Source organism: Patagioenas fasciata, chromosome 2 (assembly GCF_037038585.1).
Source record: "Patagioenas fasciata isolate bPatFas1 chromosome 2, bPatFas1.hap1, whole genome shotgun sequence".
NCBI lineage: Eukaryota > Metazoa > Chordata > Aves > Columbiformes > Columbidae > Patagioenas > Patagioenas fasciata.
The window spans coordinates 143,984,581-144,128,759 of record NC_092521.1 but is presented as its reverse complement, the minus strand read 5'-3'; the positions used below and the strand labels follow the sequence as shown (position 1 = coordinate 144,128,759).

The following is a 144,179-nucleotide window of genomic DNA, read 5'->3' as shown; positions in this document are numbered from 1 at the left end:
GAAAGTTCCTTTGGAAATGATTTGCTTGCGGCCTTGTATAAATACAGCTAAACTGCTCCCTATGGCTCAGTATCTTTTTTTGCTTGAATCCTTCCTATGGTATGTTTTCACCCTCACTTCGTGCCCACCTCAAGCCCAGAGAACATTTTACTACCTTACTTTTTATCAGCTTCTTTGCAGCAGCCTTTTATCTATTAGAAGACAGCATGTCCTGCTCCATATTCACTTTTCCAGACAATCTCTTTGGTCTGTCCTACAGTCCCTGAGCTGGTGGCACATTCTAAGAGTCTTCAGCCCAGGAAGTTTTCCTGTAGGAAGTACAATCCCCTTCAGACACAGAGCTGAGAAACTTTGTACATTGTTAGAGTGTCTCAATCAGCTATCATGATTGCTAGTCTGCATGCCAGCAGCTGAACTTGTTCTTCTCTGCCCTGCCCCACTCTGACCCCTTGTGTGTTTTTTTTATTCCATTGAGCTTCTTCCTCTTGAGCGTCATGGCCCTCCATATCTGCCTCTTGTCTCATCACCTTTTGACATCTGTTTCTCAGTTCTTGTTCACTTTTGCCTAGACTAGACTCTGCTACTGTTCCTACCCCAAATCTTAGCAGCCATGCTCCACTCTGTTTCTCCTAAGGTCTTCTCAGCGGAAATTTTCCTGTCTGTTACCAGTTGTGAAGCCCCCTCCATGTTCTGTACTTCTAGTTCTGATTTTAGGCAGAGAAAGATGTGCAGTACTCCTAACTTCCACCTCCTAAATTCATTTTTACAAACCTTGCATTCCTCCAATAGAGGGTTCCTCAGCTCCTGTTCCTACACAGGAGTTCACAGTCCACAACCACTGCTTGGGCACAGCAGGGACCCTGGTTGCTCCATCAGCTGCTGAGATAGCATTGTAATGGTTCGTGAAAGTCAAACAGCCTCCTGGGCCTCCTCACCTCTCCTCCTCCTGCAGACCCAGATTTAGGTCCTGTACAATCAAGTTGTATCAGGTTGTCTCCTCCAGGTTTCTAGGCTTGGCAGGGACAGTGCAGGGCTGAGCTCTTAGCTTTGACTTCGCTCATTGCAGCCCAGACCTGCAACATCTGGGGCTGTCATCTGTGTATAGACTCTGCTGTTATAACATAATTTTGCATATGCCCATATATAAATGGCAGTCTTTTCAGGCCTTGAGACTTGATAAAATTAGGCTTGTCCTCACATTTGTGTTATGCACAAAACAGTCTCAACTTCGGGAGTTTTACTTAATTTATTGCCAATGAACATAAATGTTTAGTTGCTGATTAGGACATTGAGAAACTCAAAAGACAAACAACTGAACAAACACTTAGGGAGATGCCTTTCTTCTCCTTTCCCCATGTTCAGCTTCAGTCCAACACCTTGCTTTGTTTTCACCAATTCTCAGTCCTTGCCAATCCCCCTGCCAAGGCAACAGGACTGCAGCAGAGCAGGTTGATCTCAGCGTGTACGGGTATATTTTTATCGCTTCTTGCTTCTGATTCTATTGAAGTACTAGAGAGAGTGCAGAGGAGGGTGAAGAAGCTGGTGCGGGCCTGGAGCACAAGTCTGATGAGAAGCGGCTAAGGGAGCTGGGACTGTTCAGCCTGGAGAAAAGGAGGCTGAGGGGAGACCTTACCACTTTCTGTAATTACTCAAAAGGAGGTTGCAGCATGGAAGGTGTTGGTCTCTTCTCCCAAGTAGAAAGTGATAGGACAAGAGGAAATGGCCTCAAGTTGCGCCAGGGGAGGTTTAGATTGGATATTAGGAGAAAAATTCTTCCTGGAAAGGTTTGTAAGGCATTTGAACAGGCTGCCCAGGGCTGTGGTGGAGTCACCATCCCTGAAGGTGTTTAAAAGGCATTTAGATGAGACTCTTAGGGACATGATTTAGTGCTGGAATTAAGTTATGGTTGGACTCAATGATCCTGAGCGTCTCTTCCATCCAAAATGATTCCATGATTCTACTTCTCTGTTGCTCACTCCTTCTTGTTTTCTCTGTCTTGTTATGGGTTGCCCATGGCTGTCCCTGCCCTGGTGTGGGTTATCCCTTGACAGAAGTGTGTCTTCAGCCAAGCCCTAACAATGTCCCCCTCCACGTGTCTCCAACCACATCCTCCACCATTTCTCCTGCCCCTCACAGCTGCTGCTCTTTGTTAAACTTACCTGATTGCCATGGGCTCCCCGAATGGTGGCGGTTTGGCAGGTGATGGGGTGCTGGAATTGGCTGCGACCAGTGCAGGGCGGCTCCTGGCTTCCTGCCACGGGGCACACGGCAGCCCCCGCCACCACACCCTGCCCCTCTGCCCAATGTGCCACCTCATACAGCTCTGCTGAGTTTGGGCACATTAAAGTACTTGCCATTCTTAAATGTGACTAAGATGAAGACTGAAGGCTTCAGTTGCCATGAAGACACGGCAAGTTATTTGCTGTAAACAATTTTTTGCAAGGGTAGGTGCTTTAGTCATCAATAAATTGTATGGTGATATCCTGAGGACTAATCAGAACAAATAATGAATGATCATGAAAATTGATCCTACAGCACCCTATCTGAAATAAAAGTATAATGTTAGAAACAAATGGATACAAGTTAAAATGAAGTGTGCATTCTTTCCAAGAGAAATATATTTTGGCTAGAGTTAAAAAGCAGTCCAGATTATATAATAAAACTCCTTGTTTGTATTTACAACTAAAAGAAGAGCTGCACTAGAGCAGAATGGTCTGCTGCTTTGTTCTTTTCCTTTTTGTCAATTTTTTTTAACTAATCTGTTGAGATGTCAGCTGTTTTGGCCTGCCTCCTTGGCTGATGCAGAGAACAAAGGAGAGCAAAGGAGACTTTGTGGGGTGATGAGCCATCCTGCAGACAGTTAATTGCATTGAACTCCTCTGGTTTTCATGAATCATATGCACACAGTGCAAAGTGCAACACTTTGCACCCTTCGGACAGTAGTAACCTCTTGTTTCTGGTGCTTTGCACCAATGTGTTTTCCATTTTTGGAATATTAATTGTGTCTGAACATAGCAGTTTTATACACATGAGGAAGCTAATGCAACGAATGACCAATTTAAGCATTTAAATTGCCTATTTTTGCGAGGAAAAAAGTTGTCAAGAAATCTATCACTGGAAGAAACTAATGGAATTTATAAGGAAAGGAATGACCAAACTGGATCAATTTTATGTAAAGCAGAAGCAGACTCACCACAAAAGAATAAAATCTATTTAATATGGACATAAAATATCAACTGGTGTGTGCTTTTACAGTACAGCAGAAAATAGTGGTATCTTTAATAATCAACAGCTTGGCTATTAATACAGGCCCATATACAAATGTATTATATTATTCAAGCATGTACAATAATAACAGAGAAAAAATGCTGCTTTGTAACTGAATGGCCTTTCACATTACCCTTGTGCCAAGATAACAGCAGACACAATGGAGCATCAGGAAACATTACATAATACATGTTTTCTAACATACAATCCTTGTTCATGCATTACTTATAGAAGAGTAGGAAAATTGTGGCGAGACATCCATAATTATAAGCAATGGCAAAAGAGCAAGCAAGATAGTAGGGTTCTTAATAGTGATGGCATTTAAAGACAACATTTTCAAAATATTATTTTTATAGTTATATTTTTTTTCTTAATATTTTTTTTTTTTAAATTTCTCTTGTTATCAACTGAAGAACTCTGAGTAGTAGTGACCAGTGCACAGGACTAACTGCACGAACATTTCAGTTTGCCTCACTGTCCAAACAATAGTTATGACAGTAGAGAGACAATTCTGCATGGGACTGAAAGACTAACATAGTGAGGAAGGAAATAAAATGAATGGCCTCAGGTTGTCATTTGCAATTGTTGACGAAAAAACCCCCAACACCAAATCAAAAAAAGCCTCATAGCTGAGAAACTGCAATACCTATTGTTTTAATGACAGACTTTGTATGTTGTATGCCAGGAGACCAGCAATGGAAAATGCAAGGTAAAAAGACACTCTTTCTATGTTTGGGCCATTTTTCGATAGGCATAAGGAATCAGGCTGCACTGGTATCCTAAAGGTTTCATTGCTGCCATAGTCTATGTAGATAACCTTACCCTCAGCTCTTCCATGCAAAGGAAGCAAAAGATCTTGGACAGCCTGTTCCTTCCAGATCTTACCATTCTGCCAGAGAGAATTCAATTGCTGTTCTGAAAGTGAACTAAAAAGCTGATCTATTTTTCCTTTGTGAACAAATCTGTCCAGGCCATCACCTCTTGCCAGATAGAAAAGAGCCAGAGGCTGCCTGAAATGATGGAGGGTTCCATAGAGCTCTTTGGAAGACTCATTTAAGCGCCTAATAAAGGTTTCCATTTTCCTAGAATCTTCATTTAGTTGTTTTACATTTTGGGGCCAGAACAACAGAGACGCTAGGAAGAAAGGCTCTACACACTGTGAAGTTGGTTTCAGTTCTTCTAAAACACTTAGAAGCAGACTTCTCAGCTCCTTAGAACGATGTAAATGAGTGGATTTAGGTTTAATGCAGTTCAGGACAACATTTGCCAAAATCAAATTCTGTTTGTCTTTCAGAGTTGCTTGTGCATTCTCCTCACACAAAAAAGTATACGCCTCTACTATGTCTTCTATTTCTCTGCCAGCATTTCCATGATTTCTGTGAAGGTATTCCAAAATGCCAGAAAATGAGTCTGCTTTGAAAGCCTCCAAAGTGTCCCTGTATGCTTCTGTATGCTGAGACATCGGCCAATTTGAGACCTGTTTACTTTTCAGCTGCTCAAAACTGAAATCACAAAATATTTCTTTATATTTGGTAAAACGTTCTTGAAGCTTCTCATACAATTTTGCTTCTACAACTTCTTTTTCACTCATCTGTGTTTTGAAAAACACAAAATAGTCTTCAAAAAAGTCAAATGCCCTTTTCAACCGTGATCGTAAACTACATAAAAAGCTGGAATAACATTTAACAGTCTTGAACATTTCACTCTCTGTGTTAAGGTTATCTACATTCAAAACACTATTTCCTGATAGATACTTTGTCATAATTTTTCTACACAATAAGTCCTTTTTGCTGAAAAATGGAACACGCCAAAGGATATCAATAACATGAAGACCAGTTTCTATCTCTCCCCAATAACCAGCAGTATTGAATGTTTGAAACTTTCTTTTAAACTTCTGATGCTGCAAATATCGCTCATTGTTTGCATTTTCAGCTTGCTGCTGAGATTCTCTGAAAGCTTGTGCAGCATTCTCAGCAAGCTCTAGCAAAAATTTCAATTGCTCAGGCGTCAGGTCTGCAGTCTCTGCTTTGTGCTCCATGTGGTATCTTAGCTCACTTTTGAAGACCTGACCAAGTGTATCTGATATGAATGAATTGTGTTGTGCTTTTTGTTTGGCTGCTTTGGCCCAGTATAATGCAGAGTCAAAATTCCTTTCTTTAATGTACAAGTATCTTGCTAAGGCTTGGCAAATGTAGCCATCTTGGTCAAATCTGGCAGATGCTTGTTTTAACACACATTCCACTTTACCACGTTTCTCTTCCTTGTGAATGGCTTCAATTAAGGGGGAAAACAATGTGTCTGACTCATCGCCATGTTCCTTGTGCTGTCTAGTAATCAGCAGGGTTCGTATATCACGAATAAGTTTGTCTTGCTTTAATGAAGTCTTATAAAATAAATCTTCTTTCAGTAACTGCAACGTAAGTTCACTTTTAGGCAAGCCATAGGTTAGTTTCAGTTCTGTTAGGCAGTGAGATGCTATCAGTCGGTGAATGATACGAAGACCTTTGTAACTCCTGTATTCATGGACCTGATCATATATTAGAATATTGGAACAAATTCCCATATTTTCTATCAATTTATCTTTAATGTAGCCAATCTCTTGAGAATTAATTCCTAAGAATTCTTCACATAATGATATTGAAATTGTAGATGTTCCCACATATGAGTTCAACAGTGTTAGAAAGCAAAAAAGTTGTGCTGGTTTAGAGGTGGTATTCAAGTTATGCAAGGTATTTTTTACCACTTTTTCTATGTACTGTGGATCAAAGTTTCTCTTCATAATCATAAATGAATAAAAATTGTCAGGATTTGAATGCTCCTTTTCAATTTCTTTTAGTTTCTGATCAAAGGCCCTTTGCTCTTTTACAGAAAGCATCTGTTTTAAGGAAATACTATTCAAGGAACTGATTGTTGAACTTTCATCAGGATTTTGAGATCTCATACAGTTTAGAATGATCACTAAAGGAGTTACATACTGGATGCATTTTTCTGTTATAGCTGCCTGAATTTCTTTCTGAAGAAAATAGACATTTTCTTGCTCTTCAAAATCATCCACAAGAAGTAACACTGGTAAATATCCTGTGTTGTCGTCTGCTCCACAGGTGAGTAAAGTTGTCAGCTGTCTTCCAAAATCACTTGACTTGTTTTTCAGAACAGCACATCTGAATTGCTTCCGGAGATCCCAAAGGATATGCATAGCTAATGTCGTCCCACCACAGCCTGGGTGGTGGTAAAGGTTGATAATTTTTACAGGTGATTGATGAGGACTCTTAGATGAAGACACAATTAGGTTCTCAAGCTTTTCATAACTGTCCCTTCTGATAAAATCTGAAGTATAATTTTCAGAAGAAAAATAGAAATTCCACCACGATACTTTACCACCTCGATAAAAATCTTCTTCCCGCTTTTTCAGGAAATTTCTAAATTTATCTTTATCCTTCTCTATTCCTGTGTCTTTGCATTCATTTTCACAAAGTATTTCCAGTGCTGCCATCAGGTCTTCATGCTTCTTTAGAAGAACAGTAGAATGACCAACAGAAGGCAGAAGTCTTTCAGAAGACTGTGTCACTGATTTCAACTTTGTAATGGTACCGTTTACCATTTGCAGGGTTAAATTAGAAACACATTTGTTTGAAATTTCTTCCTCACTAATGCTTCTAGCATGCAGAAGATCTTTCCATCGCTGGTATGTACCTGCACCAATGCAAATGCTGACTATATGTTCTAGTCCCTTTAATTCTTGGTAAAATGTCACAAAAGTCTCAGCAAGGGGATCCCCTGGACTTTCCACTTTGGAAAGCAAAAGAAACATTATTAAAAACTTTCCATTCTGCTTGACATCTTTGTGTAAAAGAAATGAAATCATTTTTCTGACACCAGCAGCTCTGTCTCGTTGCCATGAAGTGGGATCTAATGGTGGTTCGTTATTGCCTTTGAAGTCTGATCCACCATTGCAGAAAATCCAGTTGGTTTCCTGATGAAGTTTCAGCTTCTCAACGTGTTCAGAAACTGAACCCACCTTGTTGTCATAATGATCTGGGAAGTAAAGTTTGGCATTTCGATTTTCTTTGTAAGTCTTGAACACACCATTCGTTTCTGATTCAAAATCGAAGTCAAGCACAGCAAACCATTTTATTTCCTGTAAAAAGTCTAAGTGTGAAGTTTGACTTGGGTGGCACTTGTTTGTTACCAAAATGTAGTAGTCATAATAAGAGCTATCTAGTGAGTCCTTGTTACCTGTGAGCAGACTAACTAGCTTTAGACCTTCATTCATTGACCTCTTTTGCTTCAGTTTATATTCTTCCTCTGCTCTTTTACGAGAATCTGCTAAAGATGTCAAGTTACCTTTAAAAGTTTCAAAATCTTTTGTATTTAGAATATTTCTGGAACTAGCTCCATCCCGGATGAAGACAGCTTTTTTCCCACTCTTACTCATATATTCATACGTATTTGTACAGAAATATCTTGTATCACAAATGCAGTGTTTGGGAACCACATCTATTTCAATAACAAACCTATGTGATGGACTTCCATTTTGTAATAATACTTCCACAAATCTAGGTTGTCTAATGCAAGCTTTTGCGATGCTGGTGTATGGTTCAGAAAAGTACTTTTCAATGGATTTTTTAAAATGGTCAATGTATGCTTCTTTCCTGGTAACTTCTACCCCTTCAATTTCCCCATGTGGATTGTCACGTACTCCAAAATGAATAGTGCCATTTGTGCGGGAGTTCATGCAGGCTGCAGCAAATTTAAAGACTTCATTGCTAAATTTCATCATTATATCCTCTTCTTGTGCCTTGTCTGTGTTGGTAAATAATTTGAATTCATGTGCTGGATCAATGAGATTAAGTGGCCCTGTTTCAGGGACATTAAGAATATCGTGCTGTATGTATCGACTACCATCACTGAAATTATCAAAAGGATATGGCATACACATTTTTCCAGTTGGGTGCTGGCTGCTCGACAATGGTGTGTCTGATCCATTCTCTTTGTCAGCTGACTCCATTGCTTTTTTGCCTTCTGTGGGCTCTGTTTTAGAATCCTGCAGTATACTGGAATTAAATGAGCCATGTTTCTTCTTGCACTCTGTCTTTGCAATGTCTCCATCTTCTCCTTCTCCATCCAGACTCTGTCCAGTGCCTTCTTGTTCCACAGCCTGGTTTGAACCTTTAGCTACAATGTCATGCTTTTCCCGGAAATGCATTATTTGAAGAGCAGGCCCATGAGGTATGTCCATATCCACAAAATCTGCTTTAGTCATCAATTTCAAAGTAAAACCAGTCACTTCTTGGTTAAACAGGATTTCTGCATATTTCTGGTCAATCTTAACAACTTCAGTTGCCCAGTGTTTGACTTCCTCTTTTGTCCACTCTTCAATAGGCTGATATGAATGTGATTTCTCATTTTTTTCAGTGTTTGTATTTTCCATTCTTTAAGGAAAAACAAAACAATTACGAAACAAGTGATTTATAATAGCCTACTACTACATATTTCCTTGCTAACCATTTATTTATTCAGTAGTGTGATGTCATATGAAATACAATAGTTCAATTAGGGGACATCATGGGAATGTGAAGTAAGATCATATTTAAGGCAGTAGCTACTTACAAGAGACAGATTTATTACAGAACGATTTTATTTGGTTTAAAAACACTTCTGTAGCGGACACTACATGAAAATTGTGACTGATACCTATTTGTGATCTTTTGGACACCTATTCGTGTTTGTATGGGCCATCCAACGATTAAAAAAATAGTCATAGAATCATAGAAGATCTTGATTTGCAGGGGACACATGAGGATCATCAGGTCCAACTCCAGACTCCACATAGGACAACCTAAAAGTTAAACCATGTATCTAAGAGCATTGTCCAAACACTTCTTGGACACTGTCAGGCTTGGAGCCATGACCACTTTCCTGGGGAGCTGGTTCTGGTACTTGACTAACCTCTCAGTGAAGAACTTTTTCCTAATATTCAATGTGAACTTCCCCAGATGCAGCTTTAAGCCATTCCCTTGTGTCCTATTGCTAGACACTAAACAGAAGAGGTCAGCACCTTCCTCTCTGCTCCCTCTCATGAAGAGTTTGCAGTCAGCAACAAGGTCATCTCTCAGTCTCCCCTTTTGTAAGTTCAACAAACCTAGTATCCTCAGATGCTCCTCTTAAGTCAAGCCCTCTAGTCCTTTCACCATCTTTTTCCCCCTCCTTTGGACACATTTTAATATTTTATATTTTTATATTGTGGAGCCCAAGACTGCAAGTGGTACTTGAGGTGAGGCCACATCACTGCTGACTACAGTGGGACAATCACTTCTTTTTGCCAGTTTGCTATACTGTGCCTGACACACTCAAGGATACGGTTGGCCTTTGTGGCACAGTGTTGACTCTTATTGCATTTATCATCAACCAAAACTCCCAGATCCCATTCTGCAGAGCTGCACTCCAGCCTCTTATCCTCCAATCTATATGTACATCCAGAATTACACTATCCCAGGTGCAGAATCTGACATTTGTCCTCATTAAATTTCATATAGTTGGTGACTGCACAGCATTCTAATCTATCAAGATCTCTCTGTAAAGCCTCTCAATCAATGGCTCCTCCTAATTTAGTATTATTGGAAAACTAGCTTAGTGTGTGCTCAGCTCCTGTGTCCGGGTCTTTGATGAAACACTGAAAAGAACTAGCCCTAAAACTGAGCCCTGGAGTACACCACTAGCGATGACCACCAGCCTGGCTTGTACCAGGAATATATGGCCAGCAGGACTGGGGAAGTGATCGACCCCCTGTACTCAGCACTGGTGAGGCCACACCTTGAATCCTCTGTTCAGTTTTGGGCCCCTTACTACAAGAACAACATTGAGGTGCTGGAGAGAGTTCAGAGAAGGAGAACAAAGCTGGTGAGTGGTCTGGTGAACAAGTCTGATGAGGAGTGGCTGGAGGAACTGGGGCTGTTTAGCCTGGAGAAAAGGAGGCTGAGGGGAGACCTTATCACTGTCTACAACTACCTGAAAGGAGGTTGTAGAATGGAGGGTGTTGGTCTCTTCTCCCAAGTAGCAAGTGATAGCACCAGAGGAAATGGCCTCAAGATGCACCAGAGGAGGTTTAGATTGGATATTAGGAAAAATTTCTTCCTGGAAAGGGTTGTCAGGCATTGGAACAGGCTGCCCAGGGAAGTGGTGGAGTCACCATCCCTGGAGAAGTGTAAAAGGTGTTTAGACAAGGTTCTTAGGGACATGGTTTAGAGGTGGACTTGGCAGTGTTAGGTTAACAGTTGGACTCAATTATATTATAGGTCTTTTCCAAATAAAACAATTCTGTGATTCTACAATTTACAATAATGCTTTAAGTCCAATCCTTCAGCCAATTGTTCAGCCATTCTGTTGTGTACATGTCACAAATGGTTCTCATTAAGTTTCCAGTTTGAAGAAGCAAAACCAACTGCAAACAGAAATCCTGTCTTTTTTTTTACCCCAGATGTGGTTAGGTACAGAATTTGCTGGAGTAACACTGCAAAGAGATGTTGGGGTGGAAAGATACTGCTGTGATTACTTAGCTGTTGCTATTGCAAATGAAGAGAATTTTTTTTCCATATTACTTTTACCTTCTGTGTTCACTAAGGTTTCTCAAATTAAAGTTCAGCAGCATTTGTGGAGATAAGTGACAAGAAGAAGAGCATCTTACAATCCACTTGGTCTTAGTACATGTGGACTTTTTGCAAAAGCTTTAAAGAAATAAACACAATAATATAATTCCCCTTAATAGTGTCTAATTTACTTTATCTTCTCACTCCCTTTGAGAGAATTACATTAATTCATCTGCAATTTTTACTTTATGGAATTGCACTCAGCTACAGCTGTGGCATTAGTGGTAACAGTCTCCTCCCTGCACCTTTTCTTATTCAGAGCAGGTGTTCCTGAGACAAAATAACTTCTTAGATTTTTCTTCAGTGAAATATTGCTTTGTGAAGAAACACTTGGTTATTTAAGCTTTCCTCAACCTGTTTTTTTATTTTCTAAACTGTAATCTGTAATGAGAAGCAACAGTAAAAATCTCTTATAGCTAACGCAGGAAAACCTTTGACCAAGCTGCCTCCTGACTTAACCAAGGAACCATGAGAGCAGAGAAAAAAGTGGAGCTGCAGTTGCACTTTCTCTTCACAGACTCTCCCTTCTAGTTTTGTAAAATGCTGCTGTGGCAAGCACATATTGTGAAAAAATGGGAGTGCAGGGTTAAATAAACGCAATGTTTTTTTCTGTGATAGAAGTAGCTATCGTATTCACCAGTAACTCCGCCCAGGTTATCTAAAAGCTGGGAAAAGAAACTGAAACTAAAGCACTTTGCTCGGAGACAATGTTCAACCCAGCAATGCAAAAGTACGATTTTAATCACCACCAAGCTTATACTTTTTAATAGATGCACAACTTACTCCTAATACAAAGGCAAACATGTTTAGGTCCTTAAAACATTTCGTCCATGTTTTACTGTTTAGAACCCCCCTAATGAGATAAAGCTTCAGAATGGGATACTTTCATTTCCTAGGTTTGACACAGTGTTTCTCTGTCTCATCTCGCTGGCGAGTTAATGATTCTGGCTGACTGAAATATTCAAAGATGTCCTTTTCCAACATTAAACAACTCCACTGTATTATTTCTGCAGAATAATTTGAGGGGATATTCTTTCAGATTATTTCACTGCAAACTCATAACAATCACTTTTCATGTATGGACATTTGACAGATTTGAAGTAATGTCTCAAAGGAAAAAAAAAAAGGTATGAGACTAAGCCATCATGTCTTCATAAAATATTCCATCCTAGAAGTAAATATGCAGGTACTTACTGTAATTGTTCTGTAGGTTGTTTTCCTATAGTTGTTCAAGACATGTATTTTGTTCAAGCAGGAAACCCAACAGCTAAAATTCAGCTGAATTGTTCTTCTAAAGTATGGGGAGGGAAAAAACAACGAAACTAAAATGAGTTTATAAACTTCTAACAGAAGTCTGGAGTCAGAAATAGTAGGAAGGAAAGAGCATCCATAGACATATGGTTAGCTTTTCCCTGTGGTGAATACACACCACTAGAGGAGAGAAATGACAGTGCCTGTTAGAGAATGTTATTCCTTACCTCTTTCTTGCATGCTTCTAACTGATCGTTCCAAAACTGTGTCTAAATGCTGCAGACTGGGCAATTCAGAACCTGGGTGTTGCAGAAAAATAGGAGGAAATGCTTGCAGGATGTTTGGGAGGTTCTATCGCTCTCCTCCCCTTTCGCTGGCTCTTTAACCAATCAAAGTTGCTTCTGGTTTGCCTCTTCATGACTGTCTGCCTGGGAAACCATTTTTCTCTTAGGAAAATGATGAAAGAATTCTGTTCTAGGATACCTTTCTTAAAACACTTTCACAGCACTGTCTTGAGCTGCTATCCAGAAGCTTGAGCAATTAGGAAGAACCACCTGAGCAATACTTGGCTAATAAAATGCAATTAATTAGATATATGGTCTTAAACCAGCAGAACTTTTCTGGAATGAGGGGAGGAAAAGGAAGATAGTACAGGACATGCTTTTGAGAAGTGTGAGTATTCTTCAACATATGCACTTTTGAGTAGTCAGGCTTACTGACTTGCTCCTCATGGTTGCTTGATTTCCCACACTGCAAGTATGTTAGTTTATTCTTGGTCTCCTTCCTTGCAGCAACCAGCTAGTTTGATTTGCAGTGTAGCTTTGGTATAGCTCTGTGGACAGTTTACTCCAGAAATGTTTTCCCTCAGGCAGTGCACTCATCTTGCACCCTACCATCCTCCAGCGTGCAGGGAACAAGCTTTATGTTGTAATACTCTGCTGTTGACTGCTGCTACTTCCAATGTTTCACAGTACCGACACTGATCTTACCATACCCTACTCCACTGACCATTGCCGTTACCTTGTTCTTTCATCCTTTGCGCTTGACTGTCTTGACCATGATAAGCAGTAGGCATCTGAGGAAGATAATGATGACCATAAAAATACTTTTGTTTAGAAAGGTGGTAGCAAGAGTGCTCGCACTAGCAGTTGTGTGTCCAGTCTCACAGATGAAGAGATTGAAAATCCTTGTATTGGGTGTAAGGACCTACACTGGAGCAGTTCACGAAGGACTGCAGTGTGTGGGAAGGACTCAAGCTGGGAAAGGGGAAAAGTGTGAGAAAGAAAGAGCAGCAGAGAGGAACAGCTATGGATTGACCCAACTTATGAACCAATGACAGTCCCCCATTCCTCAGCCCCCTGCACCACTTTGGGTGTTGGAGCGACGAAGATGAAGAGTTGGGAAAGAAGGAGTGAAGTTGAGCCTGGGAAAATGGAGTAGGGTGGGGGGGAAGTTGCAGTTTTTTTCCTTGTTTCTCACCATCCAACTCTATTTCAATTGGCAATTAATTAAATCAATTTTTTCCAAATCAAGTCTGTTTTGCCCATAATGGTAACTGGTAAGTTGTCTCCCTGTCTTTTTCTTGATGCAGGAGCTTTAGCATCTTATTTTCTTCCCTATCCTGCTGAGGAGGGGGAGTGAGAGGGTGGCTGGGTGGCCACCTGGCAGCTGACAAAGGTCAACCGACTACAATCCTTCAGAATGATATCTGTTCTGAAAAGAGCTGGGTGAGGTCACCAGGACACTGCAAGTTTTAGAGACCAAACAGCATCTCCAGATGTCACAAAGCCAGCTGTGGAAAAGCCAGCATCTCTTCCAGTTGTTGATGCTGAACCTACAGGACTTTCTATCATTATATGCTTCCCTGTGTACTTTAGCTCTGTGTATTTCTTATGTCCTGGCATACAACCATCTGCTATTGCAAAAATATACTACTACTTGTTGAATCCCTAGTTGCTGCACTTTTCAGTAATGCATCCACAGCAGATAGAATAGTATGGCTGTATATGAAACACTCCTGTATATTCTCATTTCAGGGCAAAGGGATAAGAACTAATGCTTGATGTGATGCAATAAAACCATCACCTTTCCAGGCTATGGTGCAAGTCTGACATAATTTTAAGCATTCTGGTATGAAACATTATAAGAAATAATAATACTGTTTTTGACTCAGCACGTGGGACTTGGAGTAGGCCAAGTGCCGTGAAGTGCAGCATCTTCTTTAGATGCCACTGACCATGAGCACTGTGGATGTGAACCTCTGTGGCACCTTTTTGCCTGGGGAGCGTGACTGCTTTCCCTGGCAGGTGCCTTTGTTTATAGAGGCATCGCCTTCTTCCCTGGAGAACACTGCAGTTTTCTCCCTGTAGCTGTGTGTGCTGGCTGAGACAGCTGGTTACTCCTCATCTGTAGGAATCCAAGCAATGCCAAAATTGAGCTGTTGCCTCAGAGAGCCTGTTGAGTTTTCCTGGCTTCATCCCAGTTTATAGGGTCACAGCTCTGCTGCCTGGTGTTCTAGGTTACTCACCCTATGTTTGAGGCTGCTGCCTTGGAGGCTGTGCAGACAATATATCTTTCTATTAACCAGACCATTGTTGGTACACCTGGCTAGCTGTGTTTTCTCATCTGTCATTATCACTAGTCAGCTTCAGTCCTACCAGTCTTGTGAGGCAGATTTCTCCTTAGGTGTTCTACTCTCTGTGCTTTGACTAAGTTGTTCATCCATTGTTTTCACAAGGTTTTAGCTTTTTTTTTTTTTTTATTTTGTGTGTGTGTTAGCTATTTCCATTAACTGTTTTGGTATGGTATGTCTTACCTATTTAGCCATCAGCAGCATAGCTTTCTCACATGTTCTTTCCCTTCAGATGCAGACATTTAAGCATGCAGTATGTTGATGTGGTTCTCCAGTATAATATCAACTCTTCTAGGATGACTTCATTATTTATTAAAATAGAAGTTTTTATTATACATCAGGTCTTTCCCTGTAGTCTCATTATTCAGCAAAACTGAGTCAAAACTACTACCTTGTTTCTCAGTGACTGGTGTGGAAACTCAGAACTGAAATCCTGAATCCTGTCCCCTGCTGCAACTCATAGGATTTGTTCTCTAATGTATATTAGAAATTCCCACAATGATACCATTACTTCTGCCTTTTTCTTGTCTATTGAACTTAAAAATCACTGTTTGTATCTAGAATGATCTGTAGATCAGACTGCCAGCAGTTCTCAAGTTTCAGTTATAAGAGTTTCTAGAATTATCTTGATTCCTACTATTTCCTCTAATTTCTTTATATTTGTCAAATCATTATGCATACAATATTATTCTGCCATTTCAACCTTTATATTTTGACACCTATATTCCATGATTATTATCTCACTGTATTTCTTTTACCTTCATAATTCCTTGTGTCATATTGTGTACGAACACCTGAAATAATCCAATCAGCTCCTTGAGCTTTTCTTATTAGTGAAAAAAAATTTTCATGATCTTTTACAAAACTCACACCAGCCTTGCTTGATTGTGTGATCTGACGAGCTCACAGCCTGAAGGAATCTCCACAGGGATAAGCCTGTAACTACATAATCTTAATGCGGAGCAGCTGTACTCCTTTGGTTATTGCAGGCCAGTTATCTGTTGAGCCACTCTGTGGGTTGTGGTTTCATTTCCCTAAACTGCTGGCTGTTTGCTAGTTGTATGGTGTGGTACTGTGTTTCCCTGAGCTGTGTTGTATGGGCTGATGTGACAACCATTCTTTCCCTGCACCAATGTTCAGCAGGTGGCTTTTAACCTGATACTCCCCAGCAGCTTGGGATCTCAGTGGGGTTTGAAGCAGCATCATCCTTCTCCCAAGTCTGGCCTCTCTTCTTGCACTGTATGATTGTGTGGTGAGCTGGTCCAAGGATCTGAAGCACTGTGTTATATGTTAGCTTAGTCTGTGGACAGATCAGATCTGGTCAGCTTTCTGTGAGGCTGCTTGAGCTCCTTACTAGCATGGGCCAAACCACACCAGTGGGCAGAGGGGAATGTACTGTAAAACCATCTACTTATATGGATATGTGCATTTGCAGGTTACCAAAATCTACACAAACAGCTGAAACTGGTATGTGCATTCTTTCGTGTTTTGCAATGTCAGTCAAAGTGTGGGAAGTCTCTAACAAGTAGTTGCGAAATGGCTCAAATTGCTCCTGACTTGCATTGTTCTTTGCTGTTCTCTTTTGTAAGGTAACTGCCTGCTTGAAAGTCCTGGGCCTTATTATCTGAAACACTGCTGTTACCTGGTTAGCTGCCGCTCTAGGAAATACACAGCTTCCTTCCAATCCTCACACTTTCCCTCTTTGTTTGTGTTTTTTGTTATAAAATGATACATCACAGCTTTTATTCATATTCCTTGTGGTGGAACTCCTAAGTAGAGGATATCCGTGACTGATGAAATTAGAGCAAAATCATTTCCTGAGTACTCTTTTTTATTCTAGTTTCCTAAATAGGCATAGTTGACAACCGGCACTCCATGTGCTCTGTCTGTGCTGGCAGGCAGATGGAGATGGGTGCTCAAGCTCAGCAGTATTTTTGTGGAGATACATGCTGCCAGGACTGCAAGTTGTGCAAACCTAGCTGAATTAGCCAGCTTGAGTACTGGCAGCAGTGCAGACAGGCAGCAAACACTCTTAAGGGGCTGGACCCCAACATGTGCATTGTGATTTAACCTCACCCAGCAACTAAACACCACACAACTGCTTGCTTATTCTTCCCTACCCACCAGTGAAAAAAAGTAAAACTCATGGTTGAGATAAAGATAGTTTAATAGGACAGCAAAGGAAGAGAGAATAATTAATATTAAAAAAACCAAACAAACAAACAACCAACAAACAACAAAATGAGCAATGCAATTGCTCACTAACCATTGACCAATGTGTAGCCCATCCCTGAGAAGCAATCCCAGCCCACTGGCCAACTCACCTCAGTTTATATACTGAGCATGACATCATGTGGTACGGCATATTCCTTTGGCCAGCTTGGGTCACCTGTCCTGGCTTTGCTCCCTCCAAGCTTCTTGTGCACCTCCCTTCTGGCAGAGTGTGGGAGGCTGAAAAGTCCTAGATTTAGAATAATCACTACTTAGCAACAACTAAAATATCAGTGTGTTATCAACATTAACGTCATACTAAATCCAAAACACAGCACTATATCAGCTACCAGGAAGAAAATTAACCCTATCCCAGCCAAAACCAGGACAGTATCCAGCCCTTATTCTGTATGATCTACATCATGCCCAGGTCTTTCACTTTCCAATACATTCCAATTAATCACCACCACTTTTCCAGTCTTTTGATATACACACACAGATATCATTCCCTTTGTCTGTGGCTCATCCCTCTAAAATGTCTGTTGACTTCATTTAGTCTGTGACTTTGGGCTCCGTCATGATGGTCTCTCAGGGCAGGAGATAGTGTGTGATGGTGGATTGTTTCATACTGCACCCGAAGCTTTCAGCTGGTGTATCTGATGCAGCCCATGCCCCTGGCCTGTGGATTGAAGATGTCGAAAGGCAGTCACTGGGTGCCAATTGCTGAAGCCAGCTCTGATTCCATCACCACTGCACTCTGCTTGGTTTCATCAAGCGGTTCATTCATGCATCGGTTCATTCTTTATTAATCTGGGTGATCGTTATTGTAATACCATCGATATGGCATATAGCAACTATAGTAGTGATGATATACAGTGGCAGGGTTATACAGCAATCAACATCATACAATTTAATTAACTGGCTGTTCTCACCCAAAATCAAATCCTCTTGAGGTACACATTTGACTTCCTAATTCTTCTGCATTACCTACCAAGTACACCCTTTTGTAATTTATTTCCTTGCAACTGGCATACCTGTTCCTCTATGGTTGAAGTATGTTTTCTATCACACTTCCTCATGTACTCTGCCTGGTCACAAAGGTAACACCACAGAGTGCTCATGGTGTGTACTCACTATATCCTGCCTCTTGAGCCAGGGAATACTCACTTCTAATAGCTGAGATACTGATCTGTACAGGCACGGAGCTCGACATATCCTCTTTGAGTTGCTGGACCTGCTGAGACAGTTTCTCCACAGCGGAGACACAGGCCTGTAGGGAGGGAGACTTCCTTGTGTTGCCAGAGTTGGCCAGCCAACCATCAGGCCATCCACCATTTTTTCCTCTCTGTCTTTCCAAGTCATTACTGCCAATGAGATTGCATATGATGATGATGCGCACCATAAAAATTTCTGCCACATGGGCCATGTGCGCTTGACTTCATCTGGATATTTGGATAACTGGTCATTGTTCAGGTTGTCATAAATCACCTCCAGCATGGCTAATTCCCTCAGGTACTGGATACCCCTCTCCATGGTGGTCCACTTGCTTGGGTGACATATAACATCTTCCTTGAGGGGGTATCTTTCCTTCACACCTGACAGGAGTTGCTTCCAGAGGCTGAGGACTTGTGCCCCTTTTCCAATTACTTTGTCAGTGTCCCTTTCCCTGGAAAGGGATCCCAGCTGCTTGGCTTCCATACCCTCTGATTCCAGGCTACTGGCCCTCTCACCCGAGCATCAGAGCAGCCAGGTGACAACGTGTTCACTTAGACGATGGCTGAAATCCTTTCGCATATCTTGTATTTCACTCAGGGATAGAGATCAGATGGTTACTACCTCGTTTATAAGTTCTTCCTCTCCCTCTGAGGAAGAGGAGGAACCCTCCTCCTGAATTTTTCTCTCTCTTCTTCCTTCTCCTGTTCTTTTCCTACTTCAGAGTACTCAGCCTTTTTGTTGGTGGTTTGGTATGCTTCTTCCTCCTGTGCCATCTTAGGAGAAACTTCTTTATCCTTTAATAAATGATCTTATTTTCATTTCCAAGATCTCTTCTATTGTATAGGGGTGACTGATACTGGCATTGGTTGGTTCTCTGGTTCAGCTGCAGTGCCTGTCCCAGGGATCTGAGTAGCCACAGTATCTGTCCCAGGGGTTTGAGTAGCTGCAGTGCCTGTTGCGAGGCTTGGAGTAACTGCAGTGCCTGTCACCAGGACTGGAGAGATGCAGTACCCATCATGTTGTTGTCAGATCCAGAGACCCTCTCTTTCCTTTGAGGGTATTGAATAGTGTTGAAGAGGGGTTGGTAGGCATGGGCCAGGCCCCAGCACATTGCAGTGATTTGTGTCTCCCTGGAACTGACAGGGTGACAGCATACTTCCTCCAAATATTCTTCTAGTTAATCAGGATTTTGCACTTGTTTAGGAGTGAAATTCCAAAATACTAGAGGTGGCCACCATCCGAGACATTTGCCCATGCTATTGCACACACCCTGTCACTCATACTATCCAGCCTCAGGGCAGATCTCTGGATTATATTCTTAAATTGCTTGCTAACTATAGACAAAACCGAAACAATATTCCCAAGAAATACCAATAGAAGTATTTTAACTACCAAAAGATGTTTATGATACTAAAAAGTTATTGTAATGACATAGGAAACATTGCAGAAGAAGGTAGTGAAGGTACCCTTCTGTATTTCCTCCACAAAAAATATCTCAGAGGAAGAAGTATAATTGCTAATTGTCTCCATGAGGTGGTACCCGAAGTACAGTAATGGCTTTGGTACAAAGCTCAAATACCAGATTAAGCTCAAGGTCAGTGTTATAATAAAAGATGTCCCAGGTAAAACATAATTAATCATTGCAGAGCACACTAAACTGCAAAAGCCAACACCAATCTTTAACATGTACAACAAAAGCAAGAGCATGGTGCAGATCGGGTAAACTAATATCAAGAACAGATGAGTAAATACTGTGACCCACAACTGTTGACAGATATAAATCCCATTATATGCTCTAGTTTATCTGTTACAATCTCAAACACTTCAAGCCCCACATAGGGTGCCAAAAAGAACTGTCATGGTTTAACCCCAGCTGGTGATCAAGCACCAAACTGCTCATTTCTCACTCCCTCTTGCGCCAGTGGAATGGGGAGGAGAACAAAAAAAAAAAAGTAAAATTAGTGGATTAAGATAGGGATAGTTTAATAGGGCATAAAATGAGAGATAATCATAGAATAGAACATACAAAACAAGTATTGCACAGTGCAATTGCTCACTGCCCATTGACTGATGCTCAGCCCTTTCCCAAGCAGTGATCTCAGCCCCCTAGCCAACTCCCCTCGGTTTATATACCAAGCAAGACATCATGTGGTATGGAATATGCCTTGGGCCAGCTTGGGTCAACTGCTCTGGCTTTGCTCCCACCAAGCTTCTTGTGTACCTCCCCACGCTGGCACAGCATGGGAGGCTGGAAAGTCCTTGATTTAGAATAAGTACTACTTAGCAACAACTAAAATATCAGTGTGTTATCAACATTAACGTCATATTAAATCCAAAACACAGCACTATACCAGCTACCAGGAAGAAAATTAACTCCATCCTAGCCAAAAGCAGGACAGTTTGTTACTCAAACTACTCCTGAACTATGTGGCCAGCACTGAACACCTATGTCTGAGGCACATGGGGAGTCAGAGAATTGGAGGAAGCCAGGCTCCCAGGTGTCTCAAGGAAACAAACCTCTCAGAGGCAGGACCCAAGCTATTGGAACAGCATAGCATAGCATAGCATAGCATAGCATAGCATAGCATAGCATAGCATAGCATAGCATAGCATAGCATAGAATAGAATAGAATAGAATAGAATAGAATAGAATAGAATAGAATAGAATAGAATAATTTCAGCTGGAAGGGACTTACAATGATCACGTAGTTCAACTGCCTGACCAATTCAAGGCTGACCAAAAGCTAAAGCATGTTATTAAGGGCATTGTCCAAAATGCCTCTTAAACACTGACAGGCTTGGGGCATTGACCGCCTCTCTGGGAAGCCTGTTCCAGTGTTTGATCACCCTTTTGGTAAAGAAATGCTTTGTAATGTCCAGCCTAAACCTCTCCTGGTACAGCTTTGAACCATTGCCACATGTCCTGTCACTGGATACCAGAAGAGCTCAGCACCTCCCTTCCCACATCCCATCCTCAGGAAGCTGCAGAGAGCAATGAAGTCACCCCTCAGCCTCCTTTTCTCCAAACTAGACAAGCTCAAAGTCCTCAGCTTCTCCTTACGGGACTTTCCTTCCAGCCCTTTCACCAGTTTTGTTGCCCTCCTATGTATATTAAATAGGTCTTTCATTTTCCTTGTCCTCTTAGAAATGGAGGAAAAGTGATCACGGTCTCTTTTTCTACATACAAGACGACTTGTTTCATCTTTCTTGGTATCATTTCCCACCAACATAAAACACTTTTTTAGGCCTTTTCTAAACCCTTTTTTCTCATTTATGTTGCTTCTCAAAGGCTTCCACCTTTTGGCTGTATCTTTCAGAGACATTTGAAAGGAATTTCAGATGGAACAGAGTTTTCTAACTGTCCTATCCTCCTGTTTAGAATAGTGATCTGGAATGTTGGAATGTATTTGGAATTTTCTGTTTTGAATTGAATATATTTTGATAAATATAAAAAATCAGCAAGTTGCAGTTAAAGAGGAAAGTGTAGCTCTAAGGAAAATGCATGAATGGTGTCCAACACAATTTTGGTTTTCTCCCAGGTAAGCTTTTATTTTGACTTAGCAAAACAACCTTATTCATTTACTATTAAAACGGAAAAAAAGAGTTATATAGATGCTACCCTTTAGAACTACAGGAAATATAAAAGATGGACCTTGATGAAAACCTCAGTGATGACATTAGTTCTTTTCTAAATAAGAATATGTATTAATTTGTAGTCAGAATATGCTACTGTATAGGGGGGTTCTCGTTTGGAAAACCTGCCCTGATATTTCTACACTAAATTCTGTCTGAGTTATGAGATCCACTGTCACCAGCAGCTTTGTACTTTGCCCTGGAATGCAGCACAAAGCCTGAAGAGATACATACATGTTATCTTTTTAGGTGGAGCAGGATTTCCAACACACTGGTATTTGCACTGCACGTTTGACTGAACTGTGATGCAAATTTATACTTGAACAGACTCCTTAGATGCCTAATCTTTTATTTGTCTTCTATGCTCTTTGTCTGTTGTTTATATACCACAGATTCTAATGAAGAAATGATCCTCTGATTTTTTCCTCATTATTTTGATGACACAGAACAACTGTCACTTTCCCTCTCAAGGCTGCGTCAGTTCATTGCTTACAATGTCATCCCTTTATATCTGCCTCCTAAGTGTTTGGAAACTTCTGCTGCAATTCCCTTGCTCTCTAGAAAAGCCTTATGGCTTCCACAGAAATGCAGTAAAGGGAGCAAGGCTTCCACTCCATAGGAGCTGGGCTCATTTCATATGCTTAGGAGTCTTCACGAAGAACTACCTGTTGAGCAAACATTTCTGTATAGACTGACACGGACTGTTAAATTCTCAGCCAGTGATGAAGATTGGATCCTGCACTTTGATACGTGTAAGATATGGATATGAACAGAATTCTGCAGTTTTTCATGTGTGAGGAGATAATACATTCAAAATACAGCATGACTTACTGTTCAACGGCATTCTAATACAATGGCATTAAAAAAAAATCTATAGTTGCTGCAAAAATGTTGTCAATGCAGCCACTTAGCTACCTAGAAAGCAGCTGTTATACATGAGGAAGCCTCTTATAGGAGGCAGGATTGAGGAACCAGTCCCCTTTCAAACGTACAAGTCATTTGGGACATACTCAATACACATGCCTGTCAGAAAAAGTTACTGTTTGTTAGCATATAGCTCTTTTCCCTTTCTCCTTCTCCCTGTCCCAAGCACAGTGCCCCAGAACCTCCTACCATCTCCTTTGAGAAGCCATTGCCCTCTAGCTCCTAGAAAGACGTATGATACAGATGCATTGATAGCCGTGTGGTGACTGATTTCCAAAGGAGTTATGCTAGCACTGAAGAAAGCCCAGAGAAAATATGTGATTGTATTTTATCTAAGGCAAAAAGAAACTAAAAAATAATTAAACTACTTAAAACAAAGAGGTTTTTTAACCTGAGATTATTAAACAATGAGCTCTTTCCTTTTCAAGATTCAGCTTTCTACAGGTAAAGCATGAAGGTACATCCACAGAGCTGTGATTGATTTTGTCTTCATATCTAGCTTAGTTGGCAATACATGTGGTTAATGGGGTGGTTAATGGAAGCATACATTCTCTTTACATTACCATGAACTCATTGTATTATAACTGCTAGTGTCATTTTTGCTGAGAACTACCTACTAATCATGTGCCTTCCTCTGTTCACAGAATCACAGCATGGCTAAGGCTGGAAAGCGTCTCTGGACACCATCTAGTCCAAATCCTGCTGAAAGCAGGGTGTTAGAAAAATCTCTTTCCCTAACTATTATACCAGTTAATCTTTATACTATAAAATTGTATTAACTTTCTTTAAAAAATATATGTATTTTACATTGTATACTGAACAGCCAAGCCTAAGCAAGCAAACTAAAAGACCCCAGGTTATCATACAGGGAAGAACAGCCTAGCCCCCAAGATAAGGACTTTGCTTCTCAGAATATTAAAAGCTGTCCATGAAGGATAAAAGATAGGCCTGGACAACCAAGATAAGGCCAGCATCCTAGCCGCTGTGAGACATCTTGGAAACCCTCCCAACATTTTCTGTCATCATAGATGAGTAATTATAGCAAGACTGAGTCCAGGGCCATCTGATCAATAGAAAAGCAGGTGGATGATAACACCATAGAAATACAGTTGCTTTGCAAAGTTTTACTGTGATTTGTAAATGGTAGCGCGTGTTTGTAAGTAGCAGTTAACCAAATCATGTTGCACCTGAATGCTTGAAACACTTGTAAAACTGCATTTGGGGTGCCCTAATTTGAATGGGACACTTCTTGTGCATGAATAAAAGAATTACTCTTATAACTCTTATAACCTTTCTCTTTAGCCAGCACAGGCCAGTTGCAAATTTTCTTAACAAGGGTCAGCTACTGGACTGTGTCCAATTGGGTTTACAATACCTCCAAGGATGGAGACTCCACAGGCTTTCTGGACAGCCAGTTCCAGTGTGTGACCACCTTGACAGTAAAAAAGCTTTTTCTTATATTTATATAGAATTTATTGTGTTTCAGTTTGTGCCCATTGTCTCTTGTCCTGTTGCTGGGCACCACTGAAAAGAGCCTTACCCTGTCTTCTTTGCACCCCCTTTTCATGTATTTATAAACATTAAGATCCCTCTGAGTCTTCACTTCTTCAGGCTGAACAGTCCCAGCTCTCTCAGTTCACCCTTGTATGTCTGATGATCCTTCATCATCTTCGTGGGCCTTTGCTGGCTTCACTCCAATGTGTCCATGTCTTGTACTGAGGAGCCCAGCATTGGACCCAGCACCCCAGATGTGTCTCACCAGTGCTGAGCAGTGGGGAGGGGTCACCTGCCTCAACCTGCTGACAATGCTTCTCCTAATGCCACCCAGGATACGATAGGCCCTTTTGGTCTTGCTGTAGTCTTAATAGTATTGTAGAATATTAGCCTGTTGCCCTGAAAGAAGAGGTTAATGTTTCAAAGCCATAACAAGGTGTAAGATGGAGTACTCTCATATAAGGAGTGGTGAATGCCCAAAGTGACATTCTTCAGTATTCTTAAGAATTCCCTTTAAGCTACATAGTACGAAAAGACCAAGTAGTACACACCACATTGTGATTTGGTACAAGTGCCCGGAGTTGCTCAGACTGCTGTTGCTGTTCCTACACTCTGCTTCCAGGTACAGTTCATCTTTCTTACCTTTAATCTCAAGTCCACAGCCTCAATTCATAAAGAAAGCCATTCCTCACCCTCATCAGTGGACGAATGAAGGGGCAAAAGCCTCCACAAAAGGGAATGAGAAGAAAATGTGACAGAACTTTTTCTATTTTCCTCCCCCTATTTCAAGTTTTGAAGAGATGCTACATTCTCATTATCCCTATCTCACATTTGAACAGCCCGATGTATATATAATCTAATTTAATGGATAAACTCTCCATTAGTTTTGGTAAGATTTGGAATAGATCTTACATCAACAGAGAAAAGCTTAGCAATCTCTTTTGAATATCATAGCACAAGTGAGAAAAGGCCAAGATTCCAATATGAAAATGTTTTCTTTTTCACCTATTAAAATTCTCTGATGTTTCAGAGCTGTTTTTTTCACCGTAGTTCATTGTTTTTCTACCACCACCAAACAGATTTATGCACCAAAAGTAGCTAAATGCACTGTGTAAATTTTGGAAAAATAGTGAAGAATGAGCATAGTTTGAATAGGAATTTAAACCACTAGTGTGTTTTTGTTTAACAGTCAGTAATACACAAGATGTGGTGAAACAAAATTAGATGAGAACAACATAATACAAGCAGAAGGCAACTTGCCTGTGTTTGATCTCTGTCCCTTGCAATAACATATTTCTATTTGCAGAGCTAGTTGTGTTGTTGTAGCTGGAATAATTATTTAAGCCAGACAATAAGCTTTTCTGCTTCCTATAGCAGAATAACTTTCCCTGTCAGCTGAGTTTTTTCAGTAAATTTCACTTGTAAGTGGGGAGGAGGAATGTGGTTGCCATGACTTGCATACACATTCGCATTTTACAGAGGGGTTGTAGCCAGATGCAGAGAGGAAGCCCAGGGGGGCACTGGGGCTGGGGAACAGAGAGGGCATCCAGGGGAACTTTTACTTCACCTTTTACTTCAACTTCCCAGAGCAATGGGCAGATATTTTCCTTATTTATAAATCTAATGATATACATCCTTTCCAGTAAAAAGGCACAGCCATACCTGGACCCAAATAACTATTAGACATTACATGCTGCATAAACAAGATTGTTTTATTAAAATGTTGTACAGGTATTTTGCAGATTAGAAGACTGTTAGGGTGGACTTCTGTCTTAGATTGCTAATGTCATCTCACATTATTGACAGATGGCTTCATTTGAAATGGCCTCCTGATCTATTATGAAGACATGAGTACAGATTCTGAAACAAAATGTTTCAGGAGCCTTATAATGCACTTTGGTACAGGCAAAATGTGCCTACAGTGAGCATAAAAGCACAAAGAAAGGAACCGATACTGAGCTGATTTATTTCAGTTTGTCATGAAAATACTTAGAACAATGTATACTACTGGCAATTTTAAATACAGAGGCTTCAGAGGTGGAGAAACAATTATTTCTCTAAATTAACCTGCATTTTTTGCCCTGTGGCCCTGCAGTGACATCAAATGTGGTAAGATGGAATGGTGTCAAGCACTTCTGAAATCTGCATGCTGATTTCAGAGCAATTAAAATATCCACTCCAGCCAAGAAGAGGAGGAGGAAAGAGGGCAAAAATCAGACTTTGCACATCCCAAAGGGCTGTTCCAATTTGAAACACACAAATGAAGTCAGCTTTGAATAAATGATGCAGGAAATTTGTGGGGATGGTTCCCAAGACTCTCAATCCACCAGGACAACTTCAGTACTTCAGAGTTCTGCACAAATGTTTCTACTTACAACCCCTGCCTGACGCCTTCATTTCAGAGGGTTATTTATTAGGAGAAAATCTGGTGACTGCATTATTTTTCAGATCACCTCAGTACTTATACCAAATCTGGGCAGCACCAACTGCCTCTGTGAAGTGCCAAGTCTTCTTCTCACACACAACAGTGAAGTTGTCCTTCTCCATTGTTGTCAGCATCACAAGATCAGGATATTCACTGAAACCCACATTATTTTTCCTTGTCTTTGAAAGAAGGAGGGGGGAAGAATGTTTAGTAAACAGATCAGGGAGGTATTTTAAATAAATGCAAATTATTTTTCATAATACAGAGTGCTTTAAATAATCCCAGACAGACTGTCTTAAAGGGTAGCTACACTATATACTTTCTCTTTACTCACCCTAATGATTTTCCACACAATTAGCTGTTAGTGAAGTATCCTTTTTTCTATTTACTTTATCCTAGCTCTAGTTCAACTCATAATTGCCTTTTTTCCCCTGGCTGGAGCTAACTGATGCCAGCTAATAGCTGACCCTGTGATAATAATAGTGAATTTTCCTGCAAGATTGAGACACCTGCTAACAGGAGCTTCTGGAAGAGCATTCCTCTATTTGTGAAGCGGCTTGTAGCACACTGTCTGTTTTAACAGAGTAAGATTGGCTTCATTTGCACTGGAGAATTGTAATTTTAATGTATAAATAGCCGTAACATTCGTCAGCTTGCAGAAATTACTTGAATACTAGTTGCTCTTCTAGTCAATGAGAAACAGGCTCTTTGGCAGCAAATAAAAAAACAGTTCAAATACAAAGGAAACAGAATTTAATAAGAACACATTATTTTGAATAATACACATATGTACATTTTTAAACAGTTAACTGCCTGACAGATCAGTTTCTAGTTTGTAAATCAAAGGATATAACATTGAAATAGTTAAAAGAATGACTTTATTTTAAACCCCAAATTTCTTTTGCAATTTGTCATACTGTATTTATTACTTTTCATGCCTAAATGGAGACGTTCTCTTGTAAAAGTCAACCCAAATGAAAAATTCCCATAAACTTTTTTTTGCCATTTTTTAGTAAAACAAGTGTGGGAGGCATCCAGGGCCTGACTATTCCCCTGTGCCTCCCACCCATTTTGTACGTCAATTTTTAAGATGTCCCTTTGTCTTTTGTGTTCACAAATAGGTAAAACAACGTAAGGGATGGAAAAACTGCCATATTTTTCAAGAAACTATTAATAAAAAGAAGAAAAAAAATGGGCAAGTTGTAGCACCCAAAGGAAAGGGATTGTCAGTCTGAAGAGAAATTGCTATTTCAAGAAAAGCTGACATAAGCCTTTGCCATTCTCGGAGTTGTTGGCTTTTCTTTTCAATAAATAATAAAGAAAACCAAATCACATTGGTATTTTCAGATGCTTTGATTTCCTGTTCCTGTGTCTTCATACACATCTAGGAAAGAACATATATACATACATAGATATATGTATAGCAGTTGTCCACAATGCTGCTTTTCTTTTATTTAACAAACAACATTGCAAATATATAAAAACCCCAGTAGTTCTAAATACAAAAGTCAAATAGTTCTTCAACCTGAATGACAGCTCTGGGGGCATATTTGTAACACTTTGACATTTGACTTAACTTTTAGTGTGAGTAAGATCTCTAGTTTTAAATATATAAGACAGGTCTGAGCCATAAAGAATATAACGGCTAATATAGCATGCAGCATTGCTGCTTTTTCAGTACAAATATTTCAAGTTGTTCATACATTAGCAATGGTAATATATGGGAGCACCTGCTATAGGGTAGCGGTAAGGGAAGGCTGAGCCGGTGTACTCTGCAGCACAAACCCTGTGCTGAAATGCTGGGCGAGGGTTTGCACCCTCACTGCTCTACAGCAGCTGGTGGAACAGAAATTTGTGAAATGGTCAGTGCTTGATCTGAGAGAAACCGTGTGTATGGGAGGAGAAGGAGATGATGCAAATTTATCTTCATTTGGACTAAAAATGAAACCTAAGTTACAAACAGTTTTGCTCTCAGAAAAGCTGTGAGCTGTCAGTGCTTGTATATAAAAGCTGGCTAAACTTCTTGCTCATTAGCTTTTGCAGATTTTTTTTTTTATTTCTTTCATATGTGGAAGAGCCTGTTGTCCAGTTTGTCACAGGATTTATATTTAGTTTTAAAACTGTGCAAAGATCATTAAAAAAAACCAACCAACCAAATAAAAAAATCAAAATGGTTTAAAATAATGTGTTTAATGAAATAGTTGAATATGTGATAATCACGTAACACCATGTGACTGTGAAGCCCAGTGATGGAGTAGGACAGTTTTCTCAAAAATTGATTTCATGTTTGCCTTTTGATTCTTTGGAGGAGCAGGGGAGACAGATTTGCAAAAGACTATTGTGAACAGTGACTAATATCACCATGCAAATGTAAAAGTGGGATGCCAGCCATCAGCCCAGCTCCTTTTTTGACTGCAGTTATGTTATGTTATGTTATGTTATGTTATGTTATGTTATGTTATGTTATGTTATGTTATGTTATGTTATGTTATGTTATGTTATGTTATGTTGTTATGTTATGTTATGTTACGTTACGTTACGTTATATGCTATATGTTATGTTGTGTTATATGTTATATAAGAGTTTAATTAGTTTCCAGCAGTATTATAACTTTTTAAGAGCTGGGGCACATCTGCAATTTTGTAATTATTTAGAGCACCAGATGGATATGTGCATATGTGGATGAATGGATAAAAAGACTGATGAAAGCATAAGGAAAAGTGGAAGGAAAATGCTGTTCCCAGGGTGTTAAATATTGGCTAGGCCACAAATTTGCTGCTACTTTCACTGGGATTTCTAATAGCAAGAGAGAGAACATCAGCTAACACTATAGAAGTTATATTAAAAAAGAGGATTTGAAAGATTCTCAGACTGTAAATCCGAGAAGGAAACAGTGGTTTTGACTTATTTTTCTTTGCATGTTAATTCTAATAATTAACAGTTATTTATAATTACATATATTACTATATTAATAATTACATATATGAATAATTACAGTTCCAGTAAGAACCACTGGGAATAAGATTAAAACAATCACTTGACCACCAAACCTTTTTGGCTCCCAGAGAATCCGTTACTTCATTCTGCACAAAGAGAAATTCCTGCCATAAACAGAGTGCAGGCAAGTTCTGTACCATTTTCTCCATGAACATTGCTGATTACTGCACAGATGGCTGCATACCAAGTTTGTGGGATCCATCCAGAAGTGATCATTACTTTGCACTACAGGAGTATGGAATTACTTGCCCAGCTATGTTCCCTGTTCTGTGGTGGTTTGTTTTTTTTTCCCTTATACTGAATGTTGAAGCATCCTGCTGTGAGGACCAGTATCGACTGAGTTGTCCTTATTCATTTACCACTCAGAGTGCTCCTTCATGGCAGGTCAGAAATTGGAACATTCACAAAAATGGTCTTTCTAACCTGAGCAGTTTGCCCATTATAATGTTTACCAGATGTCATTAGTAAAAAATTGGGTTTATATTTATTTTTAAAAATCTTGATCTATGAAAAGAGCAGCAAAATGGGTTTATGCAAAGGAGTCCTTTACAAATACAGAATGTGTTTTGTGAACTTTGAATTGAAATCTGAACTGTAACAAATTTAAAGTTACTTTTAGTTTGAATTTTTTTTTAAAGGCATCATGTATCAATGAGAAATTTGAGAAGGAAGACATGTAGGAGGAAGAATAAGATGTACTTTATGAATGCTGTTTTCCACATCTGGTTTAAAAAACCATCTTAAGGTTCAAAGTGAGTAACTCCAAGCAGAACAAAAATGTCATTAGTAATTCATTACTGCTTTCTCACTGATCAGCTTGCTTTTACAAGCATGGCTGTGTGCTTGCATACATAATTTGGACGCACTGTTGAAGATGTAACCTGAATAAAATTTTTTATAGTGTAAGTAGCAAATGCTAATGCAGTCACATAAACACTGTGATTACTCAGCCAACTGATTAGTATATCGCTAAGAGTGCATGTTTTCCTTTTCAACCATAAAAGAAACAGAACACATCATAAAAAGATGGAAAATGTGATATAATAGGCTTGTTACCAAATAAAGTCTTGTGTGCTGTTCTTAATTTGTAAGAAAGACCATCAGTATTCAGAACAGATTTATGGCAGCTATACCACAATTACAGAAACTTTACAGTGTATTCACTCTTCTTATGCCAAGAAGTGCTACAAAGTAGGTGATTTGAACAAAACCAGGACTACCAGACACTAACTGCATAAGCACAATGTGCTGTGCTCTTTCTGGCATTCAACTCAGCAAAAGTGTTTCTGTGGAGTTCCCAGCCAGGGTACTGCAGAACAAGAATTCTTTTGCTCTAAATAATTGGCTATGATACAAATTAAGAGATTACTTCCTCAGGTAACTAAGCATTATCTGTTAATATTTCAGTGACCATTTTAACAGCCACTGGTCACTGATCAGTTGACCAGTTTCAACACTGAAAAAAACCCTAGCAAACAAACCCCTAACTCTACTTGCCACATGACTGGCAGCCTGGAAGCTGTGCTGCCAATTGAACTGCTTCGATTGAAGATTTAACCTGCTCAGTGGGAAACGCTGATGTCTCAGTGCTGTGAAACTACAGCCACCCTCTTAAAACATCTGGGAATTTTCATTTGAAATAGCATTTCAAGATCTTAACTTCTGTTTTTCACACTTAGACAAGAGTGGCATGATGAAAAAACAGACTGGAGCTTTGAGGAAAAGTGAGGATAGGAAACAGTGGAGGAATTGATGTAGCTTATACCTGCTTTCCTTCCTTACCCCTCTTGCTGGAATCAAACACCTGCTACCAAAACGTAAATATTTCTGGAAGCAAAAGTATTTGTCTTTGAACTACAACATGAGTCTGCACAGGCTTTAACTTACTGTTGATGGTCTTGTTGTGGCTGCTCAGGAATATGCTGAATAACTTCATAAACCGTACTAAGCATGTCCTGGCCTGGGACAAAGTCAGAGCCAGGAACAGATTGACTTGAAACCTAAAAGCAGCAAAGAGTATTCCTACTGTGAGTGCATGTGGGAAAAGATTCAACAGAAATTAAACTGATAATGTAATTTCTCATTTCTTAACTTTTCCCTAAAAATGGTTTGTGTGTGGATTGAACAGTTCATCTCTATCAGTTCACATTTCATTTTGAGTAAGTTTTCATCACATTTATAGTAAGGCAAGTAACAGTTTTAAACTCAACTAAGATCTTAGAAGATTTAGGATGCAGCACTTGCATTTACTTTAGCAAGTGTTTTACATGAGTGTACCACAAGTGAAGGAAGGAAAATTTATTGAAGAAAGAAGCAGGATAATATATATTAAAAAAGGAGAAAATATTCAGGGAAAGGGTTCAGCTTAAACTTCCTACCAGCACTAGAAAGAGAGGGAACTGAAATGAATTTCCATAAATGAAGACATAACTAAATTTTTCAGTATGTTAAGTATACAAATCAGCTCTTTTGCCAATCCAACACCTACACTCTCCATCTATAAGGAATTCTCAGTCTTTCTGCCTATACCCAACTACCAGTTCTTCATTATCTCCGGTTCCTTATTTTTCCCTTTTTATGCTAACTAATTAAAATCAATCAGTGGATCAAATGCTGACTTCATCTGCAACGCCATAAATCTCAGTAACTGAATATAAACCAGTGGAGTTTCTCCCTTTTCTTCAAATTGTACTGGAAATTAGAATAGATTTCATTGCTTGTACATGCATCCTCATGTCCTTGTCACTTCTCTCTCCCTCCTGACCTACTGAGGCCCCAGTTCTGCAATAATGTGACTTTGTGATATGATCAGCCTAAGGGATATTGTAGTGTGCCTAAGACTGTGATGATTTAGAGCCCAAGCTCCATACTAAAGAAGCCTCCTATGGTTATGAACATTCACAGATACAGTTCAGCTCCTCTGTCTTCTAAAAGCCTTTTATCTCTGCTGCTTTAAAAGTCTATCCTCTCCACTAACCTTTACAAAAGCACTCTAGAACTAGAAATGTTTATTTCAGTCATCTAACCCCAGCAGAGAAAAGGGTTTTAAATATATGACTGTTTTTTTGCTAATACGTCATGTATTATGAGAACTAATCACAGTAACAACAGGTGTGACTGTTGTTGTGACCCTGCGTGATCACGTCTTAAGAGCTCTCCCTTACCTGACCATACTGATGCTCTTCAAAGGTAGATTATATTCCCAGAAATTTTCCCTAGCAAAGAGAAAGTGCTTCTTCTCCTTCCTCTCAGTTTCAGTCCATTGTCCCTAAAATTTGTGGTCCTATTTCTCATTTTTCTTTGTGCTTTTGCACCATGTCAGAATGATCTCCAGTTGCTATACAGTAATGATAGCAAAGCCTCAATGCAGAGAAGTAGCATATGTAGTAGGATTTCTTCTGCTAGCAAAATTCCTGTGCTTAAGTCCTACCCCACTATACATGAAGATAACAAAATAATTATTGTGAAATATAGCTGAGATTTTGTTTGCATATTTTTACAATGAAAACTTTAAATACCCCCTCAGGCTTTTCTTCACTTTAGAATTTGTATGTTGCACAAGCAGCAATATTAGGGCCAAGGGACAAAATTACATCAAAATAGTTAATTTGCTTGTGCGATGCAAGTGGTTCAGTGCTACCCATCACTACTAATATTCTTTTAATACAGGGCAGCTGAACTGAGATTTTTGTCTTTAGAGCTTGGTTTATTCCTTACTGCAGAATGTTGATACAAGTATCGAAATCATAAGTAATGGGTAAACAATAGACATGAATATGGTGACATGTAAACATCTGTAAAAAGCAACGGAAGCAAACTGACAGAAGGATCCTGGTACAGATATTTAGCACACCTTGAGAAACAGAAAAGAAACCATCCATTTATGATGTAAAGTCACATACCCTAGAACCACTGGCAAGATCAGGAATAGCGACAAATTCATATATCCCGAAATCATCCAAAGCACTTTGATGTCCTAAGGTTAGAACAAACAAACATGAAAAAAGGTATTGAGATGTAATATGAACCTGGAAAATAATGCCTGGCAAAGTAATTTGGCCTAATTTTTGAAACAGAATATTGGTTGTTTGATCTGCTGTAAACCACTTCCCTGCCCAGTGCCTAAGCTGGCTCGGAGCAAAGCAGGGCAGCTGCAGAGCCGTGCGCCCAGGGCTTGGCTGCCTCCAGCACCTTGGAGCAAGTGAGGAGCCTCTTGCTAACCTCAGCAGTGGTTTTGGTAGAGTAATTGGGGCTCTCTTAGCTAAAAGGCTACACAGACCTATTTACTTCCGTTTCCCATAGAAAAGAGATCCAGTCCGCAAGCTGAGCACATCTACACTGCAGTGAGGCAGCAGCACCTGAATCTTTTATGATGCTGAGAGTAAAATAATGGAACACAACACTAATAGGTGCTGCATTATTAAACCAGTTGACAATTTGTATCTAGGACTTACTTCAGATACAAATTGTAGTTAGGGAGGGAGTCTCTTTCTCTACTCTCCCACTGTCCAGGGTATCTGAGACACTTGGTTGTCTCTTGGGCATCACTCCATAGCAAAGGCTGCAGCACTAAAGGCGGTGCTGAGATTCTCTCCTCTAGCACCACTTGCTGGGGTGAAGGACCTTCTGTGCTCAAGTGACTTTTTCTTACCTTCCCTGTCCTCTCACATCTCACAGCTTATGGCCTGCTCTGATGTTTTGGCAGAAACAGACAGAGAAAAAAGGGCTACCCTTTCAAAAGATAGATGGTCTCCAGTCCCTCCTACTCAGGACAATGTGGGAAGGATTGTCGAGGGAAAAGAGTCAGTGACAAAAACACACGGGGTCCTCATGACATGAAGAAAGGTAGCACAGAGTGTGGTAGAGGCTAGAATATATATACTGTAATGTCATATTAGCATCTCATGATTTTGGCATCAGTTAGTGCCATGAACATTTAGAAGTGCGATCCTCCTATGGCATATCACGTCTCATTGCTATCCCATAATAACACTAATTTATTTCACATTGGTGAGAACAGCAGAATGCAGGTGATTAACAGCTAGAATTCAAGACAACAGAGTACATACTGCTGTGAACTCCAGGCATGAGGTAAAGCCACATTGACCTCTTGTCATTTTGGTTTTATCTTAAGTAAGCTAACACAGAGGTAGGTGTGCAACCCAGATTTAAAACCACATTTCTCTTCCTTTCCTTCTTTCTTTTTGTATGTGGAGATGCTAATTTTTTTGAAGAATGGATTTTGACCTTCTGCTCATATTTGTTTTATTAGCATTACCTGAAAATGTCTGTGCCTTTCTGTAATCAGCTTCTGGCCTAGGAAACATAAAATGTTTTTCAGTTTGACATTATAAGCCAAGGAAAAAAAATCAATATGATAGAATGTAATTCTCTCTTGATGGAAAGGACTTCAAGACCTAAGAATGATTTATTTTTGTACCTGCTCTGCAGCTTCCGTTGTATAACTGAAAAGAAGAAAAAAAAAGAAAAATAATTATTTTTTGCTCTGATACTCCAACAGAAGAGCTGGAGTGTGCTTAACTTTTACGTACCTTTATGTGGCTGATATCTTTTCCATACGAACAAAAAAGTCATAGCTAGGATCAAAAATAATGAAATTCCCGTTATTACTGCAAGAGATGACAAAGATTTTCCTTCCTGGGCCAGTTTTTCCAATCCTGTGACAGAGAAGATGAGTACCGTATTATTCTCTTGTTCTGTACAATAAACATAATCTATGAATTAGAGCACCACAAAGAAGTAGAAGAATATTCTAATTTTAGGTGCGGAGACACCAAATTACTAAGAAATTAGGTAAGAATTATGTGAGCAGTTTGTGCTAGATGGAAGGGAAACCATCCTGGCTGCAGGAGCTGTAGAGTAGGAGAGAATAAATGAACTATTGTATTTTTTCTGAATCTTTCAGATCACTGACAGTCTGACTGTTTATCAGAAGCCAAAAAATTATGTTTGTTTGTATTAATGTCTAAATATATCCAAAGTATTTCTTTCCTTTACTCAGCTCTTTTGTTGAGATGTGCACTAGCAGCAGTTTTCCAACAGGATTTACTGATACAACACAAACACTGTATGTATATAATTCCACACACAAAAGCACACGGGAAACATTTGCACAGAATTTGCAAAGAGAGGGATGTGAAAGTTAGGGAATGTCAGACATAGTTTCTTGTGCACCCTTAGTTTCCTCCTTTTGCACCCGTAGTTTCCTCCTTTTGCTCTGAATCGTGCTGAATTCATGTAATGAAAGGCCATGTCACAAACCGTGCAGGTAAATTAATGCTTCATATTTGTCAGTGCCAACTTTATTGACACAATTCAAGGATGTATTATTTAGCTGGATGTACTTCCAGTACTTTGATGAATCCCTGTGCAGAGAGCTAGCATTTCTTACATCTACTTACACCTCCATATAATTCACTGGCATTGTGCTGGTTGCATGTGCAGTGGTTGTCACAAAGATTAAATATGTGGATTTCAAACCAGATGCATCCCAAATATATGAATTTCGAACCAGATGCATCCCAAAGATATGGGAAAATAAATCACTGCTATTTCATGAAAGTCCTTTCATGCTCCTTCAATGTACTGCTTTCCTTGGAAAAAAACAACCAAACAAAAAAAACGCAACACAAACCCAAATGCTGGAGAATCAGCTGAGTCCTTAAAAATGTTCTTTAAAATGAATAATTTCAAATTTTGACTTACTAAATGTACTCTACATGGGCATACCAGTGCAGAAAACAAATATATGCTCTATGTGCATTTAACACACCCGCTGACTCGAGAACTGAGAAGTGACTTTTGTACATACTGAGATACATCCTCTTATTTTAAAATCTAACTAGTCTTGGCTAAAACTGGGTAGCAGTTTAGTGCAATTATTGATATAGTTGTAACTTATGATATAATGGTTTTCTTGATGATTTTTAGTATTAATTAGGTAGCTGTTTATAGCACCATACAGGTAAGTTTCAGTCCCTCAGGTGGGGCAGTCATGTAAGGTCTTCTGAAACATCACAGTTCCTGTCGCTGCTGAAAATGGGGTTTTCAGTATTTTGAAAGGCACAGTCCAGGCTCTCTATCTAGGACTGTGGGGACAGGGAGAAGGGATAACAGTCTTTGCTTAGTATGCTTAATCCATTGCAACCAGAATTTAGTCTGAGCAGGATCTCAGAGGTTTAGCCTCGTGTGAATTCATATGTCTTACAGTCAGTGCTGCATCGCAAAGTGTCAGCTCAACATCTGGAATTAGTGCTATCTAAATGAATACTCATCAAGAAGAAAATGGCTACAGAGGCCAAAATGGATATTTTAAATTTTTTAAATACACAGGATAAAATGTTTTAAAAAGCTTTATTTAGGTAAAATATCTGTAGTTAGGAGATGCATGTTTTTAAGTGCAACTACACATAAAGCTGTGCAGTTTTCCCTTCTTTTTGGCCTTTGAAAGGAAATCTCAGATGAAGTTCTTAACACTTACTGATGAATATTCAAACATATATCATATCTTATATGAACTTCTGGAGAAATGTCATCTTTATTTCTACTGACACATAGCTCTGATTGCATTTTCTTTCACCAGTAATCCTAATGTTTATACAGTGCAGTATTCTCATTTTAAAATTGCAATCCATCTTCATTCCAGCTCGAAGCCATGGATTTGTGATGAATCCATAAGTCAGCCTGAGCAATAGACATCTGCTCTCCTTGTTTATCTGACTAACAAATGGCTGAGATCTTTGTACTACACAAGTGAAATTGCTTTGTTAGATTTTCTAAAAGGCAATCTATTCTATGTTGTTGAACATTATAGCATGCATTGCTTATCTCAAAACATTTGTATCGATCCGTATTAACAAGATATATCAGACTTCCTCAATATCTTGTTTTCTGCTGTATGCTTCTGGAGACTTTCTGAAAAACTGCTTTGTTGCTGTTTAATGCAATCTGATACAGGAATTGAGGTTATAAGGTGTGAGAAATAAAGGTGTGCGTTCAGTCAGTCCATAGATTCACAAATATGACAGTGAAATCTTTTTTGTAAACAGATTCTAATAAAACCATGCAGCATCACATCTTACATTATTATTACATTGTCCAGTAAACTAAGGTTCTTACAATATCTACCCACACTGGAAAAATATTAAAGACCTTCATTGCTGTGAGTCTGCGCCTGGTTATTTTAGTCAGCAATGTATGCTTGAAACTATTCCATGTACTAGGTCACCTGGTGGCGCCAGGGCTCACTGCTTCTGAAAGCTGTGGGACAGTGAGCCTTGGACAAAATCTGCCCTTGGGAGGAAAGGTCCATCTTGGCATTCAGGAGATTTCTGCATCATTCTCTCCATTCATCTTTATCAGTTTTAAAGGCAAAAAGTAAGAAACAGAGTAAGAGACATATAACTGTGCCCGGTTACTTGATCATGATGAGGTTTGCCTACATAGGAAGTTTCTCTGCTCAAGGGATAAAGTTCCAAATGGCCAGATATATTTTAGTGTAAAACTCCTACAAAACTGATGCTGATCTCAGTGTGTCTTGTCCAAGGCTGTGTCATACTGTGAGTAAAACCCAGATCCCACTGAATGGCAAATATCCCTTTACTACATTGTCAACAAGACCTCACTTCTGATATATATTCTCTATTTCCTTTTCCTGGGGTTGACACTCTGCTCACATGTTAGAGTTAAGCAATGAATCAATGTTCTTACCTACAGAAGTAACAATGACTGTGAAGTGAGTTTCATCTCGTTTTCCAGTCACGTTGTTGAAAGCACGGCACATGTAATCTATTGTCTTCTGGGCTACTTTATCAGGTACAACTTCCAGATGGGGTCCATATTTGATTACATGAGTGGTATTGTTAGCCCTTTGAATCCACGAGTAAGTATTTGGTGGATTTGAGTCTGCTGAGCAGTCAAAGAGTATAACTTCCCCCATGTCAACTGTAAACACCGCCCCTACATTCAGACCTTTATCTGATTTAACTCTAAGTCCATAAGGTCCATCTGCATTGAAAAAAAAAAGACATCACAGTGTAAAAAATAAAATCAAAGTACACAATTAAACTTTAAATAGAAGATGAACTTGGAATTTTTAAGTTAGACTAGCCTTTCGAATGGTTGGAATTGGTTTCAATAATTTCAGTTAAAAGGCTTTCAGTTCCATAACTTGATCGTACTAGATTTATCTCACACTACACCCACTTAATACTGATCTAACCACTGCTTATGGAAAAAGCGTAGATCTGTGCATTGCTCAGTGTGAGAAAAAGAACAAAAACGGAAAACAGTTGGAGGAGCATATCTGACCCTTTCTACTTAAGTGCCAGACTTACTGGACATCTGGACATCTGGAATATTGTGTCCAGTTCTGGGCCCCTCAGTTCAAGAAGGACAGGGAACTGCTGGAGAGGGTCCAGCGTAGGGCAACAAAGATGATTAAGGGAGTGGAGCATCTCCCTTATGAAGAAAGGCTGAGGGAGCTGGGGCTCTTTAGTTTGGAGAAGAGGAGACTGAGGGGTGACCTTATTAATGTTTATAAATATATAAAGGGTGAGTGCCACGAGGATGGAGTCAGGCTCTTCTCAGTGGCAAACAATGATAGGACAAGGGGCAGTGGGATCAAGCTGGAACACAAGAGGTTCCACTTAAATTTGAGAAAGAACTTCTTCTCAGTGAGGGTAACAGAGCACTGGAACAGGCTGCCCAGGGAGGTTGTGGAGTCTCCTTCCCTGGAGACATTCAAAGCCCGCCTGGACACGTTCCTGTGTAACCTCACCTAGGCGTTCCTGCTCCAGCAGGGGGATTGGACTAGATGATCTTTTGAGGTCCCTTCCAATCCCAAACATACTGTGATACTGTGATACTGTGATAAGTAATTTCTCTGCACATTTAAAAGTAAACAAATTACCCTTGAAATATACAAACATTCATTGTAATATTTGCAGTATAATAGTTCTTTGGGGAACTATCCTAGAGGTATAATAAAGAGTGGGGTGTGCCTTAGATAACTTCAGAAAACATTCTCCATAAATGACTGCTAAAATAAACTTTAACCTTCCCCACACTTCAGTAGGCTACTACTATTTCAACATTTATGTTTCTTTATAATCCCTTGGGTTGAAAGAAAGTGGTGTTTCTGAATATGATTAGAAGAGGCATATATTATTCAATAGTCATGTGTTCATTACTCAGAAAAGTGAGTAGCTAAGTATTTTTAAGGAAATAGGAAACTGAGAAGCAAAACAATATATTTAAATACGATAAGAATATTTCCCATGCTATTTTTAATAGATCATTTCAGATTCTGTGGTTTTTATATCTTCACATGTTAAAATCTGTTTTTACAGAGATCTAAGTATAGAAATTAATGTAGAGATAATAATGAAAATATGCTTTATTAAATTATTCTTTTTTCCAGCCAAAAGCACTAATAATTTTAATGGTGCTAATTCTCTAAGGGATTACATGCATCATCAAAAATGCAGAGACCTAATACTGACAGAAGCCAAAAGAAGAAAATATGCAGAATGAGCAGGACACATCTTTTTGGTAGGATCCCCAAAGTTCAGTAAAGCTGCTGACAGATAAGTCAATATTATGCTCATGGTAGACAGTGCAATCACATAATATTTCCACCTTCTTATAGTGGTCTGGAAGCATTAAGATGGTGTAGGTGGGTTTGAATGTGAAATTCCCTGCTGTGTGCAGTGGCAGACTGGCACACTGACTATTTCTCATCAGGAAGTTCAGGCTGATGTTAGACCTTCCTCTAACAGGCACACTTCTACTTATTGTCTGCCTTTTTTATGAGACTAATTTATTCTTCAAGAACACTCAGGCAAACAGCAGGCAGCATGAAATAGGCCATTTTGTTTGTCCCTCTGGGTTTTTTTTTCTCTATTTGTGAAGGCTCAGATGAGAGAATGTAGACTATCACACCATGACTGCCAGTTTAGTCAACTTTTAAGTCAATGTCTATATTTCACAACGCAAACTTGTCAAACTTTCTGTTTTCTCTACTTATTTCTTAGCAGTAAGTTTTTTGCAGTCTCATTTTAAGGAAGGCCCAACATCATGCACAATATTTACTTAGGAAATGTAACACAGTTTCACTTCAGCAAGAATTAGTCCTGCTCCCACTTACACGGCAGGGGCCACTACAGAGAATAGAGGCATTTTTTTTAACTGTAGATGTTGAGCTGCTTCTTCACAGGCTCTGCAGCTCCCGAGCCAGTTGCTTTACTGTATCTGAGAGCCAGCTGACCTTGTGACGAGCATTTCTGGGAACTACAGACTTATCACCACCGCTTTGGCCTGGCTGACCTCACTGGGGCTGCACATTTCTGTGGTCCAGGGGCCCTCCCAGAACACCAGCGCCTCACAGGGCATCGCCTGTTATAGGTATTTACTTCTCTCTTTTTCAGATGGGAAAGGAGAGGGATGTACTGAACTTTTTTTCAGAGATGAAAGTAAAACCCCTTACACACCATTTATAGGCAGGAACACACTTTTTTACTTTACAGAGCAATACGGTGGTTCTTCTTATGCAGTTCTTCTTTCTTAGAATAATGAGCTTTTATTTTGACTGATACTATAACCTTCGATACATGGAAACAAGAGATTAATGGTAAGAACAGCTGATTGGTCTCTGCATCCCCTCACTATGGTGGGAGATTTGCCATAGTCTGCAAAATAATCAGAATTGAGTTCTGCTTTTTCTATCAGTATCGTAACAGTGCAGCATAGACAGATAACACTAACAACATAACTACACTGTTGTATGGAAGCTGCAAATAAAAAAAACCCCCACACATTATGAAAACACTGACACACACTGGCTGGGGAAGTATGTTTGGAGAAAAAAAAGCTTTTCTTTAGAAATAATAGTCAAATATTGGCAAGGTCTGAGAAGTGACATTCCTTGATGAAGTCAACACAAGCATCGGGTAACCCTTCTGCTTCACCTGGATCAGTCTTTTGCCTCTCCTGGGCATTGCGTACATCACTGAGATCCCTAAACACTGGGTGCATACACAGGGATATGCACAGCTTACAGGATGATTCAGAAAAGCAGGTAATTAACTTTTTCCTCTCTAGGACAAAATACATTATAGCTTTGGGAGATCCCAAGGGAGAAAATCCCACTTGGTCTACTAAATTCAACTCCATCAGCACAGTACAGCCTCTGTGACAGCAGCTTCTTCCAGTCTTGAAATAAATTGTTTCTGGGTCACACTACTGCAAAAGGCATGTTCTGGGGTGCATTATCATCACAACTAATGGAGAAACGGAATAATATTAATGAGAAATGAAGAAGAAACCACTTTTGATTCTCAGTGAAAAACCACATGGGTCCCTCAGCTATACTTCTCCTTTCCAGTATTGTTCTCAACCAAAATCCGCCTCTTGTCCCAGTAAACCCAGTTAACTAAATGACTTGTAAAATAATAAATCACCTGTTCTGAGTAACAATTTACTTCTCTGTGGGAATATTTCCAACTGCTCTTATTACCATGAGACTGCTGCAGTTTCCAAGCAGATGGCAGGTATTTACTGTGAGTGACTTTTTTTTTTTAATCACCCCCAGTAACTCCCCCGCAGCAATGACATATGGCACACAGAGATCCCGGGGCTTGTTCTAGATTGGTATTGACAACTGGGAGCTGGGAGACAAACTACCTCTGCAGGCAGAGGCTGGACCAAATTATTTGACTTAGTGTAGCTCAGGAAGGAAAACCCCATCTCTCATCACTAACTTGGGTACAAATAGTAGCGTAAGTATTGCGGCCTTTCAGCATTGCATTGTTTGCTCTTCGTATTTCTTTTCATATTTTAAGTTATGTGCAAAACAAAATCTCAGAAAGCAGCACCAGAACTGAGACTAAAGGACACACACCTTGACAGTTCAAGTGTCCCAGCCACCCATCAGAGTCAGAAATGCTCTGGAGCCAAATCTGTGTGCAATGGGTCAGAAATGCCAATGCCAAAAGGGCTGTGCCACAAACCAACATAACAGTTCAACAGGTAGCAACAGTGTCGGATGTTTTTCTAGCCTGACCTGATCTTATTGAATTGTAAGAAAGCGATGTATCCAGTGTCCCCAATTTTTTTGCAGGTATTCTTTGGAGAAGTGTAAAAAGCCCATTCGTAGCTCATGAAAGTGAGAAAAGCAGTAGAGGTAGGGCATTCACACACACACAGCTCCCGTTCTTTGCACTTCAAGCACTTAAGTGAGCTGTGATTGTGACAGTACAAAAGCAGGCATTTAAAAATGTGCTACCTTGAGGAAATAATTTATTTTTTTTATCATGGTAGTGATAAGGCAAAACTCCATCAGTGCAAGTTATTTTCTTGTAGAGCATTTAATCATGATTCCTCTGTCTAATATGGATGGAAGCTCAAGTCACATCTGCCCTGTATAGGACTTTTTGCAGCAGCTCCTTCATGTCTGCATTGCTGTCAATTTTACAAGCAGCACCTAAGGGATCAGCTCTCACCTAAGAATGTCCTTGTTAGTCTTCGCTAATTTAGGCAGTATTAGGGATGTGTCTTAGATGCAAGACACCCCTTCATCTGATTCTTCCAAACTATAATTAAAAATAAGTAAGTAGCAGACAGGATAATCAGAGATGAAAGGAGGAAGAGGAAAATATGACATAGTAACAGGTGTAGCTGCTGTGTATGCTAGTAGTGCAGTCAGAACAAGCCTAGGGCACGGGCTGTGTGCAAGTTGCCAGAGCCTGGCAAAAGCAGGAGCGAGCACCAGCCCTTCGCTGGACAGGAATCCAGTTCCAGACCTTGCAGTGTGCCATCCACACTGTGCCACTGGGTAAACTGGTCATATCTGAACAGAGCTGGTGGCAAAGTAGATCCTGACCTGTCTGATTTCAGCTCTTATCTGAAAAGGACACTTCAACCCCTGAAGACGTGAGTGTTAGAGCCTGGCAAGGCCACACAGGTAGTATGTACTACTTGCAGATCTTGGAGGCACTGGGAGTTGATATTACAGGAGGAATAATGAACAAAATGAGAGTGCCCTAAGATTTAAAGTATAACTGTTGAATGTTGATTAAACCGATCTTCTGTTACCTCCAACTCCTTTAATTAATGAACTCAACTAATTCACTGTTTTTTCCTCTCTGCTATTGTTTCCAGTCAAAATATCCGGCTAGTTTACGGTCTGTTCTTCTGCCAGTGTTGGTCATCACGCAACTCGTCTTGCTCCCTCATGTTTCCCACTTGATGTGGAAAGCAAACACTTCTTGCAGCTCTGATTTTGCTAAATCAGACTCAGGTCTCTTCTCCTTTCTGTTCTGTTTCTTACAGTTTGAGATCGTTGCTCTGATACGTGCAGGAACAGCATACGGTAGTCTACATGTGCTCTCATTTTCTGTGTGCCATTAGTATTTTATTCCTCTTACTTCCTTGTTGGAAATACCTTACTTACGTTATTTCCCACCCAATCTCCATCTTATCAGCAGAAGTTCATGTTTTTTATTCTCTAAAAGGGCATTCCATTTCTGTTGTACTAGCAAATTTCATACCAGTTCTAGTAGTCTGTCAAAGTCTTCCGGTCCCCTTAGTTTAATGTCACAGGTGAAATTCATTGAGATACTCCCAGTCTTTATGCTGATGTTGTTAATGAAATTATTAAACAGGACTGGACTCGAAATGATCTTGAGGAAAACCACTAATACTAGTCCTTCAGCCTGGTACTTCCTGTACTTAGCTTTTTGATAGTGTTTGCTGTCCTGATTTTTAGCAACATTTTCATGTATACTCATCCGATTTTTTTCCCTTTCACTCCTATCTCCTCCAGATATGAAGACGTCTGTACTGTGCAATTCTTGAAGTTCCTGTTTTAATTTTGCTGTTCAGACTTAGCTTCACAACTACATAACACTAAGTAACATTTTCTTAAACTGTTGTAAGCTAAAGCTGTTACAAACAAGCTCATTTTGAATGCAAGCTCACATATAACGTTGACTCAAATGTTTTCTGCCTGTTTCCATAGTTAGGGGCATTCTTTCCAACCAGATCATTTATACAAAGGTAATTATGAATATTTAATATACTCACAATATATGGTTGGTGCAATTATCTCACTTTCCATTGCACTGACAGGGTTAGACACCAGACAGCTGTAATTCCCAATGTCTTCTTTTACAACAGGAACCATTAGAAGTGTGGCATTGTTTGACGAAAAGGTGTAATTAGGGCTGGCATGGAGAGGCTTCCCATTTTTCATCCATTGGTAAACTAGCCTTGTACCTTTACCCACAGAACATTTTAGGGTAATATTTCCTACATACTCCACTACCCCTGAAGATGGTTCAGTATGTACAGTTGGCTTTGCAACAGGAACTGTAAAATAAAGAGATATGAAGAGTTGTAAAAGTGACGAGCCAGTATATTACAGCCTTCATTGTCAAGATGAAACAAATAGCAGTCATAATCCTCAATGGAAAGTACTCAGATTTCAAATTTTACTTATTAAATGTGGTTAAAGGCTGAAAAATAATGCCATATTCTCAGCTGCTGACTGTAAGAATTGTTATAGTGCTTAAATGAAACATTGCCCACAGCACGTGGTTGCCTCAGCTTGGCTGACACTGGGCACCGCTAAAATACACTGCTGATCTGGTCATGAGGATGACTGCAAACTGGGATGGGTATGGGACTTAAATGGCAGCTACAACCTTGTCACATCAGGGTGTCATTATTCCAAGCCTAACAGTTACCAGGCTCCCTCTGTATAATCCAGAAATTATAGTAGCCTTTTGTCATTCTTTTAGATCATTCTTTCTACCTTTTTTTTTTCTCCCTGTCCCCACTACAAGGAGTAGAGTACAAAGAGGAAACTTCAGTATTTCAGGACTGCAGATCTGGGCTTCTTTTACAGACACGATCACTGGCAAAAGTCAATGACTCCTCTTTAATAGTTACAGAAGGTAAAGGCAAAGTTGTGCATGGAAAAGACTATCTGAAAGAATGATAGCACAGCAGAGCCTTATGAAACATTATTTTTTAGAAGTTTGTCTAATTTTATATTATTATTGGTTACTATACCTCTCCAATTTTTTACTTATGATGCAGAAACATTAGTAAGTATATTAATTTTGTTTAAAGATGACATATTTTAGCATTCCCTCCTGCAGCAGCAGAAAACAACACAACTTAATTGTTGGTATTTATTAATGTATGGTTGCATTAAATTATACACTATTGTAATTGGACAATAAGAACCAGTACTTCAAAACCATTGCAATTTTATTTACACAATGAAGATGCTATATTTTACTAACTTACCATCAACAGCTACTTGAATCTTTTGACTGGCAGCTATGGTTCCATTTCCACGGACATTGATTTTTATTATATAATTGCCCTCATCACTGATATGCAATGGATTGATCATCAAAGATGCATTTGGTGGTATAAGGGTAAACTTGTGCTGGTATTCCAAGTCTGGAACTACTGTTTGATTTACAGAGCCAAGCAAGTATTTTGGATTACTTTGGGGCCTCTCAAAAAGCCATATTATCTGGATTTCAGAAGCTGTAGCATTGAAATCGTAGTCAACAGTAAGATGGAGTGGTTGCCCCTCAATGCCATGGATGGTATGAGATGGTACTGTCAACTTTAAGGCAGAACAAATACCTGTATAAAAAAAGAAAGAACAAATAAACACAAAGCACACTTGGAAACCCAGGAAAACTCAAATGAGAAATTCTCACAGAGAAAAAACTCACAAGATTAAAGTTTACACTTTTTTGTATGGTTATAACTCATATTTCAAGTAAGAAAGGGGCAAATACTCACTGACCTCAGTGAAAGTGGATATAGCTACAGAGCTCCAGCCTTAAAATACATGAAAAGTCAAGGGAAGGACTTTTGTGATTTCTGGGCAGAGGATCATTTACTGTTGAAAGTTTGACAAAAATGAGAAAACGTGTATTTACCTTAATGTTTAAAATATTTTCCCTTTTAAATATTCCAAATTTCTATGTCTTACACTGTCTAACAGTCTTGGATTGCAAACTCAATTTTTAGGATTTTTTTTTTTCCACATAGGTTTAGCTATGGACAAATTTCTTAGTGTTGTTTTGCCAGTTAGGCTGAGAAACTGACAGAAAATCTAACAAGCAGCACTTTCGTGAATTTGTCTGTTTGAAATGATACCTAGTTATTATTGCTGTCTGCACTGTACATGTAAAACTAAATTCAAGAAACATTACTAAACTTGACAAAAGTCAAGTATTCCAGTTTTAGGAAAGAACAGAAATAAGGTTTGCTGTTGATATGCAGAAAAGCAAAATTTTCAGCCACATGATTAATTGTGTTCTCCAAGAATCCTGCCTCTGTTAGGGTGCAAAAAGACCACTCCTTAGTTAATCATCAGCCTTGCCATATATTATTTTTGAATCATTTTTCATTGTGTTGGCCTGAGATAGATTTATAGACCATTATCAAAACTTTACTCTTCGCACTGAATGATCAATTTCCACGTGAACTTCTCCACAGCACGAACAAGAACAGCAATGGTGTAAAGTGCTGACGTTAATCAATTGATTTCATAGCACCATTACAATCGATACAACTTTACAGATGAGGAATTTAAGCCCAGATAAAATTAATAGCAAAAACACCCACTCAATCTGGATGATCAACTTGAAGTATTAAGGACTAGATTTTTCAAAATACACATAAATAGATTTTAGTATGTTCAAGATGCAACTCTTACTGACTTCGGTTGCAGGTTTGATTGCTCAGCTTTGAGTGCTCAATATCGCTAAAAAGCACTCTGTGAGTGCTAAGTCAAAACCCAAGGAAAAAAGCAACCTCTTCTTAGTAAGGACATGCAAAACCTGTGATTTAAGTAAATTGTCTACCATTGCATAAGTGCACACTGGAAACACAGAGAAGATGCACTGCCAGGGCAGCCTGCAATGCTTCCACCATGCACCATCTGTTCTATCCCTGCTATGGAACATCTTTGGATGTTTTCTAACTCTGCACAACTCCCATGGACTCGCTAGACTCTGGTTAATGGAAGATTAGTTTTGCTGGTTGTTGTAACATTTCTCAGAGGTGAATTTCCTCCCTGTGAAGCTTAAAATAGAGATCAGGTTTAAACTGCTGTTGTCCATTTGAAAAAAAGCACACAATTCCTCAGTAAAATCCTTCACAAAATATTATTTCATGTTGGAAATGTATTTCGTATAGCCCTTCAAATTAATTTTTAAATTTCCTTGAATAAAGTAAAGAACATCTGTCAAATACTGGGAGATCTGTAAATGATCAATTAAAAGATCTGCCCATATCCTTCCTCATTCTTTAGGCATGACATTGTTCAATTTTTGAGTTTATTTAGCTGTCAGTAAGCAATTGTGCTGTAGGACAAGAAGCCAGTAACAGCTGCAGTGAAATCATAAAATATGTATAACAAATAATATTTCGCACAGACCTGGTTGTGCACAAAATTAGCAAAAACCAAGCAAGTCTAGTGAGCATTAGGATAACTGGGACCACCAGTGCAGAAGGTACCATCATACAGTAAGATTAAGAGAATTGTGGTTGGAAAACTTAATTTCTTCTCAGTTAAAAAAATGTGGGAATAGAAACTGCACATTAACTTTGTTCCACTTGATTCACAGGGAAAAGCAGATCCATGTGATAGCTTGGAAGGACATTTTGATCTGCAGTTCAGGAAAATCTTTTAGCAAAGACCAGAGGTGGTGAGGGCAAAACCCTGTTTTCCTCTGGAATCTGTTCAGGAGTGACTTCGGACGACTGCAGTTTTTGCCGCTCCCTCTGGGTCTGCTGGGTGATTTTGTGGCATGAAATCATGCTCATCTCAGCACTCAGAAGCTCCTCGGTGGCCAGCAGGGCCAGGCCAAGGCAGGAGGCTCAAAGGTGTTAGATAATGTGCTCTGCTGAAGGCAAGAGTCTTATAGGAGCAATGCTGGGAGACTTCTGGCTTTAGCAGAGATCAAACCTTTTGCAGCCTGGAATATTCTTCACCAAAAGGGCTTTTTCTTCACCAAAAGGATTATCAAGCATTGGAACAGGCTGCCCAGGGAAGCAGTTTAGTCACCATCCCTGGAGGTGGTTAAAAGACATGTACATTAACACTTAGGAACTTGTTTTAGTGGTGGGTTAGTTAGGTTAATGGTTGGACTCTATGATCTTCAGGGTTTTTTCCAACTTAAATGGTTCAGTGATTCTATTCTATTAGACTAATTTCATTTTTTTTTAATTAAAACTGAAGACTGTTACAATCAATCCTTGAATTGTTAACAGCGAAATCAAGCCAATGTGCCAAATTCTTACTTCATTGTCATCAGGTAAAAATTCTATACAATTTAAGCCTATCTCTATAGCTTTCTAAATAAAATGCACATTTTTCCAAGACAATAGAATTCTGAAAACTAGTTTTTGTATAATGACTGTAAGAGTTGTACCTAAACGACCTCCATTTGGAGCTCAGTGATCTGTGCTTTGCTTCCATCTCATTTTGCTATCACCAGTATTAGCAAGCACAACAGAATCATTGTTGACATAAAACAAGGGCTGCAGTTTTAGTTTGAATAAAAAACTATGACATAAGTTTTGAGTTTATGGCATAAACTGAAACCTGCTTAGCGAGGTTTTATCATTCTCTGAATTTAACATGCACATCTCCTTGTCAAAGTGAGTTTGGATTCTCGACTGCCTTTCATGAGAGTGTTGCAAATATGTTCATCTCTGAAACAAACCAAACACAACAGACCATGGAATCTGCAATCCCTACACCTCCATTTACGTCACTGGAGACTCAGGCCGGCTCTTCCCTAGTTTGGGATTTTTGCCCAAGAACAAGTTCCATTGAGCTTTGTTACTGGACCTAATTTTAGTTTCTGAGGTCAATGTCTTCCGTGGGCTTTGTGTTGTGCCTCTAATGCACCTGATTCCTGTAATGATATAAAGTATAAGCTGCACATTTCCCATGGTAGGAAATGTGTGTATCTGAGTAAGGATATACAATGAGACTTCCTGAGGAACAAACATGTACTCCAAAGCACTCTGCTGCCACACCAATATCTCTTGTAGGATTTTCATAAAAAGCATCCAGTAAAGTTGTGATGTAGATAAAGTGCACATTCACTGTGATTTTCTCAACCAGGGTTTTAATTTTTAAATAAGAAATCCAGTAAATTTCATATAAAACTGCAATTGTTATGAACCCAAAACTCTTGACAAAGTATTTAGCTCAAAATCAAGGAAACTAGGTGACCGTATATGAAGTTCACAAAGCAGATAAAAGAAAAATTGTCCTTACACATGAATGAGAAAGCACTACCTCTGTAATATCATATATTCCCTATGTTGATTTTTACAAAAACAATTAAATACAGAAAAAGTGAACTACTAGAGTTTGTAGAAATATAAGTTTATCTCACATTTGATTACAGGACATTCCTGTCAAAGTGCATAGAACCTCTATTTTTTATCAACTGCATCTGTAACAAATATATACTTATGAAAACTGCACCCAGATACCAAACAAATGTACTATTAATGGGAAGATATTATTCAGTTGATTGAAAGCTTGATTTAGTTATAATACCACGTACTTTTAAATTTTACGTACAAATTTTCCCTATTAACTGCAAGGCATCATAATGAACTGAAAAATAATGTATCAGAAGTGTCTCAACACAATGCATTTTAAAAGAAATGTGTAACAGCTTCTGTATAAACTTTGGTTGAGAACCTATCCAGGCTTACTTTTAAAAGGAATGCATAATGCATATACTAATATGACTATATATATGTTATCAATGTCCACATTTTATATACAGATTTTGATTAGCACAATTTTTGTCAGTTGCTGAAAGTTTGTAGCTCCACTCATAAAACAGGGGGACACTATCTGATTATAAACTTTTAGGTTGCTTTCTTGAAATAAAAACATCTGACAATAGAAGAGAAATATCTTGAAATGTATAAAGCCAATCCACATTTCCACAGTGACTATCAAATATAATTCATAGTTTCTTACCTACAAGCAGAAAATATATTTTGCACTGTAAGTCCCAAAAGAAGTTGGCTAAAGGGCTCCATGAAAGCATCCTGTACCATGCAAATCCCACCTTCTTCTCAGTGCTAAGCCAGAGCTTGGACCTGCAGCTGCTGGTTTATTTGCCAGGGAAATCAGCAGTGAGTTAACAGGCCCTGTCCTGTCCCCTGCCTTATGTGATTTGAATATGTGTATACAAAGAACAAAGGGAGTGGAGCACCTGTTAGATGAGCACCCATCTTCATTGCCTCTGACTTTATGGTAACCCTTCCCCGGCAGTCATAGCAAATATGACACAGAATATAACAATTGAGGCAGAGAATACAAAGTTCATTGAATTAAAAAGTGAAAGCACCTAATGTACTATGATATTTAGGTATTAACATTCTTTAGTTACAGTTTAATAAAAAATACAGTGCTGTTACATGGTTCTGCTTATTTCAAAGTCGTATTCAGAAGATTTTATCAGATCTTTCCCTATGACAGTTTCTCCATTATAAAAAATATTCAACAGCTATTAAAGAGCCTTGCTTAATTTTTTTTTCTAGTACTTTCCTAGCTTGTAACTTTTCTGCGTTTCCCTGTATTTTTTCCTTAACATAACTTGGTGATTATTTTATTTCCTTTCTGTAAACAACATGAAATGTGAAGTGTCTACCAGGCATCTCCTCACAAAGAATCCTGTGGCTACAGTGGACAGCTTTCTACAGTCGTGGAGTTAGCTGCTCATTACTGTTTATTCTGCATTAACTTACATTGGTTTAATTAGTATTAATATAATATTAAAGTAATATTTGGATTTTGTCCAAGGCTGCCACTCACCGTACAAATCTAATCAGCAGCAAACCAGGCAATCTCCCACAGTTGTATGTGCAATAAGAGTTTGCAACAGCAAATATTTGCATCGACAGGGATGGTTTACCCATAGAAAAACACACTAAGTTTTTGCTATACAGCCCTTAGGCAGACTGTTATGGATTAACAAATATTAGACTAGACTGTATCCTGCCTTGCGCAGGTGAGACTGGTAGCAAGGAATTGCCTCCCTCTCACTGCAAGGGTCCTGCAAGGTGCTAAGCCCCCAGAGAAGGGCTGAACACTTCATTTTTACTTAAGTTAAAAGGAGGCGAAAATACCCAGATCCTTCCAGAATTCTTGGCTGCTCTGTATAACCAAAAGTAAGAAACATGAGGGTTATTTTAGGTTAACAAAAATGTAAGTACAGTGGTCCCACCAGAAATAATGTCACCATCTGACATGAGCCAGTAGATGAAGAGGGATATTTTGCGTATTTCCAAAGGCTTCCCAGCTCCACTGTCCTGTCCCTTCTGAACGCTGTTGTTTACAACCTGCTTAAAACACTTAATTGTAGGCTAGATATATCAAATTGCAATGTTTTGTAAAAACTGTGTTAGAAAATATCTACTTGGTTTTAACATGCAATAAAATATTGGTCACAGGTTCCAATTAATTTCTAACTGAAATGATGGGAGGGTTCATATTGGGCTAAAGCCTGTGTTGGTACTTTAACTGCAGTATGTGGGCAAAGAAAATTAAAGCAAACCAACCAACAGATTATAATTTTTTTTTTTTTTCAAGTGTGTCCCCTTACTTCCAGTACTTGGATACTCCCCCGATGTCATTAACACGCTGCAAGTTTTTCCACTGAATAACTTACCCAAATGAAGTAGATGCTAAAGATGCGTATTATTTTTACCATAGAATTCTAGCTTGTGCTGGTTGTTAAATGGCAGACAAAGCAAATCAAACCTCATTTTTAATAAAAGCAAATGCATTAAAGCAACTTTATTTGCAGCACATTCTGAACATTTTTGAGTATTTCTGCAAATTTTAGTTGTTTTATTGAGGAGAAGTATCTTTGTTATGTGCTAAACTTGTTAGAGGTTTCCCATAGAAATAATTAAATGATATTCCCAATGGTATGCAAAAGTAAAGAATTCTTGCTGAAGAATGCTGGAAAAGGGTCCACTGGTTCTGATGTTCACTTTGTCACTGCATCGGTTCAGAGAGCTGTACACCCATTTCTGCCTGCAACGGGATACAGGACTGGGAAACACATGCCGGGCTGGTCTATGTGTGACTACAGTAACCCAGAAGGGAAGACAACCTTTTCTGCAGGTGTTACTATGCTGCAGTGGAGATGCTGGTGGCCTTATTACCAGATGTCATCTCCAGTTAAGGACTACAGAATAAATCATCCCTTTTCTTGGATTGATATAAAACAGATTAAAAAAGCTAGAAGCTTCTAGTTGGCATATATACAGCCAAAGCATGGAGATACAAAAGCCTGTTTCAGTGATCCCACACCCTTGTGCATCATGCCTTAAAAAAAAGGTCAATGTTCAAGTGTATTTTCTAGATACTCCACCTCTTTAGATAAAGCCTCATTTTGTCTTCTCCGTTAAGTGCTTTCGAAGCCTAAACACTCAATGTCTAAACACTCTGTAACATCCCCCAAACCACGGAGAAAATCCTCGGCCTGCTGGCCCACCGGTGCCAGTCGGGGTGCTTGAGGATACAAACGTAACTAAGAGGCCGAGGCCGCGCAGGGTGGTCGGTGCCGTGAGTTGAGCAGCGCTGTCGGACAGCGAGCTGCACAATCACCGGCTCCTTCCACCGCGTCGGAGAGGGGTCAGGGCCGTCCCCGTGAGGTACCAGAGCCGCCGTCCCGCTGGCCGCGGCCTTTCCTCCTCCGTGGCCCAGTTCCGCCTCCCGCAGCCACGGCGGCGGCTGCCTCCCCACTCCCCGGGAACCGGCCCGCGTCCCCGCACGACATCCCCGGCCTGCGCCCCACTGCCTCTCGCAGCACCCCCGCCCGGCCATCCCGTTCGCCTGAGCCTCAGCCCCGCCCGCCGCGGCGGAAGGAGCCGGCCCGCCCGCCCCCGCTCCCTGCCCGGATGCCCGCCCTCCCGGCCGCGCTGACGGGGGTTGTAGTTGGGCGTCACCGCCCCTGGACTACCGGTCCCAGAGAGCAGCGGGCGAGCTCTGTCAGGTGGCGTCCAACATGGCTTCCCCGTGCTCGCCGGAGCCCGCGGCCGCGCGGGGCTGCTGAGCGCTCTCGGGGAGGCGGCGGTACCGGCACCGGTGCCATCATGCAGAAGATCAAGTCGCTGATGACCCGCCAGGTGAGCGGCTCGGCTCGGGAGGGCAGCGGGGTCCCGGCGCGGGGGTGTCTCGGACTCTCTATCCCCGGGGGCGCCGGGACAGGCGTGTGCGGCCGTGCCCGGGGCGCGGGCATCACCCTCAGTTCTGCCTGTGAGGAGAGGGGCGTCCTGGTGTGCATGAGCTCTTGGTACGCACGCACCCAGCTTTTTTTTTTCCTCTTTATATCAAGAAATGGAAGCGTGCACAGGTGCCAGGACGTACCTGTGCGGTGACAGATGACACGACCGGTCTGCGTCAGGCCCTTCTGTCCCGCACAGTTCCGAGCGCTGGGCCGTGGCACTGGACGTGGCTTTGTCTGGGGGCAAACGCTTTGGATCGAAAGGGAGGCAAAGCTGGGGAAGGATTTGGGTGGGCACTTACTGATTGTGTGATAGAGCACCTCATGTGTTTCTGTCAGTCCGCTTCCTTGTGCCAGGTGTCTCTGGGGTTATATAGATCTGATCTAGTGTATGTTTGGACTAGTATTTCAAAGGTTCAGAGCCTTTCTTAAGGAGTGTATTGGAGTATTCAGGTCATTCATGTATACTAAATATCTCTAAAATGAAGCCTGTTTGCCCATGTGTCTAAATTTGAGAACTTAAAAAAATCACTTGAGTCATCCACCACATCAGGTATCCTAGATAGTTATAGGAAATGATGGGAAAGTCAGAAACCAAACTTTTTTTGTTTTTTCCCCCCTAACTGTGTCCTCAGAATTGTAATGCTTACATGGGAGACAGGGCTCAGAAATGGGCACTGGCCTGAAAACTGAATTTCCAAAATAAGGTTCTGCTCCCTTTCATTATAGAGGTAAATGATCAGTTTTCAGCTTGACTCAGAGGAACTATGGGAAGCCTGCCCAGTGTGGGAATGTCGTGGTCTGAAAATGATGTGACTTATGCAATTTTCAGCCTTTGTGAAGGTTTAAGTTCCATTTAGCATTTGATTAGTTAAAAAGTGAAACTTCTTGCTGCTTCTGAAGATAAGCTGCTGGTACTGTAGATTTTTGAGAGGACAGGTGGAAGATTTCACGTGCAGTATGAAAAGCTGCAAGAGTTGCTTTGGTTGTTTGTTACCTTGAATTTCCGATGCATAGAGGTGAGTCACATGTGGGGGTGGCAAATGGAAAGGGCTGATGTTTTGAAGTGATGCACATGGAAATCTGAGAATCAAAACCGAAATGAGGAGGTTTTGCATCGTAGGAAGATGAAACAATTGTAAAATGTAGTAGTTACCATGAAAGTGGTGGGCTTGTAAAACAATTTAGTAGTTTCAGAGGATACACATTTTTTTTTTTTTTTTCATGAAATCATGTAGTAATTGCATAGATTCTTTGTGTGTATGTACCAGGGCCTGAAAGGGGCTTGGGAACAGTGCTGTTAGCATCAACCACAAGAGGAGGAGTAAATTCTGCCTGAAACTCACCACTAATGTGAACACCCTGAAGTCTCAAGGGAAGCTGGAGTCAGAACTATATCTGAAACTTGAATGTTTAGATTCACCTCTGCCTAGGGAGCTGGTGGAAAATGTGCTAAGCAGCATGTTCTGTGTTATTGCTTCACCAAATGGTGAATGTGCTGAATATTCAGCAAACGCATATTCAGCTGGTTAATTGATGCTTCCTGTACAAAGCTTCAGTCAACTAGAGCATATTCTGTTTGTGTGGCTGTATGTTTTGAAGAGTAAGAATTACTGTCTATAAAGCAGCTAATGTGGATTATGCATCTTTCTCAATTTAGTTATGCATAAGGAAAAACAGTTCTAATGGTATTATGTGGTAAATACACAAATATGCCATAAAGCAAAAACGATACAATTTTGCTACAGAGTAGGTAGCACTTGAATTCGATTATTTCGTTCCATTAGACCATTAAGTGAGTGAAGCAAAGTGTGTTATGTTTTTTGGACACATGCATTTTTAAACTTAAAATAACACCTGGAAGTAGAGAGGAGGGTATAAGTGAACTGTAGTGAGAAGGTTCATATTGCAGCATGAAGTTGGAAATGCTGAGGTGTTTGAGGAGCATAATTTGTAGACCAATGGTCTTGCTTAAATGTTTATGGAATAAAAGCCTTAGCCTTCCAGCCTCATATCGCTGTAATTTATTAAAGGACTTGTAGATATATATTCAACACCAGGTGAGACTTGTGCAGTTTAATTACAATATATATAAAGTAATCAGTCTTAACTGACTATTAAAATTCTTTTACAGGGTCTGAGAAGTCCTCAGGAGAGTGTTCATGACCTCAGTCCTATTGAAAGCTTTCGGATTCCTAGTAAGGTATGATACACACTCCCTACTCTTCCCTCCTTCATTTTATGTTTTTTATTTTATAGTTAGATTACAGTTAGTTTGGTGTTTTGTGTGATTTTTTTTAAGTTTTATTAAACTAGGTTTGCTGTTGGTCTTTTTGACAGTTTTATTTCTTGCTGAAAATCTTTTAAAATAGTTTTATGGAAGAATTAAAAGCTGTGAAGCAAAACAGTTCACTGACTCAGAATGAACTTGCATTAAAATTTCTTTCTTGAAACTTCTGAATTGTCACTGGATGCTGATCATAATATTGTAATATTGTCTACGTTTCCTGCAGGAATGAAGAAAAAACAAAAGAAGGAAAAAGAAAGTGCCTTTTTTTCTTTTTTTAATTTGGAAAGTAGATGCTATATGGGTAGCCTGTATAGTTCTAGTCTTCATATTTAGTCTCTTAATAGTCTTGGTGCTGCAAGTATATTTTGTACTTTCATGGTTTTACTCTTCAGCATATACAATTAACTTCATGTTCTCCTTTAAATGTTACAACTTTGTAATACTAATAGTTTTTTTTGTTTTCTTGTGTCTCATTACTTAAATACTGTTGGCTCACTCTTGTCTCACAAATTATGCTGAATAATTTGGGTGCGAGGAAACATTTCTCACAATATTTCACTGCTTCTTATACACTGTTGATCTGAATGGACGATTCACAAGACTTGCTGTGGATGTTGTCTATTATTTAATCCTAATTTGGATTTTGCCATTAACCAATGAGATACATAAGTTCCTGACTAAAATTGGATGCCTTATTTTACAATAGTTAAAACCAAACCAAAATAAAAGAGTCCTTGTGTTCTTCTGTAATATGTTGCTTGTGCTGAGGCAGACCAGAAAATCAGCACTACTGTGTATTTGAAAAATCAAATAACAATATCTGAATTGGTACATAATGCTGTTAAACAGCGGCCAATATATTGATTTCAAAGAGTGGAACTATTCATTTGCAGCGATGTTGAAAGAATCGTCTCATCTGCACAGCTTCGATTTCAAAATTGCAGATTCCTGCCACCCACTGAGCATCCAGTTTCAAACTGTCTTTTTTGTCAAGTAAAAGTTGATGTAGCCCATCTTGGCTGGATTTCTATTCTTTAATAGTTAGATGTTATGTGTCTGGTAAGCCTATACCTTGTACCAGTAACAATGGGAAAACAAATGCCTGTTAACCATTTGTAATTTTTTCATATGTTTATGTCAAACATTTGCAATGTGAAGACATTATGTGTAACTGTTCTGCAAACAGAATCTCTTTGTAGTTATGAATTCTGTGCCTGAAAAGGCAAGCTTGCATCAACATTAGATCTTGTCAGCTGGTTATTTTTTTAGAAGCTCATAACATTAGAGTATTGTTCTCTTCTGTGCCACAGAATAAGAGTTTTATATTTTTCAGTCTTCTAATACTTTTTTTTTTTCCTTCCAAAATGTTTTAGGTGAGTAGTTTGCAAAATTCTGAGTTGCTTAGCTTAACTTTTTTCCTTCTCAGCAGGCTGTATTGAGTGAAACTCTTATGAAGTTGCATGACCTGACTATGTGATTAAATGAAAGCATTAGATCACAAGAATCTTGAATAAAATTACTGTGTTTTGATCAGTTTAACTCTGGGCTACAGTCCCAAGCCATTTGCCGTTGTAATTTTACTTCCAGCCCTTTTCTTTTGGAGAAGGATTTTATATCGTCATGCCTCCTTAACTTTGCTGAAATCTTAATTGTAGGATTTTACTTTTCAAATGATGAGACATCAGATGAGGCACTGTAATATGGCTCCTGTCGCTATGAGCATAGATTCAGATACCCATTCTTGAAAACAGGAGTTTTTTGAGGTGAAGAGGGGAAGATATTGTCTGTGTTTATGGTATGAGTAACTGTCACAGAGATTAGGTTTAAGCACTGCATGGAAGTTGAAAGTCATTAAGCTGTTGGATATTGGTATTTGTTTTGAGCTGAAGTTATACTGAATGCCATGACAACGTACTGATGTCACAATTCAGAATTATGTTATAATCACAGGATCAAGCAGCTTAGCTGGATATAAGCTAATGTCCCTCAATAATTATTTTATAATAATGGGCGAGTTTGGTAAAGGGAATTAATTTTTGAATGCAAAAGTAGACTACAGTAAAGATGCAGATTTTTGAAGGCAATGACTAAAAGTACAGCTTCATACTGTTGCAGGTCACTATTTGGAAGCATAGGTTGCTCTCTGCTACCACATTTTAGAAACTGTTTTTGTTTATATCTTGAATAATAAAAGTCTCAAGCTCACCAGGCAAATACTGTATTCATGATAGAGTGGTTATGATGCTACGCTTGGTATCTCCAGATTGATCTAGGGCAAGTGTTACTGAAAGTTTCAAAAGCTGAGTTAAAGCTATAGGGAGATACAGAATGCAAAACTGCAGAGCCAGCATGAATTACAAACCATTGATAGATAATTCTAACTCTAGGAACAAAACCTTCTTTTTGAAATGGGGGACTGTCACACCAGTTTGGTGGTCAAATGGGAACTATAGAGGTCAGGAAGAAGAATATGTTGACATTGCATCACACAAGGGGAAGACCAGCAAAATTATTTTGTGTCTTGATATCTGAAAGTTGTTGGTTTGCTGGCTGGTTGCTTGCAGGCAATCACGTTGAAGTGATGACTGTCCTCCTAAATTTTTAGTTTTTAAACAAGGAAATGACTTGGTACTTGGATATTTTATGGAATACTTCTATGTGCATGGACTCACGTTAACCAGTACTCCGACAAGTTCTGCAAGTATCCTCAAAAATTTCCATTTGCTTCTGTCATATGAAGGCAAATTACCAGCAAACCTGGTTTGCTTTTTGTTGTATTACAGACTCATACTGCTGACTCGGTCATACAGAGAAATAAGTGCATAATAGTTCATGATATTGTCTGTAGATAAGGCAATTCTGTACTGCAAGGCAGGATTTCTGGTAGAGAAAGCTGATTGCAGAGGGGTTTAATATCTTTTTTGATTGAGATACCTTACTTCTTCTGTGTGCCCTGGTCACCCTGGGGAGCTGTAATTCATAGAATCATAGAATACCAGGTTGGAAGGGTCATCAAGGTTCATCTGGTACAAACTTTCTTGGCAAAAGCACTTATTTTTGAACCATTCTATTACTGACAACTTTGTTCTTTGCCATGCTGGTATCAGTTTTGTTCAGTCAATGCTGTCACAAAAGGGTGAGAGAGGTATTTGGTACACTTGAATTCAAGTGTGTGGGATTAACAATGAGTTGACTTTGAATTAGGTTATGCTTATCTTGAAGGTAGTTAGTTCATATGAAAATACAAATCTCAGTTGGCTTTGTGGCTTTGAGCGGTAAACAACACTGAAAGTTTTTTGTTTTTTTTTTTTTTAATGCTTTTCTTATAACTATAGAAGTGTGGCTTTCTTGGTCTGTGTGGGTTTCTGTTTCCCCAACAGTAGGTGAGTGCTTTTCAGGAGTGCATTAAGTGGTGGTGTGACTAATATCTCTTCTATGAATCAGGCTTTGTTCTCTCCACCAGGAGAATTGTTTTCACAGTGTAATGTTTGTTTTGGTAGAGTGAGGGCTTTTTAATGAGTACTCTGTATACATACTGAAGAAGGAGAGATCAAAAGAAGTTTCTGGGCATTTCCCATGGCAGATAAGGGAAGACCACAAAGCTGGCTGTGGGATTGCCTTCCCTAGCTGGGCACTAGCTGTGGTGGGAGAAAGAAAGAAGCTTTGAGGTGAGTTTATAGATACAGTTATACATATATTATGAGACATATATAATATGTAAATACATCTTTTTACATAGATAAAAAAATCGTGTGTGTATCTATATATAAAAATACTTTTATATCTTATTTTTTTCAAGGTGGTAGGATGTTGCAATGTACCTGCTGATTAAATCTGTTGAGCAGGGCCCTCATCCTGGTATTTAGGATTAACTTTTGACATAGGTGTTAATCCGTGTTCAGAATGGAGGGATATAAATTGTCCGTGTGTTCATTGGTGTGTTTTAGTGCATGAGGCTGTGTCCAAATGAGTACTGTGCAGACTTGGCCCCTGGCACTCTCTGTGTAGAGGTGCATAGGCTGTTGCTGACCTTCAGCTTCTAATTATGCAGGAAGCTCTTTATTTTTTTTTTTTTTTTTTTTTCCCCTGAGTAGGACCAGTTAACTTTTTTCAATGTCATTGCTTCCCAAGTCTTTTGGTTGATCGTGACTGGAATGCAGAAGGTGTTTGCTTCAGCTCCCCACCAGTAATGCTTCATTCAACAGAGCAATATTGATTTAGGTGTTACAGGCAGTGAAGAATACAAGGAGGGTGGGAGTGTGATGTGCTGGAGCTGAGTAAGTAATCTAAAACTTGCTGAACTGCATTTCAGAGGGGTCTACAATGAAGTGACTCTTCTGAAGTATATTTCCAGGAATTGCCACAAGCTTCTGGACCTGTAAACTTCTATTTCCATAGAACAGGAGGGCAAAATGATGTGAGGTGTGGATGCAAACACTAACCACTGTTTTTTACTTAGCAGTGGCTTCTTCAAGTGTGTAAAGCTGTCAGACAGATAGGGTCTTTTTTTTTTTTTCTTTATCTCCCCAGAAACTGTCTTTCACTGGTCTATTTAGGTGGCTTTATGAAAGAGGCACTTCCTATTTAGGGTTGCATGAACCATAACCTGAAAGGAAGTATGTTTGACAGGATAAATTGTCTTTCCATTAAAGTATGATCCAATGTACTGGCCAGGAAAAAAAAAAAAGTTTCACATTCAGTACCACAAATGATGAAAGTTTTATATAGGAGATGAAATGTCTTGCTGAGCAAAACTTTCGAAACATAGATGGCTGTGCTGGCCCATTATTGCTTTGAGGATTCCTACTGCTGAACCTGTGTAGTAACCTGGGCAGGTGGATTGAAATGAATACTGTGGGGTCTGCTGTGCCAACCTGCTACTCTTCCTGATCTGTGTATTCCAATTTTTATAGGATTTTCTGTTCAGAATAGCACTTGGAATTTCTGAACTTATGTAAAATTTCCATAAAATTTACGGACAAGTGTGCTTTAATATTGACTGAAAAAAAAAAATTGAGGTAGGAAAGTACACTGAGGGATTTAATAGAATTTCTCTCTCTACCTCTCCAAAGGGTTCGAGTATGAACTCCACAGTGCTAAATCTGACCTTTCCTGAAGCCCGTGGAACTATGGACTTCATATGTATATAGGAAAATTGTTTTGTATCTCTAACTGAAGGGATGACAACAATTGCATAACAGCAAATAAACTTTTGCTAAGGATACTTGTTTCCTTCAGTGATGAGTGAATAGATTGGCCGTGAGCATGTTAGTTATTTGAAACTAGTGGAGCATGATGGACTGGAAGCTGCAGTTTATCATGCCATAAAGTCTGGTGGCAGATTACATCTTCAGGGTATATCAATTACCTATGGCATTAACATATCCTTTCACCAATATGACAAGGTATCAATAGTCTAGAAATTCAAATGGTCCTAGAGTTTTCTTCTTGGGTTTAGTTTTTCTTCTTTTGACGAACAACCATGGGGGAACTTGTAGCCAAACACCACATGACAAATTTGATGATTTCATTTGCAATGGTTCAGTGGGCAAATTAAGCTAAGCCTGTTGCCTGTCTTGCATAACTTTTAATTTTAGTTTCATATAGCTAAAACTCAATGTAATGTAAGATGCTAAGCTAATTTATAGAGCGATGTCATTTGTTAGGGAGTGCAGAGGGAAATAACTTTCTGTTTGTTTGTTTTAAAGGACAGGAATACCTATGGTTAGATAACAGATTCATTGCTTTATAAATTAAATTATTGTAAGAGCAGTATGCCATTGAATCTGAATGTGTGTGTCCTCTGCCAATCCATGCACTCTCATGTGATGGAAACTTCAAAATCATAGATTAAAAAGTTGAAAAAGACTCTAAAAGGATTTTTAAAGAATCTTTTCATTCCTCATAACCTGCTCTCCTCTGTTTCTCATGCTTATAGTAAAGGTGAGACGTGAGGTGGAACGGTGAGTGGTGTGGCTGGAGCTGAAGGGATGGGTCTGCCAGCGTGGAGTCCTGCCTGGCCCTTCAGTGCCCATGTGGTTCTTCCCTCCTGACTCCTGCAAACTGGTACCATCTTCTGCCAGTGCCCTGTAGCCAACCCAGCCTTTACCTTCCTCTGAGCAAGGTGCTGTTGTGGCTGGTGGCGTTGTGGACAGGTGCTTGCCCAGTGCGGGACCCTGCTCAAACCCGGTTTTAAGGGTTTGTCTAAAGAACAGCATCATTTTGCTTTGTTGTTGTTACGTGTTGTCATTATATCGTTATATGTATTGTTTCCTTCTTTCCCTCACGTACGTGGGTGCACTCCCTTCGCCCCTGCCTTCCCTTGCACAGCCTCCCGCCGGGTGCCCGTGTGGCTGGAGGGGAGTCACTGCCTTGGCCCCGTGGTGCCGGGCGGGTTTCTCCGTCTCGCTGCAGGTCAGCCCGCCGGGCAGCGCTGCTGGCGAGACTGAGCCGGGCGGTTTTAGACACTCCCTTCGTGGAGATCTGAGGCGCTGGGCGGCTGACGGTAGGGGAGGAGGGCGGTGTTTTTTCTCCGGGTTACCTCTTCTCCATCTCGGCTCGAAGCCGCCTGCCAGCTGCCGTTCCGCCCGCGCTCCAGCTGGTGGAGCCCGAGCACTGCCCGGCGGGGGCCGGGGCAGCCAGTCCTGCCGCGAGCAGGGGTCCCGTCCGCCCGCTCGTTGGCCTCCGTTGTGCCCGCTCGTGTCACCGAGGGGTTCGCACTGCTCGGGGGCGCGAAATCCGGTTTTCTCTGTGTCGGAGCTGTTGCTTTTGGCTCCCCTCCTTTTATTATTTAATTTTTTTCTTTTTTCCTGCGAGAGATATTTTAGAGGAGCAGTGGCTCCATCTCATGCTCTTCCAAACTGTTCACTTGCCATCCCTTGGCTGCCTCTAGTTGCATAGAGGAACAGCACATTGCTTTCTGTTTAAAGCGTTGGTTTCCTTCATGTCATGTAGGCATTGACCTTATTTCAACTAATGTACAAAATAAGCAAGTTTGGAAAATTAGTCTAAAATCTGATGTCTGTAGCTGGTGAAATAAGCCCTTGAGCTCATGGTGATGAAACACTGGCACCTTGTCCTCCTATAACATCCCGGCATTGTTGTGAGGTATGGGGTCTTTATGGGACACTTCAGTCCACTACATCGCTTTGGCAGAGTAATTGTTGAGCAATTTGATCCATTTTATCTTGATTTCTGGTGTAATAATGTCCTGGCACTTCTCCCTTTTGAGTCTCTGATGAAGAATTTTCATTACTTTGGTGGGAACAGCATCCAGGAGAGGGCTGGTCTTAGTTGAAATGTCTGATATAGAAGGTGAAGAGGAGTCTCAGGCTTGGTCCTTTGTTTGTTGGGACCAGTGGAAGCAGCTGGGTTGTTGAGAAGACCTTCCAGGAGGGATCATGACAGCAAGGAGGGGATTGCTCACCTCTTGAATCTTAGCTTTCAGAAAGGCTAACAGCGCATCTCTGCTTAGACTACCCTACTAGTCAGAGAAAAATCTGAAATCTCTCAGTTTTGTGCAAAAAAGACAGATTTGTTCTGGTTTTACTTTTAAAAAATTCAAGTGTTTAATGGCATGACTTTTATTACAGTGAATTCTGAGGCCTGAATTGAAAAGTTATATGTTTGTAGTGACGCTGACTACCTTATGTTTACAAAGATGTCTTTTTCTGGTTTAAGAAAACTTTTTAAAAATTATTTGTTATGTTTTTATTTGTGTTTTTATTTGTGTTTTTATTTATGTTTTTATTTGTTTATTTGTTTATTTGTTTGTTTTTATTTGTTACATTTTTGTGATTTTTTTTCTTCTTTCTTTTTTTTTTTTCTTGTGGTGATATAGCCTGCCAATATATTTTTAGTTTATTATTAGAATTTCTAAATTTTAGAAGGAAAAGACTGTGGACTTTACATGCGGTTGTGCTATAAATGTGTTGATGAATAAGTGTTTAACTGATCTACAACATCAAAGTCTGCACTTTGTTCTTTGAAAAGTTTTAAATATCTTGCTCTTTTTAATGGGAAGAACAAGTTGCAGGGTACTGAACTTTTTGTTCTTTGGTATTGCTCCTTGTACTAATACTGTAAATGGGTTTTGAAAAATGTTTGTTTTGGTAAAACTTTGTTCTTGTTAGGATGCAATATTATATCATGGAATCTCTTTTTGTTCTGTGAAGGAGGAGCTCAGAGAGGTATGTGAAGAACCAACTGATCCTCAAGCTCAGCAGGAAATAATTAATAGCATTGAAGAAGTATATTTTTCCAATGATTCCTTTGATATTGTGAAGTATGAGTTAGAGGTAAGTTGTCTTCTTAAAAGAAAAGACAGTCATATAACAAAAAAGGAGGGTCAAAAGAGTATGCTCGTTTCAATGAGCTATTTTTTGGTTCGTTTCTTAGATCTTGCATTAATGCAAAACTGTACCCTCCCAACTTGTCTTGGGGTTGTGTGGAGCTTCTAGCATACAGTATTGATGTGGAGTCTCTTCTTTTAATGTGTGCTAAGAGCCACTTTGTAATTTAAACTATTGTGTAAAAGACAAAATATTTGCACGGGAGGAAAAAAAGTCTGTTCTATACTTTGGGTATTTGTTTTAGCAATTAATAGAATGGGACATAATAATTGCAATGATTAGGGGGCTGTATGTATACATATACGGCTTAGAACAATGTAACTTTGAAGTAATTATGATATCATATGATGTAATGATGATATTATATTGTTTATCTTAGCACTGATATGTTTCAGTATCCATCATTTGAAATAATGGATTAATTCTGCAGATTAGGTTGCAGAGGCAATAAGAATGTTTCTTTAGTGGAATTGATTGGTTAGTTAATACTACATGTGTATTTAGCATCCTTTAATTTCTCAATTTCCTTTTCTGTTTACTTGCAGAGGCTTCCTCCAGTACTTAGTCTTCAAGAACTGGAAGAGTACAGAGACAAATTAAAACAACAGCAAGCTGCTGTAAGTAAAGTTGTTTCGTCTGTGATCTCAGGCAATTTGTTGTATCATCTACAAGTATAGTCAGAAATATAACTGAAAAAGTTTTGATTTTTTTTAAACACATTAGATATTAAGTGTTTTTTTCTTTTAATATTATGTTGTGTGCTTTTATAGTGAAAAATTGCATCAGCAAATCATATAATAATATACAACCATGGAAGTAATTCTTGGTGATGTGTTGTAACAAGGAGAAAATGTGCTAACCATTTCTTTAGAAACTTGATTTTCTGAATGTTCAGCTTTTCTTATATATTGCAAGAAAAGTAATATGAATCGTGTTTTAGTATTCTTTTGAGGGATTTCTGGCTATGTAAAGCATAAAGTATTTTTAAAACTCTTTCCTTAGAGCTGGTATTTTCTCTTATTTTTCATTTACCAATTTATTAATAATCCATGAAGGTTTCTAGTGAATACTGGTGCAGAGTTATTATGTAATAAAACAAATGAAATGTAATAGTGAGCAATAACTACAATTTACAGGGGAAATCGGAGTTGCAGCTTCTGAAAACTACTTGTTACATTTCAGGCTTTTAAAATTATGGATTAATTGCTCTTTAAAGATTAATAATATGGTACTGGGAACTAATGTATTAACTGTGGCATTTGGAGAGTATCTGCAAGCAAAATAACAGTAATAATCCTAATTCATGTCTTTAAATGAATAAAATGTACAGAAGGAGAATGTTAGTTCGTTGACGTAGGGAACAAATTCCTCTGCCTAGGACTGCTTTCCCCAGAATAAATCTATGAAATTTTGTAAAGTGTTAGGGAGAAGTTGAGCAAATGAATATGCCATGTTTCTCATCAAGAGGTGTAAGGAAAGAAGTTGAAAGTGGGTGGTGGGTTTGGGTTTTGTGTGCGTGGTGTGGTGTTTTTTTTTTTTTTAAGGCTGAGAGACAACTTCGCTGAGATACGTATGATAATCCTAATATCTGTTATCAATATTTTTGCCATTTTACCGGCATGGTGGGAACTGTCTGCAGCTGGAGGAGTTGGTTTCAGTGCATGGCTGCTGCTGAAACATGTGAACTGGAAGGTGCATGCAGCTAATGAATAACAGGGGTGAGAACTGAGCACGAGGTTTCCAGGAAATATGGTTCAGATGTGTCTTGCTTTCAGAAAACAAACAAAATCTTTCAAAGCCAAAACTTTTGAAGAGAAGTGTGCGTCCAGTTCTTCCCCCAGCATCCCCCAAGGCAGGATTAGGGTTTTCTTGTGTCTTCCTTAATCTAGTCAAAATATGACTCTGTTGTAGGAAGGATTTGTTGCTTTGGTTTGTTTTCCTCCTTGGGCATGTTCCGTGTTGCTAAAATTTATTGTATGCTGCATATCATGTCCTTGTGTTGTATTTCCAGTGGTAGTGTGAGAGACTGTTGCATGTTTTCTTCTCCTGTCTCAATTACTGTCTGTTTATTTTGTGATATGTCATTTAGATTACTGTCTGTCTTAAAGGACATTAGAGCCCTTCATGGAAGACGGTACCGCAGAATGTTTTATGTTATTAGTTCAGTCCTAAAAATATATTGATGCTGATTCTGAATAGATTATTAGATGGAGGACTCATGATGTCTGTTGGCAGATCACACAATATCTCTGCTTTTGAAAAAGAATAAATATTGCATTGTTCATTTCAGTGGCTGTAGCTATAGCTGACATAGGATTTTACAATAGTTATTTAGAGATAATTCCAACTTCTGAATTTCTGAAACACAATTCACTCAACGAGTGTGTATTACAGGTAATAGAGCTCTGACCTTCCACTTCCCACTGACTGCTGCCATCTGCTTTTGTGCAGCTGATCTTGGTCATGCCTTTGTTTTTGGGATCACTATAGTCTCTGAGTTTTCACTAGATTTTCCATTCTAGGTTTCCATTTCATTGGATGGATTCCAACTCACTTAAAGCTTCTTTAATATGTGTATCATGATAGCTTTAATTTATCTCATCCTCTTGGTACAGATGATTTGAATTAGGAGGCTTTTTAGTTTTATATATGTTTGTCTTCATTTTAGTTAGTAGATTGATATCCTCAGCTGTATATTTTTTTATTTCTTCAGGAGATGAAATATTTTTTCCTGATGTGATAAGAAAGAGAAAATTGTTTTGGAGAAAATTGTTTGGTCCCCTCAAAAAACGTTGTTTGCCTGCATTGATAACTGCAGCCACATTCATTGCTAGCAGTTGCAATTCTAGATTCCAAAAGTTAAGAATTAAACCAAAACAAAACTAACTCCATAAAATTGTATGGAAGATGCCAAAAGGAGTGGGACAATTTCAAAAAGAATAACCTGTGATAATGTTGCTTATCCAAAATAAAGAGAATCACTTAGAAGCTCGGAAAAGTAATATCACTAAGTTCAGGGAAAGAAGAGAAAGATTATATGACAGTGGGAGATGCTTGGTAGTGTTGAGGTTGTTATTGGTCAAGTGTAACTGAGAACGTGAAAACAAAAAAAAAGCAGTTTAAAAACACGTCTTATATTCATGCGTACCACTTCATGAATCCCTCTAACAGTGAAGAATTGAACTGTTAGAAACTATAGGGGAATGCATGACTAGCAGGTGTCCCTGTCCTAAAGTTTTGACAGGTACAAGGCTTGTGGCAAGAACAGATTGGAAGAGAGAGATGAATATTCCGCCAGATAGAGACTGTGCAGAGAACAAACCTTCTTTAGAGGCCCAGAGCCATGTAGGCTTGTGTAGCTTTTTGACTGATAACATTCTTCCCTGCCCCACCCTGCTCTGGAGTGGTTCTTCTGCTGTCCTGCAGAAGAAAACTTTGTAATTTGTAGAAAAACTAAGAGGTTTTAAAATCATTTGGTGATTGTGGACGTTTTATAATGTGCAAGGAGGAAAGCATAGCTAGATACATGTCCTGTGTCCAGATTGCCACCTGATCATACTGGGGTACTTCGAACACCATTGGTTTGCAGGTGCTTTTCCACAGGATGGGAACTGGCCTGGTGGAGCCACTGTCAGTTTGTTACAGGAATGCTGACTGAAGATCCCAACTTTGCTATGTTTGAATAAGCTGTCAAATACATAAAATCTTCCTCATCTCTCTCAGTTGTGGGCTGGCTGACTGTCATAGCTAGTTTTTCTCTTTTCCCTTCTTCCTTTTCCCTTTTCCCTTCTTCCTTCTTCCTTTTTCCTTTTCCTTTATTTCTCTTTCTCCTTTCTCCTTTCGCTTTCTCCTTTTTCATTTCTGGGAGTATTGTTCCCAAAGAAGAATATAGAACTGTATCAATAATTTCTTTTTCATGTTTGAACTGTTTGTGATCCCTTCTGAAAAAAAACAAAACAAAACACACTATTCTCAAGCCTGTGTTTATATGACTGGTACTGTTTGGTATGGTGTTTTTTTTAAGCTTGTGTGTTTGCACACAGGCGACTGATCTAGATGACAATGCCCATTTTTAAATTCAGTACAGACTGCAGCTCTCAGTAGCATTCCACTTACGGTTAGTTCAGAACAATGGAGAAAATCTTAAAATATTAATGTTCTGTGTGATAAAGAAAGGGTGCAAATGCACAAGATGAATACTAATTTTGATACGGGTTTTATTTAATAAAATATCAGTTTGTAAGGTGGATGTCCTTACAGCTTTCTTAGATCTTCATGGTAGATGGTTAACTTAAATTTGTAGTCTAGCAGTACCACAAGCAGAATGTAAGCAATTATAGTGTCCTATATTATTTTTACTTGCTATTCCAGTGTGTTCCTTAACAAGCAGGAAAGGGATTAATTTAGAAATGCCCACTGATTCCTAGATAGAACTGTAAACGCTTTTCTTGTCTTAACTGGTTGTCATTTTTTACCTTGTGGCATATTAATGAATAAATTTGAATACTACAGAGCTGAATGATACAGAATCACAAACTTGTAGAACTTTAGTATAGGAATGGTCTACTTAATTGAGGTTGCTATATATCACCTGTAATATACTTCTTTTTAAGGTATCTAAGAAAGTTGCAGACTTGATTCTTGAAAAACAGCCTGCATATGTTCAGGTAAGACAACTAGCAGTCACTTTTTTAAGAGTAAACCACTCAATTATTTGCTGTTATAATGGTGCTCTTGTTTCATTGGGGATTAAATATATTAACAGTCATTTGTTAGTAGAGATGCTAGTGCCTGCTTAGAACCAGCGGTCTCTGTATGCTAAACCTCTTACCTGTGGAGTGAAAAGAACCAAGGGCATATTGTGCTGGAGGCCCTTAGGATGATAAAGGCTTTGGCATATGACTGTTTTAAGAAGGCTTTCTGAAAACATGAATTCACAGGCTTGACCTGTAATGGACTCGAGCAGGAGATTCTTCAGTGCCTGTGTTTAGGAATGGTTTCAGATCGGTATTGGGACCATCGCTGTTTAACATCTTTGTTGGTGACATGGACGGTGGGACTGAGTGCACTCTCAGCAAGTTTACTGGTGACACGGGATGCCATCCACAGGCACCTTGACAGGATTGAGAGGTGAGCCCATGCGAACCTCATGAAGTTCAACGAGGGCAAGTGCAAGGTCCTGCGCATGGGTCAGGACAATCCCAAGTGCAAATACAGGCTGGGTGGAGAATGGATTGAGCGCAACCCTCAGATGAAAGTCTTGGGGGTGTTGGTTGGTGACCCAGCAATGTGTGCTTACAGCTCAGAAAGCCAACCGTATCCGGGGCTGCATCAAAAGAAGCTTGAGCAGCAGGCCTAGAGAGGTGATTGTCCACCTGTGCTCTTGTGAGACCCTGCCTGGAGTCCTGTGCCCAGCTCTGGGGTCCCCAACACAGGAAGGACATGGACCTGTTGGATCAAGTCCAGAGGAGGCCACAAAGATGATCGGAGGGCTGGAGCACCTCTCCTGTGAAGACAGCCTGTGAGAGTGTGGGGAAATTGTGATTTGCACCTCATTTCTAGTATGAAGTACTGGTCTAACAGGCACTACTGTGGGCTGAGAGAGACATGGCACAGGCACAAGGCAAGGGATTTATAATTTTCCTTTCTCCTTGGAAGGAAAGGCATGCTTTAGGAACAATGAATGGATGGAAGAATAAGAAAAGAAAAATGTATTCAGCCTTAAATGCTGGAGGGAATACTCTGTCTCTGGGGACCATTAGGCTGCACTCTCTCCCCACTGCATCTCCACCCGGGAATGTTCAAAGGACATACTTTAGAGAATCTTTGCAAGAGGCAAAGCTGGCTTGGAGTTGCTCCTTACTATATACATTTCCTCATGGAAAAGGAAATACTGACCTTTTCACTAGCTCTGATGTTTGCAAAGTATGTTTTTAGTGAGAAGTCAGTACTGAGGAAAGTTATCCTTGAATTTGGTTTCTTAAGATATTATGCATATCAGCAACTAAGCTGTCATTTTTGCAAAAGCAGCATTGTTAACATAAAGGAGGAACTGGTTTTGGTGAAAGATGCAGTTCAGTGATTTGTCAGAATTACGTGTGTCTTCGGAGAATGACCGGGAGCTTATCTTAAACTGAACTAAACTTTAAACTTGTTTTTTCTTATCATATCTTTAGAATTAGGTTAGTTTTCAAAGTGAAAGTCTCTGTTCTCTTCATGGAAAGCCCTTGATATGTTTTGAAATGATAAGCAGTACTTTTTCTAAAAAAAAAGGTTTTTTCTTTAGCATGGGGAGAGCATTCACTTTTTCTGCAGTTCTGTTCCTAACAAAAGAAATCCTAATAGGTATGTTAAAAGTTTTATAATTTTTAAAGGAGTTGAGATTATGTTAGGCACTTCACTAAGTCAAAATCAAGCTAAATTCAGGTCACCTGTGCTGAAGAGTTTTCAGCTGAAATTCAACAGGATACAATTAGTGTTCATTATAAAGTGACATCTATTAATTTGGTAGAACACAAGTGCTTCTAAACCAGAAAATGCTGCTCTCTGGCATATTAATGTAAATTAAACACTGTGCTTCTGTATTTGAAGCTTTGATCATTCTGCTGTGGGGCATCGATGGTATAGGAATTCTTAGGCTAAATGTACTGTATAAAAATGTAGAGCGTCCCACTGCAATGAAAATGGATTGCAAGTATCTTTCTTCAAAAGAGAATTTATTTTAAAAAATAGCTTATATTAATGTTACATTCCCCTGCTTAGAATAAATAAAATGATGAAACAAATAATATTTAAAGTAACTCTGCAAAGTCACTGTAACATCTCAAGAGAAACCTACTAATGACTAGTCTTTACTGGTGTGTAGCACAACTTCAACTTGTGTATTTATTTAACCTGTTGTCTCTCTGTAGGAACTTGAACGTATTACATCATTGCAGACTGGCCTCCAGTTAGCAGCGGTTATTTGCACGAATGGAAGAAGGTATCTTGCTTAAATAAGGGCAGAGATTGAAAGAGGGGATAAAAGTGTTTAAGATGAAATCTGTAAACCCAAGAATTTTGTTTGCTGGTGATATTTCCTATTTATGTGCTGAATGGAATTAGCAATAGTAGTTAAAGATACTGAAACAAATACCAGATGCTTTCTCTCTTGCAGCTCTCACTTTTTCAGTTGGGAGTTCTCTTCAAACTGTGAACCTTTTGCCACACACCATTGATCCACAGAGAAGTTTTGCAGAAGGGAATACATACCTTCTTAGTAGTCTGTTGGTATCATCTCAATTTCTGGGTTTCCCTAAAAATGCTGACAATGTATTTTCTAGCATGTATTTTGATGAAAACATTAGAATTTATTAGAAATAAGTTTTATTTTACATATTATCAAAGATTATGTTCATTTTTAACTTTGGCAGACACCTGAATATAGCAAAGGAAGGCTTCACACAAACTAGTTTGGGGCTTCTTGCAAATCAGAGGAAACGACAGTTGCTTATTGGACTGCTAAAGTCCCTGAGAACAATAAAGACACTGGTATGTGCAGTTGTTTTTGTTCGATGGCAAAATAGTTTTCTTCATTTCTGTGTAGTTATCACAGTTGTTTTTTTTTTTTTTTTAATTTTTAGCAAAGAACTGATGTGCGTTTGAGTGAGATGCTGGAGGTAAGTTCCTGCCAGACTATTATAATTCAAAGCTATTCTAAGTCTACTTTAGTCAGTCATCTTAATTTTGTTCCTTCTTTCCTTCCTCTTGCAAACAGGCTATGAGTGTGTATGTGTGGTGATATGATATTTTTATGCTTTTTTAAAATGTTCTGAGGAATTCTTCACGTCAGATAGCCCTTGTGCCAGGGTGGGGGAAGTATTGTCTGTCAAAGACCAAATTGTAATGGTATGAATGCTGTGGAGCCTTCGCTCCCCTTCTTACCCTCAACTTATACTGCTCCTCTGGTCTTAGCTTGATATTTGGAAGAAAATAAAAGGTGAGATCTAGCTGATTATTGATATGCTGGGTCTGGATAAAGTACTTATACTGGTAGGGTACTGTACAAATTTATATATGGGCTCCTTACTGTTTTATTTGTAAGTATGGTATCTTCTCTTGTTATTAATTGTCTTGTTTTTTTAAGAGCCAGTTGAGAAATCATTGCAGCATGCAGACCATGACACTGAAAATTCTACTAATGCAGTATATGTATATTTACTGACTAAAGATGCATTGGATAGTTCTTGTCTTAAGCTGATTAAATTGTATGAAAGACGACTTCAGGATTTTTTTGACAACCACGCTTTAATGATGTAGTGTAACAATTTTGACTTGCTAGTTTACCAAATATCTACAGCTAATACTAGATGGAATGTCATTATGATAATCACTAGTTACTAAATTTGGAAACTGAGCCTTAATAATTGTAACTCTTGAGATTCTTTGAGTTTAATTCCATCTTGGGTAATACACCTTATCTCAGCACACTTTCCTATTCTTTACCATGCAAGAATGTATTAGTTTACATGCTGCATAAACATTGCCTTCTGCCTAGGAATCTCTGTACAATGATCATCTTTTAGTTTATATGCGGTATTGTGTTGCACAGGAAATCAGCTCTTCACTGTCTACTGGTGGGAGTTGTCTTGAGGCAGAAGTGTGCGTGTTGCATCCACACACAGAACCTGATGTCTGATTGTCATAATTTGCCAGTGATTTTTAAACGTTAAGGACTAGAACTACCCTTTCTGGCTAAGTGCAGATTTAGAGCTGTGCTCAGTGTATACTTCCAATAAGGTATCTGAGATATTGGCCAATTTACTGTCTTTGTTACAAGAAGGAGTTAATAGCTTGGAATATGCGTGAGAACTCTTGGTAGCCATTCACAGGGGCACTTTTAGATAGGATTCGCAATTGAAAAAAGACCAGACACAAAACTATAATAACTTCCAGGGGTGAGGTGTATGTGGAATATGTTGGAAAGCCTACTTGAGTAACAAGGGAGGGAGCTGGGTTTCTTTAGCTTGGAGGAGACTGAGGGGTGACCTCATTAATGTTTATAAATATCTAAAGGGTGAGTGTCATGAGGATGGAGCCAGGCTCTTCTTGGTGACAACCTATGATAAGACAAGGGGCAGTGGGTACAAACTGGAACACAGGAGGTTCCACTTAAATATGAGAAGAAACTTCTTCACAGTGAGGATGACAGAGCACTGGAACAGACTGCCCAGGGAGGTTGTGGTGTCTCCTTCTCTAGAGACATTCAAAACCCGTCTGGACACATTCCTGTGTAACCTCATCTAGGTGTTCCTGCTCTAGTGGGGGGATTGGACTGGATGTTCTTTTGATGTCCCTTCCAATCCCTGACATTCTGTGATATATTACTGATTTGAGCTCTGTTAGACGTAGAATCATAGGATCATTTCAGTTGGAAAAGACCCTCAGGATTATCTAGTCCAACCATAACCTAACTCTAGCACTAGACCATGCCCCTAAGAACCTCATCTAATCACCTTTTAAATGCCTCCAGGGATGGTGACTCCACCAGTTCTCTGGGCAGCCTGTTCCAATGCTCGACAACCCCTTCTGTGAAGAATTTTTTTCTAATACCCAATCTAAACCTCCCCTGACACAACTTGAGACCATTTCCTCTTGTCCTTTCACTTGCTACTTGCGAGAAGAGACCAACACCCTCCATGCTACAACCTCCTTTCAGTTAGTTGTAGAGAGCGATAAGATCTCCCCTCGGCCTCCTCTTCTCCAGGCTAAACAGCCGCAGCTCCCTCAGCCGCTCCTCATCAAACATCGGCTCCAGGCCCCTCACCAGCTTCATCGCCCTCCTTTGCACTCTCTCCAGGACCTCAATGTCTTTTTTATGATGAGGGGCCCAAAACTGAACACAAGATTCAAGATGGGGCCTCACCAGTGCCGAGTACAGTGGCACAATCACTTCTCTAGTCCTGCTGGCCACCCTGTTCCTGATACAAACCAGGATGCTTTTGGCCTTTTTGGTCCCCTGGGCACGCTGCTGGCTCATATTCATCCGATTGCCAGTCAGCACCCCCAGATCCCTCTCTGCCAGGCAGCTTTCCTGCCACTCTTCCCCGAGCCTGTAGGGCTCCCTGGTGTTGTTGTGACCTAAGTGCAGGACCCGGCACTTGGCCTTGCTAAACCTCATACAATTGGCCTCGTCCCAATGATCCAGCTGGTCCAGATCCCTCTGTATGGCCTTCTTACCCTCCAGCAGATCAATACTCCCACCCAATTTGGTGTCATCTGCAAATTTACGAAGGGTGCACTCAGTCCCCTCATCCAGATCATTGCTAAAGAGATTAAACAGAACTGGACCCAATACTGAGCCCTGGGAAACACCACTTGTGATTGGCCGCCAACTGGATTTGGTTCCGTTCACCACAACTCTTTGGGCCCAGCCCTCCTGCCAGTTCTTTATCCATCACAGAATACACCCATCCAGGCCATGAGCTGCCAGCTTCTCCGGGAGAATGCTGTGGCATACGGCGTCAAAGGCTTTATTGAATCTAAGTACACAACATCCACAGCCCTTCCCTTGTCTACTAGGTGGGTCACCTTGTTGTAGAAGGAGATCAGGTTGGTCAAACAGGACCTGCCTTTCATAAACCCATGTTGACTGGGCCTCATCATATGGTTCTCTTGTATGTGCCATATGACGTTACTCAAGATCATTTGCTCCATTACCTTCCCCAGCACTGAGGTTAGACTGACAGACCTGTAGTTCCCCAGATTGTCCTTCCAGCCATTTTTGTAGATGGGTGTCACATTAGCCAACTTACAGGCAACTGGGACCTCCCCAGTGCTCCCTGGTACTTAGTGAAGCAAGTACCACATTTCCAATGGAGAAAGATGCAAAGAGCTGTAAATGCAACAATCATTTTAGACTGATGTACTGTTCTGTTTGCATCTAATGGATAATACGTGGTTTGGTTTTTTTGTGATTTTAGCTAAACTTGATCTGCATTAGAATTCTGCTGTTAAAACCAATTTAATTTCAGAAATTCCTTTCTGATAATAGCTCAGCATAAATTACCCTTGCGTTTTTACTCTTCAATCGATGACTTTGAAATTCCAGTAACAGCTTTGCATTTATCTCTCTGAAGCATGTAATATAACTGATGTAATTAGGACAAAAAAGGGAAGCTATTAGCTATTAAAGAGTGTTTTCCTTCCTCCAAGAGCCTTTCTGGCCTCATATCTAATGGAATACAAAACCAGTAGTTATACCCAAGGTGCTGTTGGCAAGGTCTGGGGCTTCTACATTTTTGTGCGTATGTTTTTGTTTTGGTTTTGTCCTGGCATCTTCATGTACTTTCTGCTTTATCTGTCTACCTATTGGATATTCTTATAATTTAGGAAAATATTTCTCTTTTTTTTTTTTTTCCTGAAGTATGTTCTTTTTGTCCTGGGGCCTTGTGTGTGCCAATTGTCTTTAATTTCGAATTAGCTAGACAACGTGTCAAATTAAATAGTGTTTATTTGGGCATAATGTTGGAGTGTCTCCCTTGTCCGTTTTTAGGTTCTGTACACTATGGCTATAGCCTACCAGTGCCTGAACTTCTTTCCTTTCTCATGAATTGATCACATTGTATTAAAAAATGTTTGAAAGTTAACTGGGAAACTGTTAGTTGTTTTGTAATAAAGACTTTTTGATATGTTCTATATAAATACATAAGTAAACAAACCAGCAATTATTTTGCATAAGGTAACGTAATACATAGTGCTTCCAGATGTTGCTTAAGTGTTTTCTGTTTCTAATTCTGAACTGCATGCGCATTAAGTTGTGCAACAGACCCTAACTCATTTCCTTTACTATATAGACCTGAGGCAAAATATTTGTTCCTAATGTTTATGCATAAGCATGTAGGCAAAAATGGGTAATGCAGTGTTTGCTTCAAAAGCCAAATTAGATTTCTGTTGTGTTTTATCCTAAGGAAGAGGACTATCCAGGAGCTATTCAGCTGTGCTTGGAATGCCAAAAAGCTGCCAGCACTTTCAAACACTACAGTTGTATAAGGTAAGATGACATTGTGCAGATTTCAGCTCCTTTGTGATTTATTTGTAATTCTCATTCTCTAAAGCAGATTCGATTGAAATTTAGTTTTGTGCTGAAGAAGGTAAAATTGAGACATTTATAAAAGCATAAGCATCCTCACTAGTTCCCCTCCCTCCCTGTACCATTACTAACTGGTCTTCACAATGGTAACACTATGTAATCTATGTTTGGACTATGTCATTGTTTTGAAACTGTTGAAGTATGTTGACAGTTAAACTTTTAACTAAAACTGAATTATAACTACTACAACCTGCAGCCTGGAGATACCTGAGCTGTATTTTAAAATAAGCAAGTTTACATTCTGGAATTAATTTACCTACAGCAAGATGGATTGTGGATGATAACATACCCTGATCCTTAGCAATGAAATTAGCAAGTGCAGAGCTTCATGCTGTCATGGAGAAATTGCTTTCAGAACCTGAAATAATTTGAATATCTGCAGCTCCTAACTTAGAAAGACTTGATTCTATTGCCTTTTAGAAATAAAAAATAATAAAGAATCAGGTAAACATGAAGTTCAAATTCATAATAGATATGACAATAAAGGAGTAAAATGAAGTGAATTTTGATGTTTCATCCACAAAGAAGATCATGGGATTAATTAGATTTTCTTTTTCTGATATTTTTAATTATAACTTTAAATTTGTGGGTAAAATTCTGACATTGATTGTTCTTCTGTCAGACTGCTGTCTGACTTTGAAGGACCAAGAATCTACGAAAACACATGCTTTGCCTTCCTCTGTCCTCTACATTTATACTTTGTTGCAATTTCAGAGTAATTACCCATAATCCTCAGTTTCAGTTTAGGATCTGCTTTTGAGGTATAGCTGTTCCAGGATCTGAAGACGCACCAAAAAAGTGTTTGAAGTTAGATATTGTACCTGGAAATAAGCCCCTCTCTATTCTGAAGTCAGATTTCAAAGCTGCCTTTTGCTCTCTTTTTAGTTCCATAAAACTTGTGGATGGATATAAATTGACTGTGCAGCCAACATTTGCCTACATGTATTAACATTTTGAATCCTTTCCTTATATGTAGTGAATGAAAACTATTCTTTGCTTAATTGGATGAAGAAAAATCTGGTTTCACTCAGTCCTTGACAGTTCAATTGTTGAGAAGCAGCATTACTCTTGAACAACTTTTGCTCTGCTTGACTCTACCTTTTGTAGACAGATGGGCCTTGCAGTTTTCCATACCTGTGTCTTGTCTATACTGTTCAGTAAGCTTTCCTTGGTATTTATTGCTCTCTCAGATGCTCTGTGGCTCGAAACATTAGTCTGATCTATTCTGCATGTCGCCTGCATTTTTTTCTTTTGGAGAAATCAGTAACATCTATTCATCTTGAAAAGGCAGCTTGATTTCTTAGAATCTTACAGTGCTCATCTGAAAATCTTGCTCTTTTGAGACTTAGAATAAATTACACAGTTTGTACAAGTTAAATTCTGGTTTTTTGTACAGGATGTGAAAGTTTCTGTTTAATGTTAGTTTAGGTTTAATATTACTTTATTACAGCTTCAAAGTTTATCTCCACTACACTATGTCAAGTATAGCAAAATTTAAACAGTTCTAATTTTTGCTATTTGGAATATTTAACCGCAAAAGTAGTGCTATTTTAAATTGATAGCATACTGACAAGATACATGACAAATAGCTGTGAGGATTTACTTTGTTATTGCACTCAAAAGGATATCCTTGCATTAAAAGGACAGTTTCTTGAAAGGAAGGATGCTGACAGAAAAAAATCAGCATTTCTTCTTTATTCTAAGAGTTTTTTGAGCTTATTTTTGTTTGCATTATGGGAGCAGAAGGACATTTTAGCTGTAAATCCCAGCCCCAGTGCACACATTTCAGTCTCTGTGCACTGTTTTACTTTCAGAAGTCTGAGAGAATATGTATCATATGGAATAATGTCTCACTAGCCTTGGATTGGGCTAAGTGAATAAATGGATCTTTTGCATTTCTGTTTAGGACTGTAGTAAAAAACAGCCAGGCAAGAAAACAGATATGTGGTAGCATTTATAACATACTTATATGAGGCATCTCCTCAGTGTCTTACCAAGACATTTTCACAGCATCCCTTTGATTGTCCTCTGTCCACATAGCAAGAATCAGTGCCTTCCTTTGTACAATCATTCTCCACATTTTTCATGTTGGATGGTGGTGGGAATTGGGTGTAGCTCTTAAACCCCAGGGGATTTAAACCTTTCTATGAAGTGCATAATTTTTTTTTATTTTGGTGTATACATAATCTGAAGAGAGAAGCACTTCAGCTCCCTGCTAAGACTTCTGTGGTTTTAAGAGTGGCTGCTTCTTTTCCTTTGAAATAATAGTCTGGATGTCTATTGTTTTTTGTTTTCCGTTGTCTTCTTCCTAGGGAATGCTTGCATTATGTGATTTTTTGTTTAAAAATATAAATCAAAGGCATTTGTCTTCTACTTGTTGATCAGTTCTGATGTGAGTAGACTCCCTTGAAATACCTGTACGAAAATGTAGTGTCAGATAATAGGATGATGCGTTTGGGTTGAAATGTTATGTCCATTGTATTGCAGTAATGTGCCTTCTAAAAATGGACTAATTTAGATTTGTATGGATGAGGATGCAAAATGAAGACTTCTAATAGGTTTTTAATGAATGGAATGAATGCCTTGAATTAAATTCTCAATTACGGTAAATGGGCTTTCTAATAATCATGTAGCTATTATGTCTAAGCACTACCTTTTTAATTCTGGCTTAGAAAATACAGATTTAGGTGGACACTGCGTTTCTACATTTTAACTTCAATGCTTGATGAAAGTTACTTTTCTGACAAAATTTTGTGATTCCATCTTCTTTTCCTAAGTTAGTATAAATGTTGGCTGTACTCTTGCAAACACCTCCATGTGTCATATCTTGGTTGAATAAATAAACTATGAATGTGAGTATTTAAAACTGGTGCTTGAGCCATTGCTTGAATGGGAAGTCGGTGCTGGAACAGGAGATGCACTAAAGAGTATGGATGAGAAACACATGGCAGTTTTACCTTGCTTGTGTTTCATGTGAAAAAAGATCCTTTGAATTCCCCCTCCCTAGAGGAATGAAACGTACGCATTACGGAATGGCTTTGGTCTTGGGGCATTTGCTGGGAATTGTGACAGGAGAGCCCAGATCCCTGAGCTGCCCAAGAATAGAGGAAATGAGGAACTAGTGTTTGTGAGGATCTGTGCTGATGTACGCATGAATTAGTCAAATCTGATCATCTGCAGTCATCAAGAAATGGTTTTTGAAGACCAGGAAGTTTTTCAGCCATTTGTTTGAAAGGAATCATAGTCTGGTGTTTATGTGGTACCTGCTGCCATTAGGGGCTTTGTGAACTTTCATAGGACTTAGAGCAGGAAAACTCGTTCATTTTTTCAGTCTGTGCAGAGGTGACATGTGCGGCAACTTCTGTCTTTTAGACCAGTTAATCTCAACATGTAAACCAGCTCCATGTTTATTCACAGGGGCTGATGGTCTATGATGTATCCTGTACCTAGTTCTAAAGGTGGAAAGAAGGAGCGATTCTGTGCTCAGAGCAAGGTTCTTACTCTTGTTCTAATGTCTTCTTGTTGGCTAAAAGAAATGAGGAACAGGAAATGCTCATAAACTCCAGCAGGAGATGTAGTAGCATGAAACTGGTGTGGAGGCTTTTCTGTTTGCAGGCTTTCGCATGTGGAGAAACAACAAAGAAATGTTGGTTACTCTATTTAGTGATTAAAGCCAGCTCTTTCTGATACTCGTCAAAGAAAGGTTTAAATAGGAAAAAATTTATTGTATCCTGGTTATCTAGCAGAACTGAGAAAGGAGGGGTGATGGGCATATCATTTAAGTGGAGAGAACTAGGTAGGGGACCTAGAATGTGTCTGTTCATAGTTATTGTGTGGGCCCCTTAGGGGAAGTTTCAGAGCTCAGAAGTAAGTTGTCTAAAATCAGGTACAGTGATTATCCCATGAAACCTCTGTGCTTTCCATACTGATGAGAATATCCTGCCTATTTCTTGGTTGCTTCAACCCTTCCAAATGAAAACACAGTATTCATATTTTGTGTCTTGTTTTTCTGTCTGGTGTTCTGAAATTTTTAAAGCTGATCATTGGAAAGTTATGGAGCAGTTGTGCATTTCTTTGTCCTAAATATTTTATGGTAGCTGTTCTTGTTAACATTCTATACCAAATATGGCTAAGAGAATTGAAATTATGGTCTTAAAAAGGTTTTCTGGGTTGAGTAAGCTTAAGTTCTTTTTTCTCTAAGAGGTTCCTGAGCAACAAGTAAAACATACTATATCCTACTTTGCGAAGAGTTGATAGCCCTGATCTGTCTGGTTATGTTCTGCTCTAGGCCAGAGTGCCAAATCAGAGCATTTAGAGCAAGACTTTCTTAGGAGTTGGGAATGTCTTGGAATGCTTGGCTAAATGGGGTCTTGTCTGGACCCTCCTAACACTGTTGCATTGTAAATCTAGGATAATGTGCTGCTGCAACAGGTCATTTAATTTGAAGTGTTAGGAATACTATAAATTCCTGCAGTAAGTGCCTTTCAGTAGTAACATTAGTGTGGGGATGCTAGTCTGACAGAGAAACATCAGGTTAATGATTTATGATAGATTACTATATTGTGGCTTGGTAGCAGGCAAATATGTTTTTTGGAAACAAGATTCTTGGTGGGAAATGTTAACATGATCAGTAGTTTGATTTTAAACTTTTTTTTCTTTCATTAATAGTGAGTTAAATTCAAAACTGCAAGACACCTTGGAACAAATAGAGGTAAGAATTTAAATATTGGTGTTTAGTATGTTAGTACTTAACCTCTAGGTACTAGAGCTTTCTAATGCAACGTTACTAACAATTACAGAACATGCACATTTCTTTCAAATACCTTATTTGAAATACTATAATCATTGCTATTCATGTAGCTTTTTGTGCTGCAGTCAAATTAAATGCTCTAGAATATGTTACCAAATGAATCAAGCTTACTACTTGGGCCCACTTTAAGTGGTAAAGCAGTCAAATAGGCACCTAACATTTGAAGTACTGGAGCAAAGGTCTGCTCCCTGTATAGTGAAGGTGCACAGTGATTTTCAGTCCATGAACTGCTGCAAATTCTTTAGACTACTCCTAAATAGTTGCGAAAAGTAAATTAGCAGCATGCCAGTGGGTTTGTATAAGCTACGTACAATATGACAGTTTCACTGGAAATTTTAGAGGTCAACAAAAAGACAGCTGCTGGATGGGGCCAGTGCTAAGCCAGAGGAAGGAAGATTTGAATAGCTACGAAAGATTGCGACTAAGACAGAAGATTAATTTAAGTTAGTAAATAGTATCGCAAAAGCAAATTAATATGAAATAGTGTCTTGCTGGAAATTGGTGGAAAGAAACTGTCCATGAGCAATAGGAATTCTTTTAACTCCATTACTGAGTAATTTTGAGCTGGAGCATGGCAAGCATTTTGTAAGAATTCTAGTGATATAGATATGTATAATGTTTATGTAGTGCGCGTAGTGCCTGCACTTGTAATACACAGCAGGAAACTGAATTAGCTGTCCCAGCTGCTCTTTGGTCATGTGCTCCTTAGAAAGTCAGATTAGTGCATGTATTATTGCACTTTGTTATTTAATTCCCTGTACAGTTAGAACTTAGTTAAATTTCCTTCTTTCATGCATTTGTACTTTAGCTTTCTTGCAAAGCTTTTCTTTGTTATTTTACTCTTTCACTGATACATGCTCTATTCAGAGCATGACTGGTTCAAAGGAGCTAATGAAATTTCTTCTCGCTCTCACATAGGCCAGTCATTAAACTTTTTTTTTTTTGAAGATCACTCAGCTTTCACTCCTATTGCTTTAATTTATGTGTCATTTATTCCTTGTGAGAAAACATTGAAGTTGCTTAAAAGGAGACGTGCATCTTTACTTCCAGTAACAGCTTTGCAAAAGCAAATTCTGCTTGCACTAAAATCTGGTAAAATGTGCTATGTTGGTTGGTGATAGCAATTCACAGCTGGCCACATAATTGTATTCAAGATTTTTATTTATTAATTGTGAATTTATAGAAATACCTTATTTCCCCTCTTGTGAAATCATCTTATTTGTTACTGGAATTATATCTACACGTTGGGAGAATGTAAGTCATCCTGGGCTTCATAGAGCGTTCCTGTGAAATACATACTCTAATTAATATAGAATCATGTTGTACTAATGAATGTTTAATGAGTCTTCTCAATAGTTGAGTGCCTCTGCTTATGTCCATTCATTTTTTCTTTTTTTTGTCTTTAATTTAGGTTTTAACATTGACCTTTTATACTGTGTTACAAATAAAATGCAAGGTGGCTATCATTGAAAGAACCATTGAAAAATGTAGCTGAAAAGATTAATATGCTCTGTGTTTAAGAACCGTGTTGATGGACAGTTTGATATCCCTGTTTCACTGGTTGTACAGATGTTCTACATGAAATAAGAAACCAAATTTTTTTAAAAATCAGTGTATGGCTGAAATTCAAATTGCTGAGTAACCCTTTAAAGAAGTTCTGAATCTTTAGGTTACTTGTCCTTTTACCATTTTGCTTTGGAAAAAAATGCAGTATTTGATTGTATTCTACTCTCATATTTTGTGCTTAAAGCAAATATTGATCTGCTTAAAAAATCCCAACAAAATGAAACACACCCTCTCCCAAGCCCAACAGTAACAAAACCCCCCTACTAAATCTTTGTAATTAAAATTCATCAATATTTTGTGACAAATAGAATAATTCATGAAAATTTTGTATTGGAGTGAGTAAAAGTACATAGGGACACTAAACAACCATCTCTTGTGGTTTCTGTTTGCAAGAACAAGACTACATTGCAAGATCCTTAAATAATAAGAATTGAAATGGCTTTAGTGAGTAGCAAGGAGAGAAAGTACCTGCTAACTGTGTGTGGTATCATGTTATTGATTCCTGCTTTCTTGCATTGTTAATTGAAAATAACTAGAGTTAGGCTGTGTATCTCTGAATATATTACAGCGTTGACATTAGAATTATGTTATTAAGCTATGTGGTTGAATTTGTGGAAGCCTTGTTAGTTAGTCATTAAGTACATGACCCTTTTTTTTTTTTTTTTTTTTTAAATTTAGTGCACATAAAGATGAACTTCATTTATAGCAGAGCTATTGCAGTGTGCTAAGATATAGCCATGATAGCAGAACTAGTACTTGTGTGTGCACACCCTTTCTTTTCTTCTCCTGTGGTACTGAATATTGTGCTGATATTGTACTCCACAGATGACTTATTTCACAGTGAACTTTTAAGTCAGATATTGTTAATTCCATTTAATAGATTGTGGTCAGGTTAAGAAGTCTACAAATGAATTGCTTGAGCTGAAACACCTGTGGAACGTTTTAAATTTTCTTCCCCAGATCTGGGGGTTTTTTGAGAGTGTGAGTAGACCAAGTTAGAAATCCCAGCTCTCCCATATTGTGGTGCTAGACCTGCTCAAAGTAAACATCACTTTGAATTTGACTTCAACAAAGTAGTGTACTTTTAACTGTGCTTGTTCTTGGAAATGGGGGAACTGTTTGGCTGACAGAAGTCTCAGACTGAAGTACTGCAGTCTGCAAGAAGTACGGTCTCGGCTATTGTACAATCATAATTATGAGATCATTTAAATAAGCATCTTTTCCTCAGTTGCTATTGCTTAAGTAATGTATTACTTGGCCCGTTTTTATTAAGTGTTTAACACGTTTTTTCCTTCATTTATATAGGAACAATTGGATGTAGCACTCTCCAAAATATGCAAGAACTTTGATATCAGTCATTATACAAAGGTTCAACAGGCTTATAGGCTGCTTGGAAAAACACAGGTTAGTGTTCGTCTTCTGAGAGCGGCGTAGCAGCATGAAACTTTGAGTGCTGTGATGGAAATTTATTTTCCTAATGCTGATTAATCTTGTCGAGTATACGAACACTTTTATAATGCTCAGATAATTTTAACAGTAATCGTTGAAGGTAAAATGTGAATTATGGTAACATGTAGCTTTTTGGACATTGTATAACTCTAACAGTTCCATATTTCAGCTCTATTTATGATGCTGTTTGCATTATTAATTGTGTTTGGGCAGGTGAGTACTACTTTTCATAGCTAGGTGGCTGTTACTGAGTTGTGCACAACCTGTACCTTGCATGTGTGCATTCCCATTTTATATTGTACTCAAATGCCACAGGAATGAAGATGTGAGGAGATACTTTTTTGGCAACAAAATGTGACAAAAGGCATGTCAAATCTATACTGTGGACATGTCCTAAAAGTTGCATCTCTATGTGCCTAGAGCCTTTTATATGTAGGACTAAACTCTCTGATAGGATGTAGTTCTCTTCTGTTGGTGCATGGCCTCAAGGCTGAGGATGGTTTATGTGGGTAGGCAGTGAACTTGTTTCCTTTGGAAGCAGATATGAAGTGTGGGAGCTGGAACCAAGCTCCTGAGAAGTGAAGGCAGGTAAAGAGAGAAGAAAGTCCCAGAGACATCTTTCATCATTAATCGGTGCTCATAACATAGTGCAGCTCAACATGGTGGTACCAGCACAGCAATGATGTTTTGCTCAGAGAAGAGATTCCTTCAGGGAGCTTTAGTTGCTAAAGATCACATCAAAGTGTCTGTCCCCTGATGATGACAGGACAAGAACCCCATTTGTTCTTTATTATGCTTGGCTTTTTTAAAATGTTTTTCCCAGTACTCAGAAGGATGTCTGACATTAGAATGCCTTATTTTTATTTGTTTTTAAGTTTTTGTTTTTCTTTCTTTCTAATTAGAACCTTTCTAGCAAAATGGGTTCTTTTTTCATGGCTTAAGTGTGATAACAGTATAGCTCTGCAGTAGGACAGAAACAGATTTCTCATACTTTGACAATGTACAGAATTATTTGAGTGCCTAAAGGCTGCAACTTGAAATCAGGCGAGAAGATTAATTAGACTTTTCCTTTGTTAGTGTTGTGTGGGCAATTCCTTTATTTCCTGAACAAAAGTAGAGATAATGCTTTCACTGCTCTGAAGTCTAGTGCATGATATGGTGAGAAAGGCAGACTTTTTGTTGGAGAGGAATGAAGTTTCTGAACAAAACAAAAGTGGTATTTGTTACTGCATGGTTTTGCCTGCTATGCTTTCATGATAGAATGAGTTGTTTTCAACATTCTTTTCTATTACTATTTAAGTATGTATTTTGAACTTGTCCTGAAAAGAATTTAGTTGTGTCATTATTTAAATATCTCTCATTTTGACCTCTTCTCATTAGACAAAAACGCAAGAACCTTCAATGTCTTCAGTACTTTTCATGTCTTCATTTGTCATTTTGTTTTCTTTGACTAATTCAAGTTAGGACTAGCTGCAGAAGATTGGTTATTTGCAATAGGATTGAAGCAGAATTGCTTGCTCAGTACTTATGGGGGTAATTGAGTTTTCAGCTCCTGTCAGCAGCTAAGAATGTTAAATAGCAGGTAGTGAAACTGAGCAGTTTCAAATCTGCAGAACCTGATAATTTCATTCTGGCATATCAAATAATTTTTAAAATCAATTCTTATGTACCATATATACAAATTATTATTATATCTAAAAGCAGTGAGAAGAGTCAGTGTCTGAAATGGACTGATGTTATGTACAGTTTATTAACAAAGGATCAGGGAAACAGCCTGACCTGAAACTCGGGTGTGATTGTCTCAATACCTATACTTTATATAGTTATAATTAGTTATATAATTCAGTACATGTACTGATTTTTTTTCCTGGAAAAAGTAAGTTTCAACAAATGTCATATTTTGTTTCTATTGTCAAGAGAGTTTTTGTAAGAAATTTATTGATGTGATGTGCATGCTTTTCTGTAACACTTAATCCTACTTTATATTCCTCAAGGAACAACTCTGTTTGGCAAGTGAATGGATTGCAGACTTTGTAATTCTGGTTTAATTTTATTAATTACAAAGGAAATATTTTTATTTTAGTGTGAAGTGTTTCCAGTGGGAAAAATAGCACTGATCTCAGCTAATTTATTTTTGACACATTCATCAGTGATTAGGAAAGTAAATGAATGAATGAGTGAATTCTATGATTAAATATATATATAAAATTTATATTTACTAGTGGTAGCGTGAAATAACTGGTGAGTCATAGAGAGAGAATGACAGGGAAAGCCGATTTTACTGATAATACCCAAACTCTTTTATGTTACCCTCCTGTAATATTATCAAGTCTTCTGTTGGGTATTTTTGAAACAAAGATTGGAGGCTGTGCTTAAAATCTTTAAGCATTGAGTATTGAAAAAGACTTACATTAAAGGACTGTGGCATATGACAAATTGAATTTTACTCTTTGATTTTATGTTATTCCTTTTCTTTCAGACAGCAATGGACCAGTTACATATGCACTTCACCCAAGCCATTCACAACACTGTGTTTCAAGTAGTCCTTGGATATGTGGAGCTGTGTGCAGGAAACACAGACACCAAGTTTCAGAAGTTACAGTACAAAGACCTTTGTACAGTATGTTATTCTTGCAAATATGTATATGTTTTAATCTGAATTTTTCCACTGTTTTAAGTGTACCTTATTTAAGTAGGGACTCAGTTATTAAAATAACCCTGCTGTTATTGTAATTTCTTAATACAACCCATAGGCTAATTGAGAGATTGGTTATTCACAACTTAATGCTGATTTTGATTGCACTAAATCTTAGCACTTTGGAGTTAGTGTGCACACTTCTAAATGAAGTATTACATTGTAGGATACAAAGAGGAGATCAAGATTTCAAAACTCCCATATCTTCAGTCTTACATGCTAGTTACTGGAAGCACCATTAACTTTGAACTTTATTCAGTGTGTATAGGCTATATTGACAGTTTCTGTAATACTGCATTTCAGTATTGATTATTGTAGAGATGTGAACTTAACTGGAGTCTTCCCATTACTCCTAACTTTGCATCAGATTTGCTGCGCTTTTTTTATCTAGATAAGGGACAGTGGTAATACTGAGATGCAAAAACCTGATGACAGGCAAATCATGGACTGGGCATAACCATCTATTTTCTTCTAGTATATATTTTAGATGCAGTTTCTTGCATATGTATCTATTTTTTAAATGTTATTAAATGCATTACTGTATTTTGAGTAGCATTTGTACTTCGTTCTTTAATTCTTTCACTTGTTATATTACTGTTACACCCTGAGAAATTTTCTTAAAATTTGGTGGTGGGTAGAGCGAGTATGAGATATTTTAGGTGGTCCATTTAAAACCATCTTCAATGTACTTCAATAATTTCTTTCAGTCACAGACTAAACCGTCATTGTACCTCATCTGCTCAAAGACCCACCCCATCAATTGCAATTTATTAAATCAAAGTGCAGTCACAAGGAGATTGAAGTTCATATTCTTATACACTTTCTACTCTTTGACTTCACAAACCTCCTGGGGTTCTGTAGGTTCAACTAGTAACACACATCTGCATTGAAAACCATTTCATTGTGAAGAGTTGCCCCTTTGACTTCCAAGGCTTACATAATCTAACAGCCTTCATATGAGTGGAAGTAGATTATGAAAAATTAATTTGTCAGGAGTAATTGACGTAAGTATTAATGAAGACAATGAGTAAGGTTCCAAATAGGTTGTATTTGCACTTCATTGAGGTGAAACCTAATAGAAGAAAGCCAGCAAACCCTGAGCTGTGTTCTCTAGATGGCAGCCCTTTCATATTTCTGTTTGTCTTCAGAAGGTGTTTTTGTTTTCATTTCTTAGATTCTAATGCAGTTTTCTTCTGAGTTTTTTGCTTTACACTTCTATATGCCCTTCAGTATTATTTCGCATTCTTTGCTAATATTTATGATACTAAGCCCAATTACTTCCATTTACAAACAGCCCTACTGAGCTCCTCCTGGCATCTTCTACAGATTGAGTGCTGCTGTTAATCCTTACCCTTTACAGTGCAGAAGGATCTGTGGTTTTTACTGTGTGATTACAAAATTATTTCTCATTATTTCTATTTGGTTTTCCTTCTGCAGGACCCTCATGAGATGGTTCTTTAGTTATGTGAGCCTGTAACAGCTGAAATCTGTCAATCTGTAGCTACCCAAATGTTAGGACTATAATGTACTCTGAATACTGCAGTAATTTCCTTGAAATTTATTTATTTATTTTCTAATTTTTCGTGACTCTCTTGGTAACAATTAAGTATTTAGGGACAGGCTGCACCTGGGAAAGTTTAGTGACTGTTACAAATCGTGTTGTTCAGCGTTGGTTGTTACGTATTGCAGTGCATTTGTGAAAATCAGAGCACTGAGTAAGCTGGATTACCATAGCAATTCCATTCCTAACTACCTGTAGAAAAAATACCGGCAGTTTTTAATCTCTCGCGTTCAGTTGTCAGGGAATAAACTGTTTAAGGCTAAAATATGAGCCTTCTTTCTCCATGTCTGGTTCCAGTGAGAACCCTCTTCAAGCTGTCTACACTGTTAGGACAGGATGCTCTTAACATGTAAGTGGTTATGCCATGCTTACTCTAATTAAACAATGGAAGTCATACAAAATTGAACTCCTCCGTTTTGGGAAGACGTCTTGTGTGTTTCTAAAAATCTTTCTAAATGGACTCATTTAGCTCATTTCCATTTTACATGGGTAGTGGGAAACTACAGTGGGTTTTTTGCTTTGTTTTAATTTTTTTTGTTTGTTTCCTTCTGGAAGTCAGATGCTGTGGGCTTTTTAAAAAGAATAGTGTTTTCCGTAATTTTTAGCCATTCATGTAAGTTATGTGCCTGTGCATTCTGAGTCACTATTTCCTTGTTGAGCATTTCTTTTCCTAGTGATATGCCATGTTCTAACTTTTACATCTATTCTCCTTTTGAATGCTACTGGAACAGGGTACAGTTTGGTACAGCTAGGATGTGCATTTTTGGGTTGACCTGCAGTATCTGCATGGTAAAACCGAACTTGCCGTGTGGGAAGTCAACTGTGGACGCTGAAGTAGCAATGAGAAAGTATGAACTGTTTTCTGCAACAGTGTTAGTTTGAAGTGCTGATTTCCACACTTCTCTGAGAACCTTTAAACAATAATGTAATTGAAATCACATTTGTGCAGCTGGACTTTGCCCTTGTTTATAAGCTGTGAGACTGTGCTGGTTCACAGCAAGTGAGATGAGGGTCACGTACCATTGTCGCCCAGATAAGCAATATATTTTACAGTCTTTTCTTTACCCAGCAAGACCCCTTCTCAAATTCATCCCTTGACCTGACAATCTTATCTTAGATATTTCTACTGTGGATCTATTTCTCTGATACTCTTTCCCTAATGAACGTCTTAAAACACAATTGGCTGGATGGAGCAGGGTGGATCAGGGAGGTAGGGCAGATGCCATCTACGTTTGGTTTTGTTTTTAAACGCCTTTTTTATACAGCATTCGATCCAATGGGGCGCCAGCCAGGATGACTTCTGTACTATTCAACTATGAGTATCTGTGTCATTGACCTGATGCAGAGTCCACATGTCACAGGGGTGGCTGCACCCCTCTCTGAGTGTGTGACTTCTGTATCTACCTTGGTGTTCCATAAATATAAGAGGTGATTAATTTATGGACTAACTGAAGAAAATTTTTTTAAAAAAGGTGCTCACATGTGAGCTTTGTGCATTTAGACAGCATTTGATTTGTTGACTACAATCGGGCATTCATTGACTCTCAACAACTTTTGAAAACGAAACTGATGTACATCAAACACTTCAGCTGTATGAATAGGGAGGGTTTTGTATGGTTTTGCCTCTGAAAAAAGTGAACACAGTTGTTAAGTTTCACAATATTATTTTGCTTTTCTGTAGCATATTACATCAGACAGCTACATTCCATGCCTTGCTGATCTCTGCAAAGCTCTCTGGGAAGTCATGCTCAGTTACTACCGAACGATGCAGTGGCATGACAATCATGACCAAGATGAGGCAGCAGCTGTGTCTTCTGGTAAGAAACTGTTCTGGAAACAAAACCTCTGATATTTGGAAATATCTTACGCTCAAGTTGTTAATTTGTGTGTTGATACCTTTGTGGTCTTGACTCAGTGCCTTTAGCATTATTGCTTGTAGTGTCTGAATTTGTTGAAACTATTATTTCAGGTGAAATTTTTATAAACATATCGATTAAAACTAAGAGTTAGAATATTTAATTTTGACATGAACCAAGTGAAGAAAGATCCTGAAGTTTTGAGTGAATTGCCCATTCTCAATAGTATTTACTTTTAAATTTAAAATAACTTCAGATGATTACATTTCCTTCCCTTGTTTTCATTTTATTGTGGTCTTCACATGTGTAAAATAAAGCAGATATCATAAAGAGTTTGTTGCATGGAAGCATTATCACAGTAGACTACTTACTGAGCTCCACATGTAGTTTTAAAAATAGTTCCCCTTAGTGTGGTTGCTTGTGATACCCTGAAGAAAGAAAATCATTTGTACAGCAAAACTTTTTAAAGGAACCATTAAGCTGAATAAAGTGGCATATTCAATTGCATGGATAATTTTAAATGCATTGCTTTTTAAATGTGTGCCAGAGTATATTGGTATGTTCGCTACTAATTCCCTAAATCTTCTGTCACTCATTTTTCAAGTTTCTGGAGATGTTGTGGCTTAACTGTAATGTACAAATAGAATATATTTGAGCTGCTAAATCACTTTTTCAAATACCTCAGCAATGATAAAGCACACAAAAGGGAATTTCACAAGTATAATTTAATTTCAGAGGGACTATAAATATCTGCCAAATGTCTGTTTTTAATAAAAGTCATTGCTCATGCTGTAGTAATTATTAAACCTGTACAGATAAGTCTCATTCCATATTTATTGATTTAATAGCTGCGATATGTGCTACAGCCAAAAAGTATCATTCCTGTAAGGAGGGTGGGTATGTCGGAAGGAACCATGGAGACAGTTCTGGAAATTACTCTAAAATTGTTCCCTCAATTAAACTCCATAGACTGAACCAATAGAAGGAGCAACCTTAACTACTGTATGTGGATCTGGCTTTTATAATGTTAAAAACTCAAAAAGTTGTCCCAGTATTATTCTCTTGTTGTCCCATTTAATGTCATCAGTTTTACAAAATACCTTAAAGGGGTCAAGACACTCTCGTTCTTAGGGCCAAACCCAGCTGTAGAAGTGAGAAGCTGGGCTTAGAAGGCATGAATTACATATTTTAATAGTGAAGTTTATCCCAAAGAAGTCCTGCATAGATTATGGAAAGGAGGCTGCACTTCATCTAGATCGTGTGTCACGTATTTGTGATTATTAATGCCTGTTACAGATGTTAAAATGTACTTTGCATAACTTGTAAATAATTGCCCTTCTGCATTTCTGAGGAAAGAATTGTGTCTGCTTTATATTATTAAATGTTCTGCTTACTTGTGTTCTGAGAAATAGTCTAGGTTGAGACTGAAGAGCAAAATGGAATAGTAACTTTTACAACAGGATTTGTTTTGTTTGCAATGTTTACAGGAGAGAGTCTTTGAGATTGAGGATTTTTACTTTTTTCCCTAGAATGGAATTAAGAATTTGCAGTTGTTCTTTCAGTTATAGTGTGGACTGGTCTTTGGGCATTACTTTTTTTAAGGTCAATTAAAAAAGCCTTTACTTGGAAAAAACTAAATGGAAACAGATAATCATCTCTAGATACAAATGCAATCCTAAAAATTTTTAAGGCATGAGACGTATTTAGTACCTTTCATGAAATAGCACATACTAATGGGATTTAGTTTGCTGAAGTGTTATAACAGAGTAGCAGCAAGTCATAGTGAAATGTATGGTGTTGATAGTTCTGTGAATCATCAAATAACAACACAAGTAATTGCTCTAACGTGCTCTAGGAAAGACAGAATTAAGTGTTCATATGTAGGGCTTGTTTAATCATACTGAGGATAAAATTACTGAATTAAAAGTATCAACTCTGTAGCGTGAAATGAGTTCGATGTCACATTTAATGAACTGCTACTTATTCTTTGATTTTGTTGTTCATATAGTAAACAGCAAACTGCTGTGATACAGTTTTTACCCCTGAAAATCAACTGCTTACTGGAAAATATTCCATTGCACATTGGTCATGGTTAAAGCATTGTTTGTGTTTATAGTATAGAATCAAAGGAGAAATGAATTTAAAAAGGACCTGGGCAGATCATTTTGTCTTCCCTGCTGAAAGCAAAGTGAACTTCAAAGTCGCATTGATTTGTGTGAGACCCTGTCTGGTTCAGTTGGATTTTCACATACTGTAAAATTTACTGTGACGTTGATGTAATTCACATGTGTTCCTGAGACACTAATTTAACAGAAGAACTGAAACTAAGCAGTAAAATGATCACTACAGCATTTAAACTCCTGATTAGACAAGTGTATTCCTAGTGGTAAATTTGCTAACAACTAGAAGAGATTCCCTGAAAAGTAAGAAGAAAATGATGCAAGATATAAATTTAATTGCAACTATTTTAATTTCCAAAACATTCAGTTTATAATACTGCACAAATTTTGTGCAAGGCCTGCTTGGTATTCAAAGAACGAAGCTAGAGGGCAATGATTCGATTGATTTATTTTTTTTCTTTTTCCCCTGACTAGCAAGGATTAAAGCAAACCCTTTTGTTATGACTGAAGGCTGCCTTTACAAATTTTGGAGAAATACTGAGAAACCTGAAAAATTACTGTATTTAACTCCGGCATCTAGAGCAAAAACTCCTGGATGCTTCTGATTCTTATTTTTATGTGAAATTATGAATATGTATGTATTCTGCTCCCTGTTCCAAATTCTTCGAAGCAAAGAAGTGTAAATTCTTGTGGATCTTTGTCCAATCCTTGGTTTTCAAGAAAATTATCCTAAATTCATGTGTTAAATTAGCTGCAGTACAGTTCATTGAAAGACTGGAAACAAGACCTCTTAGCATGACTGGGCATAATCCAGGAGCAACGGGAGAATGCCAGAGAGAATATTGCATGGATTTTTATTGAACAGTAGCATCTATATGATTCTGTCCAACCATCCCTTCATAAATGTCAGTTTGTGAAGACAACGACTATGGTCTTAATCTTGAGAAGAGACTTGGCATCATTCTGCAGAAGTATCAAAGTGAGGAGCTTCCGGAAACTTCTAAAGAGTGTGCTGTGACTAAGACAGCTGGTTGTGTTTACTTATATAGTCAGAGAAAGCATAAGTGTTTCCCTAGTTGTCTAATTTTTTCTGTTTATATTTTGTTTAATCTTCCATGATAAATCACTTTAGAAAACACATGTCAGAATTATTGCTTTCAGGAGAAGAGGAACATATTTAGGTACAGCTACTAAATTGTAATTTATGTATACAGTGGCTAATATTTATTTTAGTATTTTTCTTTCATGAGGAAAAATTTCTTTAAGTGCCCTGCAACAGTAGATATAGTATGTTTGAATCTTTTTTTCACATCAAACAGCCTCTTATCTTCTCATTTTGAGTAAGTAGGGTAAGTTCTTATTTTACCTGCAAAAGCAGTCTTAATGACGTTAAATGGGAAGGAGCTGAACACAGCTTTGTGGCCTTGGAAGAAATTAATAGCTATCCCTAATATAAACCCAAATTCCAGAATATATTTTATTATGCTTTTAATTGTGAGGAGGAGTTACTCAACTGAAAGTACTGCAGGTCTGTTCTGCACGCATCTGAGTACGTTGGTTAAAGTCTTGTATCCAGCTTCCCATTCCTTACAGGGCTCATGCGGCATTTTGGTCCAAGGCCTTCATCACTTCAGAATTCCTTATTGATGCTAGGAAGAATTTTTTCTTTTTTTTTTTTAATCCGAATGATGTGTTCCGCAAGTTAGGGCTGGCCAAGAGGCCAGTGTCAGTCATTGAGGAGCGGTGAAACGTTCTACTCTTTACCTTCCTGTCCGCACTGTAGCATTGATATATCTACCTGGTCACGAAGTAGAACAGTTTTAAAAAGAGTCCGTCTTTCAAGAATGTAATCTAAGGCAAGAACGTTACACATGGCGGAGTCTGTTAGACATGTCCTTCTTTTTTCCAGGTAGGCCCAAATGATAGAAAGGGACTGTTTCTCCGATGATATCATAAGTGACTTCCTTAATTGATTTAGTTAGTTGTTTTCTCCAGGTCCCCCTCTGGACTCCTTTAGGATCTGCACTTTGTGCTGCCTGTTCCAGTGACTCATGGGCAGCAGGGAGGAGACTTCTGATCTGTGTGCAAAATGATCGCTTGGCCCTCGGGGGTGGTTTTTGAGAAGAAATGCTCAGACTGGGAGTAAGGGAAAGAAATGTCTTTGAGTTGGGAACCTGTATGTGGAGGTAGAGATGAGACCAGCTGGTCCAGGATCAAGGGAGTGAATAGTCTTCTCAAGTACTGAAAACTAGCTGGAGGTTGCACAAGAGATGGAAAGACAGACTGGAGATGCACAGTAGTGTTGGGGTACTACAGGAAATCTTACTAGAATAATTTTTCTGTGCTTGCAGCCTCTTGAATGATCGTGTGGGAGGAGGGCTGTGTGCTTTGTAATATTGCAGTGTAATATTTTATGTGAATTTTTATCTTTCATGTCAAATCACTAATATATATTTCCTCCGTCGGGAGAAGAGAGAACCACGTACAGGAGAAGATTACTGTGCGTTACAGTGCTTTTTTGAAAAGTGACCAGTACTGTGGGAATGAAGGTTTTAGAATTAGATAAAATAATTTGGAAGAATGAAAGACACCAGATTATATGATTGACATTACTTCATGCATAAGCGCAGATTAGCGTGAGAGAGGGGAAAAAAATAAAAGAACATGCTATGTTATTCTCATAGTTCACGGAAGAAGTTTCAGTATTTTTCCTCAGAGTTGCTGACAGAATTTACTGGGGCAGAAAGTTAAAAATCTTGCTTCTGAGATTTTTACTTTCATGATTCTTGTCTGCAAAAGGTAGAATATCTTAGAGAATCTTGTTGTAGATGATAAGCAGTGCTCACTGCAACATTCAACTTTATCTTTTGTATTTAAAATATCGGTATCTGTTACACTTTGTCCTTTTTTTTTAATTTTTATTGAATGGGGTATCTTGCTTACGTAAAAACAATCAGAAGCTCTCCCGGTCTGCATTAGTATATAATATTTATACGTGCTTTATTTGTTTCCTTTCAAAAGTTTAGAGCAATAGAGCTCTCCTGAAGTTTGCATAATGGATAATATGATAATGGCCTAGGCAGAAGTTTCATTATGGCTAGACAACTAGGATGCATTTCAAGGCTTCTGGAAATATGTACAATGTCTTTCATCTTCAGTTGCAGATGGCAGCAATGTGATTGGAACAGAAGAGAACAGTTTTGACCGCAGCTATGTAAAAAAGAAATTGGAACATGGGCTTTCACGAATATGGCAGGTATGTTTTTTGATCTATTTTTTTTTTCCTAAATATTTATCTCCTGGCCAGTGCACCAGCCTCCCACTGGGAATAATTACAGTTAAATTTATACTGATCTTCTTAAAAAAATCTCTCCAGGGATTTTTTTTTTTCAAGTGATTTCTTTTGAGCTAAATATATTAAAACCATGGAAATATAATTTCCATGACTCAGTCAGTACTTGGTTGCTATGATTACAAACTCAGTCAAGATCCCAAAACATAGTAACATGACTTTCAGCCTCATTCCACTTCTCCCAACCTGTGTGTTGCCCCACAATCTGTTTTCTTCTCATGTGCTTTTTCTCTGTTAGCACAGTCACACTGCTTTATGTTTCTGGTGTAACTGTAGCTGTGGAGAGCCTGATGTCTTGTGAACCTGCCTGGTTTCACAGTATTTCTGGTCTGACTGCTGGATCAGTTTGATGTGCAGTGAGACCCCAAGTGTATGGTGACAAACCTGTAAAATTTTATCTGTCATTTGGAGTTTTTTTTTTTTTTTTGAGTGACAATAAAGGATCTAGGATTGACCTGGTCTTATAGAATGTTCAAGAAAATTATTATAATAAAATTTAGAAAGTCAATGAGAAATCATTCATATTACAAAAAATTGAGTTCTACTCTAATCTCACAAATAAGGATAAGTGCAAACAAACCAAAAGAACCAACGAATGAGGCACTTGAGCCTTCACCTTTTTGTCTGTAGTGCAGTAAGTATGCAACAACTTGTTTGTGTTTTGTAGGATGTTCAACTGAAAGTGAAAACATATCTTCTGGGAACAGATCTGTCTAACTTCAAATATGATGACTTCATATTTGTACTTGATGTCACCAGCAGGTACACCCTTGTGGTTATAACACCACTTAATACATGTACACAAACTTGAATTCTAGTAAGGCAGCACAGTTAATTAAGGCTGATACTTACATTCTGATGCCAGTATTGTTCATATCTACTGATAGTTTGAAGAGCACTTCTTTATGTGGGAGTTTATGAGGATGTATTTGGGAGAGGTAATATAAATTGTTTGGCTGCTCAAGTAGTGCATAAGTATGATATGATCTCAGTATTGTCCACCTTTAAGACTTCAGATGTGCAGATCTGATGATTTTGATGTCTCTAAAAGCTTTTAAAGGGACTCTCACTCCAGAGCAGTAAAATACTGTTGTACTGCTAACCTGTACATATTATATCCTTCTGTTTTGGTAATAAAATGGTGGACTTGGACTGTGAGCTGTACAGTTTTCCCTGCATAATAGGATCTCAAAAAGACATTTGTTTTGCTTATGGCTCTTTGTCGCTATGTTTATGGGACTTTATGATAGGATTTGGAGGAAAATGAGACATGGACCTTTGTTGAACCAGTGAAGTGTTTGCAACTTAACATTCATGCTCTGTTTCTATTGAGATACTTGTATGCTCGTGGTAATAGTTGAGGCTTGTAATTGAGGTTGGAACAGCAATATTAATAAATCAATACATATTTCTAAACTTTGCTTTATTCTTATAGACTGATGCAAGTTGGAGAAGAATTTTGTGGCAGTAAGTCTGAAGTTTTACAAGAATCTATCAGAAAACAAAGTGTTAACTATTTCAAAACATACCACAGGTGAGCTTACTATATGTACAGTGGATGAATCTTATGGTATTCATCTTTGTTGAGTTTAACTTTTAATGCTTTCCAATGAGTTCCTGAACTGAAGTTGACAGATGGTGGATTATGTCTCATGATGTGAATAGAGCTCTGAACCCTGAAGAAGGGGAGAGGGTGGAGAAAGTTGTGGAAAAGTCTCGTTCTGCAGCAGGCAAGCCAGATAAAGATGGAAATCTTTTTATGTAGAATTTCAGTAGTTTTTCAGGCTGCCTATTAAGCTGTCTCCTGGGATCCTGAGGATGAACACCTCTGAAATCCATACTTCCTAGCAAAATTGTTACTTCTTGCCATTACATAAAGAGACCTGATGAGATGTGTCTGTTAAATAATTTTTTCAATATGCAGTTTTGTCTTTTATCAAATAAGATGTTTAGAACTGAGTCAAGTTTTCCTAGTTTATTTATTGGCAGTATCTAATTTTGTTTCATTAAACTCTGCTAATCATATCTGGGGCCAGTTGTATGTGCTGTCATGTGCAGGCAGTCTCTGGCCTCGGAAGTGATACGTGGCTATGACAACTTCAAGACTTGTCTGTTTGTTTTGATTTCTTGATTTCCCAAATGCTTTGGTTTGGATGTTTGACAAATCTTTCATTCTGGTTATCTAGCATTTATCTTCTTTCTGCATGTAAAAAAACTAGGAAGATATGAGAAGAAATACAGCCTTCCTTGCTCTAAGGAACTCTTACTGTCCCAGTCTTGGTCTGTTTGTCCTCTGTTGTATGGAAGCTGCCATACAAGTAATACATCCAAACCCATTTGGTCTGAGACTTTCTGCCTAAAATCCATAAAGTATGAAAATTATGAGGAGAACATGAGACAGTGTCTAAATTCAGAAGCTGAGAATGTGATTTGGAATATCTTCAGCTTTTGTAGTTTATAGCTAGGATTTCTTTCTGGGCATTTGATAAAGGTCTTGATTCCAGTTGTCTGAAAAGCTTGAGCCTTAATCAGATGCACATTATGTCTTGTTAGGAGATGAGCTGATCAAGAAACCATGCCACCTATCTTAATTTCTTGAAAGCATTTCAGAACCTTAAACTGAATTTCATGAAGTAATTTGGAAACTGCACTTGAAGCTCTAGGTTCATAAGAGCTATTTTGGTGTACCTGTCTTTTACTACACTGACTTACCACATAGTGCCTGATTTGGTTAAGTAAACACAATGTTGACCATTATGATTTGCTTATGTTTAAAGGACCTATTTAAGAGCTTAGGGAATCAGAGACCAATTTTCTGAATTATCTTTGAGTAAAATAAAAGTTAAGGAACATTGATGGAACAGGTATAGAAATTATATTTTTTTGAAATAACTCATGTTTTTTATTAAGGTAATGTTTCTTGTAATTCTTGTGAAAATAAAAGGGAATACATATTGATATATCTCAAATTATGTGAACCTTTCAATACTTTTTACATATTTTATGCTGTGTTTGTAATGTGAAGATTAATTGGCTGTTTTCATGCTCAGAAGGAAAAATATGTAAAGGCTTTTCTCCCAGTTATATCCCTCAAATTGATTTATATAAAAGCTTTAAGCATCTTGCCGTTTCAGATCAAGCTAATGTGGCTTTCAGTCCTCTTGTGTATTTAATTGCAGGGGAAAAAAAAAAAAAAGCAAGCTAGTGCTTTTAAGGATTCATTAGAACCTAAAAGCTACATAGAGCTGCAATGCCCGGAGTCCAGGAGTAATCAGTTCTTTGATTGTAATTTGACATATGTGGCCTCCTGGGCGGTGTGGAGTTTTAGAGAACTGCCAACACAGAGAAAGTAGCAAAGGGACTGGTCATGTCATTCAAAAAGCCTAGAAGAGCAATGTCATACTAGAGCATAGATGAAGCCTTTTTTGGGTAAAATTTTATTGTTTTGAAAAATTAGAATGAGCTTTTGACAGAGAACATCAGTAAAGCGACTTTTGGAGTGCAATTTACTTGTTATCTTGATGAGTTTGTAAAAAGGTGTGTGTGATCGCTAAAGCTTTTCAGGGAACGAATACATCAGACCTTCTGTGTGTGCCTCTTTTCAAACTTGTGAACTGGTGAAAATGAAGAATGTTTGTTCAAGGACTTTGCCAGTACCTTGATTTCAGCTCTGAAATGATAAGAAAACTGGTGTTGTGTGGCTTTTAAATGTTTCCTTTTGTATGTCTTTTTCTCCTTAGTTTTCCTCTCAAAGAATTTTAATCTGTAACACTGATTTTTTACAGCATCTCTATCCGTTGTTTCTATTGGCTTTACTGTGAGAAGATTTGCAAGCTATGGGTACTCAATGCCTCAAAAATAGCACTTGAAGTCTATTTGCATTTAACTGGTGAATTCAAATAGACACAGCAAACTGTAGCCGTAATTCAACATATTGCCCATTTTGTTGAGGCAAGAAAGTTTTAATTATAGTGGTGATTATAGTTTGTTATTGAAATAGTGGTATTTCTTGAATGTTTTCTTTCCTAATTAGAAACCCAGGACATAATTTACCAACTACTACTTGTTAAACAAAACAATGTACCGTATATTAAGAAGATACAGCAATGTGACCTCAATAAGCACTTATTGCTGTCTTTTCCTATATGAATTCCTGATTATGTGACAAAAATATTTTCTTTAATGAAGGTTTTTCTGCTTATGGCTGAACAGAGGCTTTTCTAATGATTAAAAACATGAGAGAAACAATGCAGAGATATGATGGCTTGATTATGTTTCCCTAATAGATTTTCTGTATTAGTACCAAGGTAAAGTTCTGCTATGCAGAGAAATATAGCTTAGGAGATTAATAGCCATTTAAGTGTTTTCTCCTCTAAAAAGCTGAGATGTCTGTAGAATGTTAGTTCTTTCCACTTCCCTTTGCTACCTGTCAGCTTCAGTGTGTTTGAAAGAAGCATCCGTCTTGTCTGGGCTCACAGAAGCTGTTGTACTGCTGAGTATTAGTATATATTACATTTCTTTCTACACTTTACATGGAGGAAAAAAGGTCATAGATGTTTCTCTATACTTTCTAATAGTTTTGACAAAAAAATTTGTTTCCAAATTGTGCTGGTTGACATTCTTTGGGAATTTCTCCAGAGATGTCATAAAACATACACTGTGTTAGTAGCCACAGCTTTTAGGTGGTCTGTCAGTTGAAAGAATCATTTAAACAATTTTAAAGTGTGACTTTTAATACAGTTTTTGAAGGTGTTTTTTACTGCATAAGTTAAATAATTGTCTACTTCCTGATTTACTCTTGCTGCCAATTAAATGCATTCATTCATTGTATTTCAGAACCCGTCTTGAAGAATTAAGAATGTTTTTGGAGAATGAGACCTGGGAACTTTGTCCGGTTAAATCCAGCTTCAGTATTCTGCAGCTTCATGTACGCTCTATGAATAACACATACAAATGTATTAATATTTCAGTAGCTAAGAGTCCTGTTTTTTTGAGTAGTTACATCCATGAACTACTGTGCAAATGTTTTTAATGGCTGCTGAAAACGTCTAAATTTCACTCCATGATATTGGAAACTTAAGATTCAAATGGTTTTAGAGCAGTATTTCAGGCAGATAGAGGTTTGCAGAAGACGCTAGAATTGTAAGCATAATGTTATCCTTTATTTTTCATAGTTTAATGTGCTGTTAATATGTCAGTTTTGCATTTCTAAATTATTTATCTAATTTATTTATCTAAACTATTTATCTAATTATTTATTTAATTCTTCTGTGGTAAACTCCACCTGGAAGCAAGTAATTTTGTTTGCTCACCTGCTGTGAGTGATTTTTGTGATGTTTAGCATGCAGTGGCTGAATTTCACCTCTTTTGACAAATGAAATGTGAGTACCTATGATTAAAACTGTCACTCTAGTGCAAAAATGGATATAGCCGAACAATCTCAAGAAAAAGATAATTTTGCAGCTTCTGTAGTGTTAACTGAAAGTAAGCAAGAGGCTACTGGGGCAGTAATAGCATGGAAGGAAGAGGAAGAAGGACCCTCAGTAGCATCCAATAGTAAAATAAGTAATATTTTTAATAGAAACATGGGATTATAAATCCATACATACTGCTCAAGGGACTGGAGCAGCAGAAAATGGCAGAAAGTAACTAATTCATTTGAACAGAAACCGAACATTGCAGTCCTTTTAGCTGTTTTTGTTTTGATCTTTAAACCTTAAGATAAATGGTAATGTACATTTTGCCTTTAGTGAAGATGAATAGCTAAAGTTTAATAGATAAAAATGATATGTCAACTGAGATAAGTCAAGGTTAAGATTTTAAGAAAAGAATCTCTAAAATAATATCTTATGTACCCTATTTAACCCATATGTTTGCAAAAGTCTGTGCACTCACCCAGTCGTCAGAAACTTTATGTGCAATTAAAAGTCGTACATTTTGAAAAGAACTTTTTAAAAATAAAATATTAAGAAAAAAATTCAGCTTTAGTAAATTATCAGGTAACTTGCGTAAATAATACTACATTTTTTGATAGAATGTATGTCTTGTTTTATCTCCTACTTGCTGTAAAATAAAAACCCCACTTAGTTTTCACCTAGTTTTAGACAGTGAATATTTTCAGAATGCAGATGTATAACATGTCATAGCCAAAACCCGCTAAAATCCGAAAGACAAGCCATATAAGGTTGCCAATTTCAAGGTTAACTTGACACAGCATGAAAAACATCTTTAAATAAGCAGCAAGCTTTGGCTGAAAGTTTGCATATCAGGTTAATTGTCCACAAGTTTGTTGTTATGCTCTATTTTTATGGAACTGAAATTGTAACAATACTGAAACTGTCTTGTTGGTGACTAAAATTGTACTTCATTTCTATTAATAGGAGTTTAAGTTCATGGAGCAGTCACGTTCCCCATCTGTGTCACCTAGTAAGCAGCCTGCATCAGCAATTTCAACAACAGTAACATTATTCGAGCAGTACTGTAATGGAGGAAACCCTTTTGAAATTCAGGCCGACAGCAAAGATGACGAGACAGAAGACGTGTTAGCTTCCAATGGGGTATGGAGTCTTTCAGAATAAAAAAAAAAAAAAGGAAAAGCAAATGTAGCTGTCAGTAAATGGTGTTTTATTTTGTGTAGCAATGATGGCGGATTGTCTTGGTACAAGGATCAGTTGACTGCAGCCACTTCAGTCCTTTAATTAGGCAGGTTGCTTTGCTTTTAACAGTGACAGATAGACAGGTATCCTCTTTTGAAGTTCAGTTTGTTTTACAGTGGATCAATATTTTTTTCTGCTGAAGACGAGTGTTCCTGTAGACCAGCAAGACGTGTTCCACCTAAATTAGTATTTTTCCAGGGGTTTAAGTTAGCTTTCTTTGTGGAAGTAATTTTGTCATCTTAGGACTGGCTCTCTGGCTTCTTAGGAAAGAAACATTGTGGATTGCTCCTTCTGTTGTGTTTGTTCACATCTCAAATATTGCAGGATATTTTTTGCCACCTTTTGCATGTAGAATAATATGGAAGGTATACTGAGGCTGAGTAACATCTCAATAACAAAAAGGAATAATTGTTGGAACATGATTTCATTCTCCTCTGATTCCTTGCAGGTCACTGCTAGCAAATAAGTGCATATGCTGTCCCCATAGTTTTGTGCAGTGACTTTTAAGCAGAAGTTGTAGAAGGTTACAATTGTCTTTATTTCTTGATTGTGGATATGTTGAGCAATTGTTCTTTTTGTTTGCACACTTGTATGAGATATGAAAACTTTCGCTACAAGTTAGAACAGACCTGTTTCATTCTTTCCAGTTTTAATACTTTGCCCTTCAGAATCTGTTTCACGTAGCTAAAGTAAAATTTAAATGATATCAGTTTCCCGTGCACTAAGCTTTTACTTCTATGATCGTGAAATCATTTGACTAAAAATGAGGTAACAAATGCTGATGACTGTGTTGGACATACTGATTTGTTGATGTTTGCCAGCTTGAAGCATGATACAGCAGCCAAGCGGACTGCTGTCAGTAATACCCTCTTCTGTCTTTAGTCACATATTATTTGTTTCTCCTTTTCTCCAACGATTAACCTATTTGGAGAAGTAATAGAGCTTAAAAGCAAGAAAAAAAAAGATCTAGCTCTCTGTACAAATGTAGTGTTTCAAGTGCAAACTCTGTACTTGAATAATACAGTAATAGTTCCACAGGAATTGCCATATTATGTGAGACCAATGGTGGTTCTCTTACAGCATCCCACTTCTGGTGATGATTAGCACAGGCGCTGTGGGCTCATGAGGGATAATCAGTCTGGCAAGTCTCACTGGGAGACTTTGTGACCTGCATGGGTTACAAAATGTAAATGTGCAGGATGGTTTTCCTCTGTTTGTTCCAGAATTATCTTGAGAAAAAGGCAAAGAAGCCACCCCCACCCCAGAACCATATTCTTTACAGTAATGGAGTAATATCATTATCCAGGAGGTTACCTGTTACCTTTGTTGCCTTATTACCACATGGAGCAATGAAATTCACCATCTCATCATCCTGCGTAAAAATGTCTTTTTATTCTGAGTTTGTCTCTAGCCATTGGAAAAAGAATCTATATGTAAAGGTTACTGTGTTCATACTGGCTCTTCACCGTTGTCTGATTTTTTGAAGGTGTGTGTGTGAGGCTCCATCCCAGCCAGAGCTGCAGCATCAGTAAGCGTTAGTTTGTTAGTAAGGGATTTGCCTCCTGCTTTGCATGTAGGTGCTGCTGTCACTGAAAGCGCCATGGTGGAGATGGGGTTCTGGTAAATCACTGTCGGGATGCTGTGTTGGTGTCTCCGGTGGGGCTGAGAGCGGCTGCCTCGGCAGTTCAGTCTTGGAACGGGCTACAGGGCATTAATGATCCCACGAATTACCAGTAGGCTGATGTGTTACACCAGTAGCAAAGTCCATGTTACGATTTCCTCATCTTTAATTTTGGACAGTGTCCCATTTGGTAGGCTTGTGCATCGTCAGAAGCTTTCAAAGCTGGCTGCACTGTCCTCCTTTTTCAAAGCGGTGCACTAATTTAGTGTTCTTTATTACAATAGTGAAACTTTAGTGTATTTTAAATTGATAAAATCTGGTTTTGTGCCTGTTGAAGAGCTATAATGAATTTTGGCTTTCTTTTGATGCCAGAAGGACAGAATGTTCTATGTGGAAAAACTAAAAGACCAATGATATCATGACTTATGCGTTTTTCTTGTGAAATATAGGTTAGATTTACAGTCGTCCAAATTATAAAATATCTATTTTAACCTTAAATATAGTGGTATTTAGACAACTTAGGAATAGTGTATGGAACTTTTTTTAGCTGAAATGTGATGTTAAATTTCAGTTTGTTCAATGTAAATTGCTTATGGAGGAAGATGCTTATGATTTTTCTTCCGTCCTTGTGGAAATCAGTTGTGGTGAATATTTCCTTTGACATGTTTCTAGCAACGCTATATATAAACAAGTTTGTTCTATGTGGTAGCTTGAGTTTAATCAATTGGAAAATGGAAACTCACTGTTTTTAGTATTTAAAGATGTGAAGTATATCTATAGAATCATAGTGAGAGTGCAGACAAGGGTGTTCCACAATGCTAAGAAGCTGCTTGGTTTCCATCAGTGTATTTGGATGTTAACATAGTCACTGGAAGGATAAAATCCTTTCCAAAAGCTCACAAGCCAAGGAAGTATTATGCACATTTACCAAGAGAATTGAGGCACAGAATAGGTTAATTAACTTGTCAATAGTTGTACAGGATGTGTAACCTGACTAATATTAGAACCAAGGTTTCTTGTGACCCCAGTAAGTATATTCTCCAGCTGACTGTCCTAATTCCCTTTTCGCAATTTTTGTCTTCCTTTTCCATTTTTTCTTTTTTATTTTTAAATCAAAGTTACACATATTTGATAATCTTTTACATAGATACAGAAATAACTTGCTTAGGTACTGTGGGATAAAATGTCTACAAAAGTTTTCCGTTTCTTGACTGACAAGTTAAGGTGTAGGCACATATTAGCACTTAAAATTCAAATTATTTCAGATGGAGGTTGCAAAATTTTGTTTCCAGAGAATGCAGACATGTTCCCAGGTATTTCAAGAAACTGAATGACAAGGACACAAGCAATTGATTTACTTGTCAAATGATCTGTAGGATGCTAAGAAATGTCAGGATTTCTTTTGAGAATTTAAAGTCTTTCCAACAGCATAGCTGTGGCGGTTCTGGACAACTGAATAGGGGCTTCTGGATCCAGACACCTCAGCTCTATGTGTCGAGCTTCAGTGAGATGCCTTATGCCCCTTTTCCGCAGCTCCCTAAAATATTTTTGTTGCGATACAGTTAACTTACAGGTTTGTAACACTCTTCAAGTTCAGTGTATCTGATTGCTGTTCTGTGGATTCCTTTGGGCAGATTGCCTAAACGCTTGTGAACTGACTGTTGCTACAAGAGATCTGGATTCCTTTTAGCACTTTAAAATTTTACTGGAGACTTTGCATATTCAAAATGGATTTATAACGTCTCTTCAGGTTGAGGCCACTATTCAACAGTTGAGAATTACTACATAATTTAAAGTTGCAGATATTTTAATCTCATTAAATAACTTTTCCAGCTCATTAACAGCATTCGGTTGAGGAGACTTAATAAAGTATTCTTCCATGTAAAAAAGAAAAAAAATTCTCGAAATTATCTTAATCTATGATGTTAAGACAGTTAAGATGTCAGCTGTCAGATTGATATATCAATATGAATTGCAGTTAACTATTTGTAGTCAGTTTATCGTTTTACTATCACTGGATTTTAATTGAATCAGCATGTCATTTATTATATATTAATGCTTAATAACTGGTGGTAATTCTCCATGCTAGTGTTCCAGCCAAGTTTGTTAAACTATGAGTTTCTTTGTCCTTAAGCAAGCCTGAACTCAGGTCATTTTTGAAATAAACTGAGCTGCTTTCATTATAGCTTTCCTTTGTCTGGAATGTTCACAAGGCAGAAATTTTGCCTGTTAATACTAATGATCAGAACATTTCTTTTTAGTCTGTGTCTCATACTACATTATTTTTTTTCTGTCTGAGCTTTTCTGTTTCTTTTGAATGTGTCTGTACTGTGGACTTCCTGCTGTTATAATATACAGCTTTCATAGTGTGAGGCTTTAAAAGCCTCCGCGGCTTGGGGCTGGGACCAGGCATTGCCATGCATGACTGAAAAAATGTGTCTCTTAGTTAATTTGGGATGATTGAGAAATTGGCATTGCCTTTGTCTGTCTGTCTTGGTTTTCCCCTCTGGAGAGCAGTTTTATCCTTTAAATCCCTGCCATTTCTCAAGGATCCTGGAACCAGACTGTCTTTGTTGTATGTGTCGTTGTTGACTCCTTGGATAAAATGACTTCAGAGCAGTGTACATGTTAAGGAAAAAATTAAAAGGAAAAGTATTGTGGTCTCTCTTCAAGTGCAAGTGCATTCTGGAGCCCAGTGGATATACTTAATGCTGTAATAGTTGTGTAGGTATTCAGGAAAAGGGTCAGGAAAAGAGCATCAAGTATTTGTTTTAATCTTTTCTGGATTAAGAAATTTACACTGTGAAAAAGTTTATTTCATTATTTTTGAAGTGGCTAAAGTACCTATACTACAAGACAACCCTGAACACTTCGAAAAGAGATTGACATTAAATGCTGCTTTTAATTGGACTAGAAAAAGATTAACAAAAAAACCCACCTGAAATTTGCAATTCAAAATCCCAGCTGTACACTTTTAGTATGTAAGTATGGCTTCATAATTGTAAGGAAACCCCTCTATTATCTGTGTTTGTGAATAGTATTTCTCCACATAACTCACTCTCTAGCAATGATAATGCATATCTACCATGGAAATCCTATATGGTGTTATTATATGCTGTGGTCTGTGTTGCTCATTTTTTGCAGACATGACTTGTTAAGCTCAAATCTTCCATCCTTTAATTGAAAATAGTTCTCTTACAATCTTTGAAATGCAATTCAACAATTGAACAGAGTGAAACAGTTTCAGAAAATAAAAAAGCAGCTGGGTGTTTGGAGTCAGTAGTTGTCTGTAACTGCTTAACCTTCTCATTTTTCAAAAGATGCAATTAACTTCAAATGTTGTTCCTCAGTATGAAAAGGCATGTCTCAAGGCAGGTGTACATTGTTAATTTATCTATGCATTCATATTTTTCATAGTGTTATTCTGGAACAATTTGTGGCATTTGTGACAAATGAAACAAATGGTGCTTGAGGCTTTCTTCCATCAAAGAGGAATTGTTTCACTGATAATTAGATAAATATTTCAAATATCTGGATTTTGTGCCTTTAACTAGATAAAGGATGCTGTGTGTTTCAAAGCAAAACCAAGAACCAGCACACACAAATAAATCCAAGCATGTCTTAGACACATAGTGAAGTTTTCTGAGAAAGCAAAGGGAGCAAACAAAAAAAGAAAAATGAAATACTTTTTATCTAGCCCCCACTCATTTATTCCACTGATACAGTTGAGTTATACCTTTAGAATGTTTCTTAGGGTAATATGGTGTGGTATGTTTTTTGGGTTGTGTTTTAGTTTTTATTTTCCTCTAGGAGGAAAAGTATCTAATTTGCATTGCAGAATCCTGTTCCTTGCTTGCTCTGCAGTTTCTGTTTGTTCCATGTCCAAAGTTTGTGTATAGAACGTACAGGTGTATATAAAGGTACTCTTCTTGCTGTTGATGTGGATAAAACAGCATATAGTTGAAGAGAATTGGTGCAGAAAAATCAGTGAGAAAAAAAAGAATTACATGGTCATGACAAATATTTTGGGGTTTGTTGTGGTTTAACCCAGGAGGCAGCTAAACACTACGCAGCCATTCACTCACACCCTGCCAAGTGAGATGAGGAAGAGAATCGGAAAAAAAAGTGAAACTCGAGGGTTAAGATAAGGACAGTTTAATAGAACAGAAAAGAATATAATAATAAACTAATAGTAATAATAATAAAAAGAACATACAAAACAAGTGATGCACAATGCAATTGCTCACCACCCTCTGGCTGATGCTCAGCCTGTCCCCAAGTAGGGATCATCACCCCAGCCAGATTCCCCAAGTTTATATACTGAACTTGACATCATATGGTATGGAACATCCCTTTGGCCAGTCTGGGTCAGCCGTCCCAGCTGTGTCCCCTCCCAGCTTCTTGTGCATCTCCAGCCTCCTCCCTGGAAAGTTCTTGACTTGGTATAAACATTGCTTGGCAACAACCGAAACATCAGTGTATTACCAACATTCTTCTCATACCAAACCTAAAACACAGCTCTATACCAGCTGTTAGGAAGAAAATCAACTCTGTCCCAGCCAAAGTCAAGACAGTGGTTGAAAGACTGTCTGGTAGGAATGTCTTTGGAGTGTATTAAAAATGAATTTTACAAACAGCTGGAATTTGGCAGTGGCTTTTTTGTTTTGTGTTTTTTGTTTGTTTTGGTTTGGTTTTGTGTATGTGTATGATATAAATAAGCATTTTTGTGGAGCAATAGTTTAGTCCTTCTTGCATTAATAATTAAGGATTTTGTGGTGCCAGGTTTTTTCGGTTTATCGTCACCATATGGATACATTTTTAGGCTTTATTACAGTTTTGTCAGATTGTAAAGCAAATGATAAGCTCAGATATGTGGGTACTTGAAACAGCAACAAGAAAGAAAAAAAGTTATCAGTAGCTGGAAGAAATAGGGTGATGGAAATATTTACTCTTAATCAACATCTGAGAATAGAAGTTTGTTTAGGAATGGCTTTGTATAATTTGTGTGCTGCATTTTAACGAACGTTATCAGCAGCCTTTCAGCCAGCTAAGTTTTTGTATCCTGATTGAGGTAAAAGCCAAGAAGTGACCAAAATGCTACACTGAATGAGGGACAATATTGTAAGGAAAATAACGACTTTTTTTTTTAACAGTATGAATCCGATGAACAAGAAAAAAGTGCATATCAGGAGTATGATAGTGACAGTGATGTTCCCGAAGAGCTGAAAAGAGATTATGTGGATGAGCAGACAGGAGATGCCCCTGTGAAAAGGTAAGTAGACCGTGTCAGTCCCTGGTCTCATTTACAGGCTTTTTATCTCAGTACTCTAATTAGTTCATTTTCTGTTTAATCTGTACTCTACAACAGTAGAATAATAATCAAATAATCTTTATGCTACCTGCACAGTTAGAAAGGCTCAGCACTTAGATCTTCGGAAGGGGGAGGAACATTAGACTGCTCATCATTATTGCAGAAAGGAACTTTGGAAGGCAAGATTTTGAAGGAGGATAAACGCTCTCTGAAGCAGGTAGTGGAAAACTGATTATTGAGCATTAGATGTTAACTGCAGGTTCTTCTACAACTGCTGTTGTACATACATATAATTTCTGTTGTGTCAAAAGCAGTTGTTTGCAGACAAATGGCTTGAAGTTGGGCTTTTACTTTTGCAGAACAAAAGTAAACTTTTGCAGATTTAAAAAAAAAAATTGAATTCTCCCGTAGCTTGAATGTGGTAATTTGGAATTTTACATTCTCTCTTTCTTTAAGAATATATATACACACACCTTCAGATATATATACACACATGAATATGCATATTATATTTTGATGAAAAAATATGTTTAAATACTTTATTTATATTAATATAAACAAAATCCAAGCCTGTAACCTTTAAAAGGATCTGAAATATGAATTTCTGTCTACTTGGATGTCCATTCACACTTTGTGAAGCAGGCTAATACTACATGTATGCAGAGGATTGCAGGAGAACTAGAAAGCCATCACTTGGGTCGAAGCAGAGGAATATATATTTATATATATGTATAATCTTTTTTTTTTTTAAATAAGTCTTTAAGATAAAATATTGTTAGCATGGTTTGTTAGCATGGTTTCATAAGATATGTCACATAAGCTACTTCATTTCAAAGAAGTGGTGGAGATATTGATAAATATTACTTAATTGAAACAAACCACAGTCACTGTCCATAGCTTCGTGCTGTGAAATTGAAGCTTTCTGAGTTTTTGGAAGAATATCATTTTGAGGTATGGCAGCTGGCAGAAGGTTTCTCTTACAGAATCATAGAATATCTCGAGTTGGAAGGGATCCATTAGGATCAATGAGTCAGACTCCCTGGTTCTTGTAGGACTACAACTTATGAAAAATCTAATGTTATCTTAGTTTCGCATTCTTCAAAATTGTTTCCATTTCCAGATAGTAATTTTCAGCTGTAGCTTACTAGTCTGCCCCTGTTTTGTTGTTTTTTTTTATTTCACCTCATAAACTATGAACTTGAGTCAGAGTGGTTAAAATGATGGCTGAGGCCAGAGAGAGGCCTGCAAGAACTCCAACCTTGGACTACAACTCAGAAACTCCTTTCTCTAGCACAATGTTATGTAAATTAGGCCAAGCTCCTCTCTTTAAATGTTAGAATCTTAAACCAGTTATGCGTTGGCATAAATAAAATACTGGAAGACATACTGTTATGTGAAAGAAGGGGGAAGGAAGGATTTATTTTCTACTAAATTTTATGTGTATGTCCTTGAATATAATGAGCAGTCATATTTGGTGTCTTTTGTTTTGTTTTCTTTAAAGTGTTTCTCGAGAAACTCTGAGGAGCAGAAAGAGATCAGATTATAACCTCAATAAAGTGAATGCACCTATCCTAACAAACACTACACTGAATGTAATAAGGCTTGCTGGTATGTAGAACAATTGAAGTATTTTACATGTGTTTTTTATTTTAATGCAAACCTATGGATTATATTAAATATGTTAAATTAATTTTAAGGCTTTTAAAAACACACCTCATTGGGCTCTATTTGCACTCTTTGAAAATCTTTATGAAATAGAAATAAAGCACTAGACCAAAACATTTTTAATTAAATGAACAGATTTGGTTATATCCTGTGAGTTATTTTTACTTTGAAAATAATTCTGCATGCATATATTGATTTTAACCAATAATGGTGGATTATTTCTCTAAAATATTGAATGCGTCAAAACAGTGGAGAAGTGATCAAGATGCTACTGGTCAAGCACCTGAGCAACCTCATTTCCTTAGACCTGCTCTGAGCAGGAGGTTGCACTAAGTGACGTCTGGAAGTCCTTTCTGGCCAAAAGTTTTCTATGAAAACCCTCCCTTCCAGTTCTAGTTGTAATGGGATTGTTTTTTTTGTGATAATGATTTCCATTTGTTTATCTAGGAAATTGTACGATAGGAATTTTCTGCTACTGACTTTAATGTTATTTATAGAGAAGGGGAAGCAACTACCTAAATTTACCAGGTTAGGCAGAAGAGGGAAGAATTCTATATGTGTTATATTAATAAGTTTGTTATATCGATTTTGTTTTCAATGTTTATGTGCTTGGAAAGATTATGGTACTTCAGAGTAAGCTGATTTTAAAAATGACTACTCTGACATCTGGTTAGTACCTTTTGCTGTCTTAAAAGGCAGCATATGAATCAGAAATTGATTTTTAAAACCTTTTTTGCATTTTTTTTTTTCCTCTTGGAACATGTACAATATAAACCTGAAATGAAATATGAGATTATTTTGTTGTAACTTTTCTGGTGTTGATCTGTGAGTAAGGTTGGAGAGATTTGTTTGCTACCTTCTAAAATAAGGCTTTGCTCTAAGTAAAGTTAGGATTGAATTTAGAAATGACACATGACACTTTCATGCAAACCACTCAGTCTTCCCCCAGCCGCTGCTCCTGCCCCTCTGCCCTAACACAGGGTGAGAGCAGCTGGAGCTGTAGTTCTAGTTTTCCAACTTTACATAAAGAGTTATTTTATTTGTGGATTCTGGCCATAACCCCAAACTTAAACGTTATTTGCAAATCTCATACATATGCTTTTTCCCCCTTTTGGAATGACATTTAATTTTCAATATTTCTGCTATTGGCAGTGGTATATCTTGATTCTGTAATGACTGATAATAGTGGTATTTGGAACATGAAATTAGAAAGGGACCTCCTGCAGCCCCTGCTACTGCGGGACATGTCATACTTCTCTTTCGTTCCCACCACTATCTAATAAGAGTTCTATTCGAGAAGACTTATCAAATTCATGGTTAAAAATAAAAAAATAAAAAATAAAAATCCACCTATTTTCTGCTCACTTGATTTTATGCCAAAATAAACTTTTAGGTTCAACAGATCATCTTGTTCTTTGATACATACTGCCCCGCTGTTCTTACAAAAAGCAATCCTGTTTCTTCTGAGTCTTTGATTTACTAAACTAAATGTACCAAGCTTTATTGTATCCTATGTATTTGCCCACCACAAGCTCATATCCCCTACTTTCTTACTATTTTTTCTTTCTGCTTTTGTTGTAGTCTTGTCAAAATCATGTGCAATACTTTGGATGAGGTCTTGCTGCATTGGGCCACTGTTGTATGGCAGCATCTTGGTCAGTGGTTGCCTCTGTTTTGCACCTCTTTGGATTTCTCACAGCTTCCTTGTACTGGCAGTTCAGTCCATCTGTAATGAGCATGTACAGCCAGGCCCTTCACTCTCCCAGTTTTTTCCAAGGGATAAGCTGCTAAGATGCATGTTTTTAATTAATTGGTCCCCAAGTGCATGGCTTTTACATTTTGTACTATTGAATTTCATCCAATTTCTGTTACAGGAGTCATCAAGGTCCTCTAGTTCCTCCTGTACATTATGTCAATCCTTTTCAGTTCTGATGGTGCCTCCTTATCTTTTTCCATTATCACGCTTTTAGTTTTGTGCCAGAGTCATTAATGACAACACTAAAGAAGAGGCCAGTTGCTGGGAACTCCACTAGTAGCTTTTCCAGATATTTCCCTTTTCAACACACTCCATTCTGACTTCTCTTTCATTAAGCCATTGTTTATTTAAAAAACCCTAGCTTCGCTTGTTTCCTGTGCAACATTGCTAAATTAATACTTTGAATAAATCTTAATTTTGCTTTCATCTTTCTGCTTCTGTCACTTCCATACTTTCTTCAAAACTTGATCTGAAGTCCTGCATCCTGCAAATGATGCACTGGATCAATAGTTGCTTGAATGACTATACTACTTCTTGAATGTACTCTAATTGGCAGTTTTTTCAACTGTAGCCATACAGCCCACGTCATCATTGCCTATTGCACATACAGGTTATTATACTGATTGCCAGACTGGTGATTTCACAGCCATTTTTTATTATGACTTGATTCCTTTGCTCCTGTAGCATGACTGTTTTTAAAGTCTTTTCCGGCTCATTCTCATTCTGGCTGAAAGTGGCCAGTTCAGTTCTATTAGTCACCCTGTTCTCCTCGTTTTTCTCGCTGTCAGTATCATTGTTCCCAATTAAAACCAAGGCAAAGTATTTATTCTTGCCTTTGGGCTGTCTTGTTCGTTTACAGTTTCGGTCCTGTCATGCTCCCCCAGTTTGGTTTGCTTTTGTTAGTCTTCTGTAATTGGACAACTCCTGATTTTTACCATCTTTGGGAAGTTTAGTTTTGGCAAGACTTCCAGTACTTCTAACTCTTGATGTAACTTCCTGAGAGAATAGGTCTGTTTTTTCCCTTTGAGTTTGTCCTAGTCAGGTTGTAGGAGATCTAGGTACAATCCAGTCTTCTGGATTTTCCCCCAGCAGACAGGACTGCCATGGAACATGCCCTTTGTTTAACATCCATCTCTGCTTGTGCCATGGAAGGCACCAGTTTGTCTCACACTGTCTCAGATTTTTGGCTGGGAAAATGCCATGGTACTTAACGCTAATTTCAGGGAGTATATCTTAGAATCCCTTCGTTATCAAAGGCAGGTAATTCTGGAAGATGATACATTGTTGGCTACTTTGCATGTGTGTCATTGCACAGATACCTTAGCACTTGTCTTTTGGAGCTGCTTGCCCTCTGCACAGGAGATCTAGGCTGCCAGTGTGGCCTAAGGGTCTAGTTTTTTCATGAAGTTGGACTAAGTGAATTGCGTATGCAAGACCAATGATATGGTGCCTCAAAAAATAAAGATGGGTCTAGCATAGTACAGGGGACGCTATAGATATGTCCTATCTCCAGAAAGCCTGTACTCTCTTAAAGTTCTGTTACTTGAAAATAAGGCTCTATTTTAAGAGAGATTTGTTCTGGTGGCAAGGATGTGAGTACTTAAGCAGTTTTTGTCCCTGCTGCATGTCGTCTCTGATGTCCCTGCCTCTTATATGTTGCATCAGCATGATGTATGGTAGATTTAGATCAGCACCATGATCTTAGTTAACAACAAATCATAAAGGAAGCTAGGCTTAAAAAGAGAAATCTGGAGTGAGATGAAGATACGGATTTAAGTTGCCCAATAAATCAACAGAAATTGTTGCCTCACTTTTTAGGAAGGGATGTTACGCGAATAGTAGTACTCACTGAGTGAGTATAACAGTGCTCATAACCTATTTTGAACTATTCCTGTATGTTGTATGCTGTGTATGGAGGCTAGATGAATAAAACAAAGTGTAGCTTAATATTTATAAACTACCAAAATGAATTGCTATGTATAATTGAAATGGGAGCTGCTATAACTTTGTTTAATTTTAATTTCAAGTGAACAGTTCAATTTATTTGGTTTTCCCTCAAGTTAACAAACCAGGTAATTATTTCTTTTTTTTGCCATAAAGTAACCATGAGATTAATTTATAAAGTTAATTTTTTTCTATCAAGCCATTGTGTATTGACTTAAAATGTGAAGGAAGAATGAATCTGTATTAAATTTGTATTGAATATTTTGATCTAGGTTCTGTACATCCACAAGAATAATTAATGGCCATGCCTCTTTATGTATTGATTGGGTGATTTCTTATTTTAATTAATATCAATCTGACTTCAGAAATACCCATTAAACGATTTGTTAGGTTGGGGTTTTTAATACCTTTTTTTGCCTCATTTTTGCTTGTGTTGTGAGCATTTCTTGGGAAGAAACTCCTAGATTTTGCTTGCTTTAACACACATTAACTTTTAAGAAAATAATAGTGGTGATGACGAATCTCACAGCAGGAATCTTGCAGTTAAGGGAAGTGATTGGTCACATAGCATAGAATCTCATGTGGCTTAAAAACCCCCAAATCATACGGTCTTTCAAAATCACATAAATAGAATGGGCTTTTACTTTTTCCTTCAAAGTGCTGTTTTAGCTCCTAATGTATGTTATTGTAAGCTGCATGTTTGTAACGGTGAGACTCCCTGGAAAATTATTTTACTGATGACCACAGATATACTAAAACTCAAACATATATTTTTCAGGAGATTGTGTTTTTGTTTACCTTTTTGGTTTTACTGATAATTTTTATATAGATTAGTCTGATAGACAACACTCTGTACCTACTACTGTCTTTAAGGACAAAAGAAGGGTTGGAGATAATACTTCAAAAGAAACCTGCAAATCTTCAGCAGTTTTAGCTACAATCAGAGAGCCTCTAGAAAGTCAAGATGCTCGGAATTGTTGAAACTCTAAGTGGTGTGTTTTCATGTATTTCTGGAGGTTTCCAGCATGGCGTGTGTTTGGGCTGTTAGTTCTGTTTGGAAATGTTCTCATACACCCCTTCTCACTCAAAATAGGAATTTCAGTGCAACTGGGTAACAATATACAGAAGTTAAAAGTTGGCATCCTGTTAGAGCAATTAAGAGGAAATGTTCTTGGAACACTTGTGTCAAGATGCTGAGTGATGTAATAATATAGAAATGTTCTTGGCTTCAGGAGATTTTTGTAGGGACAATACTTGAGCAGTGTACAATATGTAGCCCTTTGGAAAAGCATAAGATGCTGCCTCAGAGATTACCTTAAAATATTCATGCCAACAGCACAGATATTTGGAAATCTAACTGTCCAGAATGTAATGCATTGCCTTTATATAGTGTATGGTTGCAGGCAAATTTAAATATGTGTTTATCACATAGTAAGTGGGAAAAATCAGGCTGTGGCAATACAGAATATTCACATATCACATGTGGAGGTGACAGCTGCTTTGAGTGGGGTACCATCCTTTCCCAAACATCTGAAAATTTCTATATTGGGCTGTGCTAGAATTAGTTTCATTTGGGTTTCTCTTTTGGAAGACAAATAGAATTTTTTTAAGTCTCCAATTTGTTCATAATACTGTAGATCAAAACACTGATAATTACACATAGAATTAACAGTTGGGCTAAACTGCCAAATATTAAGAATTGCCATCTGTCAAATCTCCAAAAATAATGTAATATATGCTTGTGAGTGTTAGCAAGCTGAGACACAGATGCGTGGTATTCAGGCAGGGAATCTAAGCTTGATGGAAACCTGGAAAGTAGCGATGTCAGGTTATTGCTTGATTCTTACCATACTGCTATGTCATCTTACCATGTATGTATGTGTATCATGTATTTGTCAAATTAACATTATCTTTACTGACCTACATAAGTAAATGCTTAAAAAGTTCACATAACTCCCCTGATACAAACAACTAATTTTGTCTCTTTGTTACTCAGTTTCTTTGCATAAAACAGTATTTCTGTATTGATGAATAAGTTAGTTTGCTGGGCACAGCATTAACTTGAAAACAGTGTTGCTGACTACAAGAAAAAGAAATTATTTTAGTAATCATAATTTTTTTCCAACCTATCACATCAAAACATGTCTGGAATGTGACAATTTGTTAAATGATCTGCTGGGTGGACTGCATTTACATTTTGGTTCAAAAATTGATGTCACTGCAATAACCCAAAACTTATTATACATATTCTTTATGTTTTTAAGATGCCTATAGGGTAAACACAATTTTTGAGCTAGTCAGCAGGAAACACAAGGTAGCTGCTATATTGAGGTTTTCATTAAGTGCGGTTTTGGTATGACTCGATGAAAAGAGCCATGCCCTGTGCTGGAAGAGAAAAGAACTAAAAACTATAGGCCCTGTTACGGAAAAATTTCTTTCTGCGTCCAAATCCTATGATCAGTTTGACTTGACTAACACATAGATAGAGGTCCTGAAATATATATTAAAAAAAAATTAAAAAAAATAATTTTCTCTAAGCCACGTGTGCAACATCAGAGAACAAGAAGGAAGAGAAGGAATTCTTCTTCTTTGTGGATGTGCCAGGGTCCCAGCATCCTCTTTTTCTGTCAGTCTGTTCCTCTAGAAACATTTCAAACATACATCTTAAAACTATTTGGTTTTCTCATCCAAAGATAAAAAGGGAAGAGAGCAGGAAATGCTATGTTGCTGATGTGAAACACATTATTCCTAGTGTTGTTGGATGAAATCCATTCTTGGGCTTATAATTTTTACACTGTTCTTTTCTGTTGCTTGAAAAATATCCATATGTGCACATATAAATGCACACTAATGCATAAAATCTTCAGTGGTTCTAGATAACATTTGAATTTGGTACCAAAAGACCAAGAATCGTTCAAGACATTTTGATATGAATTAACATCCGTATTTGGAGAAGTCTTGAAGCATTTCAGGTGTCTTCATAATTATATTTAGCTTTGTTTTTAAACACCCCAATCTCTAAAATATTACTGAGTTGTACTTAATCAATATTCAGGGCTAAATAATAAACTTTGTAAAGCTGGTTTTGAGTTTGTCAAACTCAGTGCTGTCTTTGTAACACGCTGAGGAAACTGATGTTCTGTGTTCGATTTTTAAGGGAAATACATGCAGATGATGAATATTCTGAAACCAATTGCATTTGATGTGATCCACTTCATGTCCCAGCTCTTCGATTACTATCTGTATGCAGTCTATACATTCTTTGGCCGAAACGACATGGTAGGTAGAAACATTTTATTCATTTCCAAGTATCACTGTACACACAGAATGAGAATGCAGAGCAGTTCTCTTTACTTAAAATACTACCTAATATGTAATCCCCAGAAAAAATAAGTGCCAACAGAGTGGATTTCAATGCAGGAGTAAGAAAAGGCTGATTAGATCAGCAACAAGGGGAATAAGAACTGGGAGCATCATTATCACTGGGCCATGAATCCTGTTATGTTTTGAATAGATTCTGTACTTTTGTTCCAGCAGTGTTGTGAAAGAGAGGAAAGTCAACATAAAACACCTGGAAGTAGTAGGAGAAAGTGAGGAGCAAAGGAGCAATCTGTGGAAGGAGGGTAGTGGTTTGGAGCCTAGTGGGTAGAACTTGATTTAATTTTCCTATATGTATTTATCTAACTTAGATAAGAATAGCAAAAGGATGAGGCCAAAGGGCCATGAAAGTTAAGTAGTAACTCAGGTTTAAGAGGTTTGAAATACATGTTTTCCTGTCTAACATTCTTCTGTCAAACTAATTGCATTACGGAAAACAGGTTTTCTTTGAGTGATCATGTAGTTGAAATAAATGCTTGTTGGCAATGTCCATGCATAACATAGATTGAATTTCAACAGAATTGTTTTAAAGCATTTGTGAAAAGCTATGTGTAAAAATAATTTTCCCCTCTCTTGGCCCCTAAATTACTTCACTAGTAATAATATTGTGGGGTTCCAAATTCATCATCATCTGCTGGCAAATTGTAATGGATTTTCAGGCTCAACATATAGCTCTAAATGGTTTTGAGCTGTTCTATTTGGCAGAACAAATGTAATTGCAATTTGTTTGTGTTTAGAAGATGGGTGGGTGCTTTTTGTTTTGTTTTTGTTAAGATAATTGATTTCCATTAGCTTAGTCAGCTGCTCTGGTATTCACATTGTGTTGCACTTATTTTTATTTTTTTGCTCCTTCCATTTTTTGTTTCTAAAGCTCACACTGAGTTCCTCACTCTGTACTTGTGATAGAGAACAGCCCAGTGCTAGGCAGGTAAACATTATAGCAGATGGGTGGTAAAATTATGATGTTCTTGTAGTGTGCCTAATTTTTGTTTTGACAGATGATTTTCCATGGGAAACATAATGCTTACAAAGGGTCTATGAATGTAATAAACCCTCTTGTAATGCTGCTTAAATGTCCTCGCTCTTCACAGTGTTTATAAACCTTTAGAAAGTAGAGATGAGTGATGTTATGTGATTCAGACCACTGAGAGTGTTCCTGTTTTATTTTTATTTACAAAATAACATCAAATGGGATTCTTAAAAGTATGCCGGTAATTTAACTTCTTTAAGTGGTTGAAATTGTTTGTGAATATTGTACTTATGTTGCATGTGTGAGTTAGTACACACATAAGGAGAGTGATTAATTGTATAGAGTTCCTTGCCAGTTCAGAGAAAACCAAGGATTTAAAATATATGTGTTGAGTTCTATGTCCAGCCACGATGCTAAGTCCTTGCTCTTTCCAGACCTCTTCAGAATGATTAGCCTATGTAGTCAGCATTTGGCATTCTTCACTGCCAAAAGTTGCACATCATTGTAACCAGAATTGCTCTTTCAAAACCTTTTTAATTCATGGGATGTAAGTTAGGGCTTCCTTTCCTTCTTTTCTCAAATTATGGAGCAACCTAACATGAAATTAACTGGAATTGCCTATATTTAATATCTGTTCACTAACGTGTAAGACATTTGTGAACATGCCACAGAATAGTCTTCTTTAGCAGAATAAATTTGAGGCAAGTTATAATTTTTTTGACAAGACATAGTAATTTGTAAACCACTAATTATTCTAATGGAAAACATTTTATTTTATCTTTTAATCATAACCGGTTGTGTAGAATTGGTGAGGAGTAAAATTATTCTGTAAATTGCCTAATGCTCTGCTTACTTAACCTTACTAGGTCATCAATTTGTGGAATTTAAATATCTACCATTTTATATATAGAAACAGCAAAAAGTTACATGAAACAAAGCAGTTATACTGATGAGTGACATGTTCTGTGTGAAGTCATCTGGTTCTGTTCCTCTGGAAAAATGCTGAGCAACAATATTTTTGGGTTTTCTTTTTATCCTTCTACATATGGATGCACAGTTCTGACTTCAGGCTCTAACTGGTTGTCTGATAAATCTGGAGTTCTTGATATCTAAAGTTTTACAGAAATTTAAGTTTGTTCTTACATTCCTTTTCATTCAGATATGTTTCAAATGTGAAATTGCCATTTTTTAGAAAAAATACACTATTATAGAATAAGTAAGTGGAAGTTACTGATAGCTATTGAAAGTTAGTAATTAAAAGGCAGAAAGAGAAAAAATTAGTGGCAGATTGTGTGATGTGTAGTTTTGGTGGTGCAGGTGCACATTTCTTAAAATGAAATTTAATGGCTGAAACTTGCAAATACATTTTTTTATATATACATGTGCTGTGTTATTTAAGCAGGGTATTTTTTCTGTTTGTTCTTACCTTAACAGAGAGAATAGCCAGTCTTGAATTTGTAGTCCTTATGGCCATGTCTTGAGAAACTACCGTATAGTGATTTGTATCTCCTAGATCAGGTTCCACATTTCAGCAGAGTGTACTTCCAGTGGGAGTTCAGCTCAGAAGTAAATTTTCATTGAATATACATGAGGATTGGGGCAGATGGACATCGTAAGTCAGAAATGTTAGATGCAGTAAATTGGGACCTAAATTATACGTTTTTGTATTTTCTAGAGGAGTGGATGGGATGACATGAACTTTCTTCCCTTATTTAGCACATTGAAAGGAAGTCTAATAATGCAGTGTACCACAGTGCTCCAGATATTGTTCAGTAAATCACCGTTTGGTGTGAATCACATACCAGAATGGGATTCAAATACTTCCAGATACTTGATGTAAATGTGCATTTCTTAGCCGTCCCATTTCTACTTTTGTTGTTGTGTTAGTTTGTTCTTTTGTTTTTCATTGGAAGTAGAAGATAAATAGCTACATTATTTGCACATGTTGAATCAGACCCTTAGCTGGTATAATGCCTTGCATTTACCAGAAAATCAGTGCAGCTATACTGTTTTTTCCCACATCTGCCCCATAATACTTCTAGGACGTGAACATGAAGATGACACATTTCTCAGGTAGATCTTTATAGCCACTAAGTAATAATGACTGCTTTATAAGATCAATGGATATAATTTTACATAGCAAGTTAGAAATTTAATAAGGAATTACAAGAAATTTTATAGCTTGAGAGAGAAGTCAAGACAATGCATGCAGGTCTCAGTAGGGACATGATGGTGCACCATTCTGGGCTCATCATCCAAATGAGAAAATCTAGAGTCCTGCACCCAAATACAGTATTATAGCAATAAAGGATACTGGTTGTTTATTGGTATGAAAGGTACTGGGGTCATTCTTCACATCGGTGCAGTGTTGAGTGCTCTTACCTGTTGATTTTCTTTTCATTTTCTGTGGTTCTGATTCTGTGCTAAGTCTTCAATGTAAGCACACTGTAGGTGGTGTTTACAAACTGAAATTTTGCTGTATCGCTGTATAGTTTAAACCAATGGGTTTTCCTTTCCCAACTTGACTAGAATGTATTTCTTCCAGTATGAATCAACAGGGCTCAGCAGCAGCAGATTGCGCACCACACTGAACAGAATCCAGGAGAGTCTGATTGATCTGGTAAGTACCTGGATTTTGTTGATGCTCAGAGGACTAGTGGTCTGTGTAGGAAATGTAGGAATTGTATTTCATCGTGACTTTCTGATTTTCATCTCTCTTCATATCCAGTGTCTGTAATTACAAAGGTTTAGTTTCATGGCATATCATGAAGTAGATATCATTATTGTATGAAAGCACTTGTTTCTAATGTACAACAAAACTAGTTTAATAGCTTTTGCTATATGTAACAACAAAATTATGTATTTAAATCTTATAATGCAATACAGTTCGTGTAATATAGACATTCCAGTAATATCCTTATTAAATGTGACTTTTTATAAAAACAAAAAACACACAAAAACACAATAGATGGATTGCTTTTCTTCAGTAAAAGAATAGCAAAGCAGTAAGCCGTCCTGAAGATCATTCACCTTATAAGATAATAGAAGTAATATACGAAGTCCTTTGTTAAGTCATTTCTGAATTGTGGGGAAGTTTCGCTGACATATTTTATAGATTATATCCTGTTGATCACTTCATGAGTTGTTTTCAAAATGTAAAAAATAAATATGTTGCTTGTGTCACACTAGTAGTAAATTGCTGTCCTTCACATCACATTACAATGGGAAAACAGGAGACTTCAGGTAGATTTTGTGGATTCAACCAAGCAGCAGAGTTGTAAAGAAATATTGCTAAGAACTATACAAAAATGGAAATTTTTAGTTCTTGTTTTCCACCTAAATGTAAAACTCTTGAAACATTATGAAGAAATTCTATGAGAGTATTGTAAATAGCTTGTATAGGAATTAATACCATGGATGCTGCAGAAAGGATTTGTTTTCTAAGGCTTCTGTCTTACAAGGAAGTAGAAGACAGATGCTTTTCTCTGACTTTCACAAGGATTTGGCACTCCACAGAATTGTACTTTATGCCTTTTAAATTCCTTGAAGTGTTATATCAAATCCTAAACAATTAATTCAGAGAAGCTTCATACAGGGTTTTTGGGACATTTCTTAGAGAGTCAGTAGAGGGAGCATAAGATAACTAATAACACCAGGCCTCTATAAAACAGAAAAAGGCTCATCATATCGATATTCATCTCAACAGCAGTGTATTCAGAAATCTGTTTGAGGAAGATCTTGCAAACAGATCAGTTAAAGATTATGGAAAAATGGCAGGTTATGGAATTAAGTTTTTAAACTTAGTCTATAGTCGCAGTTTCTGACAGTGCTTTACAGCCTTGAATTTTTTTGATCAGTCAAAATAATTAAAAAAAAAAATCTAGGAGTAAACTGGAAAATAACAGCACTTCTTTTTCTGCCTCAGTCATTTAACAGTGCTGGTACAGATAATGTAAATTAAAATTAATAGCTATGTTCCAGGAAAGATGTAAAAGGAGGAAGAAATCTTAGCTAACTGCTATTAACTTAAAGGCATTCCATGAGGTTTATTAATATCTTATGTACTTATGCTGGTCTTATGCTATAAATGGAAAATTTTCACTTTTTGATTAATGAGGAAGAAACTCTTCTGTATATTTGTATTGTTTGCTTATTTTTAAGATTTGTGGAAGTCGAGCTCAATCTTTACTGTGTCATGAAATGGGTATTTCTCATTATTGTATGGACTGTTCTGGACCACTCTCAAGATTCTTCTCTCTTAGTTTATTATAAACTGCTTTCTGAAAATATTCATGTCTGTGTTGTGGTGTTCAGTCTTATGGCCTGTTTGGAATTTTGTTTTATTTGCATAGTTTTCTATTCATGATAACTTTATTGAGTTATTTATTTGATATACATTGTTGGGTTAGAGGAATAACTGGAGGGTTTAGAGACCATCTCCCCCAGCTTTTTGTAGTCTTTCTGTCGTTTCTGTTCGGGATTGAATTAATGCGATCTAGTCTGTATCAGATACTACTTTTATTATTATTCAGCTGCATTTGAGCTTCCTTTGTGAAGGAAAAAACAAAGTGGAAGGGGGCTTCCACTTCTGGCAAGGTAAAGACAAGCTGCGCTTACTGTTCTTTCTTGTGTCTTTGCAGCATATTCAGTATGAAGAGTACAGAGGTCGATTGGAACCATTCCCTGTAGCTCCTTATGTAGCTGCTAAGTTTATACTCCTCTGTTATTGCAGTGCAAGAAGTGTCTGTCCTTTTAATGTATACGGACGGTACTTACCGTAGACAAGCCATACTTGAGAAATAAGTACTCTCCTGATTTTCAACTGGACCATCACGAGACAGAGAGCTGGGCTTCTGGCTCAGGGCCACTGAGCAAAAAGGCTGCAGAAATTAAAGTGCTTCCAGTGCTCTTGCCTGTACCCCTCCTCAGGCACCACACACTCTCTGCTGCTGCTGGAGGGCCCTTGTCCTCTCTAAGCAGTACTCAATGACAGCTGAATCACTTCTCCAGTGTTTCACAGTCTTCTTAGCAAAGTGCTTTATAAGCTGCTGCAAGTCCACCTGCAGTTTCCATTAATGTTTTAGGCTGTGAACAGGAAATAGCTGCGATATGAACATGTGTGCAGACATGTTAACTTCACCACAGAGCAATAACGTGATACCTCAACTGTGATTATTCACTGTCCTTATGCTGCCCCTACACTGATATAATAATAAACATTACAGTAAACAAAAAACCCAAAATAGTAACAACCAAACCTAACTACTTCTTTTGGAAATGAAAGTTCCCCTCTTCCTTGTATTTATGATACAAAAACATGTTGGTAATTTGGATGTTTTGTATGATGTATTCAGAATGACAACAATGAAGGGAGTTTATGATGACAATGATGAAGGGACCTAACTCTTCACAAGACAGAGCAAGCATGTTCTTTAGGCATTACTGCTTTAAATATGTTTCCTATTTAAAACTGTTATAAATATACCAACAATGAGGTTTTGTCCTGCTATGGCTTCTATTAAACTCTGCACTGCTAATATTGATACTGGTTTAAGGATAGTATGAAATTTCTTTCAATATATCCTTGAAATAGGTTTAGTTTCAAAAAAATAAATAAAAGGAGCCTACGAATTAGCAAAACTGTATTTGCTTTCCTATAGTAAGTTATGTGAAAGTGTACTGGGGGCTTACAGTGACTAACCAGTTTTCTGTGTCTAAGCTACTTATCTTTGCCTTAAGGAAATACCTCCAGGCTAACCCAAAAGTATAAAAGATACAAGCACTTTTGAGCATTTGTTTTGAAGTAGATTAGGGTGAACTTTCATTTCTGAGACGTAAGAGAACAATATGACTTTCAAAAATCTGTTTCCTTATATTGTAGTGAACTTCATATTTGTATCTGAACTTCATATTCAGACCTTTTCACAGCTAGTACAAAATAGCTTCAGCACAGGTTTCTGCCTTGCAGCAGCTTCAGAGCTAGTAATTTGGAAACAGGGAAAGAGAAGAGTGAAAAGGGGAGGAAGAAGTGCTTGCTTATAAAGTGCGGATTTGATTAGGCCCAACACATCGAAGCAGGCGCCTACCTTCTGAGCTGCCTGCATCTCCTCACCGACAGTTCCTCCTGAGTGGGATGTGCAGAAATACCCACACACATTGGGTCCTTGTGTTCGTCATTTCTAACAGGAATGCATTTTTACAACAGTAATGATGTTCGTGTTAGTCCACCGAGACCATTAGCCCCAAGTAGGTACAATGCACCAATCGGATTAAAGTGATCAATAGTAACTGATGATTCAGAAGGGAAATTTCTACTTCTGATTCCTTGCTTTATCTATCTTTAAACAACTTTCTTATCTTTACAAAATGTAACTTAGTCATGGTACAACCATTACCAAGATGTTGTTTCGGACTGTCTTGTGTATGCAGATAGCTGCTTCGAGTGATACTTCCAACACTGAGATTTTGGCAGCAAATAACCATGGAATACTCATGTATTTCATTGGAAACTGGCTTGCTCAAGAAGAACTGGGATTTAGAATTGAGTTTGTTAGAGTTACTGTGCCTTACAGCAGTAGAAAACAAACCACTGCGATAAAGTATGTGAGCATTGTAATGCCATGTATAGAAGACTCAATGGAAGGAATTACTGGTATAAAGAAGTATTTGTTAATGTATTTTAGATTCTGTCTTGTCTTTAGCTTTTGGGCTCTTGCCCCATAAAGTATGTATCTTTTGACAGAGACAGTAGGTTGCCGATTGATGGTGCAGAGATGGAAAATGTAGATTTTTCAGCTGTACAAATAAGATAAGGAATAATGGGAAGAACACTTTTTTCCTTCATGCCTGACTTTCCAGCCCATTTTGGCTTTCACCCTTTGATGCTGTGGAATGGTACAGTTCAGTTCTAGTCCCAGTTCGGGGAAGAAATAATTCAGTTTTTCTTAATGTCACAGCATAGTCCTACATTTGTTATTGCTGACATGTTCCCTGTTATGTCCTGGTTTGGCACACCAAGGGCAGACTCGGGAGGGTCCAGGCTGTGGAATTTGTTACCTGACACAGCAGTGCCTAAGCACAGGATGCTGCTCCTAGAAGACACAACTAAGCTCTGAAGATAATTTCTGCAACTTTTACAATCCTTACTTGGTCTCCTGCACCTTCAAAGAAAAAGAATAAAGCCAAAAAGACAATTTGTGGTGTTCTTTCCTTCCTCTCTTTGAAAAGATTTGTACAACATACATAATAAGAATGTTTAAGGTGTTGTGTGACTTGCTTGTCAAGAGAAGAGAACTCTGTGTATACAAAAGAAAGTTCTGACCTGACAAGCACTTTGAAAATATATGAGGACTTGTGCAGGTGGTTTTCTCCCTCACATTATTCATTAGAGCTCTTCTACAACTTTTTCTTTGTTTGTTTGACCATGTTACCCAACTAGACTGGAATGATTTACTGAAGTTTTCTAGCTTATTTCTTTTCTTCTGGGTTTTGGCAATTGCTTTGTCTCTCTTTGGGCAGTCACTGAGCCATCTCATTTTAGTCACTTCAGACTCTTCTTGCTGGGCACCCAAAACTTGGGCTGATTCTTGGTCCCAGAGGAGTGCCGGTGTTCACAGAGTAGCAGCTGAGCACCTGGGATCCAGTAGCAGCTCCTCCTCAAAATCTTTATTTGGATAAGAAAAATGTGATGGTAAAAATGTGTGTGACCAGAGCAGATTGGCTTACGTGTTTTGTAAGGTGGTGGTTCAGGCTCCCAAGAGTGTGTGTGACAGTGCTTGTCTGTGGAGGCTCATTTGATATTTGTTTTTTAAAGCATAGTTAATAACTCATTTTCTCAGTTGTCTATCAGCGCACATGAATTCCTGATAGAGACCTTGTTGTGTTAGGTTAAACAGGATAGTAGATAAAGTTTTGGTAAGTTTCTTTATGCAAAAAATCTACCATTTAACTTTGAATACTAAGAAATAAATGAAATCGAAGTATCCCGGAAGTTTCTACGCAGACTTGGTTGAAATCTGTTACTGGAGTCAACTCAACTGAGGTTTGGGGCATGCTTGTTTTGTGACGAAGAGCATGGAGGATCCACACTCTTGAAATGGGAACCGCCTACCGCAGGGCTGTGGTCATAACTCAGCACTGGGGCCAGGGTGAAGTGCATGCAGTGGAAGTGTTGGCACATTGGGAATCCCTTGCATGGCATTTCATAATGCTGTCAAGGTATCACTTGCCTGCAAAGGATTGTAAATAAATATAAAATTAAAAGCATCATTCCTCAAGATGGTTTGTTGCTTGGCTTGTAATGATCTGCCCTCTTCAAGTGTGTTGAGTGGTGATTGTAGTAGTAGCTGACACTGTTTACATTTGATTTAGTTTCCTAAGGGCTGAGTCAAGATTATCTGTTTTATAAGCCTTGTGCCCCTCAGCAAGAAAATATTAATCTTTCCACTTAAAACATAGTAGGGGTATTGAAAAGTACCATTTACCATTTTTAAGCCTTAAGCCATTCACATCATATTCAAAAAACACAATTACTGTAGAGTGCAATGTGATTGTACAGTTGGCTTTACCTGTCATTTTCAGCATCAAGTTTCAAGGATGTGTAAGTTTAAGGGGGAGGGAAAAACCCTGACTTGTTGCTTTGAGCACATCTGTTCTAGTAAAAAATTCTTGTATGTGAAGTAACTACTTGGAGTTGGTTGAGCTATTTTCAGTCTTTCAATACAATAAGGGGTTATACTTTCTTTGATCAGTGTTTATTTTCTTGTACCCTACGCTCATGATATTACAGGAACTATCATGAACAGAGATGATAGAGCTGTCCTGTTTTAGGTAAATATCTGGGGTCAGTCTGCTTTTCCTTCCCCACCAGCACACATCAAGTTCTTGATGACAGTGTTGGTACATCGGAGCTGGTGTCGACTGTTTGAATGCCAGAACCTTTTCAGATAGTCTCATTTTTTCCCATGGCTTTGAAACACCACTTATTCTTTTAAGATCAGGATTTCTTCAGTACTGTTTACAGGTGTCACCATTTGGTCATAGCAGAATTAAAATTAAAATTGTACCTATTGTGTACGTATATTAATTCTAAACGGTTCTGAAGCTAAAGTCATACAAAAGGTACTAGGTCAGGAGAAGCTCAGTTTTGAAAGATTGTTGGTTATTAGTGTGATTTGCAGAGCATTTGTGTGCTGGGGACAGGTTGTGGCGTTTACTGGTTTTTGTTTGAAGCCAGTGAAAGGAGATGATTATAATTAACTGTCAACTTATCTCCACCACAGATGGCAGATGATCAGCTATTTTGGTCATAGGTTCTGTTGGATAACTGAAATAAATACATGCGCCTGAGCTCACAATGAGATCAGGCCCCTTAAAAATGTCTCTTTTGCAAATTGCGCGGCAAACTTCTGACTTAGATAATTAGCTTAGGTAGCTTTTACCTCTGATGTAGGTAATTAGTTTCTCGTCTCTTCTTCCCACTAAGATGGAAGGCTTAACAGAGATTTGCCACTGCGTTCAGCCAAACTATTGAAATGAAAAGTTTCTGTTGTTACAAAAGAAGATGTTTTTTTGGAGGAAGAGATTGAAGGAGAGGTCTATTCCTCAGACAGATAGATTTATTTATTTTTTTCTTCCTGGTCACTAAATATTTTTCTTCTTGGGAGTAAACAATTAAATGCTAAAGTAGAATGTCCAACAATTAATCAAACAATATCAGTCTCACAGAATGTCCTGTGTTGGAAGGGACCACAAGTATCATCGAGTCCAACTCCTGTCCCTGCATATGACAACCCCACAGTTCACACCATGTGTCTGAGGGTGTTGTCCAGTCTCTTCTTGAACACTGTCAGGCTTGTGGCTGTGACACCTCCCTGGGGAGCCTGTTCCAGTGCTCCACCACCCTCTGGGGGAAGAACCTTTTGCTCATGTCCAACCTAAACCTCCCCTGGCACATCTTCCTGACATTCCCTTGGGTTCTGTCATTGGTCACCAGAGAGAAGAGACCACCACCGGCCCTTCCTCCTTGTGAGGAAGCTGTAGACCGCCATGAGGTTTCCTCTTAGTCTTCTCTTCTTCAGGCTGAACAAACTGAATGACTTTAGCTGTCCTCATGTGGCTTCCTCTCCAACACCTTCACCAACTTTGTAGCCCTCTTCTGGAGACTCTCTGGCAGCTTTATGTCCTTTTTATGCTGTGGCACCCAGAACTGCACACAGAGCTCCAGGCGAGGCCGCACCAGTGCAGAACAGAGTGGGACAATCACCCCCCTCATGCGGCTGGCAATGCTGTGCTGGATGCACCCAGGATACAGTTGGCCCTCTTGGCTGCCAGGGACACTGTTGGCTCATGTTCAACTTGCCATTGACCAGAACCCCCAGATACCACTCTGCAAAGCTGCTTTCCAGCATCTCATCCCCCAGTCTGTATGTGCAGCCAGGGTTGCTGTGTCCCAGGTGCAAAATCCAGCACTTGCCCTTGTTGAACTTCATGCTGTTGGTGATTGCTCAGTTCTCCATTTGTCCAGATCCCTCTCTAGGGCCTCCCTGCCCTCAAGAGTGTCGACAGCTCCTCCCAGTTTTGTGTCAATGGCGAATTTGCTTAGTATTCCAAGTCCTGTGTCCAAGTCATTTATGAAGACATTGAAGGGTACTGGCAATGGTTATTATGGTTATTATTCAGATAAGTTTGGTGCTTTTGATGAAATTAAACAAAAACCAAACCAAACAAAAATCCAAACAAACAAAAAAGAAACCAAAGCAAAACAAAACACCAAACCAACCAACCAACCAACCAACCAACCAACCAAAAAAACAACCAAAGCACATAAAACTGTGAGATCACTGTTGCTTATTTTTCGTTTGGCAAGGAAGGAGAAACATATCATGTAGTTTGCATGAGTTCCACGTTTACCTTGAAATTATTTTATCAAATCTGTATTTTTTCCCAGTTTGCTTACAAGGACATTGTGTAGGCTGTAATATGTGTTAGATATATCACATTTCTGCTCTATCAGCAAGACCTGCCACTCCTGCAGAGAAAAGCTGAGCAAGTTTGTTCTGCTTTGCTGCTGCTGTCTGCATGCTCAATGCTGGGTGCTGCAGTATGTTCTCAGTGTAACATGCCATTTCTTGTCATTAAAGTTGGGCTGGCTGCTTTTAATTTCCTGGCTTCTACTCTGCTCATCCTCCTCTTCTTCTTCTTGAGAGTGGCTGTTCATGGGTACTCAAAGGCAACCTCTGACAACAGAAATTATCTTGCAGTTTTTCTTAAATCACTGGAAGGGTTAACTTTAACAAGTCCAGTTAATTGCAAAACATGTTATTTCTTTACATAGTCTGTAGCCTTTTCCCTGTTCCAGTCTGAATGTTTTGCCCCTTTATTTTTGCTTTCAATCATTTGATCATTTCTGTTAATGAAGGATGGAAGAAAAACCACATGCATCGCTGAAACACTTTCAGAATGGTCTTGTGGTTTTCTGGGGGATCGGCGCACCAGCGGTTCCCTTGGGCTTCCTTTTTGCTCTCAACGTGCTTCTGCAATCCCTGCTTTTTAGAAAAAGCAAGAGAATGAAATGCTCATAGTGTGCTTAGTCAGTATATTTGAACCAGAGTCTGACCTCCTGGTTGAATCCAAGCATGTCTTTGATTTAACCAGTTGTCTCATGTACATTTTGTGTCTTCAGGTGCAACACATTTTCAGCTTTTGAAAGATTCACAAGTTATTTACCTTTATGAGAAAAAGGCAGGTAAAAAAATGTATCATAATACCAAAGAGACAGGCAACTTTCAAGTGAGATAAATACAACATTAAATACTTACAGTGTTTGGGGTTTTTTATATAATTTGTAATTAGTCTATCAAAGAAACAGATGCTTAAATCTTTACCACTGATACTCTTCCCCTGCTCTGTGACTGTTTCTCCTAAGAATAAAGAATTTGTTGGTGGGCTGTGGGTTTGAGTTTTTGTCATGTGTAAACATTTAAAAGCTTCTTGTTGTTGTGGTGGTTTTTTGAGAATGACATTAAGTGAAAAAGAAAAAGAAAAGGTAAATAAAGAGTGGATTTTGGTAGTTAATCAATGGTGTCATTGACTCAGGTAATAATTTTTTAAAAATTGGCCATTGTGCCTGGATGATTCGATGTTATTGCCTATGTGCACTTATACTTGTGGATGTGCTAGGTAGGCATCTTCAGAGCTGCCTGAAAGAGGTTATATGAGTTTTAGCAAATATCTAGGCCTTTTGGTTTGCTTATCCATTCTGACAGACTCAGCAGAATGCAAACTTCATGGTATTGTGAAATGTCTGGCCAGTTTAATTGCAAATGTATCAAGCTGCTTGTGAACACGCATCAGATCAAAGTAAATTCATTTTTCAAGTAACATAGCAGTGTGGCTAGCCTTTATGAGTGTTCCCATGCTTGATGCAACTGTATCTGATAGCATTTACCATAAGCTTCCTTTAGAAGTTTTATCTTCTGCTCATTGATCATTTCTATGAGATCTTTTAGCGCTACAAATGATGTGTTGATGGTATTGCTAAGTCAGCAGTCTTTGGTTTTACTGTCAGAATTTCTGTGGGGATCCTTTAAAGCTCTCTGCTTTATCCACTTGCTGCTACTGTAACCTCTTACAGATTTTTTTACAAGTCTGAAGGTATTTTCCTCACCCTTGATGGTGAGAACTCCGATTTCTCAGTCTGCACTTTGTTCCAACTGCTGTAGCCCATTTTTATGTTTGTGTTTGATGTCTTTGGGAGAACTGGAAGAGCATTTCTCATTTAGCAAATCCAGTTCCCTGTTGCCTTGGGCTGTCACATCCAGGAGGCAACTATCAGCTAAAATCCAGGATGGTTAAAGTGGAACTTGTGATATTTTTATTCCTCCACACCTCAAACCATTTTAACACCTTGGACATGATTATCTTCCTCGTTGTCTACTATTCTTAATGTCACTTTTGGCTTGGCTTTCATCTGAGCAGTAAACACATTCTGGTGTTGCTTTGCCTATAGCAGCAAAGTTTTCATCTTTCTGCTCATTGTATATCACTTAAATTCTCACCAAATCTTTACACATTTTGACATAATCAATTTTTGCCTATCCTGCCTCTAATTGCTGCAGTATAACCACTACAGGTCTGACAGATATTTTGCTCCCAGAACAATCTCCCTGTGGTTTTTCCCTTTTTCACCTGATCATCTGTGCAGCACCTTTTCTGTTGTTTTTTTTCAAGATCTACAATGCATAACCTTCTTGCCACAATCCTGATCTTTTGAATGAGTTAGACCACCACTTGGTTCTACCTGTGTTTCTAGTGCTCACTGCTTTCCTCTTCTTCTTAGCCAAAACTGTCTGAAAAGTCTGTACATAGCCATTATTCTATTTGGTGTCACTAATCACAGTTATTCTCTGCTGTGAAGCCTAGAAGAAACTCCTGGTGACTCCTTCTGCTTCTGATTCTTTAGTTCATTGCAATTTCCTCTCGGTTTGTTTCTGTCTCCAGTTGGGAAAACCAAAACAAACAAAACTGCAAAGCTGCTTTATTTATTATCATTGTTTTGCCTTCATCTTTGTTCAGTTTTCCAGCAATCTGAGAAATATGCTAGTTTTTGAGTCCAACTTTAAATGTCACATTTAAGTGTTATTGTTGTCATATGGGCTGTGTGTTCATACGTTGCTTTACAGTAGATGTGTTGTGCACCTGATCTTGCTTTTGAAGAAATTATTTGTACCAGTACTTTGTCACTGTGTTATTGCTCACATTTATTTTCATTCCATATAAACAGGTTGATTTATTGTAGCACCTGTCTGGCCACAGAGGTTCTATCCCATGTCACAGAAAGCTCTTACTTAAGCAATCAGTGCTGCATCATGCCTATCTTCTTTATCTGTTTGGGGTTCTGTATCACCTTTACTTGATAGCATTTCTCATATTTTTGTAGGCTGTGTCTTAAGCACTAAGTGTGGTATGAGTAATTAATCTAAAGCCAGAAGGACATTTATGTTTTTGTGTCCTCATATGGTTTTGGCAAATAGCTAAGCCTCAGAGTGTGTCCGTTTATATACCCGCTTAGGCCAGTATGAGAGTTCTGGGAATTTCTTCCTTCTGTGATTCCTCTTCTAGCTGTAACTTGTACTTACATTCCTCAAATGTAGAGGTGGGGAGTTTCCCTCTCCCTTTCTCACACTCTTTCCCCAGCCTGTTCCCCTCCCTTTCCCCCTCTATGATTGTCTTTTGATTCAGGCTTGATTTAAGTTGCACCTTAGCATTAGAAGTGTTCCTTCATCTTATCTGCCAACTGAAACTGCTCAGCTGGAGCCATTCTTGCTGTTTTTGTGGTTTTTCAGTTGTTTGATTCTTTGTTTTAGGAGGTCTCTGCTGATCCTGCAGGAACTCTCACAGCTGCTGAAGAGAGAAAGGAGAAGGTGCCAAGCCCACATCTCAGTCATCTCGTAGTTTTGACATCTGGCAATTCGCTCTACGGTTTGGCAGAGAGAGTGGTGGCCACGGAATCCTTGTAGGTTATTTACTGTACACTGCATTTGGTGGTCACTGAGAGCTATGGAGTGTTTAAGAGATTGTGATTACAAGCCAAACCCTCTTGGGAGTTCAAAAATTCTTACTTCTCAATATGATTTTAAATGAGTGATAGAGATAATTTCTTAATTAAAGGTAGCAGGACTTAACCATCTGGTCTAACCACCTGCAAGCACACACAATGAAATTTTGCTGCAACTGGTCCAGTAATTTGTGACAGTACAAGGCCAAATCTACACGAAAAAAGCTTAAAGAGGCTAATGCAAGTATTTAATCTGTGTGTTTCATTTAAACCTTATATTAAGTTCTGAAATGGTGGTGGCTGAGACTCAAAACTGCTTAGTTCATATTGGTTTGGCTTGTGTGGCAATGTTGTTGGCAATGGGTGGAAGTTTACCGGTGAAAAAGAGATTATAACAAGCAATTAACACAAAATTGACGAAGTAGTTTTTATTTGGTCAGAATAATAGTAGGAGTCAGATAGGAATTATTTTTTCCCTCAAACAAGGTGACAGTTAAAGATTAGAAGTTCATTGTAAAACGAATTCAAAAATATGTTTTCAAAGGAGCTTATTTTGCATTCATTTATGCTTGTTTAGAAATGTATTTATTTGTTATTATTAACAAATCTTATCCCTGAGAAAGAATTTGATCTCATATTCTATCTTTTAAAGATGCACCAGTATATAAGTAATTAGGAATGTTATTTTGGAATTCTGACTTGCATTTATTAATATTAATGTGGACCGCAGTATGGAAATTATGGAACACTGGTCCCCTGATTTTACTAGACTTTGGATCAGACTTTTGCAGCATATCCTGAGTAAAACAGAAGTATGAATTGTTGATATTCAAGCCTTAGTCTCTCTCTTCAAGCATTTTCTTGTTTGCAATCATATTTTAGAATTGTCAGAATTGAGAATACTTGCTGATATGCTGGTATGAAACAGATACGGTTCTTCTCAGGACTGAATTTTCCAGGGTTACATATTGTTATTGCCAAATATGTCAGCTGAAGAGTAAATGTTGTACAGAGACAAGCCAAATCATGCATTTAGCTCACAGTAAATTTTCTTTGCTTTCAAAGGGTATTTCTGGCTGAGCAGTTTGAGTTTCTTCAGCCTCATCTTGATGCAGTGATGCCAGCTGCCAAGAAGCCTTTTCTTCAGCAATTCTATTCTCAGGTCAGAATAGTGTAATTCACAGCTGATTTTTAAATGAAATATTTGAAACTTGTACAATATGGTGCAAGTAGTTGTACATCATAGTTATATATTGCTCTTATTAGCCAGAAATTTACTGAATTTAATTTTATTTATATTCTGTTTCAGACAGTGTCAACTGCCAGTGAACTACGTAAACCGGTTTATTGGATTGTTGCTGCTAAAGCCATTGATTATGAACAAATGCTGCTTCTCATGGCTAACGTGAAATGGGATGTGAAGGAAATCATGTCACAACACAATATATATGTAGATGCTCTTTTAAAGGTGAATACTTTCTGGGAAATGGTGTGCTAGAGTTTATATAAACATTAAATTACTCTAATACTTCTCTAAAACCATGAAAGTAGCATTGTTTGAACAATACAGCATCCTGACAAACGGTAAGTTATTATAAAGAGATCTGTCCAGAATTTTCATTTTTCTTGGTGCCAGTGGGTTGTTTTTAGTGATGATGTTTTACTACGTGGTGGGTGAAAGTGACCACAAAAGTTTAATGAGTTTCATGTCTGTCTTGAATGGTAGATAAATGTGTAGTAAACAGAGTAATATTGAGGAAAATCCAGTGGCCTTAGATAGGGTTTTTTTTTTTACAAACCCTGTTTGCCATTCTGCATAATTTTAGCTGTTGTCTTTGAGATGTATCATAGGGGCTGTAGGTCAAACCAACACCAGTAATGATCGTGCACTATCTAATTGAGGTTGATGTATTTAGAAGTTAACATGCAAAAAGGAAGGTAGAAGGAAAGTTATTTGCCCAGCTCTCAATTATTCACCCAACTTCTCAATTGCATTCAGTAGAAGTGGTTATACAATTGCTGTGTCTTATGGCATAAAAACCCAGTTCTTGGGACAATCCCTCTCTCCTTTTATATATGCCTGAAGGATGTTTATAAAGGTCTTTAGAAATTCTGGCAGTGGTATAATTATACTAATTCTTACAGAGAAACTGAAAATTTTATTTTAAAGATATGTGAAGTATGTATCACAGAAAAAGTTATTCGTCTGTATTGAGTAGCACTTTTGATTACGTCTTTGTACTTTGTAGCTGTTCTCTGCTTAAAAAACCAAACAAACAAAAACCCCAAAAAAATGCAAAGAAGGGAGAATCTGGCAGATGATATATCATCGCACTGAATTTCACTGAATCTTTGTGATTTCCCTTTTTTATTCTGCCGTGACTTCTTGAAATCGGTTTGTACCCACAGCATCTGATCTCTGCAGTAGAACTTTTTCCTGTTGTGAATGTACAACTGCTAATGAATTTGCTTCAGGACAATCAGGGCTAATACCATTTAAAACCACTTCTGGCCTCTACATTATATAGCTAATGATAGTTGCTACAGAAGCTTTTAAGTTACTGATAAGCAATTAGTGATGTGTTGTGTACACTGGGATTCCAGGAGTGTCAGATGTAAGACTAGTCTTTAATGTTAAAACCAATTATTTTAGCTATATGCACATGTGCAAAATTCTGTACTTGGTCATAGTATGTATGGAAGCAGATAATGTAGGGGAAGAGGATTGTTCAAGAAGTTCATTCACTCGGAGTGTTCGGCATCTTCATCTTCAGAAGAGTGAACTGTATGCCGATCAGAGCATGATGTTGTGGTACCCTGTTTCCTCTTGCCAAATTCCCCTTTAAGAAAATTTGTGTTAAACCCCAGTTATTTGATCATGTACTAGATTAAATTGGTTATTGAGATTCCCTTCTGACTTTTTTCACTTAGTGAATTTTTGATGAGGAGAAAAAAAAAAGGAGGAAAAAAACCCACCCAGATTAACAGCCTTGGAATGAAAGCACTTTGTTGACAAATATGGTCTTAAATAGGCTGCGGTACAAACTGGTCTTGCTGGTTACACAGAACAGTTCATTATCAGTCTGCTTTATATTTAAACCGTGTCATACTCTTTTTTAAATGATAGAGTCATTAGTCACTGACGACAGATCTCTACTTCACATTATGTAAATTATAAAATCAAGGTAACAGTAATTACATTTGGGTATGACCAGGCCATTGATGTTTCAGGTGGAACCAGATGCCTTCCCTCAACCTGAATTATTAGCCAGTGTTGCAGTGTACTCCTAAACTGTTAGATTTGGGCTCTTTTCAGTGGGTGCTCTCAGCTCCCTATAAAGCACCGGGGAGCTGTCTAATGTTGAAGAATGAAAAGTGGTTATAATATTTTTGAGCTTCTCTTTGAAAGCTGATGGGGCAGGTATTTAGAGGGATAAAGAGATCATCAGTGGATTTTCTTCAGTAGCTGTATATTGAGTTTTAAAAAGTTAGTGACGAGTTTGGGGAGAGAGGCAATGAAAGTGGCATTTGAAGGATTAGCTAAAGGGTTAATTTTCAGAGGTGTCAGTTTCACGGAGAGCTGCACCTCTGGGAAACAGGAGTATTTCCTTCTTAAAAAAAATACTGAGGTAATGTCGTGAATAATGTATACTAGAAATTGTATGCTTTCTACTTTACACATTAAGCTTGTCTCTACAGTCTGTGTCTTTTTGAGCTTTTCTGATTTGCTCATATTTTCAGTGTTCTCTTTCACATGCATTTCTGATTCTCTTTGTTGTTGCTAGGGATGTATAGCATATGATCCCTTTCATGCTAAAGGAATAATGATCTTTCATGTTTCATCAGGAATTTGAAGAATTTAACAGAAGGTTGAACGAAGTGTCTAAGCGAGTCCGTATTCCATTGCCAGTCTCCAACATCCTCTGGGAGCACTGCATACGCTTGGCCAATAGAACTCTTGTGGAAGGGTAAGTAGCTCATGAAAAGTGTCGCTTTTCAGTAAATATGTCTATAATAATAATAATGTCTATATGCTGGAATGAAAATTTCTAATTTTGTAGTGCACTGGTAAGCCCTTGCACTTTTGGGGAGTCTAAAAAATATCAAGGCTTACTGTAGTCCTCAGTAGGTGTTTCACAGAGTATGGTACAGCATTAAGCCTAGAGGGGATGGCCTTGTATCTAGATGCTGCTGAAGAATTACACTGTCTGAGTGTTTTATTGAAGCATTTAAAACAACATTGTTCTCTTTTAAAGAAACTTCGATCTGAAAGTTATTGTTTCCTGAGAGCAAAGAAGAAAGATAAAGTCTAATTGTCAGCATCTCTATGGTGATGCCATTTGTCTTTTCCGGGAAGAAAGATGGAGTTGTCAACCCTAGCAGTTATCTTAGAATAGTGATGGAGCAGGAGTTTTCCACATTTATCAGGAATAGAGAGGTGTCTTAGTTGGCTTGGTAAATAGAGGCTCAAGCACCTTAGGCAGGAACTGCTCTGCCTTGCACATCCCTCCCTCCTAATCAGTGTCCAGTCTCTTCAGAGTTAATATTGTGGCCTGAGTATTGTAGTGTTTTCATCTACTGTATTTATTTTTGTGTTCTTGTCCCCTTGCTACATATGTCTGGGCTCTGATCATACCTTCTGAATCATGGAATATGTACCATCTTCCACTCTTCCTGTGTATTTTTCCCTATTTCCTTCTTGGATATCTTTAGCCTATGCACTACCTAGAACCTGTTTTACTTCTTTGCCTTCCGCTCTCCTGCTGTCTGCTCTAATTTAGGACCTCACCAGCATTCTTCTTTTCCAAATGTTAGCTGTCTGACAAGGATCATCAGCTTCCACTGCTTCCATTAAGCCATCATTTTTAAACTCATGCCTGTTTCTTTTTATGCCATCCTTCCATCCTTTTGCAGTCTCTTGAGAGATCTATTTCATCTTCAGGGAGACTGAATCCAGCCATAATCCAGACCTATACAATTATCTTTACTTTTTGAAATTTTATTTCCACTTATCATGCCTCAAAAGAAGCAAAGAAATGGAACAAAAGCATGTCTTCGCCTCTCCCCATCTCCCTTTCCTTTCAAGTGGATAAAACTGTCAGTCACTGCCACACTTCTCTGCCTCAGCCCTTGCTTGTGCCTGTTTTGGGCTTGTTTCTTTCCCTTACTTCACAATCATACTCATCTTTTGTGACTTCAGTGTTCACAAACCACTTAATTCTTAGCTGTGAAGGTCATCACTCATATGTCTTGTTCCATGCTGCAGTTTTAGTTCACACTGGGGACTTACCATGAAACTTTCACCTTTACTTTCATCTAAGCATTTCACTGACTGGTAAAAGTGGAATGCGAATACCTTACTGAAATGATTTGTCCTATGCCCTTTTTTAGAGTATAAAGAGCACTTATTGGTATCTCCTCAAAATATCTGCCTGTAATTTCCTTCTTGCTCTGTTCCCTTTTTTTTTTTTTTCCCTCACCTGTCTTGTAGTTTTTTTTGCCATTGGGGAAAGGGAATGAAGATATTCTGAACAGCTGATTCTCTGAATACCTTCATAACTTCTTTCAGCTTAGAGTTCCATGAAGGTATGGAATTAAAAGCCATAAAGGAGATGTTTCTCCTCCAGTCAGCCAGACAGCTTTGAAATTGCTCTCATCAGGCTCTTTGCTGAGCTGTATCTCCAGTATGGTCAACCGTACCCTTCTTTCAATGTTACCCTGCCATATCTCCTATTTCTATGTTCTCTCCTATTTCCCATCTGGCTTCTTGAAGTGCTTCACTATGTCCTCTTGAGAATCATCATCCAATCCTCTTCAGAGCTCCAAAAGCCTTGTGCCTTGCTCCCCTTCTCTTTTTGCCTCTGTTATTTCTGCATTCTGCAAATTCTTTCTGCATACCAGCTGCAGTTTCTTCCTGATCTTGCTGTGTATCCCATTTCCAGCTGCATTTTTCTGCTGCTTCCTTTGTATCAGGCCTAGTAATTTAGGGACTGTATAATAATTGCATCAGCTTCGTGAACCGATGGAACACTAAGCTTACTTGAAATTTGGTAGGAAGGAAGAATGGACATGGTGAGACAGGACAGCAGTTTGTGGCCGCAGCCTGTGGGTGGGCTGGATTAAATCTACGAAGACACTGTGCCACAGAACAAAACTTTTTTATTCCCTGTACACAGCTGAAATTGGCACCGTTAAGGGCATCGCAATGTCATTTCCTTTGATCTTGACAAATGCAATTTCTTACCCATTTGAAGAACTGCAAAGATCGTTATCTTCATTTGTTGCCTATCACCCCACTGTAATCCTTCCTGATAATAGCCTGCCCTGCAATCATCTACTGTCTCTTCTTCTTTGACCTTAAACCTGTCACTAGTTTTCTGCCAATCTACTCCCGTTAAAACATTAACCTCTCACAGAGGTCAGCCAGTGCTGCCACCCCTTATCCTCTGGTTACCGTGGGTGGTTTAAAACAAGCAGCTCTGTGCTGTTCTCTGATGCTGCCACCACAGGTCCGCCAAGCTCCCAGGGACCATTCCTAAAACTGCAGCATTACCTTGCAGATTTCAGTGGTCATGATCACTTGCCTAAAGCCACTGTCTAGCATGCTGGCAGCATTGATTTAATTTCCTTTAACCCACTTCTAGTAAGTTGTTCAACGTAGGGTTTTTCAGTGGCTTTTATGGGGAGGGTGTTGTGTTTTTTTAAGTAGCACTGGGTATAGTGACATTCCGCTCTGTGAGTGGGGCTAAAATGTATTATACTAATGCAAATAAAGCTCTGCATCAGATATCCTAAGAAGAGTTCTTGTCTGTTTTTAACTTAAAACCATAATTATGTTAATTTTTATTTCCTTCTAATTTTCACTTTCCACCATGTTTCTCTTTACAGTTATGCCAACGTAAAGAAGTGCAGCAATGAAGGACGTGCCTTGATGCAACTGGACTTTCAACAATTCTTAATGAAACTAGAAAAGTTAACAGACATTAGGCCTATTCCAGATAAAGAATTTGTGGAGACCTACATTAAAGCATACTACCTAGCAGAAAATGACATGGAAAGCTGGATAAAAGAACATAGGGTAAGAGTGAAATTTCCATTCTTTTACTGTCTATTGGGAAAATTTACCACGATGACAGAATCATGCTAACAACTCTAAGTGATCAATGCTTCTGTGTGTTTTGAAAATGAATATATGCATATATATGTATATATTAATTTATTATAATAAAATCTGTACAGGAAGCGATATTAATATGAATGCGTGTGCATGTTTACATTCATTATATTAATATATCATTATGTTTATTATATTCACATATCATATGAACTTTGTATGTGTTTGTACTGATCCAGCATCTGATGACTGGGAAGAATGAATAAGCCAGTTTCATTTACCCACCGTGTCAAAAAGCATGGAGAACTAGAGCAAAGTGAAGTTTGTGTGCTTTTCAGAATATGCCAAAGTGCACAACTTGATCATCAAGAAATAGAGTTTGAAATCCCCCCATGAAGTTTTACTTTGCCTTTAGGAGTAGATTGCTTAAACTTAGTTCTAAGGCACAATGGATAAGAGTCATTGCTTTTTCTTCCATAATTTTATAATACCGAGTTGGGATCAGCGTTTCTTTCTAAGTGTTCATTTGTGTTTGGAAAGCATTTAGCATGCTTTCATGGCAGCATAACCTAACTATTATAACAGGACTATGTAAGTAATAATCACATGCTGTTGGAGCTGCCCATTGTTAAAGTGAAAGGTCTTTTGAAATAGAGCACTTCGAAATCCTAATTTTGGGATTACTTTAAATCCCACTAGTAATGGAGGGAAGAAATATGTCTTTAATGCCATTTTCCTTGTTATGCCTGGAGCCACAAGAGAAATTGTGAACTGTTGTTCGGTGACCTATGTGGAAAAACTCTTGTGTAAACCTACTGGTGGAAGCCATATTTTGGGTTGTGTTAAACATAAAGGTAATACTGGCAAATGTGGTGTTTTGACGGGTGTTACGAGTTCTTGTCTTAATATTTTTTCCATTTTTTCCTCCTTTATCGTGTACTGAAATTAATATTGTTTGGAGACCTGGTAGACAGAAGTATTTAGAAACTTATTGGAAGTGAGAAGTCAAAATAAAAAAGATCGACTTTTGTCACAGTTTGTTTAGAAAAAGCCTTTTTGCATTAAAAGCTTATCCCGTTTGCATATATATTTCTAGCACACCTCACAAAGAGTGGAAAATAGATTAAAAATTGATTTAGATCTATATGTATTCACAGAAGTGCTTTCTGTGAACTCAGTCCAACATGACTAAAGTTGTAAGCATTTTCCATTATAATCTGCCATGTAGCAAAATACTGGTTTGTCCTCTGCCTCAACTATGTAAACTGTCTAGACCTGACTCAACTGCCACTTTAAATCTCCCTTGTGTACTGACTGCTTCTATCAGTTGAAAAGTCCACAGTGTGTATGTCTGCATTTTTTAATTTTCTATCTTTGTCCAGTGTTTTATTCTTCCATAACATGATCTGCTTTTCTTTGCCAGGAATATTCCACTAAGCAGTTGACCAACCTGGTGAATGTTTGTCTGGGCTCGCACATCAATAAAAAGGCAAGACAGAAGTTGCTGGCTGCTATTGACGACATAGACAGGCCTAAAAGATAACTGGAGAAACCTGCTTTCCATGTGACTTGTACATTTTCTGTTCATGTGAAGCATGCAGACAAACCTGTCATGGACTGATGACAGCATTCTCTTAAAAAACATTGTGCATGACCTTTCTTACCAGCGTTGGAGACACTCTGAAGTGGCGTAATGTTCCAAAACGTGACTTTTCTAATCTGTAAAATTATTTTCTGTTGTATTTCTTCTTTTTCTTTTTTTTTTTTTTTGTTACTTGCCCTTGGTAAAGGGCCACTGTCTGTGTATCGTTGGTGAGCTGTGTATTTTGCAAAACTGTATACTGTGAGTAAAATCAAAATCAGAGAAACACATTGACTTAATATATAGTTGATGCTCTTTTCTAATAAAAGGGCTACTTGAAAATACTATTTCTTTCCTCCCTGCTTTCACACTCAGAATTTGTGCTTTATTGTGGACCAGTGTAAAATGAAAGGAAATGTACAATATTTGATCGATGTATCTTGCATGTGGATTAAGAGTGCAGATCAATTAAATACTCTCATGTTAAAGCTTCTCATCTTCATACGTATTTTAAAATGTCTGTTTATTTGAGAATTAATTGTCATCAAAACGATCGACTTCAGGTTAATAGAAGGTAATAAATACTGAATACTGATAAGATTTCTTTGTGGTATTTTATTTTCCTAATTCAACAATGCAAAATGTCATTTACAATAGAAATTAGTACTGTTCCTTTCATATCATTTCCCTCTTGTCCCTCTGCCAGTCTTCCCTGTTCCGAAGCAATAATGCCTGTGCATAGGAATTATGGTTTCTTGGGGTGAAGTTTTGGGTTGATACTAAGATCATCGTACTGTTTCCTGCTCTGCTGTAGACACTCTGAGTGATCCTGAGGAAAAAAAAATTGCTTGGCTGAGTGTTTGTCCTAATAATCAATTTCTCAGATCATCACTGACGCCACTGAGGTTTTCCGGTTTGACTTTGGTTTTTAGTATGTAAAGTTTTAGTATTTTTTTATTACATAGTAAACTTTTTGCAATGCTCGCAAACCTTTTAAAAGGAAATATGCTAGTGTTGAGCAAATAGGTTAAATAATTTACATAAACTACAATCCACCATGTATACACCATGGTACATTCTCAGTTTTGGATTCACACTTGCCATTGTACTTTTAATTCAAACATGGGAGAATCAGGGCTTACTGAATGACAGCAGTACCTGGTGACAGAAAATTACCCTGTGGAATCATTATAATTGCTCTTCTTTATAGTTTAATTTCCTCTTCAGAAGTGGACTGAGCGTCATTGGGTGAGTTCAGTAAAAGCTGGTACACAGTTTTAGAAGGAAGACAGAATTTACATTTTAAATGTTGACTGTGTAGTATTCAGCTCCCTTGTTCATCTGTATTTTAAAGGAAATAATATTTAAAACAAAATTTAACTCTTTTATTGACCGTGCTGTTGTGCTGAGTTCTGCTTAAA

At 38.1% G+C, this 144,179-nt stretch overlaps 3 protein-coding genes across 4 annotated transcripts; 1 reads left to right on the top strand and 2 right to left on the bottom strand.

The window, feature by feature from the left end:
* Nucleotides 1-3,197: 3,197 nt before the first annotated feature.
* On the bottom strand, nt 3,198-12,475 carry LOC136099109 (sterile alpha motif domain-containing protein 9-like). The gene is made up of 3 exons (XM_065833068.2): nt 12,392-12,475; nt 12,108-12,204; nt 3,198-8,699 (listed from the first exon to the last, which is right to left on the bottom strand). The coding sequence occupies exon 3, from the start codon at nt 8,696-8,698 to the stop codon at nt 3,914-3,916; it is 4,785 nt and encodes a 1,594-aa protein (XP_065689140.1). The 5' UTR covers nt 8,699; nt 12,108-12,204; nt 12,392-12,475; the 3' UTR covers nt 3,198-3,913.
* Nucleotides 12,476-31,573: 19,098 nt separating this feature from the next.
* On the bottom strand, nt 31,574-52,115 carry HEPACAM2 (HEPACAM family member 2). 2 transcript variants are annotated; one of them, XM_071805546.1, is made up of 9 exons: nt 52,015-52,115; nt 46,028-46,378; nt 44,798-45,082; nt 38,426-38,722; nt 35,248-35,373; nt 35,136-35,160; nt 34,974-35,011; nt 33,598-33,671; nt 31,574-31,695 (listed from the first exon to the last, which is right to left on the bottom strand). In XM_071805546.1, the coding sequence occupies exons 1-9, from the start codon at nt 52,037-52,039 to the stop codon at nt 31,579-31,581; spliced, it is 1,338 nt and encodes a 445-aa protein (XP_071661647.1). In that variant the 5' UTR covers nt 52,040-52,115; the 3' UTR covers nt 31,574-31,578. The 2 variants fall into 2 exon arrangements, with proteins under 2 accessions (XP_071661647.1, XP_065688385.1); XM_065832313.2 differs by lacking the exon at nt 52,015-52,115 and adding an exon at nt 50,763-50,832.
* A 1,643-nt stretch (nt 52,116-53,758) lies between these two features.
* VPS50 (VPS50 subunit of EARP/GARPII complex) lies at nt 53,759-143,358 on the top strand. The gene is made up of 28 exons (XM_065830889.2): nt 53,759-53,926; nt 56,159-56,227; nt 64,489-64,611; nt 65,211-65,282; nt 69,279-69,332; nt 71,577-71,647; nt 72,078-72,195; nt 72,288-72,323; nt 76,614-76,696; nt 81,464-81,506; nt 84,477-84,575; nt 87,100-87,240; nt 90,558-90,693; nt 96,011-96,108; nt 96,872-96,966; nt 97,640-97,738; nt 101,041-101,131; nt 102,585-102,761; nt 109,635-109,753; nt 111,294-111,400; nt 118,315-118,436; nt 122,051-122,125; nt 133,872-134,020; nt 135,128-135,224; nt 135,372-135,530; nt 137,909-138,030; nt 140,951-141,140; nt 142,600-143,358. The coding sequence occupies exons 1-28, from the start codon at nt 53,894-53,896 to the stop codon at nt 142,717-142,719; spliced, it is 2,898 nt and encodes a 965-aa protein (XP_065686961.1). The 5' UTR covers nt 53,759-53,893; the 3' UTR covers nt 142,720-143,358.
* The last annotated feature ends 821 nt before the right edge of the window (nt 143,359-144,179 follow it).

What these genes read in the sequence shown, in the direction of transcription:
- HEPACAM2 (XM_065832313.2), bottom strand. Translation starts at nt 50,832, where the DNA reads ATGCTTTCATGGAGCCCTTTAGCCAACTTCTTTTGGGACTTACAGTGC. An exon ending in CAACGGAAGCTGCAGAGCAG is followed by an intron (nt 35,012 to 35,135) that starts GTACAAAAATAA and finishes TATGTTTCCTAG; the next exon opens with GCCAGAAGCTGATTACAGAA. An exon ending in AAAGGCACAGACATTTTCAG is followed by an intron (nt 33,672 to 34,973) that starts GTAATGCTAATA and finishes TTCTAACCTTAG; the next exon opens with GACATCAAAGTGCTTTGGAT.
- LOC136099109 (XM_065833068.2), bottom strand. Translation starts at nt 8,698, where the DNA reads ATGGAAAATACAAACACTGAAAAAAATGAGAAATCACATTCATATCAG.
- VPS50 (XM_065830889.2), top strand. Translation starts at nt 53,894, where the DNA reads ATGCAGAAGATCAAGTCGCTGATGACCCGCCAG. An exon ending in AAACACTACAGTTGTATAAG is followed by an intron (nt 76,697 to 81,463) that starts GTAAGATGACAT and finishes TTTCATTAATAG; the next exon opens with TGAGTTAAATTCAAAACTGC. An exon ending in GAATGTAATAAGGCTTGCTG is followed by an intron (nt 111,401 to 118,314) that starts GTATGTAGAACA and finishes TCGATTTTTAAG; the next exon opens with GGAAATACATGCAGATGATG.